The sequence below is a fragment of the Nematostella vectensis genome, chromosome 9 (genome assembly GCF_932526225.1).
Source record: "Nematostella vectensis chromosome 9, jaNemVect1.1, whole genome shotgun sequence".
NCBI classification, from domain to species: Eukaryota; Metazoa; Cnidaria; class Anthozoa; order Actiniaria; family Edwardsiidae; genus Nematostella; species Nematostella vectensis.
Window position 1 is genome coordinate 8,652,406 of NC_064042.1, and position 122,685 is coordinate 8,775,090.

Sequence of the window (122,685 nt, forward strand, 5' to 3'; positions counted from 1 at the left end):
ATAAACAAGAATTGTAAATAGTTTTTGATGGACTTATCTAAAAAAAGCCTCCCTTGTACTTTTGGAAATCAAAAGATCTTTTATAAATCGGGCTGGTGGCATTCGCAGAGGAAACCGTTTAATGGCTTTGAGTTACTCGCATTTGGCAGATCCGCCCCCCCTCCCTTCTAAAGGACTGTAACAGCGTAATAATATTCCTCATTTTTATTATTTTCCTACATTTTCATTTTCGCGCCATCTAAAGAACCCATGGATAATAAGGCTAGACCGCAACGACACTTTGCCATACGTCCCAATCAAATATTGTCTTTTGTCTGCGGTTGGTTGCAAAGTACTCAAAAAAAATATTCTCTTTTACAGATGTAAAAGGAGCTTACCCGAAATAATTTTCCGTCACATTTACCTTGATTCTGAAACGCCTATTCTGATTCTGAAACGCCTAGTTTATCTTCAAGCAATATTATTTTCCTAGCGTTAATATGCAGTTCATAACATAAGAAGAAAATCCTTGGTGTTTACAGGGTGTGTCCCAGTGTTATGTTGAAACCCGTTGATCTTTTAAGCGTCCTATAAACAAACAAAACCACGATAAGTTGAAACCTGAAAAAACACTAGTCTGATCGTCCAGACAGATTGACTGGCGAAGGTTGTGTCTGTTTTCTTCCTGTGATTTTGCGCATGATATTAGAGACACGTTATCAAGGTAATCTCCAATCCGACAACCTACCTCTCTCATCCCTACCCCTCCCCCCGAAAAGTAGCTTGACTTTATAACTCAATGCGGAGATGTCAGCGGTGGGCCGTCCGGCATTCCCTCTACAGTTATGAGAAAATTCTGTGCTCTCCCCTACTCCAAGACAAACTTCCAGCTGCGCTCATGGTGTAAGAAATATTTCAGAAATTTTTGTCTGTATATCTTTGATGCGATCCTAAAGCACGCTTTCGTCACATGGTTGTGTCTATGACCGCAAAAGATAACGGTCCTGATATTGTTCTATTGCGCTATATGGGGATTACTTAAAAACAATAATTTGCTACTTTGCGTTTTGTCTTCCAGGATCCAATGCCTGTGTACTCCACTAGTAATATATGCGTATTTTTTAAAAAAAAATAAAAATTCCAAACAGATTGAATAGTCACTATAAACGTCTGAAAATACATAGCGTTAGGGAATCCAAACCATGCACAAGAAAGGAAGTACAAACAAACCACACTTTTGACCTGCCCGTATATTTCTCTAAAGCAAAACAGGAAGAATTCCACTATCAATGTACGCGAATAAAAAGGCTATTAAATATATTTCTTTTAAAGTAAAGTTTAAATTGCAAGTTCTACGTCTAAACCGTCTAAAAATCAGGACGACGCGACTTACTGATTAAATTATAAAAAAGGTTATCTTGGCGTTAAAAATCCATAAAACCTTGTACTTTTGGCTATAACTACCGTATCTCGGACGTTTATAGCACGCCATTGCTATCTTCTCAAGTGTAGGAAATGATAAGGCATTGTTTTAGTGAGACAGTTATCTAGTAAGGCTGGACATTAAGGTATATCGCAGACGTAAACGATTAGTAATGATTTTGAATATCTCTGACATCGAAACAATCTATCGTATGCAGCAAGACTCTTACGAACCACAGGAAACCCAAACAGTACTCTTGGGACTACGTTGCAGTAGTCGAAGCCTCTAACCGGGCTTCCTGTGCTCATAGATAACCATGAGGAACACAAGACTCTTACGAACCACAGCAAACCCGGTACGCCTGAGAACTGGAAAATCAGTACTCGTGGGACTGCAGTGCGTTGCAGTTGTTGTAGATATGTACCCTGCCATTCTTATGTATGCTTCTTTCCTGTTTCTATGTAGCTTTTAATGACTGTGATATTGTGATCTTGTTTGCGGCCTTGTTTGAAACATAGCTTTTATACTTACTTTAATCGTGTCATTTTTTTCTGAATTATTCATAGTGGCATTCAAATATACTTGGAGTTTGATACGTTGGCCGTCACAAGGGCTAGGTGAGAAGCTGGCCTCTTCGTGTTGTGTCTATGGGCTCTTTTCAGCTCTCTCTTTCAATATATAAATGATATAAAATAATCGATAAAGGGTAGTTAAAGCATTTCTTTTTATTTTTTTCACATGGGAAGGGGGATATAGAAAATTCAGGGAACGATTTTGCCGGGGAAGACACCCCCCCCAATCATAATTTAAAAGCAGCTGCTCCCTTCTCTCAGCGCCACCGTATTTTCCATATTCGGACCCAAAATGTCTTAGAGCTTTTTTACTGAATGCAATAAATGTTCTTTGATGATAAGTAGAAAAAGTGGTACCCTGAGAATTGCGTCTTTAGAACGTTACCGCAAATCTTTCTCTTTCTGAGATCTTCGTAACATGCATCGTGACATACACAGCACCTCAGAACAAGAAAAGATGGAGAATCAAGCACTGTTATCCCATTAGAGTATCACTTGTATAATTAACAGGTCAATGAGAAAATATTATGCAGCAGAAAAAATATATACCCCCAGGGAGGGATTTTACAGGTGCAAAGAAATGGATCAAAACGAAAGGAAAAATTTTCTGGAAAAGAGAAACATTTCTTGTTTCCTTCGTATTAACTGAGAGCATAATTATTCATACTTAAAAGTTATTTAAAGTTATTAAAAATTTCAAAGAAGCTACTTTGTTTGTAATAATTCCTTAGCTTTCACAGTTCTCGTGGTATCGAGCTTGAACGCAAAGAAAAAATGAACGCAGATGCAACGTTTAAGGTTCATTCTATGTTTCCTATCATTCGTTTAACATGATAATTAAAATGATAGGATAATATTACACGAATACGCAATGATGCGTCTTACTTAATTATCGACACCATCTAGTGGTTTGGCTGGCCCACTACGAGTGACGCACCAACACCTATACTCGAGGTACGCGAGAGGAGTTCTTCCTGTCACCATCAGGATCATCGGTCCAAAACCAAACAGTGAGCGCTTTCCCCCTGCTTTGATAGAAGAACCAGCCTCTCGATGCCCTTTTGAAGAATACATACATCAAATCATTGAAACGCTATATAACAGGTGTATGATTAAATAATTTCACTCTAGCAAAACAGCTCATTGCAAAAAAGAAGCCTAGTATATTCCATTTGTTGGTGTATTATCAGATTATACATAACCATCCATACCGTACAAATAAAATATTTTTCTGATAGTTTTTAAGGATTCATTGAATTATCTAATAAATGGGCCGGTGCCACAAACAGCATAAGTAAGCACAATGCTTTGATCATCGTGTCTGCTTCGCTTCGAGTTATAGAGAACCACAAATTTGTATGTGTTTTATATATTACGAGACCATTATCAAAAACGAACCGCTTTAGCTTTGGGAGGGCTAAGTTTAAGCCTTTATCGCGTTCGAACAAGATTTGGGTCTGTGTTTGCTGTAGCTAAAGGAAGATGTACTCGAGATATTCACTATCAATACACGTTAAAGTGTATTTTGACGCTGAAGATGCTGAAGGAAGTGCTGATTGCGCTGAAACATTACACTCCTTCTTGTTCCTTTCATGTTCTTAGCATGATCTTAAAATTTGGTGAAAATTCCAGGCTATTATAAACTCATAAATTGACACTAGTTTTGTTTGAATGAGGGTTTGCATTTTGGAGAGAGCTCATGGTAGATGGTTGACCGTCGTTTTACTAAGATAAAAAGGAAGTTCATTTTTATATAAACGGTCTACCACGGTTGACCGTTCAAAAAAGCCCTATTATATATTTCAAATCATTTGTAAGCTTCATATACCTAAATAGCTTTGTGATGGTAATAGAATAGATGAATGATTGAAGAAATCCGGCTACCATGAGTGGGAATAATATTTTTCTAAAAATGGTAGACCGTACACGGTCCACACCCGCTTTTTGCACCGCCTTGCTAAATGTATAAACACTTGTTGTTATGTACATTGAAAATGAAATGAGACGAGGCTCTCATGTTTTCTACAACAGATTAACCACCTATTTATCGCTTTCTTTAGTTGATTTGTTATTTGTTTAATTGGGAAATACTTATTAGGCGATGATCTTTTTAGTCTCTATGCCTGTATTTATTACCTAAATTGGCCATAAAAGCGGTGTTTTTCGGCTAAATACTCCGAGGGATGGCTGCTTTTGCAAATGGAGACAATCGACACGATATATAGACAGTCTCTTTGGCAACATCAAATAAATTTTATATTTTACAAAATTATAGTCTGCAAATATCTTAGCGCACCTTCATTTAATTCAAATTAATTGAATAAAATATCCCAAATAGCGCATAGATATCCCAAAAGTATTTTCTAGGGACGTCAACATCTTTACTTCAAGCTCGAATAATTAATAGATTGAAAAACTTTCATTAGGGTATGCGAATAAAGAGAATACATTTTAAGAAATCGATGATAAGCGTGACAAATTCCAATCATTCCACTTCTGAGACAATCTTTTACAAAACTAATGGGACACTTTCCCTCCCCCTTCCTCAATGTTGGAGGGCAAATGATCACCTTGCTACTGCTTGTGTTTTGAGCTGAAAAATCGCCTCTAACCAATATTAATCGGGGAGAGAGGGTTGGCGGTTGTTCATATGGGAAGTGTCCCACTTTTGTTGAGGATTGTAGATACTGGACATCAGAGTCAGTCGTTTTAAGTTTCTATTCAATCTCTTTGCATCTCCGTAGCTTTGAATCGTCTCATGCAGAATGACTGTGCAGGAGACTATAGCTTTGAATCGATCTTCAGAAGAAGGATCTACGATAATTTTCGAAACACCGTTCGAAATACTGAACTCTATGAAAACAGCATACTCTCTTATGTACATATAATACATTATTGACAGAAGAGATTTGTGAAGTTAGAAAAACACAAAAAATGGGGAGAAAACCTTGTGGCCCATCCGCCATCTTGATTTTGGAGCGCACGAGGCATGATGGTCAAGATAACACAGGGTGACCAACGACAGGGAGAAATGTTTGAGCTGTGTTGTGTTGGGCTGCAAAGCGCCCTGCCTGACTCGAGATGCATTGTCAAAATGAGGGGGCTAAAAATACCGCGAAACGCGTATCTATAGGGATCTCTTCTCCTCTGAGATTGAGCATAGTTTTTTTTTTGAGCATAGTTTTTTTCAGCTTAGTTTCAGTTACCCTGGGTACCAGAGGCTCCAAGCTTCACTAGAGCCGCTAAGGGTTGACGCCGCAGCCGCTAAGGGTTGACGCCGCAGCCGCTAAGGGTTGACGCCGCAGCCGCTAAGGGTTGACGCCGCAGCCGCTAAGGGTTCACGCCGCAGCCGCTAAGGGTTCACGCTGCAGCCGCTAAGGGTTGACGCCGCTTCGCGGCTCTATTGAAGCTTGGAGCCTCTGGTCCCCAGGGTAAGTTTCAGTTTACATTTATTCACTCAAAATGCATTTTTCACGTTATTAAACGAAATATTAAAGCACGCTTATAAAATGTACAACAAGGAGGCCAGTAGAAAATCACAATGCTTAACAGGCCTCCTAAACCCCAAGCTTGTAGCTGATCAGTCGTAGAGAGTATACACTCGATTGACAAAACGTTGTCGTCAACCGGCTTCGCGACTACGCGACAAGCCCGCATGTAAGCATGGGTAAAGACCACTGAAGCGGCTTGCTTCATATATTAGCCTATGCCTGAAGTTGACGACAACGTTTTGTCAATCGAGTGTATGCACTTGGACCCAACTCCCCTCCTCCCCTAACCCCGCCCCTGGTGGAATGCTTGATATGCGCGGTACTTTTTGTCTGGTACTTGAACTCTCCTATACTCGGATCCGGTCTTACAATCTTAAAAAATCGACCAGATAGAGCCGCGTAGGAGTGTTCAGCTCCTGGTACTTAGCGGTCCAAACTAAGTAAAAGAAAAATCAAGACTTATAAAGAGCTCTAGAATTATAGATGATGGCGGACCGATAAAATCACGCCCAACGTCCTACGTCCCACGCCCCTCTTCTGTGATTTCATGCAGCCATTAGTGTCAAGGCAACTTGATACATACACCGAAAGTGGTTTTGCTCACATCCCACGCATCTAATCGATCTGTTTGCTGAACATTACTTTTGCATGCTTCTTTGATAACGTTATTTGTGGCATTTGATGGGCCATACGTGGCTCCAGTGTGACCATGCCAACAGCCGAAGTTCCCGCCCGCCCCTAGAAGTGCTTGATAGTCAGCATAGCCTCGGAGGCTGGAGGCTTGGACGTGGACTATGAGGTCTTGACAAGGTGTGGCATGGAATGAGGTGTCTCGTTGGTCAATGTAGCATAGCAACCAGCCAGCAGGTACAGCGTACCCGGTGCTTGTGTCTCTAGCGATGGCGTCGTAGCGAAGAATACTACCACATGACCTATCTGAAGGAGTAAAGCTTTGGGTTATTTATATGGAGACGGACGGATCTCATTTTTGCGTGCGTCTGTCCTCTGATAATCCGCGGATGAAGTCACAGAGTGTCCGTAAACAAAAGAAGTACGCAACGAGACGAAATCGAGTTGCGTGACAATTGTACGTGTCGGAGCAATTTACTAAGCGTTTTGGCAACGATGTTTGTTATAAACGCTGGCGTTGTACACTTGTATGTAGTGTTTATTTATTTTTTTTTTCAATAAATTTGATCAACACATTCATACAGGGCCGTAGCAGGGGTGGGGCACTAGGGCCCCCCAATATTGTCCAAAATTATAAGGAAATGAAGTGCCCCCCCCCAATATTGTCCAAAATTATAAGGAAATGACCAGTAGGGGCGTGGCTGTGCCCCAAAATATTTTCTTAATGTTTCTGTATTGTGCCCCCTAATACTTCAAGACCTACCACGGCCCTGTTATATATAATAGATAAAAACAATTGGTTAAACTCACACAAGGTACAGTTTTTGGTTTCCCGGCTAGTCCCTTGACAATCTTGTCTTCCATGCCGAGGAGCGGGCCTTGTGCAGTTACGCGCTCGTGAGCTGTGACCCTCGGTGTCACAATGCGCCCAGTTAGACCACGCCGACCAGCTACCGGCTACTGAAAGAGGTTAAAAAGAAATATCCAAGCATAAGCCAATAACCCTGACTACTATTGTACAATACATTGAGACGACCGAGTGTACGAGGAACAATACGTTGAGACACCCGGGTGTACGAGGATTGTCTTTACCAATCGGCCTGTATTCATGAGCATGGGCGGACGGACAGTGCTGAATAACGCATGCGCATGCGCGTGTTCTGGTGAAAACAAACAAAATCTCAGTGTTGAATCGTTCGAGTAAAGGTACGAAAGGCTGACTGTGGTCGCTGTTTTGACCTACTGTACAGCATTAAAACCATACTGTACAAAAGATGACAGATTTGTTTGATAATGAGGGAGTCATAAAGAACATTTTAGCCTTAGGTTTGATCTAGTTTTCTTAGCATTCGCCAAAATGTATATGACAGTTCGCCGGTAAAACGCCGTCATTTCAAAACAAAAAAGGCTGGCTTAACCTGGTTTAACCGCGCGGTACTGGAACTAGTCTTGAGTTTTTCAGCACTGTCGGGCGGACGGGACTTGACTCTAGCGCCAAGCATGGGAATGAAATATGATGCTCTCAAACTTAACTTACATGGACAGGGCTTGCTTTCCTGGTGGGGTCCTTTGCAATCACTTGCTTTACTTTGAATGGAGGTTCTGGTGCAGTAACGTTCTCTTAAGCTACGGCCCTCTTCGCTGCACATAGTCCAAGTGGACCAGGCGGTCCAAGTATCGCTTTCTTAAAAGAAAATATTAGATAAGCACAAATGTTAGTAAATGGCAGCTAAAGGAATAAAGCATTTGCATTAGCAGTTATCCCCTCACAAAAATGTTGCCATTTTTAGCTCACAATAGCATCTCAAACCTCTTGTTTTACCTCTGTTTTTGCGACAGGCGCCAGCAGCGGTTGCTACGCAGACTTGCCTAGGTCTAACAAGTATATAACCAGAGTGTCAACAGCGTCCTTAACCCTCATCGTTCTCTCGGCCGTACCAAATCTTTCGATATTCGATATATTCCCCAATTTATCTCGCACATCGTATTTGCGATGCACTTCTCCCCATACTACTCCTCTTGCCACTGATGATACAATTACCCCATACCTGGACAGGCCACGTGACCACAATGCTTTGTTTGCTGTGTAATTACGTCATCTGAGCAGTTCGAGGTATAGTTATGTATGGGGGCGGAGCTTGCGCAGTTTCTTGTTCGTGATTGGCTGCCTCCCCCACACGTGACGCTACACGTGGTCCATGAGCTCCACGCATGCGTATCAGGGAGGCTGTCCGTGTAAGCACTCCTCTTCAATCCTAAAAAAAAGTACCTTGATAAAGTGTGATGGTCTACACGCCTGCGAATGCTCGATTTTGTGGCGCCCAATTAGCCTCGTTGAAGAAATAGTGTTCACATGATTTAAAGTATCTTAACCTTTCCTCTTCGTCAGATATCATAAGCGAACGAAAGTAAATGGCCCGCGCTAGCCATCTTGCAGGCATTTATTTACCCGGTGTTTTTCTCTATGCGCCGAGTTTTGGCCGCCATCTAGTTTTGTTCCGGCTGTAGGCCCGCGCGCACTCTGAACACTGACAGACATGTGAATATCACTAGGCTTTAAGGTAGGTTGGCAGAAAGATCGTTCATATGCACGTGTCTCAAGGCGCGTAGCTAGATTTTGCTGAAGGGATGAACAGCACAGTCATATTCGATCTCTCGAGAAGAAAACACGATGTTGTTTCGGGGAGCTGAGAGGGTATTATTTAAATGTACCTTTGGTACTTGTCTTCATGACCACAGCAGTGGGTACGACTATAGCAACAAGGGCTACACCCACTCCCAGGGACACCACTAGGCACCTCAGGCGCTTTCGACCTCGCGAGACACCCTGAACATCCTCCGAACGGCGCGTGAAGGCACCTTGAGCGCGCACACCTTGAACAGCACCCTCAACATCGCTAGTAGGGTGCTGACGTGCTGCCTTGATGTTTGTATCTAAATTCACTTCACTTTTGGCGTCACCGGGACGATCAGCAAAGACGCTTTGGCTACAGTGGGCTTGCAGCATGTTGTTCCCTTGGACAGCGCCTATATCCTTAGCAGAGTCCCATTCCTTGATGTGTGCTCCTGCCTCAGTATGGGGAGGGGTATTTGGGCGATCTGCGGCGTCTTCCATTAGAGTATCGGCACTCGCACAAGTAGCTGTGTGGTTTTAGCTATTTGGTCGTGTGGCTCTTTTAGCTAACTGCTATATAACCAGTGCACTTGGGGAGGATCTGATAACATGACTTGTGCTGAATACCGATACTAGGTCCGTGAGACAGGAATACTTTAAGTGAATCGGAATTCGATAAAGCGAATAGAAGGCAATCGTTTTATTGATTTAATAAGACGCGTGATTTTCTTACTTTGTTATTTCAAAATATTTAGACGATGATACTAAGTTTAATCCAATGAAACTAATGATTTTATTCGAATTAACACCGTTTATGTACCAGAATTTTCAAAACGCACGGTTCTCAGATTTTTTAGAAAAGGTTTCACAAGTGCATTATATTTCCTACAGAAAATTCATACATTTCCATATCCTTGTCGATAATTACCTTAAAATGCGAATAGCACATCGGTTCGTAGAAGATAGCTAATATACGACTAATTGCGACCCATATCAATCGGTTCCCCTTATTAAGAAAACGTTGTCGTTTTGGGAGTCTGGTACCGAAAAAAACTTTTCCTAAAAAAGTCAATGACGTTTAGAATATTTGTACTTCGAAAATACTTTGACGAAACACCAGGGTTGAAATGTAGCACAGCATTGTACAATGGAAAATACTATATACTCCAGCCTAGTCAGGCTTTCGATGGCCCATCACAGAAACCCGGTCAGAACGTCTGTGACTAGGCAGTAAATATCAGCAATGCACTGAAAAGCTGGAGAACGTCCCCCCTTCCCAATATAACCCCCTATCCCTCGGCACAAGGCCCCGTATAAGTCTTTTATCGTGAAATATAATAAAGAGATAAAGTTTCATCAATGAAAATATCATAAATATATAATTTCTTTATTCGCCAAACTCCACTTTCCCTGAAAAAAATATTTATCTTATCACCAAATGTTATTGTACCATCCTTAAGATACCACTGCTCATAGACTAACATGTTCAATCAAACAACAGGGAACCACAAGAAGTCTACTTTAGAGAGAGCATCCTTGCTGACCCAGAGTGAGATTGTATTCAATTCCGCCCTGGGTCCAGGGGATGCAAGAGTGGCCCTGTTAATTTAAAATTATTAACAATAAACATATAAATAAAATGGAATTTTAAAATTTGATGCAATCAATGGCTTTAGATAATCCAACCAGTGTTTTAAATGATATTAAATTGAGAGGTCATATTTCAACTAGAATAGTTATTTATAGTGACCCACACATGCTAGCAACTTTGTTTGTAAAACATGAAGCACAAGTTAATCATTAGCTAATAAATCCAGCTGGTTTGTGTTCTACAAACAAATCAAATCACTGCGCATACAGCACGTTGAAACGGGGGGTGCCTAACGAGGTATTTGGCTGTTTAAAGGATTTAGGTTTTTTTTTTCAAAGGTCGGAGGGTAATTTGGGATCATTTTGAAGATAAGAAAAGTTTATATTTATGCAGGTTTAGGAGATATCAATAGTTCACAATATGCGCACAAATAACGATTCAGATTAAAATATTCCTTTTGAAATTAAGATAATTTGAAGACTGGTTGGATTATCCTATATAGCCCTTGATACTGTTATACTGTTTAATTTCTTTCTGTCATTTTGACATGACATACCCATAATGATTTTATTTGCCAATTAAATATAAAGGAATTTATCAAATCAAACCACCCATCTATGGCAACTTCAACAAAGAGGACATAGAAAGACTGTTGTCAAGCATTATAGACAGGATAATGCAACTATTTTAAGAAAAAAAGCAAGGTAGACAAATTGCGCATCCTTTTTATAAATTTTCATCTTTAGGCCAGCCAAACAAATTCAGCTTATGTATGGTTATTCGGCCCAGGTTTGTTTCAGAATTTTTGCTTGCTTTATAAAGACCAGAAAATATAGTTAAACCTGGGCAGATATGCTCAAGGGTTTTTGGTCTTTCTCTAAAACACAGGAATTCTTGTCCTAGGAACGCCTTGTAGATCATCATCAAGTGTAAGTAATGCCTGGGGACAGAGTAAAAGTCTTGGTTAGTAAATTGATAAATCACCCCACCATGACCAATAGGATAGCGATGGGACCTTTTTCATTTATAGATTTCTTGTTACAAAATAAAGCAACTTTTATTCTAGAATACCATACCCAGGTTTAGCTCAATTTAGTGGCATCATAAACAGAAGTTTTCTTATTCAAGCCATCAACAAATAAGGTTACATAGGTCTATTTAAGTTGTACCTTTGGCTACTAAAAATATTCTTTAAGCCTTTCTTGTTAACTTTTTAATGCCCCTACTTGTTTTTAACTATGTTTTCACTGTCTGTCAATTATGTAATCATTGCTAGTCAGAGGGGACGGCAGAGGTGTTATCAATAAGTGTGATTTTACTCACTAGAAATGAAAAGAACATAGCACATGCAGACAGGAAATGCCATACATCATGGTCATCATAGAAACCCATCAGCAAACAATGGCTGTTTCCTTCACGTGAATGGGCAGGACTTTCCTGAATAAACAATAAATAAAACAATATGACTTATTTAGATGAATGACCTTAGAAGGGTCTAATGTTGGATCGCAATATAACCCAATAAAACTGGTGGTGACATGACATTTCAGCCAAGTAGCTAGGCAAACACATTATTATCATATTTAATAATCTTCAAGCATATGATTATCATATTTAATTATCTTCAAGCATATGATATCTATGCTTTGAATCCCCCCTCACCTCTCCTGTGAGTTCTTATATTCACAAGCCACTGAGGATGTAGATTTTACCTGCCATGATGTCAGCCTCTTGAAGAAAAAAACAAGTGCAGCTATCCAGCATAGCAAAGACAGTCCACTGACAACAAATGGTAGAGGAAGGATGCGCTCCTTATTTCTTAGCTATATGTAGATAAAATTTATGGCAAAGTTACCATAATGTTTTTAAACCATTGTAGGTAGACCATATCATGGCATTCAGTTGCTCTTTAAAACAGAAGACTAAAGGTCAAAACAATGAAAAAGTTATCATAGATCAATACTCACTTCTCATAACAATCCTTAGGGGTGTTAGCCTAAAAGTAAGTGTAAGTCCAAAAAGTGTAAATCCAAAAAGAAAAGGGCAAAATAAGCTTTTGGAATGAAACTTTTCTCACACATATGGATTTTGATGGTCTGATGTGAGCCCCTTTTTTAAGTATTTTTTTTAATTTACCTTTTTTTAAAATTTACCTTCATGATGACGTAAAAGCCAATGTAGAGGAGGCCATTAACAATCAGGATAGCAAGCAGGTAAGTGGCAAAGTCCCTTGGCTCGTTGACCACACCATTTATGGCACTGCATTTAGATAGACATTAGGTGTAGTTAATAATACTGTCAGACGGAATTTTGTATTCCTAGAATGTGCATTGTATGTTAGATAACTCTTTTTTATTATTCTGGACTAAGGCCAAGCCTTTAAGCTTAAGTTTGCTTATTCCAATTGCACTACCTTATAATTTATACCCTCTAATAGATACACAGAAGATGTCACAGCACAGTCACTTCAGAAACAAGAGTCACACAACAGCGGCGGTTCCTGTTCCATAATGGGGGGATCAGAGCAAGGGTTTCAAGAAAAAGGGGGGGGGGGGGGAAGATCATTGTTCCTTCCTGGGATTTCCTTATATTTTTAAGGAAAATATCCGAAAGTAGGGGCCGGATCTGCTAATCCTGCACAACTTCTCATTGCAATTTTTATTTGTTTAGGACATGCTGACATCATCTGTGCATCTATTAGAGGACACGCAAAAATGAGATCTATTTGTTAATTACAAGTACTCTTAGAGTCCTTCTGACAGCCCCGCCAATGGAAAAATATATTCATGTCTCACAGGGCGAAAAAATGTATAAATACATTATTCCTTTTGCCAAAGTTATCCCAACTACAATGTACAGACAACCAGAGTAAAACTGAATGTTAAGACTTTATTCGCCGAACCGTTTAAAGAGGGAACTACAAATATTGAAATAAAACTAACTTAAATATTTCCAAGCTACATATACTTGATTTATAAATCTGCGAAGTAACACTTATGTACAATTCTAAGATCATTTCAACTGGGATGTACCAACGTTTATTATTGTCTTTCATCACGAAGCGATACAACTCCTTCACTTTCTCGTAGTCGCGTTTTTAACTGCTTTTCTTCTCTGACTTCTTGGGCAAAAGCACGGCTTGGATGTTGGGCAGCACGCCACCCTGAGCGATGGTGACACCGTGAAGCAATCTGTTCAACTCCTCGTCGTTTCTGACAGCCAACTGCAAATGTCGTGGGATAATTCTAGTCTTCTTGTTATCGCGCGCAGCGTTCCCGGCTAACTCGAGGATCTCAGCGCTTAGATATTCCAAAACAGCGGCCATGTACACGGGCGCTCCGGCGCCAACACGCTCGGCGTAGTTCCCTTTACGAAGATGGCGATGAATTCGACCGACAGGAAATTGTAATCCTGCTCTAGACGAGCGAGTTTTCGACTTGGTTCCCTTCGCTTTTCCTTTGCCACGGCCAGACATCTTGGAACGTGTTTATACTCGAATAAACAAACCGTACGAAGTGTTCGGAATTTTTTATTTATACGACAGAGGAGGATCGAAATAAACCAATCAAAATGGAGACACGGGGTTATCGTGATTTAGCCTTCATTTATTATGCAAAACACCCGTCTAAAACTGTTCCCTTTGAGGTAAGAACTAGTTCTAGCCAATCACAAGAGGGTAATTTCGATCCGCATACTAATTGATCCGAGGCCGGATCTGATATAAATACGAACGCGTCCTCGTAGGAACGCCAGATCTTATCCTTTGTTAGCGAGTTGTCAAATAAACTTCGTCAAAATGCCGCCAAAACCAGGAGTTGGAAAGAAAGGAGAGAAAGCTCCGGGCAAAAAGAACGTTGGCGGAGATAGAAAGAAGCGAAAGCGAGGACGCAAAGAAAGTTATGCTATTTACATCTATAAAGTTTTAAAGCAAGTCCACCCCGACACCGGTATCTCGAGCAAGGCAATGGGCATAATGAACTCATTCGTGAACGACATCTTTGAACGCATCGCCGGTGAAGCTTCCCGCCTGGCGCACTACAACAAAAAGTCCACCATCACGAGCAGGGAAATCCAGACGGCTGTTCGTCTGCTTCTTCCCGGTGAGCTGGCCAAGCACGCCGTGAGCGAGGGAACCAAGGCCGTCACCAAGTACACCAGCAGCAAGTAGATCTCAGCGAGCGGAATAAAGGAACAAACGCGAGGAGGATCAAATCACTACATGGATTTTAGATCGGCCCTCGATCCCTTATTCGAATATAGGCAGCGATCGTGACGTTATGTGGGTTGTGGACAGTAATTATGCAGACGTTATTGTTGTATATAGAGACTACTTACAAGGCCCAGTTGACTATGTTGGCAATCAGTAGCAGTAACATGCGGTCCTGTGTAAATTAAAGAGTGTAAATAAACGAATTAACAATATTACGTCTCTGTCGTTTGAATATCCAGAAAAAAAAAATACATATACCTATTTCAAAAAACCTTGTCACTGCGAAATGGCAGTTCTAGGTCTCTGACATTGCTAGAATTTATTTAACACCTTTAATTTTACGAATGACTAGTACCCAGAAGCACTGGCACTATTTGCCATTCAGCATTTGCACTGAACCTTTTTTGAAATAGGTGTAAATGGATTTATCAGTAGCTTACTCAACCTTATTTTGCCTAGACCCCTAATCATCAAATCATCTTATGCTAAGTTTTTGGTTTGAAAAGGCATTTTTTCTAACTGCTTACCTTGAAATAACTTAGTTGAAATTCTATGTATTTATACTAATATAAATTTTATAATTATATAAATTTTAAGGTACTGTGACCCACCCCCCCCCAATATTTTCTAAATGCCTCTGTTGTGGCTCTCCAATATCATGAGGCCTGCTAAAGCTCTGTGAGCACTATGTCACCTTGTATGTGGGACAGGCGCAACAGTCGTACCGCAGCAAATGAAACACACTGAAAAATGATCCCACGGCTACAAGAAAACAAAAATACTTGCTGTCATATGGAGTGGAGCTCAGTAAATGAGAGATCAACACTCCTGTAGTGTGATGTAGATCTACACTTGTGAAAAAGAACATGGCACTTCAACATTTTTTCCTAACACTTTATGCTAAGGTTCTTTTCATGTCACAGAATTTGGAAATCAAGGGTATATCAGGAGCCTCAAGGGGAGGCTAAAGACAGGCTATTATTCAACAATGCACATTTTTTTCCCAATGTGGCCCACCCACCCTTCCCTTTTCACCATGGCCTGCGATCTTTTCTTACCAAATTTCACCCTGCCCATGTAGTACAGCTGAGAGCTGACATAGAGGCAAACAGTGATGTGTATTATACAGAACACCAACCAGAAAGTGAATGAGGCAAACAACTGCAACAAAAACAAATATATAAGATATAAATGTAAAACACATTCAAAGTCAGTCCATTTTTGTGGGAAGTGAACTTTTGGGTCTTGCATGCACCTATTTCAATGAACACCATTAGTAAGTACATTTTTGTCCACAACTAGCCTTAGGGACCCTAAGTGCCTATGGATAAGTACTTGGGAAAATTTTATACCAACAAGAATAAGACAAACATATCTGATTTGTTTTAGGAAATAAGTTGAAACCCACTACAACTATCAATATGATAGGAAACTAAGGCATGTAAACTATGAACACACCCACCACAGCAGCGTAGCCAGGATTTTTAGCAGGAGGGCCATTTTCTCCTGTATTTAGGTAATTTACTGTTACATTTACTGTATTTTTGCCTGCTAGAAGGGGGGGGGGGCTGGACCACCCCCCTGGCTACGCCCCTGCACCACAGCTATCTACCAAAAGGATAGCGGCAAATGAGGCATATACTCTATGAGCACACTCACCACGCCCACCACAGCTATCAATATGATAGCGGCAAATGAGGCATATACACTATAAGCACACTCACCACTCCCACCACAGCTATCAATATGATAGCGGCAAATGAGGCATATACATTATAAGCACACTCACCACTCCCACCACAGCTATCAATATGATAGCGGCAAATGAGGCATATACACTATAAGCACACTCATGACGCCCACCTAAGCTATCAATATGATAGTGGCAAATGAGGCATATACACAATGAGCACACTCACAACGCCCACCACTGCTATCAATATGATAGTGGCAAATGAGGCATATACACTATAAGCACACTCACCACGCCTACCACAGCTATCAATACGATAGCGGCAAATGAGGCTATACACTATAAGCACACTCACCACTCCCACCACAGCTATCAATATGATAGCGGCAAATGAGGCATATACACTTTAAGCACACTCATGACGCCCACCTAAGCTATCAATATGATAGTGGCAAATGAGGCATATACACAATGAGCACACTCACGACGCCCACCACTGCTATCAATATGATAGCGGCAAATGAGGCATATACTCTATGAGCACACTCACGACGCCAACCACAGCTATCAATATGATAGCGGCAAATGAGGCTATACACAATGAGCACACTCACCACGCCCACCACTGCTATCAATGATAGCGGCAAATGAGGCATATACACTATGAGCACACTCACCACGCCCACCACAGCTATCAATATGATAGCGGCAAATGAGGCATATACACTATAAGCACACTCACCACGCCCACCAAAGCTATCAATATGATAGCGGCAAATGAGGCATATACACTATGAGCACACTCACCATGCCCACCACTGCTATCAATATGATAGCGGCAAATGAGGCATATACACTATAAGCACACTCACCACGCCCACCACAGCTATCAATATGATAGCGGCAAATGAGGCATATACTCTATAAGCACACTCACCACGCCCACCACAGCTATCAATATGATAGCGGCAAATGAGGCATATACACTATAATCACACTCACCACGCCCACCACAGCTATCAATATGATAGCGGCAAATGAGGCATATACACAATGAGCACACTCACCACGCCCACCACAGCTATCAATATGATAGCGGCAAATGAGGCTATACACTATAAGCACACTCACGACGCCCACCACTGCTATCAATATGATAGTGGCAAATGAGGCATATACACAATGAGCACACTCACCACGCCCACCACTGCTATCAATATGATAGTGGCAAATGAGGCATATACACAATGAGCACACTCACCACGCCCACCACTGCTATCAATATGATAGCGGCAAATGAGGCATATACACAATGAGCACAACCACCACAGCTACCAGTATGATAGCGGCAAATGAGGCATATACACAATGAGCACACTCACCACGCCCACCACAGCTATCAGTATGATAGCGGCAAATGAGGCATATACACTATAAGCATACTCACCACGCCCACCACTGCTATCAATATGATAGTGGCAAATGAGGCATATACACAATGAGCACAACCACCACAGCTACCAGTATGATAGTGGCAAATGAGGCATATACACAATGAGCACACTCACCACGCCCACCACAGCTATCAGTATGATAGCGGCAAATGAGGCATATACACTATAAGCACACTCACCACGCCCACCACAGCTATCAATATGATAGCGGCAAATGAGGCATATACACGATAAGCACACTCACCAGGCCCACCACAGCTATCAATATGATAGCGGCAAATGAGGCATATACTCTATGAGCACACCCACCACAGCTACCAATATGATAGCGGCAAATGAGGCATATACACAATGAGCACACTCACCACGCCCACCACAGCTATCAATATGATAGCGGCAAATGAGGCATATACACAATGAGCACACTCACCACGCCCACCACAGCTATCAATATGATAGCGGCAAATGAGGCTATACACTATAAGCACACTTACCACGCCCACCACAGCTATCAATATGATAGCGGCAAATGAGGCTATACACTATAAGCATACTCACCACGCCCACCACTGCTATCAATATGATAGTGGCAAATGAGGCTATACACTATGAGCACACTCACCACGCCCACCACAGCTATCAATATGATAGCAGCAAATGAGGCATATACACAATGAGCACACTCACCACGCCCACCACAGCTATCAATATGATAGCGGCAAATGAGGCATATACACTATAAGCATACTCACCACGCCCACCACAGCTATCAATATGATAGCGGCAAATGAGGCATATACACTATAAGCACACTCACCACGCCTACCACAGCTATCAATATGATAGCGGCAAATGAGGCATATACTCTATGAGCACACTCACCACCCACCACAGCTATCAATATGATAGCGGCAAATGAGGCATATACACTATAAGCACACTCACCACGCCCACCACAGCTATCAATATGATAGCGGCAAATGAGGCATATACACTATAAGCACACTCACCACTCCCACCACAGCTATCAATATGATAGCGGCAAATGAGGCATATACACTATGAGCACACTCACGACGTCCACCTAAGCTATCAATATGATAGTGGCAAATGAGGCATATACTCTATGAGCACACCCACCACAGCTACCAATATGATAGCGGCAAATGAGGCATATACACAATGAGCACACTCACCATGCCCACCACAGCTATCAATATGATAGCGGCAAATGAGGCGTATACACTATGAGCACTGGCAGCAATATCAGGGTGTCTGGTCTGGTAGACCTTGACCATGCCAAGACAAGTTATGATGTACATGAAGGAGGTATCTGCAATCATTGAGAAAAAATCATTCATCATATAGCCTCCGTTGCACCTACCATGGAATGAGAGATTAGATGTTAGCCGGAAACACAGGCTAAGGTTAGGGAGGTCCTGGGGGGGAGGGGGGGTTATCCAACAGTGCCCAATATTTTATATCCCCATGAAATAACAAAGAAATTTACCAATAAAAAATAATTAAGTCCTATAACCAAGATTAAAACTTACCACCCAAAGAAAACCAAACCTGGATTCTATACCCCAAAATACCAGGCAAAGTTCTCAAAAAACAGAAAATATGTCAAACCCCTTGTCATGCTAATATAAGTATCTCCTGGGGATGTCCTACTGTAGTCATCTTTTGTAGTCAAGTCTTTGATATCCACACCCACACACTTACCAAACTGGAAATTAGAGTTGTTGGGGCACACATGGTAACAAGCACTTAGGACTCCTTCCATCACTAGAGCCATGGCTGCAATATATATTTCAATTATAGTTATGATAATATAACATTATACAATAGGAAACATTGTTACTTAACCTGTTTTTCTGGATATAAGCAAAAACAATCATTCAAAAGTAAAGTAGCTCCACATAATTATAACTTCTATGTTCACTCACCCATAGCATAGAATATCTGGTAGTGTTGTGGAATTCCATTGTGCTGAAGGGAAAACAAAAATTCAATTTTTACTTCACCTTTAACAACATCTTTTCACACATTTTTTGGTACCCTGTCCAAATCATTTGATATTAGACAAGGGAAATAAATAAATAAGTAATATAATATCAAACTAAGGGCTATTGCTCATTTATAAAGCAGTACATAGGATATTTTTCTGGTTTTTCAAAACTTTACCTTTACATTCAGATCATTAGCTGCTACAGCCTGCCGGTGAAGTCGATCTCTGCCAAGGTGAATAACCACAGAAAACAACAAGTCAACTGAGCACTCAATATTTCTGTTTATTGTTGTTGTTGTTGCTAACTTATGTTAGTGCTTGCTCTTAGGTAAAAAATGCTTCCACTATACCCTTTGTGCTATCTCTTCAGGGCTGTAGGGAGGGGTGGGGCTCTGGGGGCATGTCCCCCCCCCAATAGTTAGTATATATATATATATACACATACATAAGGAAATGACCAGTAGGGGCGTTGCTGTGCTCCCAAATATTTTCTCAATGTTTCTGTATTGTTCCCCCCCCCCCCCTCCCCAATGTTTCGAGGCATTCTACAGCACTGCTCTTAAAGTCGCATTGTCACCAGTTTACTTCCGGAGGTCCGACGGAAACCTCAACCATTAAAAGACAAAAGTTTTTTGTCATGTTCCTTGTGCTTGCTAGACGGACCTGAGTAGTGTAGGACAGGGTGAATTCCTCCCCTTTGTCAATTCTATAATAATGTGTCTCACCTTCTTAGGACAAGGAAAAAGAACAGAATCCCTAACATGACATAGCCAATATTGCTGTACACATTATTGAAGGCACTAGAAAAAACATAGATCACATCAATTTCCACTGTCTCAAAATCCCCAGAAGTGGTAGGCCATGTACGAGAGAGTGCTTCCTTTCCCCTCCCCAGCCAGAGTTTTGATAAATACAGTACAACTCTTGCTCTGATTAGTGTATTTTAACAAATGGAAACAACTTTACCTTACTGCTAAAATGTATCAATCAGAAGAGGGAGGACATGTATAACCTTTTTTAACTAATCTTTTTCATAGCATAATTCACAACTAACACCAGCACAAGCATAGACACATACCTCAGTACGCCCGCCGGATGAGCACAGAAAAAGTTATAGTAGCAGATATCCTGATCTCCACTGGAATTCAACACCTACAGTGTAAGGCAAGCAAAAAAAAATTACCATCATCAGAATACATATCCTTATTAATATTAGCAGCCCCTTTTCAATAATCAATCACTATCCACATCATAATCATCACTATCATCATCACCACCATCATCATCATCATAGCTATCATCATCACCTCCAGATCATAATCACAATAATCCAAATCATCATCACCCTCGCCATCACAATCATTATCACCAACAACAACATAATAACCTTCATCACTAACATCACCATTATTTGCATCATTATTGCCATCACAACTATTAACATCATTATCAACACCACAACCATTACCATCAACACCATTATCACCTTCATCACCATCATCATCTCCTCTCCCTTCCAGTCACAGCACCTCCACACCCAAACTGAATATACCTTCTGGTATGTGATTACCAACTGGACCACAGGTAGAGTGTAGAACACTGCTATCACCACAAGGTTCCTGAAATCAATAAAAATAGAAAAAATGCAACTGGTTAGTACGACTACATTACCTAAAGCTTGTAAAAATTGTTCAATTCATCACTAGGCTTCAAACATGGAAAGTCTTGTGTATTTTCATTCTCTCCATTTCTAGGCAGAGCCATTGTTTCCTCCCATATGCCCTCTCCCCCTTATGTATTGTATGGCTATAGTCAGTCCTCCCACCATACCCCTGTGTTACAAGGTAAAGTATGACCATGCCCAGTCTTCCCAACCCCCAACCCTGTGCTGCAAGGTAAAGTATGACCATGTCCAGTCCTCCCCACCCCACCCCTGTGCTGCAAGGTAAAGTATGACCATGTCCAGTCCTCTCCATCCCTAACCCTGTGCTACAAGGTAAAGTATGACCATGTCCAGTCCTCCCCACCCCACCCCTGTGCTGCAAGGTAAAGTATGACCATGTCCAGTCCTCCCCACCCCACCCCTGTGCTGCAAGGTAAAGTATGACCATGTCCAGTCCTCCCCACCCCACCCCTGTGCTGCAAGGTAAAGTATGACCATGTCCAGTCCTCTCCACCCCACCCCTGTGCTACAAGGTAAAGTATGACCATGTCTAGTCCTCTCCATCCCTAACCCTGTGCTACAAGGTAAAGTATGACCATGTCCAGTCCTCCCAACCCCCAACCCTGTGCTACAAGGTAAAGTATGACCATGTCTAGTCTTCCCAACCCCCAACCCTGTGCTACAAGGTAAAGTATGACCATGTCCAGTCCTCCCAACCCCCAACCCTGTGCTACAAGGTAAAGTATGACCATGTCCAGTCCTCCCAACCCCCAACCCTGTGCTACAAGGTAAAGTATGACCATGTCCAGTCCTCCCAACCCCCACCCCTGTGCAACAAGGTAAAGTATGACCATGTCCAGTCCTCTCCACCCCACCCCTGTGCTACAAGGTAAAGTATGACCATGTCCAGCCCTCTCCATCCCCACCCCTGTGTTACAAGGTAAAGTATGACCTTGTCCAGTCCTCCACACCCCACCCCTGTGCTACAAGGTAAAGTATGACCATGTCCAGTCCTCTCCATCCCTAACCCTGTGCTACAAGGTAAAGTATGACCATGCCCAGTCCTCCCCACCACCAACCCTGTGCTACAAGGTAAAGTATGACCATGTCCAGTCCTCTCCATCCCCACCCCTGTGCAACAAGGTAAAGTATGACCATGTCCAGTCCTCCCAACCCCCAACCCTGTGCTACAAGGTAAAGTATGACCATGTCCAGTCCTCCCAACCCCCACCCCTGTGCAACAAGGTAAAGTATGACCATGTCCAGTCCTCTCCATCCCCACCCCTGTGCAACAAGGTAAAGTATGACCATGTCCAGTCCTCTCCATCCCCAATCCTGTGCTACAAGGTAAAGTATGACCATGTCCAGTCCTCCCAACCCCCACCCCTGTGCAACAAGGTAAAGTATGACCATGTCCAGTCCTCTCCACCCCACCCCTGTGCAACAAGGTAAAGTATGACCATGTCCAGTCCTCTCCACCCCACCCCTGTGCTACAAGGTAAAGTATGACCATGTCCAGTCCTCCCCACCCCACCCCTGTGCTACAAGGTAAAGTATGACCATGCCCAGTCCTCCCCACCACCAACCCTGTGCTACAAGGTAAAGTATGACCATGTCCAGTCCTCTCCATCCCCACCCCTGTGCAACAAGGTAAAGTATGACCATGTCCAGTCCTCTCCATCCCTAACCCTGTGCTACAAGGTAAAGTATGACCATGTCCAGTCCTCCCAACCCCCAACCCTGTGCTACAAGGTAAAGTATGACCATGTCCATAGTCCTCTCCATCCCCAACCCTGTGCTGCAAGGTAAAGTATGACCATGTCTAGTCTTCCCAACCCCCAACCCTGTGCAACAAGGTAAAGTATGACCATGTCCAGTCTTCCCAACCCCCACCCCTGTGCTACAAGGTAAAGTATGGCCATGTCTAGTCCTCCCCACCCCCACCCCTGTGCTACAAGGTAAAGTATGACCATGTCCATAGTCCTCTCCATCCCCAACCCTGTGCTGCAAGGTAAAGTATGACCATGTCCAGTCTTCCCAACCCCCAACCCTGTGCAACAAGGTAAAGTATGAACATGTCTAGTCTTCCCAACCCCCACCCCTGTGCTACAAGGTAAAGTATGACCATGTCTAGTCTTCCAAACCCCCAACCCTGTGCTACAAGGTAAAGTATGACTATGTCCAGTCCTCTTCATCCCTAACCCTGTGTAACAAGGTAAAGTATGACCATGTCCAGTCTTCCCAACCCCCAACCCTGTGCTGCAAGGTAAAGTATGACCATGTCCAGTCTTCCCAACCCCCAACCCTGTGCAACAAGGTAAAGTATGACCATGTCCAGTCCTCTCCATCCCTAACCCTGTGCTACAAGGTAAAGTATGACCATGTCCATAGTCCTCTCCATCCCCAACCCTGTGCAACAAGGTAAAGTATGACTATGTCCAGTCCTCTTCATCCCTAACCTTGTGTAACAAGGTAAAGTATGACCATGTCCAGTTCTCCCAACCCCCAACCCTGTGCTACAAGGTAAAGTATGACCATGTCCAGTCTTCCCCGCCCCAAAACCCTGTGCTACAAGATGAGGTTTGACCATGTCCAGTCCTCCCTATCCCCACCCCTGTGCTACAAGGTATAGTATGACCATGTCCAGTCCTCTCCATCCCCACCCCTGTGCTACAAGGTAAAGTATGACCATGTCCAGTCCTCCCCACCCCAACCCTGTTCTACAAGGTAAAGTATGACCATGTCCAGTCCTCTCCATCGCTAACCCTGTGCTGCAAGGTAATATATGACCATGTCCTGTCTTCCCAACACCCACCCCTGTGCTACAAGGTATAGTATGACTATGTCCAGTCCTCTCCACCCCTAACCCTGTGCTGCAAGGTAAAGTATGACCATGCCCAGTCTTCCCCATCCCCACCCTGTGCTACAAGGTATTATATGACTATGGCCATAGTCATAAAAGGCACTGTTATGAACATGGTCAGTTGACTGAAGACATTGACTCACCAATGGTATAGACGGTATTTCTTTTTCAGATGCTTACGCTTCTTTTTAGCTAAGTCAGAAAGTGTCACTCCAGTCTGTAAAATAAAAATAGGTATATTTTCTGGAAATCTGGAGTCTCTGACACTCTAGGCAAAATGATCAATTGACCTCATTGAAGGCATTCCCTTTCAGGCTCAAATCCAGGGATTCTAAGGATCTTTTCAAAGAAATGTATATAACCAACAAAAATAGGGTAAAACAGATGGTGTTTTGATGTCCAAAGGAGGTTTCCCCTTTGGTAATTCCAGATCCATCATAATCTAAATTGATTACTAAAAGGGAGGAACGCATAGTCATAGATATCATATTGAAAAGTAAGAAATGAAGCACTTTTTGATGGGAGGCAGGAGTCATAGCACTTCGCTAGGAACACACCTTTTCTTACCCTGAGACGGTATATATCCTTCTCATGCTCCAAGTCGTGCAGCATGTCATAGTCCTTCTCCCAGCCATCAGTAGTGGTGGTGCCCTCCAGGAGGGCCTTTGCCTCAGGCTGCGCCCCAGTTGGTGGTGATACAGTCATGTCACTGTCACTAGTGTCTGGTGTTAAAGAATCATTAGCATTGTTGGTACGGGATGGTCATTATATCACTATATATTACTATAGCTATATATATCACTATATATTCATTATATTTCCTGAATAAGCACTGAAAAGGGCCTCAAATTGTCAAAGCATGAAGAAATTGATAATAATCTGAATGTGGGGAGGTGTGGTTTGGTGGCCAGTTAAAACATTAAGAGAAATCTATAAACTGGAGGATGTTGGGGAGGGATCATGGGGTGGTTTTGGTGATATACCACTACAACAATTACAGTGAACTTTATTTCTGAAGGGTTAATATAACAATGGGTGACATTGCATCCCTACCGGGCTTTGAAGTAAACCTTCATAATGAACCATTTCAAGTGTCCTTCTCTTGGAAAATAAAACACTCTTCCCTACCTCCACAACACCACCGCAAACTTTTGACAAACCTCAGATTCAAACTGCTACTGGATATAGTGCTTTATACTTTGAAAAATAATTAATACTATTTGCCACTCACCAATGGCCCCATACTGTGCGTGAGATGCAGCTGCAAGGGGTGCACTTCTTTCCCTCAGAGGAGATTCAATTGGGGCAGCATCATCTTCTCCTAATTAAAACAAACAAAATTTAATGCTTTTAGATATATATTTTTTTGCTGTTGTTAAAAATAGAATGTATTTTTTATGTTGTAGAATCCTGCTGTGATATCCAACAGAGAGGGAACAGACCTGCAAGATCACCGTCTGTAGTCTTTTTCGGCATCAAGATTGCCAGGAAACTCTTCCCAATATTAGCCCTTTGCCTGGAAATAATCAACATGTAAGTACAGTCACTCTGAAAAGGGTAGAGCAGAATGACTAAGTCATAATGAAAGTGATTCTATTACATTCTAAGAAACAGTGATGGGAAACACTGAAAGGGGTATCGATGAGTAAATCGAAGACTTGCAGAGGCAGGGAGACCCGCGTTTTAGAATCTGAGCCCAAGACTTTTGTAAAATTTTGAAATCTGAGCCTAGCTTTTCCGGTCTCTTAAAAACCAAGCCCAAGCTTTTAGTTTGATAAACATGCAAGCGCGAGACTCGATTATGGAATTGTTTTTGTTATAGAATCGTTTTTTTTTTCTGGAAATAAAGAACATTTCCTCATTCAACAAAAGAAACTGAAACAAATTTATTTGGAAGTGCTTGGATAAATAACCATTCTAATTAAAAAAATCTGCCATCATGAATACTACTGGTAACAGTAACACTGCACTTTTCACAGTTTTTTGCACCAAGCCATTGATGTGAAGAGCAGTTGAACAAGTGTTGTTCAAGGTTTGTAATAATGTCAATAACTATGAAAATAAAATCTCATTTGTTTTTTAGGTAAAAAAACTCACTTGCACCATATTCCAAGAATAACAGCAAAGGCAGCCAGATAGAACATGCCAAAAAACACAACTGGGAGAGCAATGGCTGGGATGTGTTCTTCAACTGAAAAAAAAAAAATAAAACACAAAAGTTTGACAGAGTTTTAATGGGAGCCTATTCTGCAGGCTTCTCAAAAGTGAATAAAAAAAAAGAAAAGATAAAAAAGAAAAGGCAATTTCTAGCTTTTTTAAGATATGGGCTACTTTTGTTTAGAATTCAAGGGGAAAAGAGTAGGTCTAGGTGATAGGTGAGCTATAGGACAGAATTTGAAGATAGATTTTGAAAAATGATAAAAGACACCTACCTGATTGAACTGGCTCGACGGTAATAGTGAAAACCTTTGTTCGATGGCTGATATAATCTAAATAACAAAAACAAACAAATGGAGATAAAGAATTATAACATAGATTTACACAATGCCTTTAATTTAGTGATTGCTATTTTTGCCACATAGGGAAAGAGGGAGCTGTCTGTATGTGGGCGAATGATGTAAGCCTGCTGGCCTATACAGCAAGTGAGTATCATATTATAAATGGCAATTGGGCACTGTTAGTGGCTTCACATGGGGGAGGGGTGGTACCTGTTGGCCTATTAGTGGGTATGATACTGCTATGTAGGGCGACAGGACATGTCTTTAAGGGGGGGAGGATGTGTACCTGCTGAACTATGGACAGATATTACTCTGAGTGAGTATTACCTTTGTTACATAGAACGACAGGGCTGTTAGCGAGTCTCCTAAGAAAAGGGAGGGGGAAGGGGTGTGTACCTGCCGGCCTATCAGTAATCAAAGTAACTTTGTCTCTTGGAGCAATAGGGCTGGTTGATCGCTGTCCTGTCTGGCACTCATTGTCTGTCGACTTCACTATCACAACAACATAGAACTGCTTCATCTGAGTTTTCTGTTGATAAACATTCAAAATAGTGAGACTATAATGTGAAAATGTGTAGCACCTCCCTCCCTCTTGCCTTATGCATGGCATGGTGTGCCCAACTGATGATAACCTGTGAACTCCACATAAACTCTATTCCCCATGACCACCTCTACCTCCACCTCCATCACCTTGTACTTATATACCACCTGTATAGTTATGGCACTCTGAAAGTATCCTGTAAACTCCACTTTATCTTAATCCACCATTTTCTTGTACTTGTTTTATGGTCATGACCCCTTTGGTGGTGACAGTCTGATATTACCCTGTGAATTCCACATGAACTCCATCCCCCATGACCCGCACCCTTTCCTTGTACTTTACGTACCTGTATGGTTATGGTCCCCTTGGTGGTGACAGTCTGATAGTACCCTGTGAACTCCACATAAACTCCATCCCCCATGACCCACACCCTTTCCTTGTACTTTACGTACCTGTATGATTATGGTCCACTTGGTGGTGACAGTCTGATAGTACCCTGTGAACTCCACATGAACTCCATCCCCCATGACCCGCACCCTTTCCTTGTACTTTACGTACCTGTATGGTTATGGCCCCCTTGGTGGTGACAGTCTGATATTACCCTGTGAACTCCACATGAACTCCACCCCCCATGACCCCCACCCTTTCCTTGTACTTTACGTACCTGTATGGTTATGGTCCCCTTGGTGGTGACAGTCTGATAGTACCCTGTGAACTCCACATGAACTCCATCCCCCATGACCCCCACCCTTTCCTTGTACTTTACGTACCTGTATGGTTATGGCCCCTTTGGTGGTGACAGTCTGATAGTATCCAGTGAACTCCACATAAACTCCATCCCCCATGACCCACACCCTTTCCTTGTACTTTACGTACCTGTATGGTTATGGTCCCCTTGGTGGTGACAGTCTGATAGTACCCTGTGAACTCCACATGAACTCCATCCCCCATGACCCCCACCCTTTCCTTGTACTTTACGTACCTGTATGGTTATGGCCCCTTTGGTGGTGACAGTCTGATAGTATCCAGTGAACTCCACATAAACTCCATCCCCCATGACCCGCACCCTTTCCTTGTACTTTACGTACCTGTATGGTTATGGTCCACTTGGTGGTGACAGTCTGATAGTACCCTGTGAACTCCACATAAACTCCATCCCCCATGACCCGCACCCTTTCCTTGTACTTTACGTACCTGTATGGTTATGGTCCACTTGGTGGTGACAGTCTGATATTACCCTGTGAACTCCACATAAACTCCATCCCCCATGACCCGCACCCTTTCCTTGTACTTTACTTACCTGTATGGTCATGGCCCCTTTGGTGGTGACAGTCTGATGGTATCCAGTAAACTCCACATAAACTCCATCCCCCATGACCCCCACCCTTTCCTTGTACTTTACGTACCTGTATGGTTATGGTCCACTTGGTGGTGACAGTCTGATAGTACCCTGTGAACTCCACATAAACTCCATCCCCCATGACCCGCACCCTTTCCTTGTACTTTACGTACCTGTATGGTTATGGTCCACTTGGTGGTGACAGTCTGATATTACCCTGTGAACTCCACATAAACTCCATCCCCCATGACCCCCACCCTTTCCTTGTACTTTACTTACCTGTATGGTCATGGCCCCTTTGGTGGTGACAGTCTGATGGTATCCAGTAAACTCCACATAAACTCCATCCCCCATGACCCACACCCTTTCCTTGTACTTTACGTACCTGTATGGTTATGGTCCACTTGGTGGTGACAGTCTGATAGTACCCTGTGAACTCCACATGAACTCCATCCCCCATGACCCACACCCTTTCCTTGTACTTTACGTACCTGTATGGTTATGGTCCACTTGGTGGTGACAGTCTGATAGTACCCTGTGAACTCCACATAAACTCCATCCCCCATGACCCGCACCCTTTCCTTGTACTTTACGTACCTGTATGGTTATGGTCCACTTGGTGGTGACAGTCTGATATTACCCTGTGAACTCCACATGAACTCCATCCCCCATGACCCACACCCTTTCCTTGTACTTTACGTACCTGTATGGTTATGGTCCCCTTGGTGGTGACAGTCTGATAGTACCCTGTGAACTCCACATAAACTCCATCCCCCATGACCCCACCCTTTCCTTGTACTTTACGTACCTGTATGGTTATGGTCCACTTGGTGGTGACAGTCTGATAGTACCCTGTGAACTCCACATAAACTCCATCCCCCATGACCCCACCCTTTCCTTGTACTTTACGTACCTGTATGGTTATGGCTCCCTTGGTGGTGACAGTCTGATAGTATCCAGTAAACTCCACATTTCGAGCCAGGTCATAGACAGGACACTAAAGTAAATAATAAAAAATAAGGAGTGTCCTTTGTATAGTAACTGTGTGATACCCAAGTATGGATCAATTGGCAAATTACCTGTGTCCCTTGAATGGATAGTATTGCACAAGTCTGGGTGTTAGACTCAAACTTGATGCGTACAGCACTGGTTGAGATGTCAAAGTTAAAAACTTGGTACTGAAAAAGAAATTAGAACAGGGATCGCTATCACACAAACTTTCCTTTGCTTGACCACATGTAGATCACACATATAGATCAAGAGGTCAAAGGATATGGATGAATTTTATGTGTGAATGAAACAAGCAAAAGGCAGTAAAAGAGTGAGAAGCGGTCTGTGTTAGCCTGTGCACTAGTGGACAAGTGATATAAATATTGGTAATCAACAGAAAAAAAAACAAATACAAACATATGACTTCATTACCACTGGCTGTGCTGGATCTGCAGACAAAGAGACAGGTTTCTTCAACCTAGAAATTCATAAAACATAAAAAAATCATGGTGTTGCCAATACGATGATGGAATATTTTTATCAGGAAAATTAAATCTGCGGAATGACTCACTTGAGCTCAAAAGGCTCCACAAAGAATGCTTTCAAGGTATAATTGATGGGTGTCAACGAAGCTGAAGCCACATGTACATGAAAGTATTGAGTCTTGGTCGGGGACATGCTGCTCTCAAGATTAGGACAGAGTGTGCGGCTTGCAAAATAGAATGGATGACTGGAATCAGAAGAAATGTTTTAGATATCTAAGGATAGCAACAATAAAATGAGATAGATTGAATGAGCAACTGTAAAAAAAGGGACAAGTTTTAGAACCATGGTGACAAAAATAGCACAGATAAAGCATGTTTGGTTTATCACTTATTTAAATTAAAATGTGCTTTATTGGTTCAGCAATTTTCTTTGAAAATCAAGAAAAATATTGTTAGCTTGTTTTAAATTGGGTCACCAGAAAACCAACCAAAAAATGTACTAGAAAATCCTCCCAGAGTTGACATCCCTGGAAAAAGGTTTTTAAAGTAGAATAATAAAAAAATGATAAAAAATATTAGTAACCTTTCCTCTGACATCATAGGAATTGACCAGGACAAAACTCCCTTTTGAAGTCGTGCTACTATCACAACTGGGTTTTCCGTCAGTGCATTTATACTGGAGACCTGGAGACGAACTGCCTGCGTCTGAAAAGAAGAAATATTCTACTTAGACCCTGTCCCCACATATCCGTTTTCGTTTGAAAACGCAACCTTTTTGTCTTGTTTCAAAAAGATCCGCGTCCACACGAAGCGAATGCTCTCCAGCGCATGTGTAGACCCACTGTTTTTTGTTTGTTTACATCACACGCGCATATTGAATCACACCATCGATTGCAAAAGGTTCCATTTTTGTCCGTCCCCACAGCACCCAAGGGGTATCGTTTTCAAATTGTTCCACTCTGGTGATCGTTTTCAAATCCTTCCGTTTTCGGTCATTGTTTTCGCGTTTACGTGTGGACAATACCTGTATCCATAACAAAAAGGTTGCGTTTTCAAACAAAAACGGATACGTGGGGACAGGGTCTTATATTATAAAGTGTATGGGTTAGACAGAAAGTTTGGACAGAGAGTGCACACCTCATTTCCTATGGAAGAATTGCTTAATCTCATGGGTCTGATATTACTTGCTTAGACTGCAATAATCAACACAATTTGTGAAGATTTCAATTTATTATTCAGGATTCACTGAGAAAGTATTCTAGTTACCGTAGCCTCTAAACAGTCTGTATATAGGCTAAGTTACCGTGGTTTGAATTTGATTGAAAGCATATTTTTCATTTCAATCCTTTCCCATTTTGCTTGTTTTTTTATTTCTTTTAACAAAAGTAACTGCTTGACGCCTATCAGTTAATACAATGCATTACAATTTTAAATCAATTTAATGAGGATAAGTTTTATTGTAATCAACTTCCATGGTGATCAATGGGAAGAAAATAAATGAGAAAAAAAATAGAGAATCAAAACAAAAAGCAAAAACAAAAGAGCAATTATTTCACAACGCAAATTCATATCCTTACCAAATTTTTAGTTCGCGTGTACTCGTACATCCAGAGATCTTCGCTTGTCCGAGATACACGTCCGGACAAGACTTGGCCAAAGGTTGCGTTCATGTAGGGGAGATTGCTGGTCATTTGAACATCTGAAGTCCGCGCAAAACCAGAGAAGAAACCCACAACGAATCCCAAATAACACAGTCTTCGGAGACAAAACATTGTTTCTTGGGAGCCCAGTTACCTATTCTAGTGTATGCCAAGTGGAAAATACCAACAGTGAGATTGTTTCTGGGGTTTTATGGTACGAAAAACAAAAACAATAAATTGGTCATGGGATCCGCCATATTTGCTCTCGCGCAAGTTACCATCTCTTCCCCAGGACCTCCCGGTCAACCAGGAAATATTCGTCAAAGAAATGTGTTCTGTTATAATGTTGCCTTCAGATATGTTCAAGGTTGAGGTTGCAGTTCGAGTCTAAGAAAATATTTGTTTTGATTTAACTGCCTCTAGAGGTGTAAGGAAATGATATTTCCTTAGACGGACTCCCCCCACCCCCCCCCACCCCCCCACAGCTAAGCCTTCTCCCCACCCCCCGCCGTCTTGATTCACACTTGTATACAACTGGTCGGACAACTCATCCAAAATGGCGGACGTTTCACAAAATTGGCTCAGTTGCCTTTCTCTGGACAATCTTCCGACCATTCCTTTAGCAAGTGTCCTGTCATATCTTAATGCAAGAGATCTAGCAAGATGTTCCCGTGTTTGTCGACGCTTTGACGAAATTTGCTCCAGTTTACCCTCTTGGAAAGCTTGGTGCGAAAATGGATGGTTTGTGACGACATGTCCAGAGGAGAAAACATGGAAACAAGTCTACATCGAGCAGTTTATGATTTGGGGAAAATACGAGCATTGTTATACAGCGATACGTCGAGCGTGGAACCAAATAGAAGATTTCACGAGAACATTTTGCCCTGAGATTTATAGCTCGCTCAACCCTGGACTCACGGAAACAGAAATCTCAAGGATAGAGGAACGACATTTGAAAGGTGGAGATGTTAGTTGTGATCTATCCTTTTAGAATATTTTAATAGGGGCCATGTCTTTGAAGTTTGTTTAGTCTCGTGTATATTCGATTTTTATATTTTGTTTTGTTGATCTTTTCTTATTAGTTGTTACTTTATCCCTGTTTCTTTAGGTACCTTGTGTATGAGTTCTGTACTAGTCAATTAAAACCCCCACTCCCATGGTCCCGGGGAAGGGTGGGGGATTAGACTTTGACCCTGTACAAAACAGAGAAAAGCCCCCACCCCCTGGGTACACAACTGCAGTCATACGCCTCTACCCCTCAGGATGCAAAATACAGGCAACTATGTACCTGACAACAAGTCATGAAAAAAAGCCTTTATCTTTCAAAGCCAGTACACTTCAGCGAATTTGTACTAATGACTATAGAGATAAGAGTTACCAAACAAATTGAAAAATAAATTATTTTTATCTGGCATTAGTCATCATTCATATTCGTTTTTGCAATTTTGCCATGCAGTTTGCCACACACATTTGTACCCAGGCCCCCATGGTGGGGACAAGTCTTAGAGTTAAATTCAGTCAATCCCCCCACCCCCTCGGACAGACTCTTGCTAAAAAATGCTCTAAACCCCCATGTTAACCCCACACTGCCCGGGACCATGGGGGTTTCAAATGACTAGTGCATTATGTACACCGTAATGTCATAATCAGTGAGGGATCCAAGGGGGGGGGGGGGGGGGGGGGGAGGTGCCTATTCAGACTGAAAATTGTTGTCAATGTACAGTATATTATACCATAATGATTTGAATATAAAAAAACTTATGGTATGAATAATAACAATATGGTGTTTATTTTTATTGAACTCTCAGGTATGATTTATTCTATATATGTACAGTATATTAGTTTTAGTTTAGTTTATTGGCTTTGTCACACAAATATACTACGGTTTACAATAGGAAATAAACAAAATAAAGAAAATAAGAAACAATGTGACAGTAGAAGAAAACAGGGTGTAAGCCCCAATTGAAATTCTTTCCCAACAAATTACAAACAATTAAAATTCTAAAGCGAAAATAAAAATTGAATTACATAAATTTAAGCTCTATGAAATTATGGAGGTTGGTACCATAATGATTTAAATATATGAAAAAAAACTTATGGTATAAATATATAATAAAAAAAATTGTATTAATTTTTATTGAACTCTTAGGTATGATTTATTCTATATATTTCAGGGTTATCGCTCCCTCTTGATGTTAAATGCTCATATCGTATACATAATGGTCAACGTCTTGTGAGCCCAGGACTTATTGGCTCCATGTCTATATCAAGCCATTACCAGAGTGAATCATTACTAGACCTTAATGTAGCATCAAGTGGCCTACAACACAGGGATGGCTTGCGAAACTGTTTGCTGATATCCCTCTGTATATATACGGGAAATGGACAATTTATAGCCCTGACTGACGAGGAAGGCCATATCACAGGGGAAATATTCTGGCCTAGTCCAGACAGGAGTATAATAATGGTGGGATCAGAAGTTATTCCTGTCCGAATGCACAAGTTTCACAGTGCTCTGTGCTTTACGGACTGGCTAACAGAGTTTGCTGATAAACTTGCAAATAATTGTTATTCAGTAATAAATCAAGAGATCTTCAAATTCGAGTTTTCTTCAGAGGCGACAACAGAGGGAATTACTGTGAGGACGACTACATCATTCCTCCCTGAACTTAGCAGTGTTTACCCCCCTTTGTTCTTTTTCACTTACAGGATATCTATATCTATGGATGAGAACTGGCCCATTGTGAGTTTGTCCAAAACTTTCTTGCTTGTGCTACTCTGAATTAATCAATCCTCCCACTACTATTTGATTTATTCAAATACAGAACAATAGCAACATCACACCAGTGAGCACATGTCCAGCTCTCCTGATTTTTGGTGGCCTCGTACATGGATGCCAGAACCATGGCCCTGACATCCGCTAATGCTATTCTGTCTAAAGAAATAAAACTGTGTTTCTCCCCATATTTTTTTGTAGAAGACAGCACAATATTTTTTCTTGAAAAAATACCCCCCCCCCCCCCAAAAAAAAAGAAAACTAAAAAAAAAGACACACATTTTCTTCATTTGTAACACCAAATTTCAGTGAACTTCGGAAATCTACTACTCATATATTTGACTTCTGTCGCACTTCGTGAGAAATGTGTTTGAAACCTAATAAACTTTTAATATTTGAATTATTTGTTCTTCTAGTCCAAAAAATGTCAGTTGACAACACGACACTGGTTCATCACTCAGGGTGATGGCGTGAAGACAGAGGTACACGGAGAGGGTGTGGTCGGCCTATACCCGGTGATGACCCCGGGAGCTGTCACAGAGTATGTGAGCTGTACTACTTTCCAGACACCCACAGGTTCCATGGAAGGTTACTACGTGTTCAAATACTTGGACAATAAGTCAGAAGAGTTTCATGTGCGAGTGCCGTGTATGAACTTCAAGAGTTTGCCATTTGTGCAGGCAGAGGATAGGATACACAGGCTTGGGCGTATTAAGTTGAGGGAAGCACTGGATAAGGGCGAGGGAGGCAGCAGTATGGTAAGCTGATATATATTTCAGAAGATATGTATGCTAAGGTTTTTTAGATCCTATATCATAGCATGTCCAAATGCAAATGCATGCCAAATTTTCCTAGCATTGTATTTTGAAGAGGATGCAAAAAGCCTGAAATGCCATCGTGAACACAATATGATGCTGTCAAAAACAGACCACATAACATGGTGGAACCAGTCACCTCCTTGCTGGTGTGATTCACTTCTACCAAAAAAAAGAAGAGAAATCGTACCAGGAAGTATGTTTGCTTGTAATAACATTACACTAAGGCCATAGCTTTAACCCTATTCAGACCGGGCTTTTTGGGGCTTTGTCTTTCGGCCCCCCCATCCGTAACTTTTCAACCATTGGACCTATAATGACCAAATTTTCAAAGAATCATTAACTGACAAAGAGGATAAGGACATTTGTTTATAAATAGCCTATCTTTCGAAACCTTTGCATAGAACATCTATAAATTCCAAATAAGTTATCATAATCAGCTCGTATTCAAAAAGCGACCGATATTCTAAAAAAAATTGTCTTTGTGACGTCACTTAAGTGAGCAGAAACGGGCAATATTTCTGTTTTTTAGATATGTATTTCTGTGTCTCTTTTCGATAATTTTATTATCTCTTGCAGTAGACATATTATTAGTGACACTGTTTCTATGACAACAATATATTAATATATGTAAATTGTTGTTTAAATGTTGTATAACTTTGCATAAACCGTTTATATGACATGGATTTACATTTTAATAGTTGGTCTTAATGACTTAGCATTTTGCCCAATTTTCATTAAACCTATGTCTCAAAACTTGGTTGCTGTGGTTACCAGGGCACACATTAAAGTTTTGTTTACACCAAACTTATCCAAGATAAATTTTAGGAAAAGTCATCAAATGCAATGCTCTAGCCCAACTAGTTCAAAAATTATTACAGATCAAAGTTTCTGGGGGCCTCAAAAGCCCCCCCCCCCCCCCCCCTTCCCTCCATGTCTGAAAAGGGTTAAGCCTGTGCAAGTTAATAGAATGCATGCACAATGATTTGAATACAAGTCCCTGGTGTTTAATAGACAAAATAGGCAGCACAATGACTCCTAAAACATGTTGTCAAGCCACCATTTAGAATTGTCTTGACAGATAAATTATGATATAGATTGTCACAGTGTTTTATTCAGTGTGTTATATATTATAAGCTGAAACACCTTCTACAGCTAAAACCAATTAATTTCTAACTAATATCCTAAATAAAAAACACCATTATATGGTGGAACTGGCCACAGTATCTAGCAGAGGTAGTTTGAATTTATCCTAAGGTTACAATTATACAACATGTTTCCTTAAAACTAATGGAACATTTTATTTATATTATGATCATGATTGTATTTTCCAATTAATATAAATTCTAATGCTGGCAGTACAATGTCAATCATTTAAGAAAAATAAATAAATATCAGAATGTCCATGGTTTTGTTATTAAATATAATAGAATATATTATTTTTACATTAAAAATATAACTATTTGATGCTTTCTGTCCCCTTTTAGAATACAGTAATTGTTTCATTTATTACCAACATTAAACAATCAAACAATTGTCTATGTGTTGATTGATAATTGCGTTACCAACCCCTTTTTCAAAAGCTTTGTTACAGATTGGACAAGCCATGGTCGTATCTTCCTTATTAGCAACTCCTTCATCTGCAGATATTTCTTTGCCTGCTTCACCTTTCAATGAGACCGTATTCCCTTGCCCTCCCCCCTTAACCATGACATTTTTCCCTTGCCCGCCCCCCTTTATCATGACATTTTTCCCTTGCCCTACCCCCTTACCCATAGATGAAAAAATGCTAGACTGTTTTGACTTCTTTGCCCTGCTGCCTATGGTGCTTGAAGCTGTCCTTTTGTTAGACTTAGAGACTGGTAAAGGTGGCCTTCCCCTCTTACTAGCCGAGGGTGCTGGCTTGGTGGGTGCGCTGACCATAGGAGGGGACACCCTTACGGCCGATGCATGACTTGAAGAAGTAGTGGGCGGTTCAGACCTTGTAACGCCATCTGAGGTGATGTTATTTTGTTCTATATTTTCATCAGTACCTTTCGCATCTGCATTTTCCTCAATGGACAGTTTTGGTCGGAAGAAGTTTTTAATAGTTACTGGAGGGTTGATAGCTTTGGCCAGGGTCCTGCTGTTGATATTTGATACTGACTCCTCTGTTGCTACTTTAGTGCTTGCCCTCTGAGGGAGTGTTAGACCAAGCAACCCGCTCTGCATTCCCTAGAAGATCAAATAAATCAAATCTTTTAAATTACTGGAAATTTTATCAAATGAGCTTATAGGGGCAGGAAACCAATAATTAAGTTAACATGACAATTAAGTTAACATGGGTTATGAGAGAGGGTTGACAGTTGAATCCTTCAGTTTATACTCTTTACATGCTCTATGATTGCCCCCCCCCCCCCAACTGTTTGAACACCACAGATAGAGATACATAACTCCCGAAAAATGGTCTTAAAATCTTTCCGGAGTTTCTCCAAAAAATTTCTAAAAATCCAGAATTTGTCTCTAAAAATCCTGATTTCTCCCCTAAAAATGTTGAATTTTTTTTTCTTCCATAAATAAGCCATTCCTCCTTTAATTATAAGAAATATATCTTTATCTTGTGTTTTTTTATTTATTGTGCATGTATAAATGGGCAATTCAGCATTATTTGCATAGAAAGAAACTTTCCACGATTTACACATGTTTTACAAACTCTCCTATCAGTGAAGCAAACAAGCCAACAAGGCATTCTGGGAATATGGCCAAAGCCGCTGACCGGTAAAGTGACTAAATAGCCAAGCAAGGTTATTGACAACTTTATCGACGATCGGTTTAGTTAAGAATTTCTACCGAAAATCGGCAGCATTTGGAATATGATTTTCTTAAAATCCTGAAATTTTTTCTAAAAATCTTTAGATTTTATAAAAATCCCGTTTGACTCTAAAAATCCTAAAAAAATAAAATCCGGAATTATGTATGTAGGCCTAACCACAGATTTGTTCATATTAGTAATGGTTAGCCAGTAATGATGGGCGATGTTGGCACTTTTTAAAGTGCTTAAAAACACTGGGCTTTTTAACCTTCAATGAGACCATCTTTGGCAAGAAGTGAAATAGCATAATATCAGCAAGTGAAGCTCAGCATTAACTATGTTCATAAGCATACCAACAGTGGATCCAAATTCTGCTGCTCCTTTAATAATGCTGTCACCACAGGGATAAGTTGCTCAGGGTAACGTAATCCTACTAGCCGCTGACCATCGTCCAACTCTACACGGATTACCCGTAACATGCGGTCCTCCCGGCTGCCAATACAAAGAAAACAACCTCTTATACTAAAGAGTTTGTAAAATGGTATTTTCACCTATTATTGAAATTCCCCCATAAACTTGGGGGAATTCGCACACTAGGATTTTAGTCTAATAATGGATGGACATTGCTTAGTACAACAGACTAGACTTCGTAAACAGGTTTTTGCCTATTATGGCAAGATACCCATTAATTGTTGGCTTGCTGGGCACAAGAAATAAAACAAGATTATGAAAGGGATTTGAAGCAACTGCAGAATACCCGTCCAAGAGTAAAGAGTTAACAATGGGACCTCACATCTCGATTTTTATACACAGAACAAGCCAGTAAATACAAGTAAAATGCAAAAAAGTGGATGAGTATTCTGAAGTTTAGCCAGCAGTGATTGTCTTGTGCTTATTTATATACAACAATTTCTTGAATCACTCGGCTCTATTTTTTTGACGTTTCGGCAATGCTGCCTTCATCAGGATGAAGGCAGGATAAAGGCAGCATTGCCGAAACGTCGAAAAAAAAAGAGAACTTAGTGATTCAAGAAATTGTTGTATATAAATAACCATTTTGTGAAGCCTGCAGATTTTTGTAAATCATCACATCCACTCCTAAGGACTCCTAAGACAAGTGGTTACCTGAGGCCAGCTTTCTCTGCATGCCTTGAAACGGCCCATTCCAGCGTGGATAAGATGGGCACAATACCACCACACAACAAGTGAACCCTTGAGATACGGCAGCCAACTGCAACCAGAGAAACAAACGATATACAGGAGAACACAATCACAAAACATCTGATCCTGTTCAATACGACGGCCAATGGCAATCAGCCGTGCAATTACAAGACTTTGAGTTTGGGAGAGCAAACATGCCCGTAAAACTGTGCTTCGCATGTTTGTATTTGTGATGATTAACTAATGCTAATCTTTTAGATATTTCAAAAAGACCGACTAACAGTAGAGGGCCTAAATAATAAAGAAGGTATCCAGTCGTAATATGAGCCATACCTCTGCAGAGTGGGCCGGTCTTACATCCTGGTCCATGGAAGCAGTGATCCCTTGTCTTATCATATTGCATCTTCCAGCCTTTCTCTAAATGCACACATTCTAATTAACAAAGATCCACCATGTTGGCAATATGATGCCAGTTTGTGCATATTGATCAAGCTCTTACACATCAGGTGTGTACACAGTCATTTCTTATCAAGGAATCTTCAAATACTATTCTTGTTCCATACGACACTTATGACTGTGCATTCCCCGCCCCCAAGCCAATCCTGGATACACGCCAGCACATTATTTTCTTGCAGGTGGTGAGTTAGGCTTGATGGCATCCCATACAACATGGTGTATTTACCCAGGAGGTCTGGGTGAAGGAGGCTTTATCGTGGCAATATGTCAGTGTGTAAAATAACCCTTTTACCAACAGTACCTGCTTCATCTGGGCTGATCTTGGTGTATACTTGTGTAGGAGGTCTGGGTGAAGGAGGCTTTATTGTGGCAATATGTCAGTGTGTAAAATAACCCTTTTACCTGCTTCATCTGGGCTGATCTTGGTGTATTTGTGCAAAAGGTCAGTCTTCTCTTCTTCAAACGGCGATTGCCCAGTGTTTGGTCTGAGGTAAAAAGATTGTGTCACAAAAAGTAACAAAGTAAGAAAACACTTCATCACCTGCAAATAGACAAGGAACTGTCATCTACATGTTGAAATATCAATAATAATGATACAAGTATTCAACTGAGAAAATGATATTTATTTGAACATCAATGGCATATCATACTAAATCCAGGAGATGAGAGATCTGGAGACGAAACTTTTCAATTTTCACACATTTTGGGATTTCATTTTCGTTTCACTTGGAGCAAATCAAATCCATTCCAATCTGGAACTTTATGTCTTATCTATTCTATCATTTCAAAAAATAGTAGCACCTTCCTATAAAAGTTTGTTTCAAATTGGACATTTTGGGTGGTGTAACAACGTTATTTTACAAGCGTAATCAAATGAAGGTGAGAAAACAATGAATGATGCGCGCAAATTATAAAGAAGAAAGCTACATCGATTGTGTGGGGAAACAATGAGCAATGTGCGCAAATGAAAAACGAATGTGCGTCATCAATTTGAATTGTGAGAAAACAATGAGCAATATGCGCAAATGAAAAAAAAACGAATGTGCGTCATCAATTTGAATTTTCAGAAAACAATGAGCAATATGCGCAAATGAAAAAAAAACGAATGTGCGTCATCAATTTGAATTTTGAGAAAACAATGGATGCGCGCAAACGATAAAAGATCGCGCGTCAGCAATTGAAATTTTGAGAAAACAATGAGCAATGCGCGCAAATGATAAAAGAATGCGCGTCATCAATTGGAATTGTGGGAAAACAATGAGCAATTCGTGCAAACGATAAACGAACGCGCGTCATTAATTGCAGTTGTGAGAGAACAATGAGTTGTGCGCAAATGAAAAACGAACGTGCGTCATCAATTTGAATTGTGAGGAAAAAATGAGCAATGCATGTAAATGAAAACGAAACGGCGTTCTCCACTGGAGTTGAAAGAAAACAATGACAAATGCGCGTAAATGATAAACGAATGCGCTTCATCAATTGTAATTGTGAGAAAACTGAGAAATGCGCGCAAATGAAAAACGAATGCGCATCATCAATTGTAATTGTGGGAAAACAATGTGAAATGCGCGCAAATGAAAATCGAACGCGCGTCATCAATTCGAGTTGTTAGAAAACAAGGTGTTACGCACAAATTTTAAACGAACACGCATCATCAATTGGAATTGTGAGAAAACAATGAGAAATGCGCGCAAATGATAGACGAACGCGCTTCATACGTATACGTATTCGTTTCAAAACGCTACCTTTTTGTTACAGGTACGGGTATCGTCCACACGTAAACTACAGACTCGTACCCAGTCGTTATTTGCTGTTGCGCGGGCATCCACAGGAATCCTGAAGCGAAGACGGAAAAAGCGAATTCCGACCCCGAAACCGCATCCTGATCGTCATGCATCGCGCGGCGTCTGGGTACGAGACTGCGTAAACACGAAAACGATGACCAAAAACGGAACGATTTGAAAACGATATCCAAAGTGGAACAATTTGAAAAAAGATACCCTTTCGCCGTGTGGACGAAGGATACGGAACCTTTCGAAAGTGATGGCGTGATAACTAAATCCACTTTGCGCTTCGTGTGGACGCGGATCTTTTTGAAAACGGAACAAAAAGGTTGCGTTTCAAACGTAAACGGATACGTGGGGACAGGGTCTTAGTAATACGAAAACAATGAGCAATGCGCGCTAATGTCAAGCGAACACGCGTCATCAATTCTAATGATGCGAAAACAACGAGCGCGGGCTAATAACAATAACACGCGTCATCAATGCAGATTGTGAAAAAACTATAGGCAGCTGCGTGCAGAATATTAAATCATATTTTCAAGTAACGAACTTCACGTGAAGAAGACACTAGCATATTTCTGGTCGCTTCTCTCCAACTCACCTGATGATGTTGAAGAGATGCGTCGAGTTCTCTTTCTGAATGGCTAAGAGGTAAAAACGTTGGTATCGCTGTTCGCGTTTGGACCAGTAGAAGCCGTCATGCTTGCCCTGAGCGCTATTCTCATACCGCTTCATTGCTGCTGGCCACTCTATACCGCGGTCAACACTCAAGGTCACGTGCCTGCAGAAAGAAACTGGTATTTAACAAGGTATATATCTTCAGGCCACAATTCCTTTGAAGGTAGTGATGTTATAATTAACGGGCTGTAGTCTGGGTCATCCATGGCTATCTCTCTGTTTGCACGAGGCTTTACTATGGCCATCTCTTTTTGTGCACGAGGCTTTACCATGGCTATCCTTCTGTGTGCAAAAGGCTTAACCATGGTCATTTCTCCGTGCAAACGAGGCTTAACCATGGTTATCTTTCTATGTACACAAGGCTTTACCATGGCTATCCTTCTGTGTGCACAAGGCTTTACCATGGCTATCCTTCTGTGTGCACAAGGCTTTACAGTGGCTATCTCTCTGTTTGCACAAGGCTTTACCGTGGATATCCTTCTGTGTGCACCAGGCTTTACCATTGTCCTCTATCGTGCAAACGAGGCTTAACCATGGTTATCTCTCTGTGGGTATGAGGCTTTACCGTGGCCATCTCTCCGTGTGCACACGTCTCCCAAACTAATACTAAATCATTGGCGAATTGTCTACTCACTGTGTTGGCATGATTCCTTTGACTTCGGTAAAGACGGGGCATGGCGGGCCGACCATCGTGATAGATGAGGCTGTCAAATCTGTAACGCCTTCATTATACCTGGTAAATCAATCACTGCACTCAGAAATATTCTAAATTGGTACGTACCTCGGAAATCCCTTGGAAACCTTTCGGAACTATTCTAACCCTTATCCCCTTACTACCCTACTCCTGCTACAGCCTTTCGGGCAGAAGCGAGGGAACCGCATTAGAAGATAGAGATCGCGGATACAGAAGGTGTTGACCAAAAATCGACAATGGAAAAAAGCTATCGCAAGCAAATAAACACACAAAACGCAAATATTCAAGGCAGTGAGGCCTATTTAATGGAGTGGAATAGAAGCAACCTTTCTCTCGCTATAGCATATTTGTTCGAGATTCTGATTTATAGCCTAACCTTTCTCGGCAATGCTTTCTAGTTTATGGACTAAAAGACATCGTCTTATACAGATTTGACAAAATCAAAAAGAAAAGTCATTTACTTACTTTCCTTCTCGCTTGGCAGTCTCGATAGTTGCGTTCAAACACTCCGAGAAGTAAGAGAAAATCTGTCACGAAAGTACACAGATAAGACGATGAGCATTAGTTCATCAGTTCAGGGGCTTCCTGTGGTGCACCACAGGGATACGATTAATCTTACCAGGTTCTGCTTCTCCACGGACAATCCCAGAATTCTGTTCAAGAATCGCGATACGTCACCAGCTTCCTTCTCCTTGACGACTGAACTCCCGGGCTCCGTGAGACCCATAGAGAGAAGACACTCCTAGAAATGTAAAAAAGGTGACAACTCCATGGCAGGATAGGCAGCTTATTCAGAGACTTTTTAGTCCAGTCAATCTGTGGTTTCAGGTGGAACTAATTGCAATCGCTCAACGGATTTTGAACAAGTGATACAACTTAGTTAACATACTAAAAGTCCCCAAAAATCCCTATGGTGGAACATCCTGAAATTTGTGACTTTTCCATATCGGAGCAAAACCACAGGGTACCCGCGTCGGTAAAACGGAAAAATAATAAAATACACGTCTAAATCAGTACATTTGAAAGACCATTGGTCAAAGTTGATTAAATACCCAGTTTGGATATCAAAATAAAGCAAATTGCCCCTGTTTTATATCTTTTTCCAATATTTCTGTAATCCAAAAACCAAAGGGTACCCGCGTCGAAAACACTAAACAAATTTAAAAATTCAAGCCTGAATCAGAAAATTTTCAAAGGTCACCGCTATATACTCAGACGACACCAAGCTATACCGAAGAATCTCTTCGATGAAGGACTGTGAAGCTCTTCAGGATGACCTGACAAGTCTAACAAGTGGAGCGACGAAACAAATATAAAGTGTTAATTAAGTCTTGACAGTCTTACGGAAGAAAATCAGCTTGGCGGCACAAGTCTTCAGCGCATCAACATTAAAAAAGATCTCGGGGGCACAATATCGAGCAATCTCACATAGGACACCCACATTCTATTTGTGGTGTCCAAGGCCAACAGAATGCTTGGTCTGCTCAAGAGGACATTTGTCCTAATTACAGATACAGGGTCAGGCGTACTCTATACCTGTCCCTTGTCAAGTCGCAGCTCTGTTTCGCCACTGAAGTCTGGTCCCCCGGCAGCGTAAGACTTAAAATGTCCTCCTAGAAAGAGTTAAAAGGCGAGCCACCTGTTGAATTCTAAGATCCAAGATCGGAGACTTAAGCTATAAAGAGCGACTTCTAAAACTCGATCTACTACCCTTTGTCTACGACTGAGAGGTGAAGGACCTAATCTTTTTTTTAGTGTAACTAACTAGTGTAACTTCGACCTGAATGTTCAACTTTTTGTCACTTTTGTCAATCATAATCATACTCGTAACCTGAACCCAACCTTAACTTTATCTCTGGCTCTTTGCAGAACAACTACGTTTCGAGCATCTTATTTCAATCGTATTGTAAAACCATAGAATCTAGTATGTAACTTAACTCAGTTCAAAACGTTCTCTGGCCTACTGGCGCTTATAAATATTTCCTGAAGAACCATTATCAGACCCTACTTGCCAATGTTTTCAACGTAGACTGTACATGGTCCATCGCACGGTCTGTGACTGCCACCACAGTTATTTTTTATATTCATTTTATTTCCAATTTGTTTGTTTGGGGGTACGTCCTGCATGGACCCTGTGCCCGTTTACGTATGACCCCCCATTGGTCATCTTTGTTGTCAAATAAAGCTTTTGAAGACTATTCTAGTAATCAGTAACACTTTTGTGTTTTTTTGAGGTTTTACACCCAGCCTAAAGAAAGCAAATGCAATCCAATTTGTGCATTTGCACCGAACCATTTCTAGCAGCGATCCGTGTGTTGGAGGTAAGTCTGTCCGCACTGGACTATCCCCAATGATCGCTGATAAATATAATGCGATACAAATGCTAATCGGATTGCAGCACCAGAATATGAACCTGCAAGAAGAATTGTCTAGACTGTAGTGCGACGTTTGTAAAGTGTAAGTCAGACTTGTCACAATTCTGGACTAATCGAGCTAGAGCTAGACGTTCAGTATCATTAGAAGTGTAAGTAGCTTTCTCTAGGCTGTTTCAAAACCTCAAGAAATGACAAAAGTGTTCCAGATTACCGCTGTATTACATGTTTGAATAGGCTACCTACTGACCTGATGTCACATATAAGTTTGTTTTCTAGACAATTTTCAGTCACTGACGCGAGTGCGAAGAATGCAGAAATACATTTGTGGAGAAAATATTTGAAATAGAAATAAAACATGGAAAGTTGCTTTATTTCGATACTAAAATTGTGTCTTTAATCATTTTTGGCCAATGACCTTTGAAATTTTCTGATTCAGACTTGTATTTTCAATTTTTTCAGAGTTTTCGGCGCGGGTACCCTATGGTTTTTGGAATACAGAAATATTGGAAAAAAGTTATTAAACAGGGGCAATTTGCTTTGTTTCGATATCCAAACATTGTCCTTAATTAACTTTGACCAATGGCCTTTTCAATGTACTGATTGAAACGTGTATTTTATTTTTTTCCGTTTTAACGACGCGGGTAACCTGTGGTTTTGCTCCGAAATGGAAAAACCACATATTTCAAGATGTTCCACCAAAGGGATTTTTGGGGACTTTTAGTATCTTAACTAGGTTGTATCACTTGTTCAAAATCCGCTGAGAGAAATTCTATTGCAATAAGTGCCACCTGGGCCATAAAAATTTCATTGATTGACTGGACTATTTATAGACGACAACGATACGGGATACACAAAGCCGAAGCCCTAAAGAATCATGTGAAATACATGCTTTGAGTGTATATCCTTGTACACGAGGACGTGAAAAACGTGGCATTATTCGCTTTATGAAGCATTTATAATTTCCTTGAGAAAAGTGAGGCCGTTATATACATGTGATATCGCGTGGCATTATTCACGCTATAAGTCATTCATAATCTCCTTCAGATATATGAGTCCGTGAAATTCTCGTGAGAGCGTTCATGATTTCCTGAGATAATCCGAAGTATTCCCTGAGATACGCGAGGCCCTATCTCTATCAAAAGCATATGAAGTACATACGAGTGTACGTTGTATCATTGACAAGCATATGATTGCCATACCTTCATGATCTCATTGAAGTGCACGAAGTCGTAGCTCTTGTCGTTTTGTGTGCCTCTTAGGATCTTCTCCATCATCACTCCACCTGGCAGCTGGTTCTTTATGAAATAGTAGACACAACTATGATTGGAAATCTCCACGGAAGAAGAGATAATAAGAGCAACAGGAAAAAGTTTAAGATATACTTAGTAAAGGTGGATAAAGTGGAGGAATGCATGCAAGGAGAGTGGATGGGACAAAGGTGAGCCAAGGTGGGAATTGTAGACGCGTTAGAGGGTAAGCTGGGTGAGGTAAGGTAAGGTAAGGTAAGTTAAGATAGCCGATGGTGAGGTAGGTTTAAGGTGGGAAAGGAGATATATGATTAGGTAAGGTAAGCTGGATGAGGTGAGATGATGAGGCAAGGGGAGTTGATGTATGATGGGGTGAGAAGAGGTAAGCTAAGTAAGTTGACTAAAGAAAGCGTATGGTGAGGTGAGTTTTAGTAAGGTGGGGAAGGGGAAGGGGATACAAGATAAGGTTAGTTGGATGAGGTAGGTAAGGTGAGTAAGATAGCCTATGGTGAGGTAGGTTTAAGTGAGGTGGGGATAGGTACACATGATTAGGTACACATGATCAGGATACATGATTAGGATTAGGTGGATGAGACAAGGAAAAGGGAGTTGATGTATGGTAGGATGAGGTAAGGAAAAGTGGGGTCAGATGTAATTTCAGTCAATAATACAAGGATAACACAAACCTTTTTATACCTTGTGTATACCAACGTGAAAAAAGTGGGAAGATATGTTAAGATGAGACAGAATAAGGTGATTAAGGCAAAACACACCAAAGAATACCCACCAGATTAATTGCTTGGTACATAGCGCGTAAAGCTGACCGCCCATACGAAGTATCAAAGTTAAACTTGGTCAGATCTGCACCTGTGGCCGCACGGCGGTCACCTTTGGTCAGTGCACCTACAAGTCAAAGACCAAAAACGTCAGCAGTCTTTAGTAAATTGGACAACAAAGCTGAAGAATGGCTCTGTCCATTTATGATATGATGAAGCTGAGCTAGGAAGAAATATTGGCAAAAGAATTTGTACATTTTAGTCAGAGTAGAATACGTACCGAGTGACTGAAGTAATACTCGAATACGTGTACCGAGTGATGCTCGAATACGTACCGAGTGATTGGAGTGATGCTTGAATACGTGTACCGAGTGATGCTCGAATACGTACCGAGTGACTGGAGTGATGCTCGAATACTTACCGAGTGATTGGAGTGATGCTAAAATATGTGTACCGAGTGATGCTCGAATACGTACCGAGTGATTGGAGTGATGCTCGAATACGTGTACCGAGTGATGCTCGAATACGTACCGAGTGATTGGAGTGATGCTCGAATATGTGTACCGAGTGATGCTCGAAAACGTACCGAGTGATTGTAGTAAGGCATGAATACGTACTTCGATACTTCGATTTATTACTCCTATAAGTAGCTTTCGCTAATACTAGGAGGCATATAGAGCTAAAATAATTACAATAAGTATTGCTCAAATAATAACGAATAATTATGATACAAAGAGTATTAAAGAGTAACTGTATAAGTAAATATTGTAATTATTGTATAATTATAATACAAAGAGTATTAAAGAGTAACTGTTGCAAAAACAAACATCAATGTATAAATAAGTAAATAAATAAATAAATAAGTAAATAGATAAAATAAGAAAAACAGGATAGATACTTGAGACAAATAGGTAATAAACAAATAAATAAATTAGTAGTGAATAACAAGCAGACAAACGAAATATTTAATGGACCCTTCCCCCTACGGCGCTCCACACCCCCATCCACACCAGAATCACTCGCAACCGCTTCAACAAAGCATTGCAGAGGACTCCGGCGTAGACAGAAGCACAGAACGCCACAAGGGGAAAGGACCATTGAGGATCTAAATGCTAACACAAGTAACATGCACTTTAAATCTAATTGCAGATAAATGATATAAATAAATAGCTAAATACATAAATAATAAATAGATAAATAGCTAAATAAATAAATAAATGAATGAATAATAAGTAAACAAACAAACTAAGCAGCTAATGGGTTGGGGATCTAAAGCCTGCGCAAGTAGCAAGGTACTTGTAAAGATCTAACTGCAGGCTGAACAGCAGCCTTATACTTGGCAAGGGTATTAATTGATTTGACGTCGTTGGGGAGCAAATTCCAGATTCTTATGGCTCTAGCGAAAAAAGAATAGTTGAAAGCTAGGGTATTTGCTTGCAATTGGTTATAATACAGCTCTTTGCGCCTGGTGGATCTGGTTGATCGCGTGACAAGATCAGGTAATTTAGCATATATGAGACTATTATGAAATTTATAAAATAAGATAGCCTGACTAGTTAAACGTCTTTGTTCAAGAGTGTCCCAAGATAGGTCTTTAACAAGTTTTGTGGTACTTGCATACGGGTCATATGTGTTGGTGACGAACCGTGCAGCGTTCTTTTGCACTTGTTCCAGGCGATTGACATCGGTATCAGTATAAGGGTTCCAAGCTGGAGCTGCGTATTCAAGAATAGGTCTTACTAAGGTAAAGTATGCTCTCTCTTTAACTAGCTGACTGCATGGTTTCAAAGTCCTGCGAAGAAGACCAAGAACTTTGTTTGCCTTATCCGAGATTTTAGATGCGTGGGGGCCCCAGCGAAGATTGGAGGAACAGCGTACTCCAAGGTAATCTTGCTCTGCAACTTTGGATAGAGACTTATTGTTGATGGAGTAAGTATGCAAGGATGGTTTGCGCTTGTTTGTGATAGAAAGCAGATGACACTTAGACACGTTGAATTCCATTTGCCAATCATTTGACCATTTAGTTAAGTTATCCAGGTCTTGCTGGAGCACTTGATGATCATCTGCACTTGATGATCGTATGCAGTGATTATAGTAATGCTCGAATACGTACCGAGAGATTGTATTAATGCTCGAATACGTAGCGAATGATGCTCGAATTAGTACCGAGTGATTTTAGTAATGCACGAATACATACCGAGTAATGCTCGAATACGTACCGAAGGATTGTATTAATGCTCGAATACATACCGAGTGATGCCCGTATACGTACCGAGTGATTTTAGTAATGCTTAAATACATACCGAGTGATTGCAGTAATGCTCGAATACATACCGAGGGGGATTGTAGTAATGCTCGAATACATACCGAGTAATGCTCCAATACGTACCGAGGGATTGTAGTAATGCTCGAATACATACCGAGTAATGCTCGAATACGTACCGAGGGATTGTAGTAATGCCCGAATACATACCGAGTAATGCTCGAATACGTACTGAGGGATTGTAGTTATGCTCGAATACGTACCGAGGGATTGTAGTAATGCTCGAATACATACCGAGGGGGATTGTAGTAATGCTCGAATACGTACCGAAGGGATTGTAGTAATGCTCGAATACATACCGAGGGGGGTTGTAGTAATGCTCGAATACATACCGAGGGATTGTAGTAATGCCCGAATACATACCGAGTAATGCTCGTATACGTACCGAGTGATTGTAGTCTACGAGCAACAGCTGCCGCAAACCTCCTCTCTCCTCCAAGATTCGTGGTAACCAGCTTGTAGATAGGGCCACTGTTAGGAAATACAGATTTGAGATTTGTATGGTAGGTGACCAGTGGAAAAGTTACAGGAAATTCACGGTGATTACACTGATAATACACGGTGAATACAAAACAAGGTGAATACACAGATAATAAACGAAGAATACACGGTAGATACAATAAACGGTGAATACAATACACGGTAAATACAATACACGGTTAATACAGAGTGAATCTACGAAGGTTACACAGTGAATACTCGAAGCTTTCGGTTTTCTTGAAGGAGTCATGTCTACAGCATTTCCAATGTGACATTTGAGCGGTTAACTTATAAACTCGATATAGCCCCGCGAAGCCAGTGTCACTGAATGCAAGGGCGTTGGCTACCAGCCATCGCTTTCATGCATATCTACGGAAAGTTCTATCCTTCCTATGTACTCCCCCTTATCGTCACCTGCTCTGATTGGAGCGATGTGATCTTCCTAGCTGCTGAACGGCTTTATCGGCGCTCCATGGCAACTCGATGGTCACGTGGACACGCCGTCTCTGATTGGCTGCTCTGAGGTCGGCATGGAGGGATATCCCAGTACTTGCAGCGTCACTGATGATAGCTACGAGTTTGCTACCACTCATAAAACTGTTCCTCTGAAATAAAAAAGAAAAACATTTATCTATTATACTTTACTGATCCACGGTATATTCGTCTTTCTTCTTTTGGCAAGGTGTTATTTCATATTCACTAAATCTCATATTCACCTCTTGGATGTTGAGGCTATCCACGTGCGAGCTGTCAGACTCACGGGCTTCATAGTGAGGCTCCCTGTCTTGCGCAGTGCGCACGACACGACCGCGCCTTCCCGTCATCTCCGCCACGCAATCAGGACCACCCATCTTGTCAATTAAGTCATCGAGAGGACTGGGACACAAGCGGTGATAGATAGCGGTGGTGAGTGAATGAGACAAAAAGATGGCTGCTCTTGATAGAATGATTGGTATATGCGGTGATAGAATGGTGAGTGGATGAGACAAAAAGATGGCTGCTCTTGATAGAATGATTGGTATATGCGGTGATAGAATGGTGAGTGGTTGAGGCAAAAAGATGGCTGCTCTTGATAGAATGATTGACATATGCGGTGATAGAATGGTGAGTGGATGAGACAAAAAGATGGCTGCTCTTGATAGAATGATTGGCATATGCGGTGATAGAATGGTGAGTGGATGAGGCAAAAAGATGGCTGCTCTTGATAGAATGATTGGCATATGCGGTGATAGAATGGTGAGTGAATGAGACAAAAAGATGGCTGCTCTTGATAGAATGATTGGCATATGCGGTGATAGAATGGTGAGTGGTTGAGGCAAAAAGATGGCTGCTCTTGATAGAATGATTGACATATGCGGTGATAGAATGGTGAGTGGATGAGACAAAAAGATGGCTGCTCTTGATAGAATGATTGACATATGCGGTGATAGAATGGTGAGTGGATGAGACAAAAAGATGGCTGCTCTTGATAGAATGATTGGTATATGCGGTGATAGAATGGTGAGTGGATGAGGCAAAAAGATGGCTGCTCTTGATAGAATGATTGGCATATGCGGTAATAGGAAATTGAGCTACCATTTCCTCTTAACACAATTTCACGCTGGGTCACCCACCAAGGCGCATGTAACGCAACTCACCCGATGGGTCATGTGATAACGTCAAGGTGGATGTCACGCAACTCACCTAATGAGTCACATGACAATGTCACGGTCCATGTCACGCAACTCACCTGATTGGCAGATTGATTTTCTTGACAAATCCAAGCAGTAGAGACTTGGCGGTAACAGCCCACGTGTCCTCCTTAGACTCACCCGACTGAAGACAAAACAAAGGCGGTAAACAGATTCATCCTCGCGCAACCCACACAAACCGCATGCCGCTTGTTTAAGGGCGGCATTTAAACGAGCAAAAACAGTACTCAGCGGTCAAGTGAGTAGGGCCTTAGCGCGCGTGGATAATCTAGCTGTAGGACGTCGGCGTGTAGTCACTTTAACTTAAGCAAAGCTATGACGGCGACGACAAGGATATGATATGCTTTCAGTCTTAGCGCTCAATCCTAAACTAGCTTCAATAAGATTCACTCGTTTTTATAGACCCGAAAAGTATGGACAAGCCTAGAACCTTATTTTTTACCTTAGTGAACAATGATAATTATTGTTTTCAGCGCTCAAGTTCCTAAGAGTGCGTAGAAGAGCCCGCAAACGGCGATATGGAAAGAGTGCAATTGGCTTCTGGCATTAAGGGATCAGGTATTCCAAGGCGACAGTACTAAAAATAAATGCGCGTACGTTTGATTCTATCGACGTCCAGCTTAACGTCTGGTAATGCTTACGGTGCTTTGTATCTTGACTGGAAAGTACTGAGTAATGAAGCGTGTCATGATTTCCTCGCAGATAGAGATGAACCGGTTGATTCGGCCGCCATTACGGTTCAACTCACTTTCCAAGCTCGCCTGGAGGAAAAAAGAAAAAAAAAAAAAAAGTGAGCTTTTTAAAATCACCGTATGCGAATGTGAGTTTCTACGATACATCAGTGAGGATTGGAGTGGGGATTTTTGCTTGATATGGATAGGTAACACTAGCATAACAACGATATAATACACATGGCGGGCGTGAGAAACGTAATGTTGATAAGGTCGGGTTCTTATTATGACGAGACATCAAAAAACTATACTTTTACGCTATCCCTCTTTGTCACTCTCCCGCGTGCGATGTCATTGGGTAACAACTAAAAAGGGCGAATTGACTGCCGGTACAAAACCCTGTCCACTCACCTCTCCAGTTGTTTGAAGACCAATCACCACGCTGTACCCATCATTCAGTGCGGCCTTGGCTTCCTTGACGATTAGGGGAACTTTCATGCTCATACTGTGGAGGAGAGGGCGAAGCTGTAAGCGTTACAACAAACTTCGTTCTGAGTTTTTGTAACTGAAACCTTGCAGTCAGTTAAGCCGCCTTACTCACCAGATGTACTTTTGAGGAGGGACTCGGTACTATTCGAGAATTATTCGGTTCTATTCGGAAATGACTCAGTACTCGGTATTACGTGTCGGGAGTAACTCAGTACTTTTCGGGAATGACTTTGTATCTTTCGGGAATGACTAAGCATTATTCGGGAACGACCCGGTACTTTTTGGGAATGACTCAGATCCTTTCGGAATTAACTCAACATTACTCTAGGAAAATTCAGTACATTTTGGGAGAGCGATTTGGGACTATCCGAGAATGACACAGTTGGCTACATAAGTTAGGTTCTACTTTGATTTCCTGGTAAGGTTACTAATAAATAGCTATGTTAACTTCAATTCGACATACATTATAAAACAGCCTATTAACCTACCAGAGTTGTTTAAAGAATCTTTGATGGCTTGACCAGAATAATGACCAGATTCGGGTGTTGGTGGTGTTGGTGCGAGCAAGAGCGTACTCCAGGGACGTCTTAATCTCCTTCCTGGAAATGACAAGCAAATGGTATACGACCATTTACGATGATGGTGATACACTTGTATGGGCAGTTCTTATAAAATCAATTTACAATGCAAATTAACGTCAGGCCTCGGAAAAGCGACCTTGCCAAACAGATTATGTAGATCAAGAGCCCCAATATAGCGACCTTGCCAAGCATTTTATGTAGATCAAGAACCCCAATAAAGCGACCTTGCCAAGCATATTATGTAGATCAAAAACCCCAATAAAGCGACCTTGCCGAGAATGTTATGTATATTAGGAACATCAATAAAGCGACCTTGCCAAGCATATTATGTAGATCAAGAGCCCCAGTTAAGCGACCTTTCCAAGCATAATATGTAGATCAAGAACTCCAATAAAGCGACCTTGCCGAGAATGTTATGTATATTAAGAACATCAATCAAGCGACCTTGCCAAGCTTGTTATGTAGATCAAGAACCCCAATAAAGCGACCTTGCCAAGCATGTTATGTAGATCAAGAACCCCAATAAAGCGACCTTGCCAAGCATGTTATGTAGATTACGAACCTCAATAAAGCGACCTTACCAAACATGTACCGCAGTGTCATACACCTTGGTTTGCTCGTCTGTAAGCGCAGACTCAACGTTTGAAAACTGAAACAGAGAGATATAGAGATATAGGACACTTTAGAAATATTTTGCAGAATCTATGCATCTTCAGTGGGAGATGACTATTGGATAAAATAAAACCAATTTGCCATCAACTTATTTCTTTCCATATTTACTTAAATGGCCATATAAAAAAAAATACGTATACCGTTTCTCAGCCTGTCGAAAGCTGATTAGAAAGGTTATTTCTTCAGCTACTTGGATCACCATATCAATTAAAATAAGCGTGAAGTTTACCTTAGCTTGTCAAAAGTTTATTTCCATATACTTGGACGAACATATCAATTAATTGAATGGCCATATAAAAAAAATACGTATACCGTTTCTCAGCCTGTCGAAAGCTGATTTGAAAGGTTATTTCTTCAGCTACTTGGATCACCTTATCAATTAAAATAAGCGTGAAGTTTACCTTAGCTTGTCAAAAGTTTATTTCCATATACTTGGACGAACATATCAATTAATTGAATGGCCATATAAAAAAAAAATACGTATATCGTTTCTCAGCCTGTCGAAAGCTGATTTGAAAGGTTATTTCTTCAGCTACTTGGATCACCTTATCAATTAAAATAAGCGTGAAGTTTACCTTAGCTTGTCGAAAGTTTATTTCCATATTCTTGGACGAACATATCAATTAAAATATGCGCACAGTTGCGTACCTCTGTAGTAAATCAGATAACCAAATCAATATCAATTACGTGCACACTGTACCTCGGCCTGTCGAAAGCTGAGCCCTCGAGAGACGTACATTCCGGATGCCTTCATCTCCATGGCCAACATCTCAGCAGCCCCTACAAGATACAAGTAGAAGCCTCAAGTAGCAACCTTTATTTTGCTTTTACATCGACATTAAAACACGTGTATGCCTGTTAAAACAACTTAGCAGGTGGTCGGTTTTACGGCTGCTAGGATATGTTAAGGCCGAATTAGACGCTACGATTTTTGCCTACAACCATCGCATGCGACATGACTTAGCTCTGATTTAGACACGCACGACTTTACGCTCACGTCTCAAGAAAATCGCGTACGACCTATGCGCTTTTTAATCGAAGAGGACTGGGACCAACAACAAAAAACATGGCGGACTGTCGCACTGCTGTAACTGCAGCGCTTGCTGCTGCAATTTTACGCCGTAAACAAATGGAAAAAGACGAAGAAGGGCCCGAGAGAAGGAATGGCTGACAGATTGGGTCTTATTGTTTAATCTTATAGGAGCTACGTTTGGCATAGATCCACGCGATTGCCGACAATATATGTTCGTATGGATTTCCGCCATATTTGCAAACCAAAACAGTAATCGCCCCCGTCTCTCCCCCTGGAAGGAAGATTCGCCTCAATGCTCCCGTAATTTTACAAAAGGGACAAAAAGTCGTAGAGCCTTGAAACATGTTTAAAAAACCCTATAACTTTTTCGTGTCGTAAGCTCGTGTCGTAGCGGAGACTTTGCGACTTGAGTTGTATGCTGAAGCGAGCGTGTAGCATGCGATGGTTGTAGGCAAAAATCGTAGCGTCTAAATCGGCCTTTAGGCAGATGAGCAATAAAACGTACGTACCTAGACCCCGCTTGGTAATGGATTCGAGAAAAGACTCAAATGACTTAAATGCTGTCCCCTCCCCCCACAGGCCGAGTCGCTCCATAAACGCCTGGAAAAAGTTAACACATCGCATTTATCAACATGAATCAGAAAAAGAGCATGGTAGGAAGACTGCAAGAAAATGATAATCAAATGCGTGTCATCAATTTGAATTGTGAAAAAACAATGAGCAATGCGCACAAATGATAATCAAACGCGCGTCATCAATTTGAATTGTGAGAAAACAATCAGCAATGCGCGCAATTGATAATCAAACGCGCGTCATCAATTTGAATTGTGACAAAACAATGAGCAATGAGCGCAAATGATAATCAAACGCGCGTCATCAATTTGAATTGTGAGAAAACAATGAGCAATGCGCGCAAATGATAATCAAACGCGCGTCATCAATTTGAATTTTGGGAAAACAATGAGCAATGCGCGCAAATGATAATCAAACTCGCGTCATCAATTTGAATTGTGAGAAAACAATGAGTAATGCGCGCAAATGATAATCATACGCGCGTCATCAATTTGAATTGTGAGAAAACAATGAGTAATGCGCGCAAATGATAATCAAACGCGTGTCGTCAATTTGAATTGTGGGAAAACAGTGAGCAATGAGCGCAAATGATAATCAAACGCGCGTTATCAATTTGAATTGTGGGAAAACAATGAGCAATGCGCGCAAATGATAATCAAACTCGCGTCATCAATTTGAATTGTGAGAAAACAATGAGTAATGCGCGCAAATGATAATCATACGCGCGTCATCAATTTGAATTGTGAGAAAACAATGAGTAATGCGCGCAAATGATAATCAAACGCGTGTCGTCAATTTGAATTGTGGGAAAACAATGAGCAATGCGCGCAAATGATAATCAAACTCGCGTCATCAATTTGAATTGTGAGAAAACAATGAGTAATGCGCGCAAATGATAATCATACGCGCGTCATCAATTTGAATTGTGAGAAAACAATGAGTAATGCGCGCAAATGATAATCAAACGCGCGTTATCAATATGAATTGTGAGAAAACAATGAGCAATGCGCGCAGATGATAATCAAACGCGCGTCATCAATTTGAATTGTGGGAAAACAACGAGCAATGCGCGCAAATGATAATCAAACGCGTGTCATCAATTTGAATTGTGGGAAAACAGTGAGCAACGCGCGAAAATGATAATCAAACGCGTGTCGTCAATTTGAATTGTGGGAAAACAGTGAGCAATGAGCGCAAATGATAATCAAACGCGCGTTATCAATTTGAATTGTGAGATAACAATGAGCAATGCGCGCAAATGATAATCAAACTCGCGTCATCAATTTGAATTGTGAGAAAACAATGAGTAATGCGCGCAAATGATAATCATACGCGCGTCATCAATTTGAATTGTGAGAAAACAATGAGTAATGCGCGCAAATGATAATCAAACGCGTGTCGTCAATTTGAATTGTGGGAAAACAATGAGCAATGCGCGCAAATGATAATCAAACTCGCGTCATCAATTTGAATTGTGAGAAAACAATGAGTAATGCGCGCAAATGATAATCATACGCGCGTCATCAATTTGAATTGTGAGAAAACAATGAGTAATGCGCGCAAATGATAATCAAACGCGCGTTATCAATATGAATTGTGAGAAAACAATGAGCAATGCGCGCAGATGATAATCAAACGCGCGTCATCAATTTGAATTGTGGGAAAACAACGAGCAATGCGCGCAAATGATAATCAAACGCGTGTCATCAATTTGAATTGTGGGAAAACAGTGAGCAACGCGCGAAAATGATAATCAAACGCGTGTCGTTAATTTGAATTGTGGGAAAACAGTGAGCAATGAGCGCAAATGATAATCAAACGCGCGTTATCAATTTGAATTGTGAGATAACAATGAGCAATGCGCGCAAATGATAATCAAACGCGCATTATCAATTTGAATTGTGGGAAAATAATGAGCAATGCGCGCAAATGATAATCAAACGCGCGATTGCATAATGACAGCGGCGTGGTTGGACGTGCCTAGCTTTAGCTCCGCGTTTTGAAGTCGTTGTTTGCACTTTCATGTGCATTAAGTTCATATATGTAATTCAAATATTTAGTGTTGTCGTATGTGTCTATTTGTTCTTTATTTTTTGTGGCCATGGCTGCAATAAAGACCTCAATCCTTGAAAATTATTAGCTTCTATCTAGTTTTTTTGTTTTATTGCATTTTATTTTGCTGCTGCTTTCATGTATTTTGTATTCGTGCCTTGTACGTCCTTGCTATACGCTCCATTTAATTGAACTATTTTGTGCTGCCTAGCCAGATTAGCTTTTTAGTTACTTCTAGGCAGCCAATACCCAAAATCTGTAATTATTATTTATTTTCTTACTGTAATTTCTGTGTGTGGTATAAATAAAGTTATATTGTTGTTATCAATATGAATTGTGAGAAAACAATGAGCAATGCGCGCAGATGATAATCAAACGCGCGTCATCAATTTGAATTGTGGGAAAACAATGAGCAATGCGCGCAAATGATAATCAAACTCGCGTCATCAATTTGAATTGTGAGAAAACAATGAGTAATGCGCGCAAATGATAATCATACGCGCGTCATCAATTTGAATTGTGAGAAAACAATGAGTAATGCGCGCAAATGATAATCAAACGCGCGTTATCAAAATGACTTGTGAGAAAACAATGAGCAATGCGCACAAATGATAATCAAACGCGCGTCATCAATTTGAATTGTGAGAAAACAATCAGCAATGCGCGCAATTGATAATCAAACGCGCGTCATCAATTTGAATTGTGAGAAAACAATGAGCAATGCGCGCAAATGATAATCAAACGCGCGTCATCAATTTGAATTGTGAGAAAACAATGAGCAATGCGCGCAAATGATAATCAAACGCGCGTCATCAATTTGAATTGTGGGAAAACAATGAGCAATGCGCGCAAATGATAATCAAACTCGCGTCATCAATTTGAATTATGAGAAAACAATGAGTAATGCGCGCAGATGATAATCAAACGCGCGTCATCAATTTGAATTGTGGGAAAACAATGAGCAATGCGCGCAAATGATAATCAAACGCGTGTCATCAATTTGAATTGTGGGAAAACAGTGAGCAACGCGCGAAAATGATAATCAAATGCGCGTCATCAACTGGAGAAAATTGGAGAAAACAAGAAGCAAACGCACGCAAAATATAAACCAATGCGAATTTGATTGAAAAATGTATCCGTAATATAGACGGTGTTTCTCACCATGTTCTTGACATCTGTGACACCAGTTGCACTGCAATATACCACTCTGGCCAAGGGAAGCATTCTAAAAAGATATCACCCAGTTAAGCCCAACACACACCACACTCGCAAAACACACAGCATACGCCAGTCATTATACACAAACACACCAGGGCACTCGCAAAATACAGCATACGCCAGTCAGTATACACAAACACACCAGGGCACTCGCAAAATACAGCATATGCCAGTCATTATACACAAACACACCAGGGCACTCGCAAAATACAGCATACGCCAGTCAGTATACACAAACACACCAGGGCACTCGCAAAATACAACAGACACCAGTCAGTAAAGTCAAACAGACAGAAAACTCACAAAACACAGCCAGACATCAGAGAGGGTTAACACTAACACACACAACACTAACAAAACACAGGATCATGGAGACACACCTTTGCAGAGTAGTGACAGCAAGGGAAATCTTTGTGCTATTTTCCTCCTTGCCCTTAGAATGAAAGAATAAATGGAACATAATTATTACATTCAAGCAATCCCTCTTGTCAGCCAGGAACTTTACCCAAACATATTGCTACTCCATGTAAATAATCAAATTATGTCACTGATAGGATGTAGCTTCTTTAAATATGATTATTGCATTCATCATAGTAATAATGCCCTACATGTAAAGAAAAATCCTTCTCTTCAACGGTGTACAGAATCTCTAGTCACAAAAAGCCACAGCAATCTCTGATAGCAGGCATATCTATCTGCCCGAGACTAACCCACATATACACACTATACATCTTACACCAGGTAAAATGGCAATGGTTAGACCTTTCTGGAGCTCTAGATCGACAACACTAAGGCAGGCTGCAAATATACATCAATTTATTATATATCATATCAAATTAATATTATTCTAACTGAGGGGAGTAATGTAACTTACTGGGATAAAATGCTTAGCTTTGTGACTCTCGTCGAAGATGAGGCAACCATCAAACGTCTCCCCTCCGCACCAGTCCATCAGCTGCTGAAGCCTGGTCTGTCGACTACCGCCTGTCAAAAGGCAAGTTGAGATGAGCGCCTCTATTCATATTAGGCTTCCTCTCGAAATTAAAAAATGAAATAAGCACCCAGGTCAATCAAAAAAGCATAAAGATATATAATACCTTTTTGCACAGAAGAAACAAGTGTTGCATATGTGCTAAAGACGACACCTTCCTTGCATCCAGGGGGTAAACCAAACACTCTTAAAGACAAAGGGAATCCATGAAACAGTCATCAGAATTTTAAAAGTGTTAAGGTATACTTTAAGTTCAAAGCAGCGTCAGAATTATTAATTAAAGCATCAAGATACCACTGATGGTTTAATGTTTTGGGATACGCTCTGAACAGTACGTACAGTAGATGGTGGTCTAAGCAAGATTGATGGTAGCCTACTTTGTCTCTTTGTCCAGGTGTTGACAGCCTTCAATCACTTTGACATAGCAATCAATGTCATGTAGATCTCTACAAAAAATAATAGTACTAACTTTTACAATTAAATTTTTTACTACAATTTTGCTTAGTTTCCAAAAAATAGAACTGTGGCAGCACTTAGAAAGGGGAAAATGCCCATTGTTTTTAGACAGCCATGAAAAAATTAATTCCTTGACATAATTCATAACCCCTTTCACTTTTAAAATGGTAATGGTTAGATGGTATTAATAGGTCATCAACCTAGTATGCTGGTATTGCCCACATAGTTATGCTTCATTGCTCAATCAGAACAAACTAGAGAATAATTAAATGCAAATCGCATATACAGTAATTACAGTACAATACACAGTACACAAAATAATGGCTTAAATCAAAAATCCCTAAACAAGTGGTAACCCACCTCTGTGCATCCATCTTCAAGTCAGAAGAGATACTAAACCAAATGTGCTTACAGCGGCCTCTCGCAAAGTTATCAAGGATTATGCCAGATATCTGAAAAGCACATGTTAACAGTGTCCTGTTGCAAATTTTTCAAGAATTATGCCAGATATCTGAAAAGCACATGTTAACAGTGCCCTCTCGCAAAGTTATCAAGGATTATGCCAGATATCTGAAAAGCAAATGTTAACAGTGTCCTGTTGCAAATTTATCAAGGAATATATCAGATATCTGAGAAGCATGAATTTGGAAAAGTTGGAACTCACTAGTATGGTTCTACATATAAATGGAGTACATAATAAGTGGTCATATCACAGGCCCCTCCCATCAACCACCCCTACATAGGGGTGGGGACTCAGCAAGGCAAACCTTAGTATCAGAGTGGAGGGGAAACAATCAATAAAAAGGAGCTTTAAAGGACCCAGGCCTCCATACAAGAAATGCCAGAGACTTGCCCTTTCAAGACAAAATGCTCTAGCAATTATCAAGCATATTTTACCTGTCTTCCTTTACCAACCCCTGCTCCATCACCAATAAAGAATCCCGCCCTCTGACCATTTGGAAGAATATGCTGGTGACGCTGGCACTAGAACAGACGACAAGAGCATTTACAGACACACACCAGGCCTAGGACAAATGCTGTTCTTTTCATGAACTTTTCCAAATGCAAATGTGTTCAAATGAACATGAAGCAATACAATTGCTTCATTTGCAAGATTAACATTTGGAATGATATATGAAGAGGACAGCATTTGACCAAGACCTCAATATTATACTTATCTTTCATAAAAATGCCTACACATACAGTATATACTATTATATTCACACAATAACAATGTTGTTTACTATGGAGACAAAGGAATATGCCATATGCCATATATTGTCCTGTCTTACAAATCTAGCTCACTCATTCAATGAATGACTATATGGCAGTCCTGTCTTACAAATCTAGCTCACCAGCTCATAATTAAGGGACAATAAAGAAATACTGTAGAAGGCAGAGTCCATCTTAGACAGGGTCTGTACTTGGCCGTACAACCAACAACACCCCATGTGATTGTAATTTACGAGCGATACAGCATATGGGTGCAATTCTGAATACATTTGGACCCCATAGTTTTCTTTTAATTCCCTAAGCACTTTAACATAAATATATATATATATTGTATAGTGTTAGTTTGAGAAAAATACAAACTACATAGGTTTCCCTACAGGTCTGTTTCGTGGTTGCCCACTCATCAGGGGATTTAATGAGAATATTCCTACCATTGTATATATACTAATAACATTGAAATTTACATAATAATAGACTGATAGTTTTAGCTAAGGCGGTAAGAGGAACAATAGCGAGTTACATTAAATATGCGGGGCGAAAACTAACAGTGCGGAACGTGTGAAAAATTGATAGCGCGAAAATTTAACGGTGACGGGATTAACAGTTCTAATTGTTTCGTAGCAGGGCTTTGTTTCTGTGGCGGCACGAGGACACGAGTTCATTGCGTTTATTTAGAGTTGATAGTTTGGGTTGGCAGATGATCGTCAGCTTTTCCTTGAGGCAGAGGTTGCAACGCTTAGTGGTACTGTTGTAGGCGGAGTGGGAAGAAAGAATGCGCCATGAAATAAAGTACTCAATCATGTTGTCCTTGAGAGTCCAGACGTGTTTGCTGAGTTCGGTGGAGTTTCTGTGTTTGGCGTGTCGGAATGATGCGGTGTGGTTTCTGTACCTGGTCTTGAAGCTGTTTTCAGTGAGCCCGACGTATGTTTCCGAGGTGTTGTTGTCTTTTCGAGTTACGGTAGCTTGGTAGATAACATATGTATGTAGGCAGTTTCCGTCTAGAGGGCAGGTGCCGACAGAAAGCACTGCTCTACTTTCGAGTATTGAGCACTTTCTATGAAAGCCTTCAACCATCATTTTATATATATATATATATATATATATATATATATATATATATATATATATATATATATATATATATATATACACGCGAGACTATATATATATATATATACTTTAACATAAATATATATATATAAACTTGAGTGAAAATTCCCGTCAGCCAACAGCCAGTCTATCTAAAAGGACCCAAGATACCAGGGCTCAGTAGCGAAAATATAAATATAGTAGTGTGAAGATAGTATTGTATATATATATATACATAATATATTGGATATATATAAAGTATTGTATATATATAAAGTATTGTATATATATATATACAATATATATATACTGCAACGCCTTACTATATATATATATATAGTAAGCCATCTCCTTTGTTTTATAATTACCACTTGTCATATTTACATTATTGACAACCTATGCTTATAACTACATCTCCTATATACATTATTGACAACCCTAATGATGGAATTCTTATGTCGATGGAGGTGGTAGCGGTTACTATTTTCATGCTGTTAATGTTAACAATGAGTAAGGAAAATTATATTCATTATCTTCACTTACGGCAAACAATATCCCCTCCAACTGAAGGTCACTTAGTTTTCCGCTTGTTGTCAGCTGTGGGGGTATTGCGTCAAAGAGAGGATACTTGGCTGGAGGGAGCATTTGGGCCTGTAATGATGCAGATTATTTTAGATTATTATAGATTATAGATTTTATAGATAGATATTATAGATATTCTAGATTATTCATAGTTTGATCCCTTACCCAAAAATTAAGTAAAGCCATGCAATCAGATAAAAGTATTTCAAAGATTCATATACAGATCTGGCTGCAGGGTCTATAAAATCAGCTAATATAAAAAGCTGTATATCATCTCCTTTTCCAAATGTATAAGACTTATTTAAGACTATCAAATTTCTCCTAGGAGGCCATCAACAAAATATTCATTTTGATTGGCTTAGCTACATGTTAAGTCCACTAGAAGCAAAATTACTCGTAATTTTTGAGTTGGTCACATGTCAGTGTGTTTTTTCTATCATAAAAGGTTACATACAGCCAGACAACCAGCTTCCACTATATCTCCAGGATGCCTGTGGACGTTGGGCTGCTTTAGAGACAGACACTGGTACCCAGAGAAGACTTCATCACTGCAGATGAGATCATAACAGATATCAGCTTGATCCAAGCACATTATTTATTTTATTTTTATTTTATTGTCTTCGCCATAAGTGACAGAGTTACCGCAACAACGTTGCAGTTACTACGGGCCCCCATTAGGCAACTCATTAGTATACCATTAAAAATCACTGATAATATCAGTATAATAAAATTATTATGCCAAGTTTGATTCATTACTTAGACTGCCTCCAATTCTTCCCAGATATTTCTAACAATATTGTGTATATCTCTTGTTACTTGTGTAGAAGGTGAAAAGCACATCAAAATACAATGGGTGGGGCTGGCCACCTCCCTCCCCCTTCCTCCACCTCCCTCCCCCTGAGTGTATTTGTAAACTTAAGTCTACGGCTTTATCAGACGCAGTGGCTAGGTAAGGGGTAGCCCCCCCCCAAGCTAGCACTTGAACAACCCTGACTTTAATAAATGCCCCAGGAAGTGATGTTGTCATACTCTACCCAGGCAAGGGAAAAAATGTCTCAATGACATTAGTAAATCCATTGAATGCCTTTCCTATTCCTTATCAAGATAACATTTTCTTGAGTTTTCTCGACTTAAAAATACTGCTCATTTAGCTAATTAAAGACCTTTATTTCCTACAGATCACAAAGCTACTATGTTTATTATAACTTAAGTAATGCACTAGTCATTTGAAACTCCCACCCCCATGGTCCCGGGGAAGTGTGGGGTTAACATGGGGGTTTAGAGCACTTTTGAACAAGAATCTGTCCCGAGGGGGTGGGGGGATTTAATGTTTTCGACCCTAAGAATTGTCCCCACCCTAGGGACTTGCTTAGCAAGCTGCATGGCAAGCTGCATGGCAAAATATGTGAAAACAAATATGAAAGAAAAAATATGAATATCAAATAAGATGATTTATTTTTTCATTTATCAAAAAAACCTGTCACCTTCATAGTTATTGGCACAAATGTACTCGCTGAGGTGTACTGGCTTTGAAATATAAAGGCTTATTTCAGATGACTTGGTAGTTGGTAGTTGCCTATAGTTTGCATCCCAAGGTTGTACAGGGTCAAAGTTTAATCCCCCACCCTTCCCCGGGACAATGGGGGTGGGAGTTTCAATTGACTAGTGCATAAGTTATATAACACCTTAGATTAAGACAGGGTACCCGCGATTGAAAACACTAGCCAACAGTACAACACATCCTATTATGTGCATAAAAGCGGATTTGCACGATTCTATGAGGCATCCAAAATAATAATTGATAGCTATCACACCTAACCATATATATACTTTACCTCCGTGTCTCTGCCATAACACCGTGCGCCATCTTGTCGATTTCTTCATGTTCCTCGCTCGGGCCTACAACCCGGTTTAGGATAACTTTCCCGTGAGGGGGAAGGAGAGGCGATCCAGCCATAGACATGGCAGCGAACGGCGCCACGAAAGGAAAGAAAGAAAAACTATATAAACAAAAATTTTTAAATAGGAAGAGAAAAGTTTACAACCACGAAGACTTTATCATCGAGTTTCCCGCGCATCTATCCTTATCATCTAGTTACTAGTGCCTAGCGGTGTTTTACACACAGGGAGCTCAATAAAAGTAACGCAAGGCAGTCGAGGTAGTCCCATCAATCTACGGTTTAAGATCGGACTATTTGCAATACAAGGTTTGTCAACGTTTTTGTATTAATTAGGTCTCCCTCTATAACATACTAAAAGTCTAAAAAAAATCGGAACACGCAAACACCCCGAAAAACCGCATCGAATCTTGTATGGAAAACCACAGGAATCCCAAATCATGAAAATCACGAAAAATTCACATACTTTAATAAAAAATCAAATTTATACCACCAGACCACTATAAATGTTAAGAAATACATATTTCTACACGCTCTGGATAAAAAAATCAACGTTATCTGACATAGCTTTTTTGTTTTGGGCCAAATCCACAGGTTTCTAGCTATCTTTACGGGTATTTAGAAGAAGATTCAAGCACATCATGTAATTATTATCATTAGTTCGAGTTTGAGTTTACAATTTTTAATTAAGGCATTTTCTAAGTTTTAGAGCAATTTTATTGACAACATTTCACAAAAAAACGCTTTACTCGTTCCCTCTCAGAACGAGAGCAGAGCCGAATTCCGAGCTACGAACAAGCAACCATTGCCAAGGCGACCTGTGCTCCTTGCCAGCGCGGTCAAGCGTAACTAATCGTCCAAGGATGCTCGTGGCTACTTTCTGGTTTTAAAAAACGGCTAGGGGCAAGGGAAAATAGTTTAGCTCGGATGGGAGCCCTGTGGTATTTCATACAAGCCTTGTATGTCAAAATTCGATCCCGTTTTTCGGGGTGTTTGCGTGCTCCGATTTTTTTAGACTTTTAGTATGTAATTAAAGGGATACTTTCTGTGCAAGAAACCGTTAAAAAATCTTGCGTTACAATTAGTCCGATGTTGGCCCCTTTTTTGACGTAGATTGATTGATGGTCTGATGCTTTCGAGATCTCGATGCTCGCGCGTTAGTCCTGTGGCAAAAAACGCCTTTTATAATAACGTAGTTAAAAAACCGGAGCTGTGGTGTGTCTTGGGGGGGGGGGGGGTACGATACAGGAACAACGCCCCACAACATGGCGCCCATTCTCCTGAATTTTGTTAATTTCAAACTCTGGGATCCTTCTTTTCAACTTCTTCTTATGATTCGCAAGGCCGTTACCCAGGGGGTGCGTTCACCCCCCTCACTTCCCCCACAACGGCGAAAGCATATCAACCATATTCCCCACATATAGTGTCGTTCGTATGTACTGCCTTTTTATATGGGCATTGATGCCCATATGAAGAGCTAAAGTTTTCCCGCTCCCGGATCTCCAGAAAACATGGGGAAAAATGCTGATTCCTGTCAATTTGCGACTAGCGGCCAAAATTTGTCAGAAAAACTTGATCGCTTGGTCACATCTTTTTCTCACTGATCTTGAAAAAGCCCTCCAAGAAGTCGGCCGAGTGGGAATGAAGGTAACCCAAATATTGATATGGTCCACTACCGAATATCAATAGACGTGCTATTTGTACACAAAACTATAAAGCATAAGCAAATTAGATGAATTAGATAAACAAAGGCATTCTAGAAGTATGTAATTTTGTGTGTGATTTTCATGATTTGGGAGCCAAGTGGTATTTCATACAAGCCTTGTATGTCAAAATTCGATCCCGTTTTTCGGGGTGTTTGCGTGCTCCGATTTTTTTAGACTTTTAGTATGTTATTAACACATTGACCCCTGAACCGGCCTGTACCGGCTTTGGGAAGTACCCGCAACCCAAAAAATTCATAAATTCAAAATAAACACAACAAGATGAAGATACTCAGGCATCAGTCTAAGGGATAAATGGTCTTGCAGATATGCATCCAACCAAGGTGTTGGCATCTACTCTTAAGCCAAATAATAGCACAGGTTCTTTGACAAATCTCAAATCGAACAAGGAGAGAAAAGCAGAATCACCCCTCTCAATAAAACGCTCAAAATACCACACAAGGGAGAGAGATCAGCAAACACAGCTCAAGACACAAATAGATACCTTTATTCTGATCCTCCAGGTACATTTCCTTGGCCTCAAAACACAATGCCCATTCCTTGAAGGATTGTACAACCACGAAAATATGTTTACGTATTGCAAAGCATTCTGGGAGATACAGGGGGAAATTCACGAGGGGAGGGCCAGTCAACACTCCTCTCCCCAAAGTCAGATGGTTTTTTAGAAGTCTTTTCACCCCGAAGCCAAACGAATCAATTCCAGGCCATACAGACCCAGAATAGCAGTGTAAACAATTTTGGAATCAATTTGGTTTCAGAAAAGACAGCATTTAGGAGAGCTGTGGTGATTCATTAGAAAATTATTTTCTCATCCGGGCAAAGCCAAACAAGAAAAAATCATCATGAATCCACCTTTGCTTGCAAATATCCATAAGCAAAGCACTCAATTATGCCCCAAAAGACTTCATGATGTCCTGAGACACTCCCCTAATATGCTCATAGCTGTATTTTTGATGAAAAATACAAGCAACCATCAACTTGTGCTGGCTTCAGCACATCGACGAGGGATTAAAAGTGGGGACCGCAAAGCACTGTTGGAAAGCTTGGATACCGCTGACTAGGTGCAGCTGTGTTTGACTTTGACGGGCTGTATAAAACTCAGAATAGGGGGGGAGGTATCTGTTTTCAGTCTGTTTTTTGTAAATTCAGCTCCAAAAAAGCCAGGAGTCAATGGGTTAAAGGGATACTTTCTGTGCAAGAAACCGTTAAAAAACCTTGCGTTACAATTAGTCCGATGTTGGCCCCTTTTTTGACGTAGATTGATTGATGGTCTGATGCTTTCGAGATCTCGATGCTCGCGCGTTAGTCCTGTGGCAAAAAAACGCCTTTTATAATAACGTAGTTAAAAAACCGGAGCTGTGGTGTGTCTTGGGGGGGGGGGGGGGGTACGATACAGGAACAACGCCCAACAACATGGCGCCCATTTTCCTGAATTTTGTTAATTTCAAACTCTGGGATCCTTCTTTTCAACTTCTTCTTATGATTCGCAAGGCCGTTACCCAGGGGGTGCGTTCACCCCCCTCACTTCCCCCACAACGGCGAAAGCATATCAACCATATTCCCCACATATAGTGTCGTTCGTATGTACTGCCTTTTTATATGGGCATTGATGCCCATATGAAGAGCTAAAGTTTTCCCGCTCCCGGATCTCCAGAAAACATGGGGAAAAATGCTGATTCCTGTCAATTTGCGACTAGCGGCCAAAATTTGTCAGAAAAACTTGATCGCTTGGTCACATCTTTTTCTCACTGATCTTGAAAAAGCCCTCCAAGAAGTCGGCCGAGTGGGAATGAAGGTAACCCAAATATTGATATGGTCCACTACCGAATATCAATAGACGTGCTATGTGTACACAAAACTATAAAGCATAAGCAAATTAGATGAATTAGATAAAAAAAGGCATTCTAGAAGATAATTCTAGAAAATCATAGTGTGACCGACACAAATAACGGCTGCGCGGGAGACTATAAATCTATAAGTCAAACTTTTTTGTTACCAAATCCGATAATAAACGTCCCGTGGAAAATACTACAATAGCCTAAAAAAAAACACCTTTTGTTTTTTTTCGGGCTTGTTAGATTTGTACACGTGGCCAACGTTTTGACGACAGTTTCAGCATTTGGAATTCAATGAGTTACCTCAGAGATGTTATTGTGCTTTAGTATTTAGCACAACATGCCGCCCTGCTCAAATTCGTGCAATTTTTTTCGTGCGTGACAAAGCACTTAATTATGTCGAAGCGACAACCACGGCGTCCGAATGCGAGCCTCGAAACGGCCAAAACATTAGCGAAAGACTTATATAACTTCACCGATGTTCTAGAGATGCGCGAATTCAAAAGCTTCTTCGATAGGAACTTCTATATCAGGGGGCAAGTCAGGACTGAAAATAATGGTAATCCGAACAAACCTCAAGAATTCGTACTGAAGATCCACAACTCACTAGACAGCGAAAACGAGGAGGTTAGGGACGCGGAGAATCAGTTGATGAGAATGCTTAGAGATCGAGGTTTTCCCTGCCCTGAAATCATCCCGACCAGGAATGGTCAGTTGATGGAGAAGATTCATCTACCTGCTAGTGATGGACAAAATGCCGATGGCTGTGTCGTCCGCCTGTTGAGTTTCGTGTATGGTCAAGAGTTGGACAGTTTGAACAAGAGTGACGTGACGCCGGAACTGATGTACACACTCGGAAAGTTTATTGGTGATGCTAGCAAAGCTATGAAGGTACCTCTTTTTCATAAAGCCTTTTTTACTCTGTAGCAAACGCGCGTGAAACGTGTTATTAAAGAGCTTAAGCAAATCAACACGAACGGCATCAAAAACGGCGCGCGCTCACGAATTGCTGAAAAACGGCGTTGACACGTCCGTGACAGGAAATCTCGAACGGCATTTTCCCTATTTTTACGTTCTAGGCGCGTGGTCACGGACGTCAACGCCGTTTTTCAGCAATTCGTAAGCGCGCGCGGCGTTTTAGATGCCGTCCGTGTTGACTTGCTAGCTTTCTATTTACACTTTGTCACTCGGCGTCTAACTCTCACGAAAAAGTAAAAAAAGAGTTGTCAGAGTCAAATGCTACTAAATACTAATCGCACTGATACACTAGAAACCCCTGAAAATATAGTTTCGTATAAGTTTCGTTTTTTTTTTTTTTGAAGGACTTCTCCAGCTCTGCTTTACGAAGGCGCCAGCACACATGGGACATCAAGAATTTTCTCCACATCCAAGAGCAGCTGGCATCTATCAAGGATGACTCTATCTGTAGCCTTGTAACAGAGGTCCATTCCAGCTTCCTTCATTTCGTCGCACCGCGACTTTCCTCTTTTAGACAAGGAACAATCAACGGAGACATCAATGGTGAGAACATACTCGTCACCAAACGCGGCACGCCGGGTAATCCCACGTATGAGATTACTGGCTTTCTTGACTTTAGTGACATTGAGGAGTCGCTGCTTGTTCTTGAGGTTATGGCACCAATGATTTTCTTCATGAGCCTTGGGTACGAGACCAGTGGTTATATTCTTGCTGGTTACCAGTCCTCTCTGCCTCTTCCTGGTGACGAGTTTGATTGCCTGTATTATTTGGCTGCAGCGAGACTCTGTCAGCTTGTGGTGTACTCCGCGTGCAATTTAGAAAATGACAATGCCCAGTACATGCAGGTAACAGTGGATAAGTATCTCGGAATTCTCAGGAAGTTTTGGTCTTGCTCGAAAGAAGACATAGAAAAAATATGGCGCGATTGTCAACAATAAAGACTAGGGATGATGGTTATAAAGTATCGCCTCATATACTCCCGCTAGTGTGTCAGAAAGTCAATATCAGTTTTAACTACCTCGCCTATATACTCCGAGAGTGTGACGTTTGATTGGAAGTCCAAATGCCCACGTATCGAGTATTTTGACCGAATGCGAGCTTCCTGGGCATATTTATAGACAAATATGGTTTTCAAGAAAATGAGAAGATATGGACAAAGGATTCAAGATGTCTCTCGGAAAAGTAGGACGTTGTTGAGTACGCTTTGTTGCATTTTATCGTATAAAAAAAACAAACAAATAGATTTGGTTCTATTCGACGAGAAACAAAAAAAAAACACTTGTTTACCTTGCGATTACTTCGTTTGTTGTTTTCAACTGAAATAAATGTACTTGTTGTGAGGGAGGAGAGAAGAAAGGGGAGAGGGAGAAGTTGAGACGGGAAAGAGGAAAACGAAAACGGAGAGTGAAAAGACAAGAGAGAAAAGAGGAGAAAGAACGAGATGGAAAAGAGGATAAAGAAAGAGAGGAGAAAGAAAAGAGGAGAGGGGACAGACGAAAAAGAAAGATATATCGCTTATCTTGCTTGTCTTGTATATTTCTTTCTAAGGGAGTGTTCATTTTATACACCGAGGAGGGGGGGGGGGAGGGAAGATATAAGGGGGGGCTCCGAAAGTTTTTAACCACCAAAAGGGGGGGTTACGAAAAAAAAAAAAACGGTCCTCTAAAGAGGGGCTCTGAATTTCTTAGGAGACATACTTTTCAGCTTTAATGTTTTACTGATATGATCTAGTTTGAAGCACAAATACAGATTAAATATCAAGCCTAATGACAAATGTATTTAATACTTCTTTATAATTGTCTTAATAAACCATAATATAGACACTCCCATTATATATAACAGTTGGTTACCGATAAGCTTCTTATCAGAATAACAGGAACAAATTAAAATAAACTTCTAAACAGTGGTGTAGCATGAAAATTATTCCTTGTTCACAGAAAAAAATATTCTTAAAGGCCCATAAGCAACCAAGCCTACATCAGATCTTCTAGCGCTGCGCTAAAATAGACACAAATTGTCTACACAAATTGTTTCAAACTCAACAAACTGTCTCAAACCTCTTCTATCGTTGTTAAAATCGCGTTAAAATCGTCGAAATGCGGCTCAAACTTTTAAATAGTTATTACTTTATCGTTTCGCAACAATACCTGGCAAATAATTCTAAGCTTTATCTATATGCTGATATTTATGCGATGTCAGGGCCAAAGGCCGAAGTATGTAAAAAGGTTCATGAAACTTGTATTATCGTTCACTGACGTCCAAGAACAATACAAAATTCCATTTTATGAGTATATTTAACAGAAGATAAAAACAATCTTCGCATTTTTGCGTTCGTGTCGATGCCAGTATAGGGAATCTTGCACGCATTGTGTGATAACAATCACAACACTACAAAAGAATTTGGGTTTAGTTTTTCTAGAAGTCAAGGTTTTTCAGACTCTGAGCCACTTATTCACATATAGAGGGAATGAAAATAGAGGTTCGATTCAAAGGTGCAACCCTGAAAATGCAAAAAGAACAAACAATATGTAGAAAAGAACAAACAATATGTAGAAGTTTTGCCGTGAGTCGAATTTGCAAATCATAGCAGCGAAATAATATACTTCCTATGTGTTCGGTAATATTCTCCTCGACTTCTCACTTCATGGTTATTAACCTAGAGTTTTAATTACTGATGTTCATAAACGGGAAAGGTACATTCATTTGTGCCAAAAGTTACATCAATAACGTGTATTGTACGTTCATCAACATCGCACGAAACATCATTTAGCGTGAATCGGGTTTCAATAACAATAATTAAATATTCGTGAACATTCATTAGCATCAACGGAGAAACAATAACGCAATTGGACATTCAATTCGATTGGAACGAACATTTTAATGACAATATGCACTAATGAATTTTCTTTTTTTTATAACTGATTGTCAATAAACGCTACTGATTGTCCAAACGTGCAATTGAATTTTCGATTGCATGCAAAAGAATGTTCATTCCATCCCGAATGAATGCCCAATTGCGTTATTGAATGTCCGTTGTTGCTATTGATTGTTCGCGCATATTCAATCATTGTTATTGAAGTCGAGTCACGCTAAGGATGTTTCGTGCGATGTTGATAAACATAAAATGCACGTTAACGATACAACGTTTGGCACAAATAAATGTTCCTTTCCCGTTATTGAACAGCAAAAGGTGTACTTATCAGCGATAAAACAAAGAATAGTTTCGAGTTTGAAAAACCGCGTGGAATAAACTAAACATCTTTCCCGATTACTTTCCCGATTGTCAATTATCCTTATCCTGAAGCACGCATTGCTTGGTCGTTTCTTCGTTACTTTATGTTCTTGTCTTCCTAAATACTGTGGCTTTCTTCACCGGCGAAAACAAGATAAAACACGCACCTTGAGTGTCTGTAGTGAATAATTATGCGTATCATATTCCTCCAATCAAATCGCTCGCAAAACAAATGAATATTCCTTCACAGGCGTCCTAGGGACGGACCATTTGACTTTTGAGGGGGGGGGGATTTTTAAAACAAACTTTTTTTTATTACTATTTTGAAAGCAAACTGATTGAAAAAAACTCCCTGCATCATTAAACATGATTTTACATGCAAAAAAATATGAAGTATGCCTAAAAGAATTACCGCCTTTTGATCATGAGAAAAAAAATCCCCGACTTAAATTCACCCCCCCCCCCTCCCCCCTTGGGCTGCCTCTTGTTATTCCTTTCATGTCTGTTCATTTCAAAATCACTACGCAGGTAAAAAGCTAGATCAGTCCCTGTGTTGGACTCTGAAATAACGATGAACTTGACTGGATCATCAACCCGGGCAAGGAGGGCAACTTCGCAGGATTCATTTTCCAGATTTAAAACCTTTTGGAGGTCATAAGGGGTGGGGGGGGGGGGGGACACCAAAAAAAAATGTTACATTGAATGGGGAAGGCTTCGAAATTTTAAGGTGTCTTGCGTAAAAATCTTCCCTCCCTCGGTGTATTTATTGAACACTCCATAACAGAAGGACGGGCATTACGTTATTTTTGTTAATCTTGTTTTTTTTTTTTTTTCAAACACAATATAGGGTGACAAACATGACGGAAAAACATGACGTGACGCTTCAAATAAGCCCATTTCACATCGAATAAGGCGGAGAATTTCTCTGAGTACTTAGTAACTTATAGCAAACAAAATATCAAGTGCGACTTTTTTTAAATTGATGCGACTTTTTGTAAAGTGTTATTGAAATTTGAGCTTTTCGTCCCAGGGCAATGATGATCAAGGAAAATTTATCTTAAAAAGCCAAAATCTGGTTATGCGCACTTTGGCCTCACGTTATTTGTGTTTTGAAAATCAGTCCTTAATTCAAGAAACCTATAGCAATTGTAAGAAATTGTGTCTTCTCCCTCTATCTCGAATTGCGCGTTTTCCAGGTTTTTCCGTCATGACAGGGTGACAAGGAACAAAGGCCAAGTTACATCAATCCATGCGATACATGTACGATTTGCAAGCGTTCGTGTAACTTGGCCTTTCTAAGACATTTAGAGGAAATTCAATAGAAAATTACAGCCTTTTACCCAGTCTGAGCAATATACAGCGTATGTTGCCATGACGACTCTTATAGTCATGGCAACGCAATGGAAAAAGCAATGAATGTTGCCATGGTTACGATCGACCTGGTTTGACCAGCATTAAATAAATATAACTCAAAACGTGATATAAAACAACTTGCTTGGCAACAATATAATAAATCTATAAACCTTCATATACAAATATCGTAAATAAAAACATAACAAAACAAATAAACTAGAGATAAATAACATCATCTCCATTCGATGAGTGTTTCGCGAAGGTTTTTACAAGCGATGGCATTCCTTTTAGTCTTTCCAATAATGGTATCAAGTATTTATCATGACACAAAAGCATCAAATAAGCTAAAGTACATTTATGGCGTTATGGCAAACGTTTGCGCTTTGTGACTCCGACAGCTGGAGGTTGCGAAGGAGACTAGGCAAACGTTTACTATGTCAACGGATAAAGAAAGCCGTGTACTTCATGACTAAATGAAAAACGTACGCGATTTGTTCGGAAACCTCACATGACATCACATGATAACAAACAAGCAGCACCAAATATGGTGTATATACTAGGGGAGCCTGGATAACATTTCCAGCCTCAAATGCACAGGGAGCCCATGCCGTATTTTACTTAACAAACGTTTTTTTTTTCATGCAGTTATATATTATTTTCTATGCGATTCACCTTTTAAAATTGTTCATGCATAAAACTTATCTAGGCGTTATTCTATTAGTGATATTATCATTATTGTCTAGGATGAGATCATGGAATCATACATAGACGCATCGGGGAACACCATTCACAGACGGGAAAACAATCACGTGACACAACATGACCAATCAGTATTACTCAATAGCCATGGCGTTTAGCCAAGATTAAAATTCGTAAGACTTATCTACACTAGGAAAGGAGACGGAGAAGGGCGTAAAATGCTTAGCGCCCGTGTGTACATCACAGCGGAGGAGACGCAGGCGGAGAAGGAAGCAACGGTAAGGTTCATTTTTTTTTCTTTCTCCGCTTGCGTCTTTTTCACACTAAGTTTGACCGTATACACTACTTTCTCCGTCTCCGTTTCATTTTTTATTGACATCCTCGGGAACCCAGAGTGACGCGCGTATTTCCGCTAGAGGCCCTAGAGAAAAATATCTAGAAATGCAGGACGAATACGTTAGTCATCGAAACTGAGCGGGACAAGATTTCTCACATGCTATTGTAATGACGCCAGAACAAACATAGATTCCAAACGTCGTGTATGGTGTTCCCCGTAGTCGCGTGACTCAATTAAATTATATACTCAACTACCTATCTAGGATATCAATCACCTGATGACGTCATACGTGACGTCATAATTTAACATGCCGTAAGGGGTCGGGACTGTCGTGTGTAGGGCCCCAAGGGCATTTCCTGTGGGAAAAGGAATTGAAAATCACACGATGACCTCATACGTGACGTCATAATTTAACATGCCGTAAGGGGTCGGGACTGTCGTGTGTAGGGCCCCAAGGGCATTTCCTGTGGGAAAAGGAATTGAAAATCACACGATGACCTCATGCGTGACGTCATAATTTAACATGCCGTAAGGTGTCGGGACTGTGGCCCCTGGGGTACTTTCTGTGGGAATATAAATTGAAAATCAGTGGAAATTAAATTCCACCAAATCCTTTTTACCAGCCGAGTTATTACCGCACGCACGCACGCACACACACACTCAATAATGAGTGTCTTTGTGTATGGCAGCCTAGAAATTAACTATATAATAGCACCGAGCCTCTTCCGGATTATTGCCGATTTACTTTGGATTGGTAGCCACTAGCCCCCGGATATCAACGATTAACTCCCGAGGAGAAGTAACAGTAACGAATGGTAACAAGTCACTCCCGGGCATCACCGAGTAACTCCCGAGATATCGACATTTCCCCGACTAGAACAATTTCTTTCCGAATGGAATAGGCCCTCGCAGCCGTTCTGGACTCGTCACGCTAGGCGGATCTTGAGCCTAGTGAGCCTAGCGTGACATGTCCAGAACGGCGGCGAGGGAGACTAAATAGTGCCACCGGGTAAACCTAATGTACTGATTTATTCCCGAATGGTAAACGAGTCATCCCCGAGTCTTACTTGCTGCCGTGTCTTGTCAGGCGGTGCGACAGCTTTCGGTACTGCTTGTGCTCTTGCTCTAGGCTGATCACGTGGGAGCGAATAGTGTTTATGGTACGCAGCCTCTCTCGACGACTTTCAACACAGCAGTCCTGGTCTTCATCAGGCGCGTCGGAGTTGTCTCCGGCTAAAGATTCGCACATCAGCTCGGACTCAACTGGAGGAGAAACGATTAAAACAGTCAAGCATGTACTGAAAGGGTTCTGCGCGAACTCAGAACCCTACCGCTTGTTTCCCTCGGTCGCGTAGAAATCAAGGCGTAAGATACAACGCCCCTCGCGAGAGTATTAACGAAATTACTATTGACGACTGGAAAGAGTAGAAATAACAATAAGCACCGTCAACAATGAGCACCACAATAATAATTACAACTACTACTACTAGAAAATAAACAACTAAGCAGCACAATAATAATTACAACTACTACTACTAGAAAATAAACAACTAAGGAGCACAATAATAATTACAACTACTACTAGAAAATAAACAACTAAGCAGCACAATAATAATTACAACTACTACTACTAGAAAATAAACAACTAAGCAGCACAAATAAGCGACAGCAGCACAACATTTTTTTGAATAACAAAAACCACAAAAACAACCACAATAACAATCAAGATTAAGTCACAACTGCAGCATAATCAGCGAGTTACGATTATCTTGCAACTCGTCAATTTTGTCAACATCCAAATAAGCAACGGCGGTGGCAACAACTTCTAGAACGACGACGACAACAACATCAGCAACAACACCATAATTACCTTGCAGCTCGTCGAGTTTGTCCAGATTGACCAGGAAGAGCGAGTGGATCCTCTCAATCTCGCGATCACAATCGATTTCCACGTTCACGCACTTAGGCTGGGGAATCCTGGGAACGGAAGATACCCCAGGTTCAGATAAATAAAGTATATATCATTTTTAAAGCTGTTATACACTATCGACCATGCTTTCAACGCTTTCTGTTCACTCTGGGTTAGATAACCGGTTTGAACTGTTCCGCTCGGTGTTAGATAACAGGCTAGACCTGTTTCGCCCAGTGTTATAACCGGTTTGAACTGTTCCGCTCAGTGTTAGATAACAGGCTAGACCTGTTTGGCCCAGTGTACCCGGATGGACATGTTTCACCCAGAGTTTATAACTAAAAAACAAACGACTTACTCTGTGACAAACTGACATCCTTCGGCCTTTTCACTTCGCTCTTTACAACTGAAAAAGTTCAAAAGTTAACGGTAGATCACCAACCATTTTTTACACTCACCAGGATTAATAGCCAAGCCCTTTATCATCATCACTTCTCACTCCATTCACTCATGCAACATCACCAAAAATATTAAACACCTTCTCGCCATCAACAAAAGCACCGTCATCATAGCTATCATCAAATACTCAAAGATCCACCAACATACTAGATAACAAAACCCCTTAACTTTTAGCAATACCAACACTACTATTAACGACGTCACATCATCATTAAATCATCGGAAATACCAACACTAATACAATTGTCGCTATTATAAGCAGCTTCAACACCACCAGAACCACTACTGCCACGGCATTTGGCCATTCCAGCTATAAGCTTCCTCACCATGTCATGTCGTGCGCGTTTCGTTCAGTGCAAGCTTTAAAAGGCGCGCGCCGCATTCTGGTAGTTAAGGTAGGTTTCTATTGTAATGCGCGCGCAAGTTTGTAGCTGGAATGGCCTGTTATGTCATGACCATGATGTCCATTTTCGCCATCTTGTAACCCTCTGTAGAACTCCTCACCATAGCCATTTGCCGGTGACGTAAGCCTCGGGGTGATAGGTCTGGGCACAATCAGCATTTCCCTGACACGCCTTTCGCAAGGCCATGATCCTGGGAACGGACAACAGAGCTTAGTACTGGAGCTCAATACAAGATACAGTGGTCAATTCGAGACCCTCAAGGAGGATAACAGACAGTTTGGTTAGTGGGGTGATCGAGTTATCCTAGTAGAAAGGCTCAAAAATAGTTTAAGAGAACGCAAAATTATAGTCCTATTTAGCGGAGAGTTATCCGAGTGGAAATTGCTCACACGTAGTGTCTAAAAGAAGTCAGAATTTGTCCTAGTTAAGCGGGGAGTTCTATGTCATCAGAGTAGAAATGGCTTATAAATAGTGTTCTAACTCAAAATTAGTTTGCGTTAGCGGGGGCTCGGGTTATCCAAGTGGATATTGATAAAAATAGTGTCGAAGAAATTTTAAATTAGTTCGTATCAGCGGGTTTTCGAGTTGTCGAAATTCCACATAACGCCGTGATCCTAGAACAGACACCAGAGAAAAGCTACGCAATGTGCCTGTGACGCAATAAAGTGAAACCCCGTTAATCCGATCCCTTAAGGAGGGAGTTAGAGATGTCCGAGTAGGAATTTTATTTATTTATCTATGTATTCTTAAGGCTTTGTTTAAGGAGATTACCCTACAATGGATGGCATAGAAAAAGGAATATCAGAGATATGAGGTTCAGCCATGACGTCACTACGTACCACTCCCTCTCCTCAACGCTGTTCGTGGCCTGTATGTACATCGGTCTGTCGGGCTGCAACACCTGAAACATCTGAAAACACCCCACGCATCGTCACGCAACACCTCAAAAACATCTAAAAACAGTTCCTCCACTACTCTTTGAATGAATATTAAATGAGTCCTCACATTCTTTCCACCCCCTAATATTCATGGGATGCCCCCCTCCCCTCCTAACGACATTTTTTACTTCTTACCAGCATACGTTTGAATGAGTTTTCGCCTACTCTCTCCACCCCCCTAATATTCATGGGATGCCCCCCTCTCCTCCTCACGACATTCTTGACTTCTTACCAGCTTCTGTTTGAATGAGTTCTCGTCTACTCTCTCCACCCCCTAATAATATTTGGGTGTTCCCCACCCCTCCCCATGACGTTCTTGACCTCTTACCAGCTTCTGTTTAAATGAGTCTTCGCCTACTCTCTCCACCCCCTAATAATATTTGGGTGTTCCCCACCCCTCCCCATGACGTTCTTGACCTCTTACCAGCTTCTGTTTAAATGAGTCCTCGCCTACTCTCTCCACCCCCTTGATATCCTTCAGCTGGATGCTACACATCTGGGCCTTCCCTTTGTCTTTGTAGTAAGCCAGTCCTTTGTTTGTAAGGACGAAGAAACGCTTTTTGTAATTCTTGAATCCAAATTTGCTACGCCCTTGAGCTCGCTTTATCAAAGACCTAGGATCAGAAAATATGGAATCAATAAAATGGACCAAGAAGTGATATAAACCTGAAATCATTGAGCCATCCTCTGGGAGTAGAAATTTACCTTGCATAATATTTCTATAGAAGCAGTCATAATAATTATCTTGTATATTGAGAAGGGGCAAGTTAGCTCAAGGGTTTTGCTTCTCAAACAAGAGGGAATTTTTCAGCGTATAAAAACCTGGCTACATTGGCAAATGCCTCAGGGACTGTGAGTGTCTCGTATTCCCAGATAAGGACATAAAGCTGGAGGTTTCCTCTCTCACTGCAGTTCATAACGTGTATTGGGGACAAAAATTCAAAGGCTAAGGACACTGGCCCGTGGTACTATCTTAAGTGTCAATGCTCACACGCCCAACTAATGATTGTAAACCCCATGAAGCAGTCTGTGTCTATATTCTCTGACAAGTATGAAGTTGGTCCCATGTGAAGCGATCGGGGCCGACTTTGCTATAAGCGCTATGAGCAACGGTAAGCAGTCCCTAAGTGACTTACCCCTCTTTTAGCACAGTCGGAAAGTCAACCGGAAGACCGTCGGCACATACAGTTGACGAGATTGCATCTAAAAACTAAACCAGAGATGGAATTAGAACGAAAAGCTCACAAACATTTTTCAGAAAGAGGTCTGCGCTTGAGCTCTCTTTTTGTAGCTGGTTTAATGGGATGCTTGTGTAACTGGTTTGATGGGATGCCTGTGTTTATAGTTTAATGGGATGCTTGTGTTTCTAGTTTGATGGGGTGCCTGTGTAACTGGTTTGATGGGATGCCTGTGTTTCTAGTTTAATGGGATGCCTGTGTTTCTAGTTTAATGGGATGCTTGTGTTTCTAGTTTGATGGGATGCCTGTGTTTATAGTTTAATGGGATGCCTGTGTTTCTAGTTTAATGGGATGCTTGTGTTTCTAGTTTGATGGGGTGCCTGTGTAACTGGTTTGATAGGATGCCTGTGTTTTATTATTACTCTTACCCGTTTGACTGCAGTTATGTGGTCCTGGTCTAGGATCATTGCTTTCAGACTCTCCATGTACGGTTCTTTGACCTGGCCACACTGCAAGACGAGAATGAAAGTCATGAAATGGAATGGGAAGTTCAAATCTGTAGATACGACTTGTGTGTCAATGTATTTTTTTAATGTCCAAAATTCTTAATCAGGACGAAACAGATTTCCAAACGGTCCCACGATACTTACGATAACAGAGCTGACCAAGTTCCCGAGACTCTGGATGGCTTTAGAAGCTAACGTCAGCGTTCGTGCTACCAGGGGGTCCTGCAACACGAGATAGATAGATAAAATGATGTGCCTATTTCAAACAAAGCTGTACTCAAAGGGTCCTTGTGTGCGCAGTGATTCAACGTAAAAACGGCTTAGTCCTGGTCTATGAAACAACGTGAATGTTCATAGGTGTGAAAACAAGAATTCTATAAGTGGATTTGTATCTATTTAGGCTTATTCGCTAATTATTTTGATACCCACAAAGCACCGCAGGCTACAACACATGGATTCTCCCTGTCTTTCCTTATTTGAAATAGGTGTATACTACTGAACTGCAGAAACAAATACCCAATACTGCAGAAACAAATAGCAATGTATGTAGCAGAAATGTTCAGCTGGAGCGAATGAGAAATTTAGTCATATCGCTCATTGATCAAAGTTTGAGATGACGCATACCCAAGTCCGGAAGAAAGAGAGCACTGTACACAAGAGCATGGCTTCTTATTTGGATGCCAATGGGAGCGCTTCAAAACCTTTACACTTTGCTCATGGGTAAAGTATCTCAATTTTTCCCAAGTAATGAAGAATTAATCTGGTCCACAACTTACCGGGTGCTCGTTTCGCATCTGGAACAACTTTGGGTTTAAGATGGCAGGGGCGAAAAATCGTAGAAACACAAACCCGCTGACCGCTGTATAGCGCACATCAGGCTCATCTGAGAGCGCAAAAGAGAACATGTATCACATTCCGTGACACTTGCCAGGGGTATGATTGAGCCTATTGTACCTGAGAACCTCTGTACAGCGGATTCCCTGATGGTGACGAAGACCTTGGACATGGCTGTGGGGCAGGCCATAGCAGAACATGTGATCGCCGCACAAAGCTTGTTGACGTAACCCTGCAGATTCGCCTATAAATACAAGCACACATATGAATACACATGTGCTCAGATTCGCCTAAAAATAGAACCATACATTTGATTTCACACATGCTCAGATTCGCCTTTAATAAAATACAACCACACACTTGACCAACTACGAACTCAGATTCTAGTTTTATGAAGCGGTATAGACACGGAGAATCCAGATGCTACAAGCTATCTTTTTTAACTTTTCCTGAAACCTTGTGCCTTCTCTAACAAACAAGACCTTCTTTTGATCTGGCATGGTAAGATAAGAAACAGAGAAGGACCGCTTTATGTCTTCTTTTAGAGCCTTAAAGAAGGCCAAACCTGCTGCCGTTCCTGTATCGTATCACACAAACCTTTTGAATCTAGTAATCGCAGCGTGTGTGATTCGCCTCTGTCTACACATTTCTTTTTCGCATTCTTACCAAGTTCTGCGGCAAGGAGTCACCGTCTCTAAGCCGGGAAGGGTCGATTTCACAACATTTGCGTTCTTCGTAAATCTGACATGAATAAACAACGATCAACAATATAAACAAACAAAAAAGCTGAATCCCTACAATGCAAGCGCAGCTTTGCTGGACACAAGGTAAATTGACAATAAAGAGTAGCATACCACAACAGAGAATGAAGTGCTTAGCCAGGGCTTTCCCAGAGCGAAGACAATTTGACTTTTGTTGTTTCCTTCGACCATAATTTTATTTGAGTCAGGTCTATCAAGCATACAAATATTTTGCGTATGAGTCTAGTTAGACTATAAGAAGCTGAATAGTGTGTATTTTTCAATAACTCGATAGACTTGAATTTGAATTGATTTTTGTTCTCCTTTGGAGTTTGAGCTAGCAAGGTGGCAAGGTTTGCATGAGGATTGATGCTACAGTACGACGCGCGCTACAATGATCACCTTGACAGTTCTTGGAAGTAAGCTAAAAAGGATGCGAAAAATCCATGGCAGCATGGATTGCTTCAGTGATCACACAAAAAAAAAACACAAAGGAATCCGTCTAGTTATAAAGTTCGTGTGATCAAATCGACGATTCTCGCATGGTAATTGACTATCGTGGAACTTTATCTTAAGGTGGCCACGGTAGAATGTGTCGCACTATAAAGCACCCCAAGTTCGTATGAATCAAGTTCGTGTGAATCAAATCGACGATTCTCGCATGGTAATTGACTATCGTGGAAGTTTGTCTCAAAGTTGCCACGCTAGAATGTGTCGCACTATAAAGCATCCCAAGTTCGTGTGAATCAAGTTCGTGTGAATCAGATAATCGACGATTCTCGCACGGTAATTGACTATCGTGGAACTTTGTCTCAAAGTTGCCACGCTAGAATGTGTCGCACTATAAAGCATCCCAAGTTCGTGTGAATCAAGTTCGTGTGAATCAGATAATCGACTATTCTCGCATGATAATCGACTATCGTGGAACTTTGTCTTAAGATGGCCACGGTAGAATGTGTCGCTCTATAAAGAGTCTCCCTAAAGAATAGACGCTGCTTACCTCGTCCACGAGTGTCTTGATGGTCTCATGTAGGTATTGCATGCCAGCATGCTTCATAAACTCATCAATCGCCTTTGTACCTAGCGAGTTTCCTCTGAACAATGTGTTGCAGTCCCTAGTATGACAAACAGCATTTAAGAGAATACATATTAATGATGAGAAATTAATGTTGGATAAAAAAAATTGAAGAGGAGAAAAATGAACAAGATTAAAAAAAGGTTAACGTCTCAAACTTTCTAAAAAAAATTCTGAAGCTTCCTTTTTTTCAATACTTTCTGAATATTTAAGGTAATAACTCACGCTGTAGTGTTGACTTCATGATCCACTACAGCCTTGATAAAGTCGACAACCTGAAAAATATCAACGTCTTTCATTTGTATTTCTCCTTAAATAGCATAGATATTAAGAAACTGCTTGTCATTGTAAATGGCGAGTTGACATCAAAATGCTTGCTATTAAAAAAACAATTAAAAAATACTCCAGCATTGAGTAACTATAAAGTCTGCATCCTTTTTCTGCGCTTCTTTATTTCTAGCTTTTGCTTGCAGGTGTAATAATATTTTGCATATTGATTTTGGATCAACCTTCAGGCAGATCGACTGGGTATCACAAGTCTACTGATTTCACGTGTTCTATAATAAGCAACTAATAAATGTTACCTTGTTATGATGAGTGAAAACCCTAACAAGTGCTCTGGCAGCCGTCAGTTTGTCCTTTACTATCTCTGACAGTATGTACGCTGGTGTTGTGGTCACATCCTGGAACCAAATATTGATAAGTTTATTCCTTAAGCCCGAATTGGCTCTATTAAGTTCATTGCTACTGAATCGATTGTTTTAGCCAAATCACACTTTAGTAGGTCAGTTTATATAGCTAAAAACGTCTTCTGGTCTGGTCATTTGACATTTTTGGGCTTCAAAACCAAAGCTTGGTCCTCTAGTATGTTTCCCCTCAGAGATCCACACTACAGTTCAATCAAGGTAACACACATTCCTTAGGTCCTTCAGTCTCCAGTATGGCTTCTCTCAGAGGTCCATACATACAATACAATCATTTTAAACATGTATACCTTAGAGTATGTCGTTAAATCGCTAGTATGGCTTCTATCAGAGGTCCATAGTACGATCAAGGTAACACACGTACCTTGTGTCCTTCATTCTACAGTATAGGTTCCCTCACAGGTTCATACATACAAGAATGGTAACACAAATATATTATGTCCTCCATTCTAAAGTATGGCTTCCTTCAAAGGTTCATACATACAAGCAAGGTAACACACATACCTTGTGTCCTCTATTCTATAGTATGGCTTCCCTCACAGGTTCATACATACAAGCAAGGTAACATCACATATTACCTTATGTCCTTCAATCTCCAGAATGGCTTCTCGCAGAGGTTCGTAATATGACGATGGGAACACATAGTCCTCTGTATAGCAGACTTTGAGCCTCAAGGACCCTATACTGCCTTGCCGTTGGGCGGGGGAGTCTCTCTCTTCTCTTGGACCTAGCCAGTACCTACACAACACAAACTCACACAGGTTAGAAAGTCTATGTCAGCCCTCAATGAATCATCCTAGCAAAATTCAAAATGCAAGAAAGAAAAATTTCCATCAGCTCATTTTAGGAGGCAAATGAACATTTTACAAAGATGTACAAAAAATTTGGTTTTAGAAGGTTTGTTTCGAGATTTAATCACATACTTTCTTTTTTCAATTGGAATGGAAAAAATAACAATGTTGTGACAGCCTGTTTGGAAACCACAGAAATACTTTACTTACCATCCCTCATGGACAATGCTCAAATCACATTTATTGAGAGGAATACGGACCTGAAACAAAATCACCCAGTTACAATTATACTAAAACACAAGGTATAGTTGGAAAAAACAGGTGAAAATATTTCATTGTACCTCCCCAAGAAAAATGTCTTCTCCTAGCATACTTGGACTCCAAACTGTACATCTGTTTGACAAATAGATCCAGCATTAAAACAACACAAATGAGTAAACTTAGCAATACTAGGGTATGAAAAGATCATATCAGCTCTTAGTTACTAATTACTTGTCATTTGTCAGCGATTGCTAGCTCTTGCAATCAACAATAGGGACCGCACAGAAACACAACTGAAATACCCTGCTAGCAGAGGTTCATTCCTGTTTGTTTCTATCAGTTCACTTATCAGTATCGCGAATCTGTTCTTTCGCGTTTTTGTTGCACACACAAACAAACGAGATCGCAAAAGAACAGACTGGCGACATGGATAAGGTAACCGATAGAAACAAACAGGAAGATAGCTCTGCTAGCAGGGTATACTTGAAATGGTAAGGTTACCAAAAAGCTGAATCCTAATGAATATAACAAATTCCCCCTCCTTTTAAGTAGTCTGTTTGGTAATTAAAATTATATGGTCCCTGGTGCACTGGTGACTCAGAGTTTCATGCTATGCAATCGTCAGGCTCTGGTGTTCTCTAACAGTTCAACTCCCTTTATAGTTCGTTGCATGAAATTTGTTCTCATGCTGGCATTTCGTAACTAGCTCTGTTCGTTTGTTTAGGAGTGTGGAGTCACGTGCGGTCAGTATCTTAAGCTTCACGGCTAGGAAAAGATTGCAACATGACGGGCTGCCGTTGTATGCTTTAGCGTGCTGAAACAAACGAACAGCCCTAAACTAAGAGACATGAATTACCTTAAAACTCTACTTTCCAGATCTTCTGATGGGATCTAAAATGTACATAAATGAGTGATTAAACTGTAAAAAGCACTTAGGTGTCATATACTGTACCACATAGTTGCCAACCTTGAAAGCTTAAAAAACTGGGAGATTATGCTTCAAATACAAGAACTGTAAGAAAATCTCAATGAATTTTCCCGGGAGAATGTTTCAATTTTTTTGCCGGGAGATGAAGGCTAAAAAAAACGGGAGTCTCCTGCAAAAACTATGACAGTTGTCAGGAATGGTACCAATAATTACCTCAAAGAGAAATGTTTCGTCAAACTGTGGATTAACTGTCTTCTTTTTAACTCGTGTTTTCTTTGGTTCTGACCTTGAAATACAACTCATGTATTAGTATCTGAAAGGATAATCAACTCAATTCACTCAGCACAGACAAAACCATGAGGGCATACATGTCAGGTGGTTTATAAATTTGAACTTATAAAACCATCAATATTTGTTTAAATCTGGGGCATACTTAAAATAGCAGTTGTTTAAGATCAATTTTAAAAATCAGTTTGTAAGAGAACTGCACAAAGTTGTGTGGTGTCACCACATACTTAATTTGGGGCCCTGCCCTGTTGTGTAACCCTCACCAATGCTGGAAGTTAAAAAAATAAGAATGATAACAATCTAGGCCTATATTTTTTTGTGATTTGTGAAAGACCAACATTTCTGATTCATTCATCACCAGCAACAAAATATAAATAATCACAATAACAACATTTGCAATAACTGCATTTACATTAAACAACATTGCTATGGAATTTCTTATCAAGGCATGTAACAAACCTGGAAACTGGAGTAATCATTATAACACTGACGTAGGAATCAGATACCCCGCCACTACAGGCAAACAGCTCACTGCACTCAATGATTCTGAATAAAAACATAACCACCCACCACACCAGTTAATACAGTTTATCACCATAAAACAAAATCAAAAGGGCTGCCATACACTTGCAACTGCGCTTTTGTTTGTGGACACCCATCCCATGTCAAGTTCGGGGACACCCATCCCATGCCAAGTTTGTGGACACCCATCCCATGTCAAGTTTGTGGACACCCATCCCATGTCAAGTTCATGGACACCCATCCCATGCAAAGTTTGTGGACACCCATCCCATGCCAAGTTTGTGGACACCCATCCCATGTCAAGTTCATGGACACCCATCCCATGCCAAGTTCGTGGACACCCATCCCATGCCAAGTTTGTGGACACCCATCTCATGTCAAGTTTGTGGACACCCACCCCATGCCAAGTTTGTGGACACCCATCCCATGTCAAGTTTGTAGACACCCACCCCATGTCAAGTTTGTGGACAACCACCCTATGCCAAGTTTGTGGACACTCATCCCATGTCAAGTTTCTGAACACAATGTCAAGTTTGTGGACACCCATCCCATGCCAAGTTTTAACACACCCACCCCATGTCAAGTTTGTGGACAACTAACCCATGCCAAGTTTGTGGACACCAATCCCATGTCAAGTTTCTGGACACCCATCCCATTTCGAGATCCTAGACACCTATTCCATGCCAAGTTTGTAGGCACCCACCCCATTTCAAGTCTATGGAAACCCACCCAAAGTCACATTTCTGGACACCCACCCAATGTCAAGTTTCTGGACACCCATCCAATGTCAAGATCCTAGACACCCATCCCATGTCAAGTTCCTGGACACCCATCCAATGTCAAGATCCTAGACACCAATCCCATGTCAAGTTACTAGACACCCATTCCATGTCAAGATCCTAGACACCCATCCCATGTCAAGTTCCTGAACACCCATCCCATGCCAAATTTGGGGACACCCACCACATGTCAAGTTTGTGGACACCCATCCCATGCCAAGTTTGTGGACACCCATTCAATGTCAAGTTTGTGGACACCCAACCCATGTAAAGTTTTAGGGCACCCATCCCATGTCAAGTTTGTGGACACCATCCCATGCCAAGTTTGTGGACACACATCCCATGCCTAGTTTTAGGACACCCATCCCATGACAAGTTTGTGGACACCCATCCCATGCCAAGATTGTGGACACCCATCCCATGCCAAAATTGTGGACACCCATCCCATGTAAAGTTTTAGGGCACCCATCCCATGCCAAGTTTGTGGACACCCATCCCATGCCTAGTTTTAGGACACCCATCTCATGTCAAGTTCATGGACACCCATCCCATGTCAAGTTCGTGGACACCCATCCCATGCCAAGTTTGTGGACACCCATCCCATGTCAAGTTTGTGGACACCCATCCCATGTCAAGTTCATGGACACCCATCCCATGCCAAGTTTTAGGACACCCATCCCATGCCAAGATTGTGGACACCCATCCCATGCCAAAATTGTGGACACCCATCCCATGTCAAGTTCCTAGACACCCATCCCATGTCAAGTTCCTAGACACCCACCTGATGCTGAGCTTTGGAGTACTGGACAGCTCCTCATCTTGAATGTCAAGTGTGTTGTCGTAGTGACGGATTTCTAGATGAATGCGTCCCTGGACTTCAGTGTCCGCATGGACATGTCGTAATGGGAACCATGTATCTGAATGATATTTGTAAAGATCTTCTTTTCTTATTGCAACCTGACAAGAAAAATGATTACTTTCAGAACAACTAAAATTTCCAAACTTTTTTTATCTTACTGTTTTTCTTTGAAAACCCTCTGAGAGGTGGTTACCTCAGTTACAAGAAATTATGGTGGTAGGGAAATTGATTAAAAGCTCATATCTTCCTTTGAAAATTTTGGTATGTAGTAGGCTTGCAGCCAGAATTTTGGTTGTGTGGTTTATTTACCCATTTAGTGGACCTTTTTTATCTTATACTCATCTTAAATTTTTATTCTATATTTAAACTCATCTAAGATTGCAATATGGTACTCGTTTTTTTTTTCCATTTATTAGCAGTAGTTCTAGTCAAGAGAGTGGTTCTTCTGAATCCCCAGCCCCTCTGGCTATTGGTCTGTGAGCAGGCCCGTAGCCAGGGGGGGTCCGAAGGGTTCGGAAGAACCACCCCATTCGACTGGAAGGTCCGCTCTGATGAAGGAAAATTGAGTACCACTGCAAGCTGGGACGAGCTTCCTAAGAGAAAATGGTCCGCTAAACGGGTAAACGAACCCCCCCACTCAAAACCCTGGCTACGGGCGTGGTGAGGTAACAGGGGCACAGGGGCACAGGGTCCCCTAGAACTGGCCACCACCCACTTTCCAAGCTATAACGTCCTCTTATACCAAAAATTCAGATTTTGGACACCACCATAAGAGCACTGTAAGTTGTCATACAAACCTTTCCCAGAACTGTGTCCCTGCCTATCAAATCTGTGTCATATAAATAAAAACACAAAGAGCGGAAGTCCCTTGGCACCTCGAAGTGAACATCCTCACCAAAGAATGGACTGAAAAAACAGCAAGTGGTTAAAATAAATGTGAGATAGTCAGATCCGTTATGTGCAGATTATTCAATGTAGATGGCAAGGGGAAAAAAACATATTTATTCAAGCTTTTTATTGTTTTCCATAATTTCCTCAAATGCATGCTTAAATACCGCATACAAGTTTACAGTGTGAGCAAGATAAGTTACTTAGATAAGAGAATTTAATCATTGCATGGATATAAACATCATAAACCAATAGCAAAGACTGGCCACTATTTGAGCACTTGATCTGCTCACAAAAAGAGAGCTTCAGGGACTATCCTTACATACTTACCAAAATGTCTAAAAAACACTCCAAAACAAATAAATATATATTACTGGACACTAAATGTTCCTCTAGAAGGAGCCAATTCTCGATTCATTTTTTGGCTCTGTGTCAATTATTATTAACCGCTAAATGTTTCCTTTAAAATATTGGAAGATTATAGGTGCTGTAGTAAGGGTAGAAAATAACTGTCTAGTAAAATACTTGAGTGATATCATTTGTTAGAGCTCCTCTTTCCAGGATTTTTAAGAAAGAAAAGTACTTATACTAGAATCACTCATTCACCACTCATTACCGTCATCATTCGACAGGTGATATAAAATATATTGCACGAGGGCAAATAATCCTAAAGTTTTGTTATCTAAGCGGCTTAAATCAAACTCGATTCTTTTCTACAAAACTCACTTCCTCGTTATTTGTATTATCATTTGTTAGAGCTACTCTTTCCGGGATTTTTTTGAAAAAGAAAAGTACTTATACTAGAATCACTCATTCACCACTCATTACCGTCATCATTCGACAGGTGATATAAAATATATTGTACGAGGGCAAATAATCCTAAAGTTTTGTTATCTAAGCGGCTTAAATCAAACTCGGTTCTTTTCTACAAAACTCACTTCCTCGTTATTTGTATTAGAGGTGAGAACTCCAACAACAAAACTTTCCAAAGGATTTGTTTACAAAAACTCTCACGCGGCATTGTATGTTTTCCATTTGAGAGCACAGAGGTTTCAACGTAAACAATGGTGCAAATTGGGTACGATTTTTAGATAAAAAACACTAATCAAGAGAGTTTTATAGTATGTTTTACGGCCTTGTAGTAAATCTAGCTAGAATAATTAGTATAGTATTATGATGAGAATGTCAATAATACAAAAGTTTATACAAAAATACAAGAGTTAATCTTCTCCGGTCTAGAGCGCGAATAAATTTAGAGAAAGTTATTACTTGTATGAACACACGAAAGCAGCTTAGTGTTTAGCTATCTTGTATTGATGAACAAATACAGAATGAATACGATTTAAAAAAAATATCAGTACTTTAAGGGACGGCATAGGTCTCAGATCTATCGAATCTAAACCATGTATTCATAAATCAGAATTATCCTCTCACTAAGAAGCAAGCACTATTTGAATGGCGCTCGCTTACAAAGCAAAACAAACTCTCCACGCACATTCAACCACAATCATATACGCTGTACGATATTCAGGCTAGATTACAAACCAAACTAATCTACTCTAGCGTAAACACAGACATGAAACTTAACATGGTATTCAAAAACTTCACGGTTTTTATACCTCAACGATTTCTCTACGGTGCTCGTGCGAAAAACTTCTTCTTGGTCGAGAGTAACAACACAGTACGAGTTCCGTAGCGAGCGGGGTTCTTTGCGGGATAACAGATTTTTGGCTTCACCTGAAATCAAAGGAAGTTAATAGGTGTATTGAGAAGGAAATAACGTCGCAATCGGAACTTACCAATACGAATTTTTAAAGTCTCTTCAACTCGTACATCTTGCAAGTTTACCCCAGCCGCCATGACGAGCCATCCTTGTCACGTGATGTGATTTGTGCGCGCTAATTGGCTAAAATCCTTTTATAACCTTGAAAAGCAAGCCTGGAAAGTTGTCATATACATACATATATTCCAGTTATGTTTTTACCAAAGTCATTTCTTATATTCAAAATGTAAAATTAGTGTCATTCTTATAAAATATTTCGTATTGTCTACTTAGCATTGAATTGATCAATTCGTTGCTTCTAGAGGATAGTGATGGGGACGGGTTGTAGTGTACGAATGCATGTTTTTCCTGGCTCGAACTTTTTTAACAGGGTCTGGATGATGTGGGGGTCTGTCGGTAGTCAGTTAAAATTTCCATTATTTGTCGTTAGTCGGTAAGAATGATCAGTCTTTGTCGGTAGTCGGTGAATCTAAGCTAGTATTCGCTTTTGTACCAGATTTCGTGTATAAACAAGATTAAACATTATTTATGGTTGATTAGTAATTAATAACTTATTGATAATAAATTAATTATGGATTAATAATTGACTGAAATGTTGATGCAACAGGAAATACATAGTTCAAATTCTGAAATGGCCGTATTTAAGTAGATTGACGATGGAAGTAAAGAGTAAAGATACCGGAAATAACAAAGTGTCGGTGGTCGGCAAATATTTTTTTCTCTCGCTAGTCACTATTTTTTTTTAAATATTTTGTCGGTAGTCAGTTACTTTTTAAGCCGTTTGTCGCTAGTCGGTTAACCCCATCCAGACCCTGTTTTTCACGGCCAGTTGAAATATCTTGAATTTCACTAATCCTTTCATCCAAGACATGTTATTATCATTATTTTCTTTTAGAAATTTGGCTTTCGCTTTATTATCGCTCTCGCTCTCAGCATGTAGATTGCTATCAAACAATTGGCAGAACCTAAGTCTATTTATATTTAAAAGGGCCTATTTTTACAGCCTACATGTTATCATCCTAGCAAATAACCGTGTGGGAAAATGTATCTATTTTATCGTTTTATACCTTCAGGAACCCTGTATGGGATATTTTGAAATTCTCAATTAATCGTTCCAGGGCAATTGTTTCATTATTCCAGTGCAATATGGATGGTTAATGGGAACCGCATATTTCTTATTTCTAGACTGGTAAAACAACAAACAAGATTGAATTGCCAAGAAAAAGATTGTGGCTACTACTGACAGAATTTGGCAGACGATAGGATCGACTTTGGATACATACACTCTTATCTTTTTTTAAGAACGTCTAACGTTCTTATTTTGGGGACATTTACACGTAAAGGCTGAATATGTTTATAACAATGTTCTTAGTCTTTAGTATATATAATGATATAATACCCAATAAATTATTTGGAAGAAAATCACACTAATGATCAGTATAATAAGATAATAAGGTTGTTACTATGAGCACAATTTGATTCTGCATTTTAGAACGCACCAGGACTAAAAAAGAATGTTTCTGCTATCTGAGCCTCAGCATGTTCTTAGCATTTTCTTAAAATTTGGTGAAATCTCAGGTTGGACGTGCTTATAAAAAAGGTCCTTATAGAAAAAGAGTGTACTGCAAAGATGCCCTCCTTGCCCGAGTTGATCCTGTCAAGTTCATCGTTATTTCAGAGTCTGACATCTGTTCCTCACAACTTTTGATCTCGGCCCTCATACTTTTATATTATTTTGTGTAAAAAGGGTTAGGTTTTTTCAAACATCACCCCCCCCCCCCCATCAAAAATCAAATGGACCGCCCCTAAGGATGCCTGTGAAGGAATATACATTTGTATATATTTGTTTTTGTTAAGAATATTTTTCTGTATAAAATGGGATAATGTCCAACGTATAAAACAAAATACGTATATCCCTTTGTGGATTTACAGGCTCCACCACTGTTTAGAAGTTTATTTCCTTGTTAACTGATAATAAACTGTATCGGTAAATCCAAATGTTATATACTGAAGGCTATAAGTAACTATATTATGGTTTATGAAGACAAAAGTATTAAATACATTGGTAATTTGGCTTAATATTTAATCTGTATTTGTTCCTACAAGCTAGATCACCTCAGTAAAATATTTACAGCGCCCCCGCCCCCCCCCCCCCCCCCCCCATCCTTTGAAGGTTCGGAGCACCCCTTTTGGTGGTTCAAGACTTTTGAAGCCCCCCCAATATCTTCTCTCCCCCTCGCACGTTGTATTTAATGAACACTCCCTTATTTTCCATGGTTGTAGCAAGGTTTTGGGCCACCTGTGGTACATGGAGTTCGCGGGATACCTATGTTATTTGAACCACGCGTGTGGCTGGTGCGAGTGATCTTTATTTTGGATGACGGAGAGTCGACATTGTTTATCCAGTTGTAAAAAGTGTAAATATTTTATGCTAGTAAAGAATTGTTATGAAAGAAGCGAGAAATGATTTGTATTATTCTTGTCGCTGGCCACGGGACTCTACTAGAGAGAGAGATCAAGGTAAAGTCAAGCACGATTGTACATTTCTTTGAACGCGTTCGTTCCGTTTGTTTTGCCCCCCCCCCCCCCTCCCCTTTTGGATTTTTTTTTGGTATCTTTCACGCTTTATACTTCTAAACGATTGCTACATCTATTGTTCATTTTACTTTGATGAATGTAAGTTTATTTGCTTTATTTGGCTATCAAATGTGATCCACGTATAATAAAAGTAGCAATTTTATTTTTAAATGCCTAAACTTGTATAGTACCGCAGCGCCAATGGCCGAAGAGTAGCTAACCCCTCCCCCACCCCCCTCCTCCTCATCTTTTATCTCAATGACCTGAAGAATGCTGTGCTCCCCCTCCAGCCTTCTTCACTGTCTCTGTCCCCCCCCCCCCCCCCCTAGGTATTTTGGGCTGGCTACCACCATGGGCTGGGTTCTTTGAAAGCAAGTTTGCTCTTACCCAGGAATGGATGCCCGTTTTATCCAGTCGAATGTCGAGATAACCATACTTATCCCTGGTTTAGCGCTATCCTGCTTTTCAGGAACCAGCCTCTGATATTCAGCTAATGTTTGAAAAGTCATGTGAATGTCGAACAATTTGTATTTGTCGCCCTGCATCTTTGTCTGTCTTATGTTGTCACTCTATTCTTAGAATGACCTATCAGGAGAATACTCAGAACTTCAAGGGGTCCCAAAGGCACTACTACCTGGAGTGGGTGGCAAGCGTATTTTGGATTTCTGGTGGGAAGCCATAAAAATGTAAGTGTCTTGTTGTTGGGTGTTTTTGTACCATACCTTATGCCTACATTAAATAGGTTTTTATGACATGTATGTTTTAAAGAAGGCCAATCAAGTCGCTATTTTTCACAAAAGGCATCCATTTTCATCGGCTAATTCAAATGGGTAACCAAGTTATTTTTAATCAAATTTTGCCAACCAAGTATCGGACTTCATTCCTAGATTGTTATTTTGAAGTTTGCTTGCAAATAAACCCCTATATTTTCAATTATAAACAATAATAAAAGAGTGGTTGATCAACATTTTTTAATGCAAACAAGATAAGTACATTGTTTCAGTTGTAATATTATCTTACATTATGCATTAATATCTAAATACTGCATGCTTCAATCCTGTCACTCACTCACTATCCATTTACATTTCCACTTATTAGCGGGTATAGGATGCCGCATGGAGTTACGCAGAATTATTCAAAACACTTTTCCAGGCTTTGCTGTCTGCTGTCAAGCCTTCCGTCAGGCCCAACACATATTATGCCAAGCTCCTCATGAACACACAGTGTGACTAAGTCAAGCTTTGAAATTGATTTCAAGACCTGTGGATTATTAAAGGACAGATGCTCAAGAAATAAGCATTAAAATTTTTTTAAGTAATCAATGACGTCAAATGTGTGTCTGTACTCTAATAACCAGCTCTCATATTTTACCAGTGTTGTATAAATGCTATTCTAATCAATATTTTTAAATTTTGCGTGGTTTAGGAGACAGCTGTTTAGTGAGGTGTACCTGGTGACAAATGCTGACAAGTAAGGCTGGTGCAAATGATGTCAGTAGACAGCCACTAAATTGTGAGACTTTTTCAGTGGCAAACTTGCGACAAAATAAATACGAAATGACTGAGGCTGCTATGTCAGAAAGTAGGGTTGGCAGACAGGAAGGGGAAGGGTGGGCTCTTGCCTCTCCAACTTTTTTTTTACATGAATGTGCAGTTTTTACATGTATGTGTAGCTAAATAGTATTACAAGTATTATAAATCGATTGCTTGATAAAAGACCATATTATACATTTACATCTGTTTGAATAATTTTTATCTATACTCTATGTCAAATCTTTTCATTGTCTCTCCACCCCCCCCCCCCCTCCCCCCGTATCCCTGGCCACGCCACCCCCACTTTTGGGACCATTCAGCTGCTCCATGGAAATTGATTAAAAAATAAAACCTTTCAATGAAAGTAAGTCTTTTCTGCCTTATTCATAATAACTGGCTTTTTGTTGCTATTTTTTAATATTAAAATCAAGTTTGACACCAAAAGAGTACAAGTTGCCTACACATCTACCTGGTATTGAATATTAAACCAAAAAAAATGTCCACATTTTTTTTGAAAAAGATCTAGGCAAAGTTTTAAAAAAGAACCCTGAGTATCCTCAGACCCCCTTTACACCTTGCTTGTATCAATGTTCCCCCCACCCTATTTGGGTCAATATGAGTATCCTCAGACCCCCTTTACACCTTGCTTGTATCAATGTTCTCCCCACCCTATTTGGGTCAATATGAGTATCCTCAGACCCCCTTTACACCTTGCTTGTATCAATGTTCCTCCCACCCTATTTGGGTCAATATGAGTATCTTCAGACCCCCTTTACACCTTGCTTGTATCAATGTTTCTCCCACCCTATTTGGGTCAATATGAGTATCCTCAGACCCCCTTTACACCTTGCTTGTATCAATGTTCCTCCCACCCTATTTGGGTCAATATGAGTATCCTCAGATCCCCTTTACACCTTGCTTGTATCAATGTTCCTCCCACCCTATTTGGGTCAATATGAGTATCCTCAGACCCCCTTTACACCTTGCTTGTATCAATGTTCCCCCCACCCTATTTGGGTCAATATGAGTATCCTCAGACCCCCTTTACACCTTGCTTGTATCAATGTTCCCCCCACCCTATTTGGGTCAATATGAGTATCCTCAGACCCCCTTTACACCTTGCTTGTATCAATGTTCCTCCCACCCTATTTGGGTCAATATGAGTATCCTCAGACCCCCTTTACACCTTGCTTGTATCAATGTTCCCCCCACCCTATTTGGGTCAATATGAGTATCCTCAGACCCCCTTTACACCTTGCTTGTATCAATGTTCCCCCCACCCTATTTGGGTCATTATGATATGCCAGAGTCTTTCTACGTAACAATCTCTAGGTTGTGCTCTTTGGTTTCAAAATTAGCTTTCTCCCTATTTTATTGTTTATTTGTCATTCCTGGAAGCATAGGCCACTGTTATTCCCTGAGCTGTAAGAAGCATGGGCAAGAAAACTCATCTTTTCAATGTTACTTGTCATCATACACAGTAGCAATACAGAGAGCAAGTGGCCCCATCCTCCTTTGACATGTTTGCTGATGTTTTGGTTATTTTAAAGGTACAAGCACTATGAACGTTGGGCAACAGCTCACGACTTCCCAGTGGAAAATATAATCAATGATGGAACAACAACATTTGATTCAAGGTTTTTATTTTTTAATTATTCGTCTGTGCTGATTCTAACAAGAGCAATGGTTACCCAGACCTTATTATTCCTTCACTATTTCCTGTTCCCCTCTATACTACTGGTGGTATTTTGTTAGTGGTAGGTCTAGGGGTGCCAATGCTCCTTCAACCCTCTTCCTGAATTTATTTCAAAATATTTTATATGATGCCCCCCCCCCCCCCTTCGGTTTTACCCCTGATGTATTTCTTTATTTCATGAGACCCTCTCCAAACTTTAACATGCTCTTTTTTGTGATAAACTAATTACCAAACATGACAAGATTGTTTGTGTAGCTGCATACTGATGTTTATAAAAGATATAAATTGATAACAATTACACATGTGATGTGATAAACAGCAACACATGTAAACTATATGATAAATATTAGACTCAGAGAAAAATGGTTTCTCTTTAAACATCTTGAAAGCCACTTTCAAACACAATTAAAATACTGTTAACTCCTTTAATTCATTAAATATCCTGAACTCTGTTTAAAAGTCCCTAAAACTATAAAACCTCTAAGTCACAATTTTTCTTTCTCTGACTGCTGTCGCTGCTGCTGATAATTACTATTCGCAGAAAGGAGAGAATAGAACAAATGAAGAAGTATGGAATTTATTACTCAGAAAATGGGTGTGTATTTATTAAAATTAAACACTTAAACTAAAAATAAAATAACTCTTTGTAAGATGCAATACTTTTTAAACCTAAGGGTGCCATTCAAAGCATCAATGACTGCATGCCCATGACACTACCACCTAAAAGGTTAGATGATTTTGATAATGATTATGTTGGAAAATATATGGGGTCAAGATCCCCTTTGCAAAGAGCTAGATCAGCCCCTGAATATAACACTTTACCATGAAAGAGCTCCGTCAGAAGCAAAATAAAGTCTTTTCTGATTGTGATTCGGAATTTGTTGACCTTTTCAGGCTTGGTGCTGTTGCTGATTTCGAGTTAGCAATTAGGAACAAGAACATACAGGATGACGTCATGGTGGTATGGTGATCATTAATTTTTAAGTGCATTCAAATGATCATTTAGTTTGAGTATTGTCACATATCATGGTTATCTTTGCATACAGGTTGCTGGAGACATGCTCTTTCAAGACAGGAATTTTGATATTGCTCAGGTGGTCAAGTACTTCAAGCTGAAGGTAACAATGATAACTTATTCGAAAAACAATCAGAATCGGCTTGAACACCATAAACATTTTGAAAAAAAGTTCAGCCAATGATAAACGCATATTTGACGTATATTTGACCTCGTACGTGTAGTCGACCATTTTTGTCTGTCTATTAAGCGTGGGAACACCCTAACCTGATTGGCTGGAACTTTTTTTTAAATGTTTATGATGTTCAAGCCGGATCTGATTGGTCGAATTTGTTTCGCATGGCCCGCTTTCTGTGTCCTAACTGTAAGTGATGTCACACGACACAATGCTGTAGCAAACCATGGGATATTAGAGTGGCACAATACAGAAACATTAAAAAAAATATTGGGGGGCACAGCCACGCCCCTACTGGTCATTTCCTTATAGTTTTTGAAAATATTAGGAAGGGGGGCACGTGCCGCCAGTGCCCTACCCCCTGTAACGGCCCTGTGAAAGTTGAGTTTCAACAGCACTTCAGCAGTAAGGGATTTCACATGTCATGCTTTAACATCAAAATCATTTCCACACAAAAAAGCTTCGAATCCGTTTTTCTTTTCCGAATGTATTTGCATTTTTACATCCTATTTTTTTCGTTGTCCAAGAAAGACAGCTTTGGGGACCATTCATTGTTGAAAAGCGAATATAGAATATATTAGAGAATATATATTTTATATAGAGAAAGAATATATTTATTGGCCAGAGGGGTGTGTAGTTTATTACCGGTATTGGCCAAGGAAGGGTTGGATATTTTAAGTTGAATATACAAAGGGGGGCCTGAATCATAATGGCTCCAATAGCAGGCCTCTAAAAACACATACTTAGTAGATGAAGTTGAAATATTTGTCGATTTGAATGATTTTGTTCACCCAGCCGTTTCCTTTATTACAACAATGACTGGTCTCTTACTACAAGCTAATTCTTGTCAGAGGGAGGATTTTCATTGTTTGCATAGCAAAGATAAAAAATGAGCTTAATTAGACTAGCTGTGTATGACACTATTGTCATCTGTATAGTGTGGAGAATTGGCCATATATTACGAGATGGATCCTTCAGAGGCAACTGAGACACGTGGCATTGTCGAAGTCTGCCCTTCAACAAATAGGTAATCTTATAAATTATTTCAATATCAATGTTGTCTAAAACCTCCACAACATTCCCAAACTGACCATGACACATCTCTGCCGCCATTATAGATTGTGAGAGAGGGATAATTGTTTTATTCAAATCACACTAGTAAATTGGCCAATTTGTATCGTTAATGTCGGGCTTCTTCTGGTAATTTGCCTTCTCTGGGCTTTCAGTAGGGTCACATCTTTTTTTGGCGATATTCATTTCTTTTGTATTTATGTGAAGAAAGTCGATCGTACTTAAAGATGTTTTTTGTTATGTTTCTCATTATCTTCATGTTTATTAGAATTCTTCGATTCCTGGAAAAGCCTCATCAAGATTCAACTCAATCAAGATTAGCAAGTGTGGTAAGCTGGGTGCATAGATACTTTGTGGAAGTATTTGTAAATTTGCCTTATATACAGCAACTCATTTTAGTTTTTAAAACATTAGAAATATATTTTCTAAATCTCGTTTTCAAGGTTGTCCCTTGTATGGAAAGCACTTCCCAGCATTTGTACCCATATCTGTTTGACAAATATTAGGAAAGTAGAAAAAAGGGAAAAAATGTTTTTACAGGGCAACCAGTAAAACCGTGAACACCTAAAATATGTCTGGGCTGTTTATTGTTTTCTGACGCTAGAGAATTGAGACACTATGGCTTGTTTCTAGTTGACTGTTTTATCTAGCGAGTGATTGGTCGGAGCAAACATTCCATACATATTTCCGGCGTATACAGGCTTGGCGTGTCACAGTAACACGGATCCAAAAGTATCCGGATTCGTTTCGCCGAAAACGCATTACTTGATTCGCGTCCACACTATCGTTTTCGCATCGTGTTCGCCTGGATGCAGCCGTCCACATTAACACGGATTCAAAAGTTTGAAAACGCTGAAAGGTACAGGGTGACGTCACTGTGTATGATATGCGCATGCTCGAAGCAGCGCGCGCCTGCGATATGACGCCATCGTTTTCATTTTGATACGGATTCGACCGTCCACAATACGGACCAAAGTATACGAATTCATTTTGCAGTTAGGGTCATAACTAAAATTAGAGGCATTTTGTAAATAAAGAAATTATCCAATCACAGCAGAGTAACCACCCCCTCCCCCTTGGTATTTGTATGCCAAGCTATCCCTTGAAACACTTGAAACAAAATGGCGGCGCGAAGGGGAGTACGAATATACAGCCTAACCGTTTCTTTGAAGCTGTTTGACATCCTGAAAATAATATGCCACCATCAATATCGAAAAACACGCAGTTATAGTTGACTAAACGATAAACACAGACCCAGACAAGTATACGGATCCAAACGAATCCGTTTTAGTATGGACGGTCCCTAAGAAGTCCAGTAGATGAAATGACACTGGACCCCAGTCCCCCATGGGCCTTAGTTCTCTCGAACACACAGAAAACCCGAATCTTTCTGCTTTTGGTAGCAAGCCTTGTTCATCAAATGCATTTTTGTTACGTTCTAGGTGTTCTATTGTTTCCAGAAGCAGACATTAGACCTTGTGAATGTGTATCTGAGAGATCGGCTTGACTTGCCGGAAAGGGGCTTTGGCAAGTTCATGGTATGGCAATGGCGCGTGTAGCAAGGGGTGGGGGGATGTGTCTCACGACTTACTGTAATGTGAAACCTTAAAGCTTGTCACTATTGTGGAGCTTTCCCGCTCCTCGCTAAAAAAAATACCATGAAAGAGCTTCTTGAAATCCAAACACCATAAAATCTCTAGAACAGACATTGAATTTAAACCTGAATAATATTACCAGGGGCTCAAACAGAAAGTACTGAAGCTGTACATCAGACAGGACATTGGACCTTACTGTCTATTTATTATTTTTATGGATTAATTCAATCCCAATTCCGGTAATTTTCTCTTGTTCTAGGAATGGCTTGTAAATCAGACGCCAGTGTTTGGAATGAAGCTACCCACGGGATTTCAACTCATCGGTCAAGTCGTAAGTACCATGCTCCAACCCTTATACAGCCTCCGACAATAGGTGCTTGTGCGGAGTTTTCAGTGCTTTAAGAGAAGTTTGACTTTTTTAGGGTCTAGCTGATTATGAGAAATGGGTAGCTTACTTCTCTGATAAGAAGCAAGCCGAGAAATACCAACAACAGTTCACATCACGGGCGTATGCCAGGTAATGACATCCCAGTTCACACCACGGGCGAATGCAAGGTTTATGACATCCCAGTTCACATCACGGGCGAATGCAAGGTAATGACATCCCAGTTCACACCACGGGCGTATGCAAGGTAATGACATCCCAGTTCACATCACGGGCGAATGCAAGGTAATGACATCACAGTTCACATCACGGGCGTATGCAAGGTTTATGACATCCCAGTTCACATCACGGGCGAATGCAAGGTAATGACATCCCAGTTCACACCACGGGCGTATGCCAGGTAATGACATCCCCTTTGCTCACTCCTATAAGGAGCTGCCTTTGTGGCTTTCTCAATGCCATCACTTGCTCTAGCCTGACCTCAGTTTAGAGAGAGAATTAAAATCACAAGATATATATTTTATGTGACTCAGTGAGATTAACTTTAGTTGTCTGTATAAGTTACAGACTCAGCAATGCTTCATATAGTTTACACCCACCATGTCTGAGTTAGTTTGTAAGTACTGCACTGAAGATGGTTATCATGGTGGATATTGTAAGTGCAATGAGACGGGACCTCCGGCTTAACGTTCTAACCTGAGAAAACGAAGATTCGCAATTCCCAAGCGTAGAGAGCAAGGTTTTAACACCTTTAATTTTTTTCCAGAATCGGTCTGATGGGTAATCCGTCAGATGGTTACAATGGGAAGACTATATCTATGAGCATTGCCAACTTCTGGGCGGAGGTCACAATACAGGAAAGCGAGCAACTGGTACTCCGTAACTTCTCGATTTACCATTCACACTAATTTGACGACCATCTTAGCCTGTCGCTGTCTTATTATTTCGTAGGTACTGGTTCCACACCCTTTAAACGACCCCACTGAATTCGGTAGTCTTGGCGACCTACACGGAATTAGCAGAAAGGAAGGGTCAGTAAATTTGTTTAAGCGTTAAAGAAGGCCAATCACGCCGCCTTTTTATGCTTCCTATCTTATTTTTTATTTTTGCTTTTCTTATCTGAAAGTCGGTCAGATTTAACCTCCTGGCCCATTTGTTGCATAGATACCTTGGGGGGTTGAGGCTTCTACAGGCAACATGTAAGAAGTTCTATCAGTACTGCTACGAGCAAGGGTAAGATAAGCCTCAGTAACCGTCCGTTTCATGTTGGATCCCTTTGACTAATGCCAAGCGCTTGTTGTTTCAGGATTGCGCTGGCTAAGCGTAACTTCTCTTTGCGATACGATACAAACATTCCTCGGCAGGTGGTAAGAAAGTTGGCTTAATCATCATGAATGAAAAGAAAGTTAATCCCTGGCTGGAGATCCTTTTGTAAAGCTCGAAAACCTACCAACATGCGGAATAACCAAAACAGCCATCTAGATTATCCTTGTTGTTTCAGATAAATACAATTAATCGCGAAATTGTAATTGAAATTGTACTCGCTAAAACATGTATCTGTCTTACATTTTCATTTGTTAGCTGGTTAGCTTGGTGTATATTTGTTAGCTTGTGTTCATCATTAGGAAAACATCGCGCGGGTACCGTTTCAGGGAGGCAATTGTGGAAAGGGCAACCTTTTTACAGCGACCCCTTACGAGACTTCTAAATGCTGATAATTGTTTCATTGTTTTGACAGGGACTTGCCGGGAGTAGGTACGTATTTACATGATAATATAAGCGCAAAATGGCTCTTACTCATGATCCAAAACCAGAATACTGACAGAGTCTGCCCTAAATAAAGCAGTCATGAAGCACAAATTCGTCAGAGTCGACACCAGGTTTTGGTGTACTAGATGCATCCATTTTTCCTTGTGGGAAGGATGTCTTTCCTTACCCTCACCCAGATTGTATTTTCCTTGTGTTTAGTGCGATAGTGACGGCTACCCTCAGATGTTTGATGCATTTCTATAACATCACAGAAAAGGTAGAGCTTGAAATAACTGTGCGCGTGTTTGGGTTTTCTAAGGGATGTAATGGGAGGCTCTCTCCTTTGGGTTCTGATAATTGTTTTTCAATTTTGGCAGGTGATTCTTTTCTACAATGTAGCACAGTGCTAGATAGCGTTTTAAAAGCGGGTCTATTAGGCGATGTTTCTGTGAATCAAAATGATAAAAAGGTTTAGCTGCAAACAACACTTAAGTATCTTGATTTATTTGCAGGACATGCCAAAGCCACTGCAGCCACAATTTGTGTTGAATGTCGAGATGGACGAGCTATTTATAACGGCTGGACTACAAGACCGAGTCATCCAGGTGAGATACTGTTTAATCGGACTCAGGTAGCGTTGGCATTAAAACAGTCAGTCCAAGGCGTTTTTACCCGGATCTCTGATCAAGTTTTCTGGGGTTGATAAAAGTTAACATCACCGGAAACTCGTCCCAGATTCAAGGATAGGATGACGAGTGGTTTGAATTGTTATTTTGGACTACTAGAAAAAAAGTCTAAATCATGCAAAATACCCCCAAAACCATGCAGAATTTTTTTTTAATTAAGGTTCGAGGTTTAGTTTTTTTTGTCCAAGCCCGTTTAGTTTAAAGTTCAAGCACAAGCCCGGAAAAATGTCTAAAAATAGCAAATAATATGGGCATGTCTTCAGTTTTTTTTTTATCTGCTTGTTAATAAATCGTTTGGTGGTATATCTTTCTGATTCTAATATAGACATATGAAGGACTTGTCTACATGGATTTTAGTGCTTCATTAATGGAGATGCAAGGACATGGTAAGAATCAGCGATTGCTTATTAGCTTAGTCCCGTTTTTATTTTGGAACTGGACAGAAATGTTTAGTGGTAATATACCAGGAAGCAGTTGTCAAACGTTTTGGAAGAAAAGTACTCGAAGTAAAGCTATGTAATTGGTAACCGATATTGATTGAACAGGAGAGCTTCGATACATTTTCTTTTGTCTTGCAGGTGACTACATTCCCCTGGATGTACGGAGTTCACCTCCACTTTGGCTCGCATATTATACAGATCCAAGTGACTCTGGTATAACCATCTCGCAGCCACCATTATGTTGTCCGAGCAAATAACATTTCCAACGGTTTTGGAAAAGCAAAGATATTTTGTTTAGTTTTTAGATTTATCTCCTGATATGAAACAAAAGGTCTGGTTGTTGAGGGATCTTTCGCATTGATAATATGAAAACCCTGACACATTTTTTTGCGTTTGTGTCACTTGTTCAAAATTGAACTGCATTTTTAGCAAAATGTTTAAGCTTAGGCAGATCATTATTTAAGATGTGGGATAACCAGCTATTAAAAGACTGGAAGGATTTCCACATCAAATTTAGGATTTAGCATAGAGCATAGAGCTTGTCATTTTTCTTTTTATTGAATGAAATCAATGCCTGTCTGTAAAAATTGTTTCTTTGTTCCTCAGGGAAAATCCACAGCAACGTTAGAGAAAGATGGAATCAAGGTATGCAACCATTTGCAGACTTCTTATCATGCTGTGGAAAATGGAACCGGAAATCCAAAGCTGGTGTTTCTACAATGAAAACAATTTATAGTTTATGAAGATTAGTGATTTTGAGAACATAGCACATTACAATGTGATTAATGAATATGTGATGAGGCATATTGATATCCTTTTAGGTGACCCTGAGGTGACGAAAGCCATGTTGCGTTTTATGGAGCTTACTGACCAAGCAAGGTAGATGAAGATACCCTCTTTTATTCTTTCTCTGGCCATAAACTAATAATAATTCTTATTTTACAGAGACGCACTTCTAGAAAAGGACTATGAAAGGTATGGTGTGACATAATAAAAAAAATTTATGATGCGTTTTTGCTTACAACTGTTAGAATTATCCATAGAGGTAGAAGCAAAAAAGCATTTTAGGGGCTAAAGCACATTTTCCTAAATCAAATGTTTGGTAGCGGGCAACATTGCTTGATAAAAATATGGGGATTGGCCACCTCATCCTCGGTACACTAAATTACTATGTTTTTTTTTGTTAGCCAGCTACTTTTCTTGGGGGGAGAGAACCAGTTCCCCAGGATATATCATCCGTGAGTCTCACTCATATTCTTTTATTTTCTGTCTCTAGACTTGCTTCTCTCATGAATGAGAATTTTGATGTTCGAAGGTAAGGAAAAAAAAGATTGGAAGGGAGAGGTGCTGCACTAGAATGTTTCCCGTCTTTACTTGACTTGCATCTATAAAACAAGTCAAGTCTGTGTTATGTGAGATTTTATACATGGTTTGTATAAAAGGGAGCTGTATGGAGTTAGATTTGGGACAAAATTCATTTGTACTCCTTAGGAACGCCCTTAGGAACGCCATCGATGTTTCGATAACAAAACACACACTTTGATGCCTTTCTGTTTAAAAAGGTCTGCATTTTACACCTGTGCATTGAAATTCACTTTTCAGCAATAAGAATTGAGCCAAATGCTCAATTGAACCCACCCTGTTACCCCACACCACCACCTGTTAGTACACTTGAGCTCCCATACAGCACTTGGCATTATGCCTGACTATTGTTGTGCGTGGTTCGTGTAGATCAATATTTGGGGATCAAGCAATAGGAAAAACAAATCTCAGAATGATTGAACTGGCCCGACAGGTAGGAATCATAACCTTTTAATTTTTATAGTGGAATAAGCAGAAAAACATTTTGCAGCTCTTTTATATTAGATTTACTGTAATATGCGGCGAGTCTGAGACTTTGAGATTCTTTGGTCGAGGGTAGAGAGGTGTGCACTGCACCCGTTGTGAACAGCGTTAGCTGAATGTCTACTATCTCTACCTCTGCCTCGTACCCAGGCGCTTACTAGGGTGACCGGACTAAGCGCGCAGTGGTAGAACGAAAAACGGAAAGCGCCTGGCAGATTCTGAAAACAAAATGGCGGCAGATAAAGAGGTCAGAAAAATGCACGGTAAACAACACGCTTTTATTGAAGCGAAGGGAGCAAAATGTTCACCAATCTGTCCTACGAGATCGTGTTCCTTGTCCTCACTCAAGGAAAATAATGAATTTTACGAGAAAGCCGGAGTAGCGAATTATTTCCGTATCGCACACAAAATCAACTTTGCTGACAAGAACATGTAGGAAGCTCTAGCGTTACGACGGCTACTTCACGTAAGCGAAACATGGCTCTTCCTTCAAGAACTGTTTGAGAATAGAGGCGAGCATGAGAGTCGCATTACCTTCCTCCCTCGTAGGCGTTTTTTCGCGTGATCGACGCCTGCCAAAAAACGCCTGCGAGGGAGGCTAGGAAGGATGTGTCAAGTTCTTCGATATCGCCCACCGCTATCGCTGACACTCGCTTGGAGGGTGGACTCTAAAAAACTTATTTTCAAGCTACATTTCTTTGATTATTTGTACTTCAAAACACAAGTATATACAATTTCAGAAGTGTCTAAACAAAAATGAAAGTGATTAATGTAATTTCGTAGCGGGAACGATTTTCCTCTCGAAATCCAGAAATCGAAAACGATGTGACAGAAATCGGACAGAATCTGAGAGGCGTCTCATTTCTCCCTTGTTCCTTTGCGCCAGCACTAAACCTTCCCATGACTCATTGCGCTCACTCGTATATTTCTCACTTGTTTTTACTGACTTGAGACGCCTGGGTACGAGGCAGATCTCTACCTACTCTATCCTTACTCAGTTTGTCACATTTGTGTTAAGCATGGATCTGCCGCAAAGTTTCCAGGAAGTGGAGGAGCTGTCATAGGTTTATGCCAGAATCCAGAAAGATTGGTATAGTATGCCCGTCTTAAATCCATAACTACAGATTTGCCCAGGGGAGGGGGCCTAAGAGGGTAAACACGATATGCAAAAGGTCCTAGATTTGGCTATTCTTAGGTAAACACAACTTTTTGCCCTCCCTTAGCCACAAACCTGTGTTTCAACTTATCCAAAGAATGGTAGCCTTATCTTATTCTTCATTTCAAAACCATTGGTTAAGGGCTGCAAAGCTAAAACCTGCCTCTACCACAAGTTATGTCATTTCTCATAAAAGAAAAGAATGCTCTCTATTAAAAGGCTATTTCTCAATTGGGAGTCAGCCACGCCCCTACTGGTCATTTTCTTATAACTTTTTCAAAATATTGAGGGACACGTGCTCCATGTGCCCCACCCCCTGCTAAGGCCCTGCTGCTGGAGGGCACAATGTTATATATAAAAAATATTGTTTTTTGTCTTACAGAAAGAGCTCAAACAAGCATTTCAAGCCGAAGGATTTGTCATATGTGATATTGTCCCCTTCTTCTCATGACCAGCACCCAATGCAACTACCTGTCAATACCGGCTCTAGAACTGATAAGAAAAGTCTAAGAATAGTCTAAGACAAGTCTAAGAAAAGTCTAAGAAAAGTCTAAGAAAAGTCTAAGAAAAGTCTAAGAAAAGTCTAAGAAAAGTCTAAGAAAAGTCTAAGAAAAGTCTAAGAAAAGTCTAAGAAAAGTCTACCTTCACAATTGACAGGGACAGTAGAGGGGTTGTGTCCTTACTCTTCTAGGGATCCCGGATATGCCCTGGATGATGCTAAGCTAAATAGCACCAACACAATCATTGATGAGTCAAAGTAATAAGAGTATGGCCAACAAGGGCTTGATAACTATGACAGAAAATGTATAGCTTTACAGATATGTAACTAGGTTTTTAAAACATTTTTGGGTCATGACTTGAGGCAAGTGTAAGATAGATAGATAGATAGATGTGTTTGATTCACCCTTTTGCAGTGGAAACTGAATTACAGGCAGTGCGCAATCACATTGATGACTATACAATAAGACAATTAGCATATTTAACAGTCACAAAATTTGACATTCTGTTAGTATTACATTGAATTACATTGAATGAGCGATCAGATCTTAATTCGTAAGGGTGTAAAAAAGGTGATCTTCTGCAATTTATTAGGTTATATAGCGTATTTTGGTTATCTAAAGACTTAATAAACCTTTTACAGAAGGCGTTTCTTTGGCAGCAATTGACGGCAGATCAGTGGTAGCCAGGACACATCGTATTCTACCCACGGAAGTGCCCTCTTTTCGACACGCTCAAGGGCATCAACTAGGTATAGCGGTAGATTTGAAAATACCACACACCCATACTCTAGGACAGGTCTCACTATAGTGCAATAAACCTTAACGAGGTCGTCACACGGGACACCACATTTTCTAGAACCCTTAGGGCATATTGTCTACTGTTGTTTTTTTTTATTATTATTATTATTATAAGGCCACAGTGTGCGCCCCAAGTCAAGTCATCAGAAAGAACAATTCCGAGAAGCGTGAACGACTTGACGCATTCTACAACCATGCCACCGCTACATATGAGGGCACCACACGCAATTATTAAAACTATGAAAGTCAATCGTTATGGTCTTACATTTAGCTGGATTCAGTCGCATATTACTATCCTCAGTAAAACGTTGGACGTCATCAACAATGAAACAGGGCTTCTGGAATTACGCGCTTTCTCCGCGTAATCCACAAATTTCCGCGTAATTTAGCTAAATTTTGAAAGACAAAACATTTAAGTGCACAGCTGATGTGTTCTTTTAGGGTTCTTACCTCTATTTCTCGTAAAAAAAGACTTTGTAAGAGTGCTCCGTGGTACTGTGATAATATTCGTAAAGAAAAAGCTAAGCGCAGGAAACTTGAAGCTCTGTGGCGGAAAACTAGACTAGAGGTGCATAGGCAAATGTATACCGAACAATGTGTACATGTAAACAAATTGTTATATGACTCAAGAATGCAGTTTTATGCTGGCATAATTGATGAAAATTCCACCAACCAACGCACACTGTTTTCAACAATTCAAAAATTGCCAAGTCTCAATACTGCCAAAAAACTTCCATCACATACCTGTAAAAGGGCATTGGCAGACATTCATTTTTTTTTTTTCACGAACAAGGTACAAGTAAAAAGGGAAGGTTTTCCAACAACAGAAACCGATGACAATGAACAAATTCTAAATTTTGAACAAACACAAAGCAACTATGCTATCCCTGAACTTAATGAATTTTCTCCAACTACAGTGCATGAACTTTCTTTTTTGGTAAGCAATATGATATTCAAGTCATTCAGCTTAGATCCCCTGCCTGGTTCCATTGGGATAACAAGCAACAGAGCGCCTGACATATAGGGACGTGGTGCGAAACGTGCGAGGACATTTATTTCAGTACAGTTCTTCTCTTTAATCAGGCTTCTACTACTTGAATAACTCTGCGTGGTGTTGCTCAAGCGACAAATGAATAACTGGCGGCTGTTGAACAGGCAACAGACTGAACACTGTTGTGATTGGGAAAAAAGAACTTTTTCATGATTTATGCCATGAATCATGGTTAATGTGGTATGTATGGACTTAGCTCAGTTAAAGTAAGAATATATTTTAAAATAACAGAAACATGCATTGGATGATTTAACTTTGCCGAGATTCTTAAGCATATGAAGCATTGCCCTTTCATGGCAAACATAGCAGCAGTAAGTTGGTATTTTACCAGCGACTTCTGCCACCACCTTCAATTCAATTATTTTCTTATTACTTACTTTTGGCAAAAGAAATAGCCATAGCCATAACCAGCTGATCACTTTTCCTTAGCAAAAACAAAAAGACCTCAGCCATGACAATCAGCTAGGTTGGCTAGAAATTTCTGACCACTTTTCCTTGGCAAAAAAAAGGCCCAAAGCCATGACAATCAGCTGAGTTGACATATTTGTAATTACCCTCGTAACAAATAAACAATTTAACAACATATTCCTGCCAAGTGTTGTTTTTGGTGGTAAACTTTCGCAAGAATGATGTAGTTTTTTACCACTATTCTTCGAGTTGGCAAAAATATTCAATTTTTGAAATATTTTTGAAAGAAGCTCACTAGATCATTATGATTCATACAAATCTCTTGCATTAGAATGAAAAACCTTCGATTCTCCATAACCTTTGCAATAAATAGCTACTGTGTTACATTGAACAGTCATACTATAGTTCTCTTGAGTCAATTTTTGTATAGCATTTCCCAACAACATACAAAACTCGAAATCCACTCAAGATGATATTTATATTACCAGATAGCAGGGACTGTATTACATCTCATAATTGTGTTCGATTTACATTCAGGCTTATAATTCTGTTTATAGTAAAAATTCTTGATTGTACAATCTAGACAGCACAGTATATAACTCATTCCCAGCATTCATTATCTTTTCAAAACCCAAAGAGCAAGTTATTTGTGGTCTTCATTATAAATTAATGCACTAAGTGACATAGCTACACATTCTCTACCTCCATTCAACCCAAATAAACTGACATTATATTGGAGAATAAATAGAATAATGACATAGTTTGGTCATATATTCTTTATCAATTGTATTTACATCAACAGACAATTCTTCAGCTATTTCAAACAAATTATAATCATTTCTAACGACGTTAACAGATTGTTCATAAATTGCTGTATTCTGCATATCTTTTCCATACACTCTTTTTATATGAACCTTTTTCATTAGAACGTCCAGCCTGAGATTTCGCCAAATTTAAGAACATGCTAAGAACATGCCGAAGCTCAGATAGCAGAATTTTTTTTTCTTTTTTAGTCCTTATCCGTTCTAAAATGCATAATCAAATTGTGCTCATAGTAACAAGCTTATTATTGCTATTGATCATTAGTGTAATTCTCTTCCTAATAATATATAATAGTATGATATTCTTATATACACTTAAATTTAAGAACATCGTTAAGAACATATTCAGCCTTAAAATGTCCTAAAATTAAGAACGGCCCAGCCTCAACTGAAAATTAGACATTCTTATAAATTGATCACTGTGTTCCCCCTTGTTTCCCACGGACTCGTATTCGTAACGTCCCTATATGTCAGCCGCTTAGTTGGTTGTTATGAGCGTCCGTATAGGTCATGTGTACTTTTGTCACCCACCCTCCCCTCCCACAAAAACTAAATTAGTCACTGTGTTCCCCCATGTTTCCCACGGACTCGTATTCGTAACGTCCCTATATGTCAGGCGCTCATTGGCTTGTTATGAGCGTCTGTATAGGTAATTTTGACGAACGTCCCTATATGTCACGCGTCCCTATATGTAACGTCCCTATATGTCAGGCGCTCATTGGCTTGTTATGAGCGTCTGTATAGGTCATGTGTACTTTTGTCACCCACCCTCCCCTCACACAAAGACTAAATTGGTCACTGTGTCCCCCCTTGTCTCCCACGGACTCGTATTCGTAACGTCCCTATATGTCAGGCGCTCAGTTGGTTGTTATGAGCGTCCGTATAGGTCATGTGTACTTTTGTCACCCACCCTCCCCTCCCACAAAGACTAAATTTATCAGTGTGGCCCCCCTTGTCTCCCACGGACTCGTTTTTGTAACGTCCCTATATGTCAGGCTCTCAGTTGCTTGTTATGAGCGTCCGTATAGGTCACGTGTACTTTTGTCACCCACCCTCCCCTCCCACAAAGACTAAATTGGTCACTGTGTTCCCCCTTGTCTCCCACGGACTCGTATACATAACGTCCCTATATGCCAGGCGCTCAGTTGGTTGTTATGAGCGTCCGTATAGGTCATGTCTACTTTTGTCACCCACCCTCCCCTCCCACAAAGACTAAATTAGTCACTGTGTTCCCCCATGTTTCCCACGGACTCGTATTCGTAACGTCCCTATATGTCAGCTCAATGGCTTGTTATGAGCGTCCGTATAGGTAATTTTGACGAACGTCCCTATATGTCACGCGTCCCTATATGTAACGTCCCTATATGTCAGGTAGCGCTACGGATATAACTGAATTTTATTAGGACAATGAAGCCGGAACCTGACAGGGGGGGTGGGTGTTTCTCATTCGTTAAGGTTTAAGTATTTTTAAACGCAATATATATTGTTGTAATTGTTATTGTTGAGTGCTATCACGCATTTCCGTGAACACAGCAAGAAATATATAATATAAATACGTCCTTCATTTGATATTAGATACAAGGATTTGATGTACTTTTTAACCTGTTCTTTGTTTATTGTATTTTTGTGGAACCTCTTCGGAATCTTGCCCAAAAAGTCTCGGAATCCCCCGGAACTCTCCCTAAAAAATGAACAATTCCTATCCCTTAGGGTATAAAATTCGCCCAAAGTTATCCCTTAGGATATATTAAAAATCTGCTATCCCTTAGCCCTAGTAAATCCCTTTATATCATGAGCCGTACCAAACTGATGCCAAAAATAGTGTTTGAAAATCGCGGCGTTAAAATCGATTCTACATTGCCGGTTTGATTTAGATAAACTCTCACACAATAAGTATAAGTAACTTGGATTCGATAACATTTTGAGGGTCAGATTCAGCAGGCAAGAAATAACAATGGCGGGAAAAAAGAAACGCTTATTCATGCACGAAGATCCAGCGCCACGAAAATCCAGATAATCCTGAGCGCTCGTACCTGTACTCTGCCCGATGCTGGATCATCGCGGAAGTTTTGGAAGCTAGAACAAGTAGACTCCTTTGCTCTTTGTGTCGGTCCTCTCCATTCTAGCTTGTATAGGAAGAATCTGAGTCCGACTAAAAGGGCGGCTGCAAAGTAGGCTAAAACCTCAGCCGATAAATAGTACTTTTTATAAATTGTATAAATTTTCAAATATTATTTTTTTATACATTTTAGAAAATTAATGTTATTTTATTTTTTTATTTTTAGAAAATTAATTTTGATTTTATTTATTTTATAACTTGAGTCCTAGCTCGAGCCCTGATTCGAGTCCTGACTCGAGTCATAACTCGAGTCCTAACTCGAGTCCAAACTCGAGTCCTAACTAGAGTCTTCGCTCGGTAATTAGTATATCTCATTAGACACTATCTTTTTTTATAAGAAAACTGAAAGCCGTTATGTAACGTTATGTTGACGGGTCCGTTCTCTCATAAGAGTCTATTTTATTTGTGGGTGGCCTTAGTGATTTCTAAGTGTTTAGGATATGCTCATTTAGTTTTCTCTTATCGCGATGCTTCTATCGGCGCATTTTCCGCATTTTCATATCTACATTTTATGCATAGGTAGGAAGACAATTTCTTTTGCCCGATTTTGACATTTAAAACATGTCGCCTTCTTGGCCTTTGTGGTATTGTGGCGTGACGAAAAGAATAGTTGCATGATGACGTAATTACATGCTGAATGTCGCTTTCGCTTTTTTAATTCGAATCAAGGATTTGCGCTACGCTAACAAACGCTATTCTCGAAAAAAGAAAACCTTTCAGTAACGACAGCCATAAGAGGGTCCATTGGAACTCGGCTTTAGCTTTCATTTCAAGCGCGATTTGTTCTAATCCCGAATCGCCGACCCTCAATTGAATGGATTTGTTGATTAACCCACCGTGTTTAAACTCATGTCTTTATTAACAAAGACAAGAAAATGCAAGAAAAAATAAAACGATTTGATAGACGTTTCTATGAGAAAAAAAAAATCCCCTAGCGCGTGACGAAAAACATATCTACTTCCGGTTCGTGTTGGCTAGCATGGCCTTGCCTTGAAGATCCGATAAAATAAGTTTCGCTAAAATGTCGCGCTCGATTTATGAAACTGGAACAAAATAGAATATAATAGCCAGAAAAGCTAGGGGATAACCGCTGGGTAACTAAAACATTATAGAAATGTATTTTATTTACGAAAATCTCAAGGAGGAAATGGACGCTTCGAAAACGTGACAGATAGCGTAGTATGACAACATCTCACTTGTAAAACCTCATATTTATTCCATTAAATTAAATATTTCCTCTGTAATATTCTTTACAAAATATTAGAGCACATAGTCTCGCTATTATTCACAAATTCATTAATTTCTGTACATATTTCAAATTGCTTTCTCCTATTTCAAAGAAATATTTAGCCTCCTTACAACTGTACGAAACCTTATTTGTATGTACACTTGCTCGCTAAACTGTTATCGAAAATATACAGTTATATAACAAAATTGTTTAAATGGGACATGTCTATGTATAAATGTTTCGTTTGTATGTACAGAAGTTTAAAATTTCACATCTAAAAGCGTTTTAAAACTAGCCCTTAAAAGTTCATGCGCTATGTCACACGTTTGAGTCGCTTGTCTTTAGTAAACTTGAGCGGTCATGAAGTTCGCTTCTCTATTCACCCAGTGGTACCTATTGAAGTTTTCCTTGTTCTGGAAGTACTTGGGGTTGTATGTTCGGTTATTCGCTGGATATGTGACGGTACAGTGATATGGACTTGTGTTGAAGTTGATTGGTGTGAATGGTTGATGGCGTCTTGGTGGTGGGGTGAATGTTGGCGAGGAACGGTGGCCGTAGATTGTGCGAATTGGAATTCTACCGACGCGACAGCACACATCCTCCGGATCTATCCATAGTGCAAGTCCATCGGGAAATACTTCTTGTAGTTTTAGCGGCGAGAACCCGCTTGCTAAACTCGCTTTTACGAGCAGTGGATCGATAGCGGTCGTGTCCACATTTAGGCAGCGATATGCGTTCCCTTTCAATGGTTTATTTGGGTGCCAGTGGTCTTGAAATCGCTCTGTTATCAATTGTTCTAAGTTTTCCTTGAATTGTCCTACTTGTTCGCTTGATAGCGAAGTATTTGTGAGGTTTGAAACGACGAAATTGACTGCAGAACTGACTTCGTTCTTCATGTTCCGGGAGATGTGTTAGCAGCAAAATGGCTTTCGTCGATGGTCACAAATCTTCAATACTGTTGTTTGTCACAGATAATTCGTCAATGTGTGTGGGAGTATTTTTTGGCAATGCCAGCAAAAAACAATTCTTCAGTTTCGTTCTTGATAGGCTGAGACGCTCTTAGTAATACTTCCTCCGGCAGATGAACGCTATTTATCTTTTGTTGTTGCGACCTTACGCGTGGATTCCAGAATTTGGGAAAATAACCCGTGCCGAAAATAGAAACAGCATCACAAATAGCCAATGAGCGCGCGGTAGAGAACAATGCTTGCTATGGCAACTAGGGCGCGGGTAATATGTCGCGTCAATGACGCAATGACATCAAGTATTCACTGCACACAAAGGCACGTGTTTACGTGGGACGCACGCAAGTGCAGTGCTTTTTATCTCCCGGCTGGAAGATAGCATGGGATGTCTCGAAAAGGATTATCGGGATTACAAAACAAACAATCTTAAATTGTGTCATAACATAACTTTTTAAAGCCTATGTTACTCAATTTCAAATATTTTTCACCGATTTTATTCTTGTTTGTTGTGACATTGAATGCACATTATTCGTGGGCTGTAACAATAATGCTTGAATAGCAGATTTGTATACATTAAGACAATTTGTTGGGTATGAATCAAAATGCCCAGCTGTACAAATTAAAGACAATCATCACACAAGACAAAACCCCATGCTACGTCACAAAACACACATCAAACAAAGTCACACCATAAACACGGAGTCACGTTCTTTTAACAATATACAGTCGTTTGACAAAAGGTTTTCGCAAAGCCCGTTGATGACAACCTTTTGTCAAACGACTGTATGGCTTGTGTTTGTATTCCCATTAACATGTGAAGAAAGCAGGTTTCCGAGGACAAGGGGAATAATATATTTCCAATAATATAGGTGCTGTTGATCATAACAAAGTGTTTCCCTTGTTATTAGTTAAATTGCATCGAGAATCTTGTTTTGACAACACAAAGAGATGCTTGTGATTTATATTTTTTTTTAATTGTGCCAAAAAGTATGTCACGAAATCTCGCCTGCCAAATTATGTCACGAAATCACGCCTGAGGGCCTAGACGTGACACCCTACGAATCCTAATCCTGTTACGTACTAAGGGGGTCACCACGGGTCAACCAGCACGCACGGACACATCACTAGAACGGTGAAGAGTGCCTAAGAGTGCCTGAAAAGGGTCGACGACTAGAATGATCTTCTTGGGTTTTTCAGAAAGTCTGTTTTCCCCCTGTGGTGTATTTGTTTTCGTATGATTTGGCATACAGAAAAAGCTCTATTTTATATTTGATAAAACCCCCGTTGCGTTTTCTATTATCCAGAGAAGGAGGAAGAGGTAGGGCGAAGAGGCTTATTTAAAAAAGCGGAAAACTAACCAATTGCATATTTCTGCGTGTCATCACAGTAAGAATATTGAAGGATTTTTCTCGCCTTTATTTTGTGCCTGTGATATCAAGTACAACAACACATCAAGGTATATTTCAGGAAAGGGGGTAGAAAAAATTAATTTGTTGTGATAACCTTTTCGCTCCTAATGACTTAATTACTATCTTCAAGCTCAGGTTTCATCTAAGGGAAAGTTCATACATTATTCCAAGGGGGGAGGAGGCATGAGGATACTGTGGGGAGGCCTAGATAATTTTCCAAGGTCTAAAAGGGGGGGGTCAAAAGTGTGTGGATTTGAAATAGGGGGGCACTGATTTTTTTGGGTGTTGTCTCTTCTATAAAATTTGACCAATTGTCAAATCAGATCAGAATCTCAGTTTGGGGGCAGTTATTTGGCATGTACAATCCAGGATACGTATTAAACCATGTTTTATCTATGCAATGCAAACCTGTATACACCCTATTCTTTTCATGGTTTCCTTTATATGCTTATATTCCATATTTAAAATCATTACCATCTAGATAAAAAATGAAATTTCCCTAAAATCACAATAAAAGAAATGCTGTGTTACCGTATGACCTACAAGGATCTCCAAAGCATTTACTTAGAGACAATAGGGATGGGTGGGGAAATTCGGCATGGTACACTTTGCACATAACATTTTCCCTCATTAACCCAACACCATGAGGTGGGTTTAAAAACCTTGGACAAGAGAGGGGGCTAGGGGATAGGCACCCATCAAAAATGTCACATATGCTTTTTTAAAAAATAAGATTATTTGAAAAATAAGGAATATTTTTGCTTTCCACGACTATAGTTATTATCATTGATTGTAATTTGTTAGCGAATTTTGGCTGGAGAAGGGTTTTCCCTTATTTGGAATGTACATCCAAGGACAATTGACTCGAACCCTCCACCGGTGGGGAGTAGTTGAACTGTAATGAATAAAATTTTGCCACAGACTGTGCCTGTGTAAAGCCAATATATCCCATATGGGTGTTTGTCTTGTTTTGCCTTGCAAACAAAGCTCAGCATCTATAGCTTATCATTCAATATATGGTAACAATGGAAGAGCATAAAATCTGTTATGTCTTACTTTTTCATTTTTTGATACATTTAAAAATAATTCACCACAACAGAGGCATGCTTAATGATAATAAAATTCAGATAACCGAAAATGTGTCTGTTTTAATTAACTTGTATGTTGGAATTTGTCTGTTTTAACCCTAAATTCTAGGAACCACACTCTTTTGCTATCCTTTAGGGTTGAAATCCATTTTCTCGACGAGGATATGTGACATTTTAAGGGACTGGACCCTTCCCTCTACATCCTACCACTACTGTATTTACGAAGGGGCTCACTTATATCAAGATGTATTTCTGATGTGTCAGCCATATCGTGTTCCATAGTCAGTGGAAGCACCGGTGGCCTAGTGTGTTAGTACGTCGGCCTCTCACCACTGTGACCCAGGTTCGAATCTTGGCTCAAACTGGGGATTTTTTCCAGGTTCATGCCTTGATTCGAATTTGTGTCACAAGTGAGTTAAAGTTATTCTCTTGTGTTTCCAGTCTTCTCGGATAAGGACACTAAACTGGAGGTCCCGTCTCTTCAAGCTGCACAACACTAACCTGAACCGAAGGGATGTAAAAGAACCACTGGGTACGCAATAAACCCTCTGGCAGTGACCACCCCCAGTGACAGTGCTTACAATGCTTACGAGGGCCATATGTAAGAAAGCTGTGTATTTGGTTAATATGCTACCCTCGATTTTATTGTCAGTTTATCGAGGTATATTTTTGATGCGGTCCGCTTTCAATGAGCTGGACAGAATCATCAGCCTTCTTCTTCCCTCTTGTTTCTTTCATTCCCATCTTGAATTGTAAGCTTCCATACTGTGGGTACATTTTACTTAGGAACTCCTCCCCCATTCTAACCTGCTCCTCTGTGCTTTGGTTTTTATAACGCTCAAAAAACTCTTCGACAACTTCCTTTGCTTGCTTCTCTGCTTCAGGTTTTAATCGCTCGTTAAAAATCCTCACAGCTGCTTCTGCTTCAAGCTCATTAAAGTCGCTTCTCCTTAACACTTTCTCGCTGGCTTTCGCGATACACCTATCCACAGTCAGCACTATCGTTGCGATGAACATCACACAAAGAAGTAATCCCCATGCTACTATTTGCGATGTGGTTCTTGCATTAGCAAAAGTCTCATGCACATGTGTGACCGCCTGTGAAGTGTTTGCAGCCGCCAAGGCTGTGGATAGAGGGCCAAGCTCAGAACAGACAAAATATTGACCGTCTGCGAAGGCGACAATAAGCCATATTATGGGTGGAAGTATAGCGAGATAAATGTACTTTCTTGACTTCCACCAAACAAGTCTTCGACCACTACACGTGCTTGTAGTTGCATGCCAAAATGACTCGGAGACGAGCAACGAAAAGCAAAATAAAATGGCGGCAGGACCATAGAGGAATAGGTTGCCGTACAAGTTATGGCCCTTCGCTGGACACGAGAATATGGCTTCCTTGAAAAATTCCTTTACAGCGTAAACAAGCAGAGAAATGATAATACTTTTAACGGGAACTTCGGATGATTTGACTGTTGTTTTCAAGAAAGCATAGATTTCCGAGAAGATTTCTGCAGGCATAAGCGACATTTTTACTGTAGAGATCGTTTAGTCGTGTTTTGTAGTTTTTAGAGCGTGATGTGTGACCTTACCTGCAGGTCCGGATCATAACGCGTCACGCCACAAGCCACACAAATTCAGACTGAAATTCTTACCACAGGAAGCCCGAGCAGCAATCCTAATTTCGCTTCTAATTGGCTAAAGAAAATGATCTGGACCAATCAGCACCCCCCATTTATCTGCTTGATAGTATTATTAGTGATAAGTATTCACTCCCTAAGTCGTACCTTACTTTGATTGAAAAATAATAGCTACACTGTCCCTGTATTCTAAAATACCCCTCCCCCTGTTTCAAATTCTAGAGAAAAAAAATACAATGACAATTGTGTTTACAAATGTGTTTTCAAATTTTCAACATTAGCTCAGCGATGTAAAGTAATAAAATCACGGTTTATACATATCTATTTAGGTGTCTATTTTTCCCCCTTTTTGCAAAATAGTCTTTATTTCTTTTTCGGGGACGGAAAAAAACGCGCTTGAGCGATTATTTATTAGAATTTCAACAGAGAAAGAAACCTAGTTTTATTCGCAAAAGAACTTCGTTGTAGAGCAAAGATAATAGGAGACAAAGCAGCTGCGTACCTACTCTCGCACTTATTGCCTAATGATGTCGATAAGCTTGTGGCAACAATACAATGGCGTTTCATCACAATGGCGTTCCATTCTATTAAAATAATGATTTGGCAAATGTTGATTTTCCAGTGACTAGTATAAAAGCATTTCAGAATGTCTCGTCGGCATCAGTGTTAATTTTCTAAGAATATTTGTTAATGACCTCTCGTGTTCTATGGAATTTAGGGCAATAATTTACAAAAATAATTATCTAAAACCATTCCTTAGGTGATCGTCACTTGTAAATGTGAGCTGAGCCTCAATCTGGTGCCGCACGATTTTGAAGCAGAGGCCACATTTTTTTTTAGTCGACATTTTTGGATAAGTTTTTATAGAAGAATATTACCCGTCAGCTTGTGACGGTGAATTTGAAAAAAAATCAAACAAAAAATATTCAATAATAAAAACATTCAAAGAATATATATGCTGACAGCAGAGCTTATGACAAGACACGAATTAGCACTTATACAAATAACTTAATAATTCCCAAGACTCTACATTGTCTACACAATATTGCTTTATACAAACCCATGAACAAACAAATAAAAAGTGGTAATGTAGTAAGTACAGATATATAACTGTTCTTATACTCAAAGAATTCTATCTAATTTTATGAATTCAACTTAAATACAAACCGTAAAATGTTTAATTTGGTTGCCAGTAGCCGACTTAACGTCTTTAGCACGCGTTTGCTAACCTCAACTGGCAGGTGCGTACACAGGGGGATATGAGTAGGGTGCGCGCATACCTCCCCCCCCCCCCCCCCCCCTTGGCGGCAAAACATCATTTCTTATTAAGCTTTACTTAGTTTACTTTACACTTATTTGTATCGGCATTTTAGGAATCCGTGACCAGTTTCGGCAATTCTACTTTTCACTTTTCGGGCGATTAATGAAAATGAAATATTTTACAAAAGAAGAGGCAAATTAATTTTTTCTAGCTTTTCCTCGATTCTATCGCCACAAATGGCATGGAAATGAGTTAATAATGAGCAAGAGACCATGATATAAGAGAACGAATCCCCGTGGCCCATGTCGTCCATGAAAGCTACTTTTAGATTGCGCGAGCTTTTCAATCATAGCATCCATATATGGTTCTTCGCGCCATATTTGGTTATGGGCACCTCGTGAGCTAGTACATTTTCACAACAAAAATTTTTCCCTCTGCACTTTTTACTTCGTTCGCTACCTGTTTTTATCTGATGTTAAGGGACGGACCATAAGAAAAGCCTGGAAAAATGAATGCAGCCCAAACCGGACAGAAATGCATAACGATTAAAAAAATTCATGCATAAAACGAAAAAAAAAAAACACGACTGAAACCTCCCCCCCCCCCCCCCCCCTTCACGTTTCTAATGGTCTGTCCCTAAGGAATCTTCAAATACAATCTGCAAATTCAATTGCAATACATTTCCCATATGATCTCCATTCTCTGTGATTTGGTAACAGCGTCGCCCTTGTTATGGCAATCTGATCATCAGATGGGGGCTCATCAATTTATAAAATACACGAGCACCTGTTCCAAGGAGATTCGCAACATAGCGGGAAGAGGAAGGATAAGGTAATGTAACCCTGTCGCTTTTCCACCGAATACAGCCCTTCGAAAAACCTGTATTTGGACCAAATCGTTCCTCAAAACTTTTTCCTGTTTTTTTTTTTTTTCATACGTTTTCGCTCTCTTAGCCTCTAAGTAAGAGTCATACTTATAAATATAGATGGATCTCTAAGATGTAAAATGCAAAGATGATGGTTGGATGTTTTTAGGTTTTTTTAATGTAGTCCATTACTTTGAGCTGCAGACTTTTTTGGAAACCTTCTCGCACTAGCAATGATTAACATACTATCATCAAGACCTATTTGAATTTCGTACTATCAGATTATTAAAGCTATATGCCAAACAGAAGATAATATTCGCAGTAATTTGTGTTCAGTTGTAGGCTAAATAGAAGATAATATTTGCAGTAATTTTTGTTTATGGTTCTCATCTCTTAAAAACTTGATTCTACATTTGTTTTCAACAAGACTTGGTGACTATGACTATGGTTCCAAGGGTAAAGATACCAAAGCTTTGGCCGCCCACCCGTGAAGTTTGGTTTTGAATTTCACTTTGCGACTCCAACTATCAAATTGCAATCTGTTGTTAAACTCCAACTTTCAAATAAAATGCTTTTATCGAATTCTAACATTAAAATTGCTCTCCAATATCGGGCTACCAATTGAGGAACAAAAGCAAACTCCCAAGTCGCTCTATTTTTAGTCTTCATAAAATTGCGCCTTCGCTTTTGGGCTCGCAATTCATCTCGCAAGTCACTCAACGCTTTTGCTTTCCAACTTCTCTAATTGCCCTCGCTTTTTGACTTCAAATTACAACTCACAAACCAAGCTCGCTTTCCATCTCCAAATAACAACTCTCAAATCACACTCGCTTTTCATCTCCAAATTACAACTCTCAGATCAAACTCGCTTTTCATCTCCAAAATTCAACTCTCAAAATCACACTCGCTTTTCATCTCCAAATTACAACTCCGAAATCACACTCTCTTTTTATCTTCAAAATTAAACTCTCAAATCACACTCGCGTTTCATCTCCAAAATACAACTCTCAATCCACACTCGCTTTTCATAAAGCAAAAAACGACAACTCGTAAAGCAAAGACGACAACTCGCCCCGAGATTTGGTTTACTGGTGGGGCGTGTTGTCGTTTTTGCTTTACGCCCCGTAATTTATCGGTATTATAATTACTTATTACTAGTAAACCAAATCTCGGGGCGTGTTGTCGTTTTTGCTTTACGCCCCGTAATTTCATTTAATAGTATAGTTATTATTATACTAGTAAACCAAATCTCGGGGCGAGTTGTCAGATTGCTTTCTCGCCCCGAAATTTTGTTTACTAGTATGTTTTTTTCTATAAAATTTTAAAATTCTATAAAA

General features: G+C 40.3%; 11 protein-coding genes and 2 long non-coding RNA genes across 16 annotated transcripts; 5 read left to right on the top strand and 8 right to left on the bottom strand.

Annotated features, from left to right (window-relative positions):
* Positions 1–1,956: 1,956 nt before the first annotated feature.
* LOC116619871 lies at positions 1,957–2,571 on the bottom strand. Its single transcript, XR_004296906.2, has 2 exons — positions 2,332–2,571; positions 1,957–2,070 (listed from the first exon to the last, which is right to left on the bottom strand). It is a non-coding gene; the product is annotated as an uncharacterized LOC116619871 (long non-coding RNA).
* Positions 2,572–5,164: 2,593 nt separating this feature from the next.
* Positions 5,165–9,952, bottom strand: LOC5515398. Its single transcript, XM_032385137.2, has 5 exons — positions 8,808–9,952; positions 8,144–8,350; positions 7,633–7,779; positions 6,906–7,055; positions 5,165–6,401 (listed from the first exon to the last, which is right to left on the bottom strand). The coding sequence occupies exons 1-5, from the start codon at positions 9,208–9,210 to the stop codon at positions 6,028–6,030; spliced, it is 1,281 nt and encodes a 426-aa protein (XP_032241028.2). The 5' UTR covers positions 9,211–9,952; the 3' UTR covers positions 5,165–6,027.
* A 128-nt stretch (positions 9,953–10,080) lies between these two features.
* Positions 10,081–32,003, bottom strand: LOC5515397 (SID1 transmembrane family member 1). Its single transcript, XM_048732447.1, has 27 exons — positions 31,625–32,003; positions 30,631–30,752; positions 30,134–30,292; positions 29,995–30,040; positions 29,652–29,750; positions 29,486–29,569; positions 27,089–27,221; positions 26,627–26,683; positions 26,292–26,385; positions 25,637–25,710; positions 25,426–25,515; positions 24,762–24,916; positions 24,338–24,411; positions 21,221–21,287; positions 20,747–20,820; positions 20,394–20,468; positions 19,845–19,893; positions 19,607–19,649; positions 19,383–19,457; positions 18,854–18,990; positions 15,569–15,671; positions 15,205–15,272; positions 14,636–14,682; positions 12,454–12,571; positions 12,013–12,123; positions 11,624–11,737; positions 10,081–11,240 (listed from the first exon to the last, which is right to left on the bottom strand). Exons 1-27 carry the CDS (start codon positions 31,817–31,819, stop codon positions 11,178–11,180), a joined length of 2,526 nt encoding a protein of 841 aa, XP_048588404.1. The 5' UTR covers positions 31,820–32,003; the 3' UTR covers positions 10,081–11,177.
* On the bottom strand, positions 13,170–13,821 carry LOC5497940 (histone H2A). The gene has a single exon (XM_001619665.3). The coding sequence runs from the start codon at positions 13,773–13,775 to the stop codon at positions 13,398–13,400; it is 378 nt and encodes a 125-aa protein (XP_001619715.1). The 5' UTR covers positions 13,776–13,821; the 3' UTR covers positions 13,170–13,397.
* Positions 14,040–14,722, top strand: LOC116619866 (late histone H2B.L4). Its single transcript, XM_032385139.2, has one exon. The coding sequence runs from the start codon at positions 14,097–14,099 to the stop codon at positions 14,466–14,468; it is 372 nt and encodes a 123-aa protein (XP_032241030.1). The 5' UTR covers positions 14,040–14,096; the 3' UTR covers positions 14,469–14,722.
* Positions 32,004–32,200: 197 nt separating the features above from the next.
* LOC5515395 (F-box only protein 3) lies at positions 32,201–38,204 on the top strand. 2 transcript variants are annotated; one of them, XM_048732028.1, is made up of 4 exons: positions 32,201–32,646; positions 33,862–34,430; positions 34,880–35,221; positions 37,982–38,204. In XM_048732028.1, exons 1-4 carry the CDS (start codon positions 32,244–32,246, stop codon positions 37,982–37,984), a joined length of 1,317 nt encoding a protein of 438 aa, XP_048587985.1. In that variant the 5' UTR covers positions 32,201–32,243; the 3' UTR covers positions 37,985–38,204. The 2 variants fall into 2 exon arrangements, with proteins under 2 accessions (XP_048587985.1, XP_001635571.1); XM_001635521.3 differs by lacking the exon at positions 37,982–38,204 and having other exon boundaries at positions 34,880–36,656.
* Positions 36,373–65,467, bottom strand: LOC5515440 (protein FORGETTER 1). Its single transcript, XM_048732027.1, has 31 exons — positions 65,210–65,467; positions 63,829–63,922; positions 63,336–63,443; positions 61,368–61,454; positions 60,831–60,922; positions 60,392–60,460; positions 60,121–60,200; positions 59,898–60,007; positions 59,404–59,456; positions 58,967–59,030; positions 55,690–55,780; positions 54,848–54,927; positions 54,057–54,124; positions 53,383–53,493; positions 52,817–52,910; positions 52,376–52,495; positions 51,773–51,858; positions 50,760–50,919; positions 50,458–50,648; positions 49,949–50,034; positions 47,252–47,367; positions 46,417–46,512; positions 43,462–43,584; positions 43,308–43,369; positions 42,783–42,881; positions 42,072–42,251; positions 40,089–40,171; positions 39,564–39,647; positions 39,195–39,300; positions 38,423–38,561; positions 36,373–37,492 (listed from the first exon to the last, which is right to left on the bottom strand). The coding sequence occupies exons 1-31, from the start codon at positions 65,335–65,337 to the stop codon at positions 36,797–36,799; spliced, it is 3,756 nt and encodes a 1,251-aa protein (XP_048587984.1). The 5' UTR covers positions 65,338–65,467; the 3' UTR covers positions 36,373–36,796.
* Positions 65,468–69,080: 3,613 nt separating this feature from the next.
* Positions 69,081–70,949, top strand: LOC5515439 (hydroxylysine kinase). The gene is made up of 2 exons (XM_001635520.3): positions 69,081–69,722; positions 70,154–70,949. The coding sequence occupies exons 1-2, from the start codon at positions 69,228–69,230 to the stop codon at positions 70,745–70,747; spliced, it is 1,089 nt and encodes a 362-aa protein (XP_001635570.2). The 5' UTR covers positions 69,081–69,227; the 3' UTR covers positions 70,748–70,949.
* A 4,084-nt stretch (positions 70,950–75,033) lies between these two features.
* LOC5515393 (ras GTPase-activating protein 3) lies at positions 75,034–91,399 on the bottom strand. 2 transcript variants are annotated; one of them, XM_048732793.1, is made up of 26 exons: positions 91,293–91,399; positions 91,113–91,230; positions 89,403–89,511; positions 88,528–88,703; positions 86,905–86,991; positions 86,371–86,443; positions 86,086–86,120; positions 85,310–85,361; positions 85,179–85,228; positions 84,756–84,915; positions 84,058–84,156; positions 83,699–83,748; positions 83,399–83,513; positions 82,325–82,399; positions 81,779–81,902; positions 81,601–81,707; positions 80,969–81,046; positions 80,747–80,827; positions 80,277–80,350; positions 79,565–79,754; positions 79,042–79,112; positions 78,303–78,392; positions 77,698–77,745; positions 77,301–77,407; positions 76,498–76,693; positions 75,034–75,786 (listed from the first exon to the last, which is right to left on the bottom strand). In XM_048732793.1, exons 1-26 carry the CDS (start codon positions 91,351–91,353, stop codon positions 75,726–75,728), a joined length of 2,487 nt encoding a protein of 828 aa, XP_048588750.1. In that variant the 5' UTR covers positions 91,354–91,399; the 3' UTR covers positions 75,034–75,725. The 2 variants fall into 2 exon arrangements, with proteins under 2 accessions (XP_048588750.1, XP_001635509.2); XM_001635459.3 differs by lacking the exon at positions 75,034–75,786 and adding an exon at positions 75,807–75,894.
* Positions 78,346–79,209, top strand: LOC116619869. The gene is made up of 2 exons (XR_004296904.2): positions 78,346–78,482; positions 78,954–79,209. It is a non-coding gene; the product is annotated as an uncharacterized LOC116619869 (long non-coding RNA).
* Positions 91,400–93,613: 2,214 nt separating the features above from the next.
* On the top strand, positions 93,614–108,345 carry LOC5515392 (glucuronokinase 1). 2 transcript variants are annotated; one of them, XM_048732442.1, is made up of 28 exons: positions 93,614–93,796; positions 94,433–94,539; positions 95,279–95,323; positions 96,936–97,022; positions 97,623–97,676; positions 97,976–98,042; positions 98,128–98,199; positions 99,210–99,298; positions 99,611–99,671; positions 100,785–100,880; positions 101,197–101,268; positions 101,360–101,454; positions 102,089–102,194; positions 102,274–102,353; positions 102,487–102,555; positions 102,629–102,689; positions 103,061–103,077; positions 103,291–103,348; positions 103,584–103,676; positions 104,083–104,143; positions 104,336–104,410; positions 104,804–104,842; positions 105,019–105,076; positions 105,143–105,172; positions 105,474–105,512; positions 105,929–105,992; positions 107,061–107,132; positions 107,581–108,345. In XM_048732442.1, exons 1-28 carry the CDS (start codon positions 93,740–93,742, stop codon positions 107,647–107,649), a joined length of 1,893 nt encoding a protein of 630 aa, XP_048588399.1. In that variant the 5' UTR covers positions 93,614–93,739; the 3' UTR covers positions 107,650–108,345. The 2 variants fall into 2 exon arrangements, with proteins under 2 accessions (XP_048588399.1, XP_048588400.1); XM_048732443.1 differs by lacking the exon at positions 97,623–97,676 and having other exon boundaries at positions 93,615–93,796.
* A 5,746-nt stretch (positions 108,346–114,091) lies between these two features.
* Positions 114,092–115,227, bottom strand: LOC5515391 (protein BTG1). Its single transcript, XM_032385153.2, has one exon. It carries the CDS (start codon positions 115,017–115,019, stop codon positions 114,465–114,467), a length of 555 nt encoding a protein of 184 aa, XP_032241044.1. The 5' UTR covers positions 115,020–115,227; the 3' UTR covers positions 114,092–114,464.
* Positions 115,228–118,046: 2,819 nt separating this feature from the next.
* On the bottom strand, positions 118,047–119,175 carry LOC5515383 (calcium homeostasis modulator protein 6). The gene has a single exon (XM_001635457.3). It carries the CDS (start codon positions 119,110–119,112, stop codon positions 118,234–118,236), a length of 879 nt encoding a protein of 292 aa, XP_001635507.1. The 5' UTR covers positions 119,113–119,175; the 3' UTR covers positions 118,047–118,233.
* Positions 119,176–122,685: the final 3,510 nt, after the last annotated feature.

What these genes read in the sequence shown, in the direction of transcription:
- LOC5515398 (XM_032385137.2), bottom strand. Translation starts at nt 9,210, where the DNA reads ATGGAAGACGCCGCAGATCGCCCAAATACCCCTCCCCATACTGAGGCA. An exon ending in CATGAAGACAAGTACCAAAG is followed by an intron (nt 8,351 to 8,807) that starts GTACATTTAAAT and finishes ACTTTTTTTTAG; the next exon opens with GATTGAAGAGGAGTGCTTAC. An exon ending in AACCAAAAACTGTACCTTGT is followed by an intron (nt 6,402 to 6,905) that starts GTGAGTTTAACC and finishes TTACTCCTTCAG; the next exon opens with ATAGGTCATGTGGTAGTATT.
- LOC5497940 (XM_001619665.3), bottom strand. Translation starts at nt 13,775, where the DNA reads ATGTCTGGCCGTGGCAAAGGAAAAGCGAAGGGAACCAAGTCGAAAACT.
- LOC116619866 (XM_032385139.2), top strand. Translation starts at nt 14,097, where the DNA reads ATGCCGCCAAAACCAGGAGTTGGAAAGAAAGGAGAGAAAGCTCCGGGC.
- LOC5515397 (XM_048732447.1), bottom strand. Translation starts at nt 31,819, where the DNA reads ATGTTTTGTCTCCGAAGACTGTGTTATTTGGGATTCGTTGTGGGTTTC. An exon ending in CGCACAGTATGGGGCCATTG is followed by an intron (nt 24,917 to 25,425) that starts GTGAGTGGCAAA and finishes CTTTAACACCAG; the next exon opens with ACACTAGTGACAGTGACATG. An exon ending in TGGTAATCACATACCAGAAG is followed by an intron (nt 20,821 to 21,220) that starts GTATATTCAGTT and finishes CTTACACTGTAG; the next exon opens with GTGTTGAATTCCAGTGGAGA.
- LOC5515395 (XM_001635521.3), top strand. Translation starts at nt 32,244, where the DNA reads ATGGCGGACGTTTCACAAAATTGGCTCAGTTGCCTTTCTCTGGACAAT. An exon ending in AGAGGAACGACATTTGAAAG is followed by an intron (nt 32,647 to 33,861) that starts GTGGAGATGTTA and finishes TATATATTTCAG; the next exon opens with GGTTATCGCTCCCTCTTGAT. An exon ending in TGGATGAGAACTGGCCCATT is followed by an intron (nt 34,431 to 34,879) that starts GTGAGTTTGTCC and finishes TTGTTCTTCTAG; the next exon opens with TCCAAAAAATGTCAGTTGAC.
- LOC5515440 (XM_048732027.1), bottom strand. Translation starts at nt 65,337, where the DNA reads ATGTCTATGGCTGGATCGCCTCTCCTTCCCCCTCACGGGAAAGTTATC. An exon ending in CACCTGGACAAAGAGACAAA is followed by an intron (nt 60,201 to 60,391) that starts GTAGGCTACCAT and finishes TTTGTCTTTAAG; the next exon opens with AGTGTTTGGTTTACCCCCTG. An exon ending in TCAGCTTTCGACAGGCCGAG is followed by an intron (nt 54,125 to 54,847) that starts GTACAGTGTGCA and finishes TCTCTGTTTCAG; the next exon opens with TTTTCAAACGTTGAGTCTGC.
- LOC5515439 (XM_001635520.3), top strand. Translation starts at nt 69,228, where the DNA reads ATGTCGAAGCGACAACCACGGCGTCCGAATGCGAGCCTCGAAACGGCC. An exon ending in ATGCTAGCAAAGCTATGAAG is followed by an intron (nt 69,723 to 70,153) that starts GTACCTCTTTTT and finishes TTTTTTTTGAAG; the next exon opens with GACTTCTCCAGCTCTGCTTT.
- LOC5515393 (XM_048732793.1), bottom strand. Translation starts at nt 91,353, where the DNA reads ATGGCGGCTGGGGTAAACTTGCAAGATGTACGAGTTGAAGAGACTTTA. An exon ending in CCGACTGTGCTAAAAGAGGG is followed by an intron (nt 79,755 to 80,276) that starts GTAAGTCACTTA and finishes TTCTGATCCTAG; the next exon opens with GTCTTTGATAAAGCGAGCTC. An exon ending in CAAACTCGACGAGCTGCAAG is followed by an intron (nt 76,694 to 77,300) that starts GTAATTATGGTG and finishes TTTCTCCTCCAG; the next exon opens with TTGAGTCCGAGCTGATGTGC.
- LOC5515392 (XM_048732442.1), top strand. Translation starts at nt 93,740, where the DNA reads ATGATTTGTATTATTCTTGTCGCTGGCCACGGGACTCTACTAGAGAGA. An exon ending in TACAGATCCAAGTGACTCTG is followed by an intron (nt 104,411 to 104,803) that starts GTATAACCATCT and finishes TTTGTTCCTCAG; the next exon opens with GGAAAATCCACAGCAACGTT. An exon ending in TAGAGAAAGATGGAATCAAG is followed by an intron (nt 104,843 to 105,018) that starts GTATGCAACCAT and finishes ATATCCTTTTAG; the next exon opens with GTGACCCTGAGGTGACGAAA.
- LOC5515391 (XM_032385153.2), bottom strand. Translation starts at nt 115,019, where the DNA reads ATGAAGAACGAAGTCAGTTCTGCAGTCAATTTCGTCGTTTCAAACCTC.
- LOC5515383 (XM_001635457.3), bottom strand. Translation starts at nt 119,112, where the DNA reads ATGTCGCTTATGCCTGCAGAAATCTTCTCGGAAATCTATGCTTTCTTG.